Here is a 124,821-nt window from a genome sequence, read left to right as displayed (position 1 = left end):
CATATCAGGAATGACCACGGACACCATCTGGTGGGCAGCAGGCCCCCCAAGTCATGCTGGGTGCTATTTGTATATCGCCTCCCATCCTTACACAGTCCCACTGATGGTTGTTATTAATATTATTGAACCTGGGTTATAGGCTGGTACATAGCAGGTGCTCCATTAATGTTTGTTAAATAAGTGAATAAACAAGGAGAAACAGGCTCAGAGACAGGACATGATTTGTGTTCTCTCTGCCAGAGATTTTGCCCAAGCCCCTAACCATGTCCCCAACCAGAGAGAAGCATTGTTAGCAAGGTGACTTCATGCCCACCCTCAGGTCCACTGAGGAGTCCCTGGCAGAGGCTAGAAAACAGCTGCTAATATAGGCCATCACATGGGCAGACCATGCAGGGCAAGCATGGAGGCCAGTGAAGAAGAGGCAGAAGCCTTGGTCCAGATATGAGGGGTGAGGTCTGAGCTGGAGAGGGACCTCTGGTGACAGAGGAGAGGAAAACATTGGTCATTCATTCATTCATCAAACCCTCTCTGAGGGCCTTCTCTATACCAGGCCCAGTTCTTGTGGAGGCAGAGAAGACCAGGTTCATAAGAGTGTCAAGGAAGGTGGAGGCCAGGCTTGCCAGACAGGATGGATCCATGAGATGAATGCTGAGAAGCTCCAATTCCAGTTCTAGGAATATGTCCCCACCACACACGCTCTGCTGCAGGTGTACCAAGATCTGAAGACAAGCCCGTTTATCATGATGCTGTTTACGATAAAATGGAAATAACCCTGTTGGACTTTGATAGGATGCAGGCAAATCAACCATCACCATCTGAATAAGTCATGGGGCAAATCTGATCTCTAACGAAAGGGGCAAAGTTGCAGAACAAAATGTAAAGTATGCTCCCACTTCGTATTTTTTTTTTTTGTAATGAAAAACTTTAAAAAATAATTTTATTTTTGGCTACACTGGGTCTTCGTTGCTTTGTGCAGTCTTTACTTGCAGCGAGCATGGGCTACTCTTCATTGCCGTGCATGGGTCTCCCATTGCAGTGGCTTCTCTTATTGCGGAGCACAGCCCTTAGGCATGTGGGTTTCAGTAGTTGTGGCACACGGGCTTAGTTGCTGGTAGAATCTTCATGGACCAGGGATCGAACCCACATGCCCTGCACTGGCAGATGGATTCTTAACCCCTGCGCCACCAGAGAAGTCCCTCATTTTGTATTTAAAAAAAAACTAAGGGTGTGTAAAAGGTCAGTTTTCATTCCAATCCCAAAGAAAGGCAATGCCAAAGAATGCTCAAACTACTGCACAATTGCACTCATCTCACACGCTAGTAAAGTAATGCTCAAAATTCTCCAAGCCAGGCTTCAGCAATATGTGAACCGTGAACTTCCTGATGTTCAAGCTGGTGTTAGAAAAGGCAGAGGAACCAGAGATCAAATTGCCAACATCCGCTGGATCATTGAAAAAGCAAGAGAGTTCCAGAAAAGCATCTATTTCTGCTTTATTGGCTATGCTAAAGCCTTTGACTGTGTGGATCACAATAAACTGTGGAAAATTCTGAAAGAGATGGGAATACCAGACCACCTGATCTACCTCTTGAGAAATTTGTATGCAGGTCAGGAAGCAACAGTTAGAACTGGACATGGAACAACAGACTGGTTCCAAATAGGAAAAGGAGTACGTCAAGGCTGTATATTGTCACCCTGCTTATTTAACTTATATGCAGAGTACATCATGAGAAACGCTGGGCTGGAAGAAACACAAACTGGAATCAAGATTGCCGGGAGAAATATCAATAACCTCAGATATGCAGATGACACCACCCTTATGGCAGAAAGTGAAGAGGAACTCAAAAGCCTCTTGATGAAAGTGAAAGTGGAGAGTGAAAAAGTTGGCTTAAAGCTCAACATTCAGAAAACGAAGATCATGGCATCCGGTCCCACCAGTTCATGGGAAATAGATGGGGAAACAGTGGAAACAGTGTCAGACTTTATTTTTGGGGGGCTCCAAAGTCACTGCAGATGGTGACTGCAGCCATGAAATTAAAAGACGCTTACTCCTTGGAAGGAAAGTTATGACCAACCTAGATAGCATATTCAAAAGCAGAGACATTACTTTGCCAACAAAGGTTCATCTAGTCAAGGCTATGGTTTTTCCTGTGGTCATGTATGGATGTGAGAGTTGGACTGTGAAGAAGGCTGAGCGCCGAAGAATTGATGCTTTTGAACTGTGGTGTTGGAGAAGACTCTTGAGAATCCCTTGGACTGCAAGGAGATCCAACCAGTCCATTCTGAAGGAGATCAGCCCTGGGATTTCTTTGGAGGGAATGATGCTGAAGCTGAAACTCCAGTACTTTGGCCACCTCATGCAAAGAGTTGACTCATTGGAAAAGACTCTGATGCTGGGAGGGATTGGGGGCAGGAGGAAAAGGGGATGACAGAGGATGAGATGGCTGGATGGCATCACTGACTCGATGGACGTGTCTCAGTGAACTCCGGGAGTTGGTGATGGACAGGGAGGCCTGGCGTGCTGCGATTCACGGGGTCGCAGAGTCGGACACGACTGAGTGACTGATCTGATCTGATCTGATCTGAAGGGTGTGTAGGTATGTATTTTGTAAATTCATAGAAAAAGGTCTGACCCATCCTGTTAAACATAGTTATTTCTGGGGAGCGAGACGCTGGGGAGAGTGATTCTCGTTCTTTACATACATAAATGTCCGTGTGGTCCTTTTGTTCCTTGCAGGCATTTACTACATTTGAAAAAGAAAACATCCACTAGAGAAATGTCCTTAACTGGGCGAAAAGCCAGGAAGGGGGGGTGGCTTTCTTTCCTTGGCCTGGGAGAGAACGGGCATCGTCCCAGCCAGGGGAGGGCGACCCAGGCAGGAGAAACCGCGTGTGCAGAGGCTTGGAGAAGAGAGAGCAAGGCAGGCTGGGTCACATGACCCAGATGCAGGGACCTGGAGGGGAGGCTGATGTCTGAGAGGAGGGTGGGTGTTGATAGAAGTGAGTCTGTGTCGGGGGGAGGAGGGGGTGGACTATGTTTGGCATTGATGGGTAGGCAGGTGAGCCCTCTGTGAGGCCAAGGAGTAGCTGAAACTCCCTGTGCAGCCCAGGGGCCCTAAAGCCTTTCCAGCTGCAGCCAGAGATCCTGCAAGGAGAGGAGGCCTTGAGGGGAGGAAGAGATGCAGCATTTGGGCAGCTGGAAGGGTGAATGGGTGCCCTGGAGTGAAGCAGACGGGGCACATGCCCCTGCTCTGAACCTGTCCTACATCCCACTGAGATGCAACAGCTGTTACTGGACTTTACAGACCAGGAAATTGAGGCCCAGAGCTGCTCCATTAACTTCCAGTCGCACAAAGCAGTCGGGTTCCACAGGCTAAACTCTTGCCCGTGACTCTCTACTGCCTCTCAGCTTTCTAGGACAATTATGAGACCAAATCAGACACTGATGCCAGACTCTCAGCCACATGCCTGGTTTCCAGCAAGTGCCCCATGGGTGGGAGATGTTATTAGAGAAGACTTCTGGGCCCAGGGTTGAGGGGGTGAAGAGAGGGAGGTGGACATGGGTGGTGCTTTCTAGGAGGGCCCATTCAAGGAAGGCCAGAAGTACCCTGGGGAGGGTCCCGGGGGTACCTCCACCTTGGAACAAGGGCAGAGATCCAATTTAGGAGCAAAAAAAAAAAAAAAAAAAACTGGAGATGCCTCTGCAGAGGAGTTCTGAAGTTCTGCTCATTCTGGAGTCAGAAAAACCTGGATTAAATTCCCAGCCCTGCCCCATTCCACTCTGTGTGATCTTAAGCAGGCGTGTTTCCCTTTCTGAGTCTCTGCACCCTTCTCTATAATGCAGTGGAGGAGGGGGTTAAACACATAACAACAAAAACTATTTTTTTGGCCAGGCCGTGAGGCTAGTGGGATCTTAAATTTCCCGGCCTGGGATTGAACCCAGGCTCCGGCAGTGAAAGCACCAAGTCTTAACCACTGGACTTCCAGGGAATTTCTGCAAATAAAAATACTTTAAAAGGTGACAGTGTCAATTTAAGGCTGAATTTCCATGAAAGAGAGGGCAGTGGACCATACCTCCCACCCCATCCAATCCACACACAGCCCAAGACATGGGACATAAAGCACAGTGCTGGAAAGAGCTCCTTTATTGGGGGCAGTGTCCAAGCCGGGTCCATGGGAAGAGGCCAGGCCCAGACCGAGTACCAGGCGGGGGGCCACAGGGATGACGATGAGGCAGAAGGTGGTTGAAGGATGCTCTCATCTGCCCGAACCAGGCCCAGGACAGGAAGGGATGTCAGCTATGGGGCTCTGAGTCTGCTCAGTGTCCACAGGGGCCACAATTTGGTGACCAAAGTTTTTCCCACCCTGAGTGCCCTTAAGGAAGCCAAGAGCGGGCAGCCTCTTCATCCTCTTTCCCCTGATTGTGGAATCCGGGCCTGAAGGGGGTCAGATTCTGCAGAGGCCAGACAGAGAAGGCACTCAGGGTGGTGGCCCCACCTCAACTGGGCTAAGGACCCCCCCCTGCACCCCGCAGAGAGCAGGCAGCGGGCAGAAGAGCAAACACTTTAATGGAGGTTGCAGCGATCCACCCCACAGCACACTTGGGGGCCAGAGCACATGGGAGCCTCAGAGCAGCTCCCCTTCTCAGAGGAAAACCAAACCGCACACGTGGCCCGGGCTCCTGCCTGCAGCCACAGAGCTGCAGGTGGAAGGCGGCCTGGGCTGTCACCTACTGGTTCTCCTCCCTGCTGGCAGCATGAGGGGACAAAGACAGAGGGGCTCAGCTGGGCTCTCAGACGCCGGGCCCGGGCCGAGTCCCACATGGGCCAACACCCAGCCGAGAGAACCCCACAACTGGAGCAGGGAGACGCGGTGCGACCTACATGGAGGAGGCCGAGAGGGCCTCAGGGCCCCTGAGGCTGCCCCATGCAGGAGATGGCACACGGGCATTGAGGGCCACCTGAGGGGCCACGGGGAAGCGGGTGCAGGGGGCTCGGTGGGCCAGGTACTCACAGCGTCTGGTAGGTGCTGTCCTTGGCCTTGAGGAAGCGCAAGACGAAGAAGGCCACCGCCTGAAGACTCAGCACCATCACCACGCCTCCGATGAAGCTGGCCCCATCAAAGCCAGGGCTGTGGGCCTCAGGGACCGAGGGGCTCTCTGCAGGGTGGAGGCCACATCAGGCCACTGTAGGCCAGGGGCCAAGCCCCACCCCAAAACCTGGCACAGGTCATCTGGGAGGCCCCCCAGTACTCATTAGGGGAGCCTTGGACAGAGGGCTCAGAAGTTCCACCCAGATTCTACGGGTGGCTGCAAAGTGCCTGGAAGGACGGATAGCATCCGGCCCTGGCTCTGCTCCTGAGTTGCTCTGTGGCTTGATGCCTCTCACACCCTTTCTGGGCTTCCTGACTGCAGGTCCCAGATGGTGAGTGAGCTCCCTGCCTGCCTCCCTCTTCCACCGGGACCCCACAGGGTGACGATGGACCCAGAACTTGGGCGTCCACACCGCTTTCAGCTCACAGTCCCTCTCCGCCTTGGGTCTTGAGCTTCGAAGCCCAGGTGCAGATGCTGTGGTCTCCTTTCAGGACTCCCAAGTCCCGAGACCCTGGAGTCACCCAGGGTCCAGAGAGAGGGAAGGAGGAGAGGAAGACGTGGCGGCCCACACTCGACCAAGGGGATAAATGAAGACTCGATGACATGTGTCGGAGGGACTAACCAGGCTCTGAGTGCCAGGACTGACAGTCACCTCTCCGTTAGGGCAGAGCCAGACTTACATGGCATCCCCGACCCTTTCCCCCACCCCCGCCTCAGGGCCCACAGTTGCCAGGACGTCTAGGTGACTCCCAGCTGTGCCACGTTAGCCATCCACTCCCACCAGGGATTTGATTTCAGGCCCTGGGCCAGGTGCCCAGAGCAGGGCAGGACTGGTGGTAGAAGAGCATTCTAGGGCAGTGAGAGGGGCCCAGTTGGGTGCTGGATCCACTTCCCAGAGGGTGTAGCTTGCAGAAGGGGAATCTGAGAATGTGAAGGGTGGTCCCAGCAGCAGCTCAGGAAGCCCCAGAGAAGGGGACTAGGGAAAGAGGAGCAGAAGAAGGAAGAAATAAGCTGCACAAGACCCAGCTGGGGCTCAAGCTGGAGGAGGAGCCATCAATAATTCAGCCCCTGAGATCATGTTTCTGGCTTTAATTAACCAAGAGCCTCTTCAGCCATCCTTGCCAAGCCTGCTGACCTCCAGACCCTGAGGGGCAGTGGGAACCAAAGGGTGGGGTTCTTGCCTCTGTTCGGCTGGGACCCTGCTTTGTGACCCTCTCTGGGCCTGGAGGTTGCAGTAGGTAGTCACTGAGGACATCTCCTTGGCAACCTGACATACACCCTCAGCACCAAGCAGGTCCTGAGGGGGGCCATCCTGAGTTCTCAGAACCGGGGTCAGGGAGAAGAGATGGGAACCATCATTTCTTGATCACCTTCTATACATTGGAAACTGAACGAGGTGCTATACACCCTCTCATAAAATCCTCACTTTGTGAGATATTCTTCAACCCATTTTACAGATGTTGGAAACAGGCTCAGGGGGAGAAATCACAGGGTTGAGGTCACAGAGCACGTCATTGCCTGAGCCCAGCTGTTTTTCCCTGCACCTCTTGTCCTTCCATTGCCCCAGATAGTACCTACCTGTTGTGACTGTCTTCGGTTCATGAGTTGGGTGGTGGTGCACAGCTGAAGAGACAGGGAATCCATAATTAAACCAGACCCTGCCGCTTCCCATCAAGACCCTATCTCAGGCCCACCTGGCACACTCTTAAGCCTTAGTTTATACAGTTCCTTCCACCAGTGGAGCCCTCTCTCTTCATCTCTACGTTAATCATCATCTGTGACGCTGCCTCCTTCAGGAAGCCCTCCCCCCATTCCCTTCTGAGCTTCCAAAGTCCTCACTGTGGTTTAAAATAGAAGAGCTAGTTCCTCCATTTCCTCTGCAGGCTTGTCCTAGATCCTCTAGCTGCACCAATTTTCAGAGGAGGAAACGGGCCAGAGAGGGGAAGCGACATCTCAGTGAGCTAAAGGCAGAACTGACGCTGGACCCAGTGCTCGTGGGCACAGTCTTCTCTCTGGGAGAGGCCGATTCCCTACTGGAGGCAGGCTCTGGCTGAGGACACCTCGGCCCCCTCCCTGCAGCTTGACTTAGGCCAGAGGGAGCCCCCTTACCTGGACATGACTCTGAGCGGTTGTAGATGGAGCAACCTTCCTTGACCACCTCCGCTTGGGCCACGCAGTGTCCTGATGGGAGAAGGAGCAGGGAAGCGTTTTAGGGAGTGGGGCCAAGGCTCTGATGTTCAGAACTGGGGGCACTAACCTTGGGGAGGGCCTAACTCCATACCTTGCTCCTCCGGCCGACACTGCTCCCACACACAGCCGGAGAGGTTGTGTGATCGGTTCCCCTCCACACAATGTTCACAGGGCTTCAGCTGTTTGCAGGCGACTCGGACAGCTGGCCAGATGTTCACGCGGAGCAGGGCTCCCCGCCCAAAGCCTCGAGCACCTTTACCTGGGCGTGAGGTGGGTGCAACACTTGGAACCCAAGCTACCATTCCCCTTCCCCACTACTACAGATCTCACCCCCCTGCACACATACACTCACCTGGATCCCCTAAGCCCCACCGCACGCCTGGAGTTTCCACAAACACATGGGCACACATGCCTAGAAGCTCCCTGACATTCATCAGAGCACCCTCCTTTGCATATATCAGGAGCCACCCCCATCCCATTCACCTGGGGCCTCTTCACTTCTCTACACCTGAAGTTGCCTCACACCCGGAGCCTTATATACGGCTCCACAGACAGTCGGAGCCTCCTTCTACCCACCCCAGGAGCCCCGCACACAAGTGAGAAGTCCCTTCCCGCGCCCCCTCCCCAAGCCCAGACTGCTCCTGGCAAGCAGTTGGGTGAAGGGCACGCGTTACCAGCCACAGCAAGCTGGGCACACAGGAGGAGGCAGCAGCAGCCGCCACAGAGCGCAGCCCGTAAGGCGCGGGGTCCCGGCGCGGCCATGGGCTCGGAGGCGGAGCCTGGGAGGGGGATCGGGGTCGGCGGAGAGCGGGTGTGGCGTGGCCCCTCTGGACTCGGCTCCGCCGAGGTTTAGTAACGAGACCAGGGCAACCTGCGCTAGGGCAGGTGGGCGTGGCCCCGACAGGGCGGGGCTAGTGACGCGAGTGAGAGGGCGTGGCTTTGTGTCTGGGGCGGGGCCCGATGGGGCGAGGTTTGTGGGCGCGGTCTGCTGGGGCGGTATTTGGGGGTCTGGGGCGGGGCTCTGGCAAAAAAGACCGAGTCCAGAACTATTCCGAGTACCGGGCCAGGTCCCTGGATGTCCCCTTCCCTCGCTGGATCATGAACACTCTGCTGCGTTATTATCCCTACTTCACAGGTGAGGAAACTGAGGCTCAGAAAAGGTGTGTGACTAGTCGGAGGTCAAAATTCTCCAAGCCAGGCTTGAACAGTACGTGAACTGTGAACTTCCAGATGTTCAAGCTGGATTTAGAAAAGGCAGAGGAACCAGAGATCAAATTGCCAGCATCAGTTGGATCATCGAAAAAGCAAGAGAGTTCCAGAAAGGCATCTACTTCTGCTTTATTGACTATGCCAAAGCCTTTGTGTGGATCACAACAAACTGTGGAAAATTTTTCAAGAGATGGGGATACCAGACCACCTGACCTGTCTCCCGAGAAATCTGTATGCAGATCAAGAAGCAACAGTTAGAAATGGACATGGAACAATAGACTGGTTCCAAATTGGGAAGGAGTATGTCAAGGCTGTATATTGTCACCATGCTTATTTAACTTATATGCAGAGCACATCATGAGAAATGCTGGGCTGGATGAAGCACAAGCTGGAATCAATATTGATGGGAGAAATATCAATAACCTCAGATACGCAGATGACACCACCCTTATAGCAGAAAGTGAAGAACTAAAAAGGTCTTGATGAAAGTGAAAGAGGAGAGTGAAAAAGTTGGCTTAAAGCTCAACACTCAGAAAACTAAGATCATGGCATCCAGTCCCATCACTTCATGGCAAATAGATGGAGAAACAGTGGAAACAGTGGCAAACTATTTTTCTGGGCTCCAAAATCACTGCAGATGGTGACTGCAGCCATGAAATTAAAAGACACTTGCTCCTTGGAAGAAAAGTTATGACCAACCTAGACAGCATATTAAAAAGCAGAGACATTACTTTACCGACAAAGGTCCGTCTAGTCAAAGCTATGGTTTTCCCAGTAGTCATGAGAGTTGGACTATAAAGAAAGCTGAGCACTGAAGAATTGATGCTTTTGAACTGTGGTGTTGGAGAGGACTCTTGAGAGTCCCTTGGACTGCAAGGAGATCCAACCAGTCCATCCTAAAGGAAATCAATCCTAAATAGTCATTGGAAGGACTGTTGCTGAAGCTCAAACTCCAACACTTTGGCCACCTGATGGGAAGAACTGACTCCTTGGAAAAGACCTTGATGCTGGGAAAGATTGAAGGCGGGAGGAGAAGGGGCTGACAGAGCATTGGATGGTTGGATGGCATCTCCGACTCTATGGACATGAGTTTGAGTAAGCTCCAGGGGTTGGTGATGGACAGGAAGCCTGGTGTGCTGCAGTCCATGGGGTCACAAAGAGTCAGACACAACTGAGCAACTGAACTGAACTGAGTCAGAGGTCACAGAGTTAGTGGCAAAATCTAGATTTGAAGAGAGGTAAATTTCCTGATTTCTGAGGTTCTGTAGAGTTCATCCTTCAACCAGGAGGGAAGAACAGGCCCCCAGACTCTGGCAGCCTGTATTGCTTCACCTGTTGCATCCTCTTCTCTTCTGTCCGTCAATACACTGCATCTATCTCTGACCCACCACACACTTTGGCCAAGCCAGCCATCTCACTGGTACTGGGATAAGTGGTCTTTCTGCAACCTTCCCCTCTGCCTCTTCTGGCTTTTCTCCATCTGCAGCCACTTCTCAGGTCCCTTAGAAGACAGCTCCTCTTCCACTCTGCCCCATCCTCCATTCTTCCCTTTCCCCTCCCCACCTCTCCCCACTCCTCCCCTCTCCCTCCCTCTCCCTTCTCTACTTCTCCTTTTCTTCTTTCTCCCTCTTCATCACTGCTGGCCCAGTTCAGTCCTGAGCCCTATTCCTCTCCTCTTCTGGGTCATCTCAGTCAACAAGTACCATATCTCTATCTGCAGCCCAATGCTCGCTCCCCAGCTGCCACACCTGTAATAATATATCGTTAGGTGGTTCAGTGGTAAAGAATCTGCCTGCAATGCAGGAGATCCAGGTTCGATCCCTGGGTCAGAAAGATCCCCTGGAGAATGAAATGGCAACCCACTCCAGTATTCCTGCCAGGATAAATCCCATGGACAGAGGAGCCTGGCAGGCTACAGTCTGGGGGGTCGCAAAGAGTCAGACATGACTTAGGGACTGAACAGCAACAAAGCAACTATTAACGACTTACTACTAGCAGAATTTACATTCTACTAAGCGGAAAAGACTCTGATGCTGGGAGGGATTGGGGGCAGGAGGAGAAGGGGACGACAGAGGATGAGATGGCTGGATGGCATCACTGACTCGATGGACGTGAGTCTGAGTGAACTCTGCGAGTTGGTGATGGACAGGAAGGCCTGGCGTGCTGCGATTCATGGGGTAGCAAAGAGTCGGACACGACTGAGCGACTGAACTGAACTGAACTGAACTGAAGCGGCTTAACTTATCAGGTCTTTTCTGATGTCCACAACTACCCTCTAAACATGGGTTTTGTAATCTCCCATTTGCAGGCCTCTGGTAAAATCACTTTCCCAGGGGCACACAGTTATAATGGAGGGGGTCAGGATGTGGACCAGGGTCTAGTGAGGCCAGAGGCTACTCTGCCCTCCACTGTGCCTCCTGAGGGTTCATCTGCTTCTAGGGCATCTCCACTTGAATTTGTGCCTCAGGCCCTGGAAATTGCCCAGTCCCTCTTTTCCCCTCAGGGAGGCTCCTTCCATCTTACCAGGCAGCTGATCGGAAACCCTGGTCTCATCCTCACCCTCTCCCTCTGTCTTGCCCCCAGACTAAAGTCCTGCAAATCCTGCTCCTGGATCCTGCTCCCTCAGCTTTCCTTTGCTGATCTCACACTTTCTCAGTCTCCAGGCCTCTCCCCAGCTCACCCCTCACAGTGCAGAGCTGTCCTGAAAACATGGATTTGACCATGAAACAAATTTCAACTCAACTTGGCTTTCACAGCCCTTTGACTCCTAGCTCTAGAAGCCTCAGAAGTCTTGTGCTCACCCCAACATCTTACCCTCTGAGAAAATAGAATAGCCTTCCCCCTAGCATGCATCGTTTGTACCTCCTTGCCTTCATCTGGTAGTGGTTCTCTCTCTTGGAGGGTCCTCCTCCTCTCCTGATTACATGTGTCTGGCAAAACTAATCCTTCATGACAACACTAAATGGCCACCACCGGCAGGAAGCCCTCGGTGACTGTCACGGAGCAAGGCTGAACTGCCGTGGCACTAGTCCCAGCTGGAAGATCAGAACCCATCTGCCCTCCTGCACCCAAGGCCTCACCATCTCTTGCCTTGGTGACTGCAGTGGCCTCCTGGTAGGGCTTCTGCTTCTGTCATAGTCTGTTCTCCACTCAGCAGCCAGAGCAATCCTTTGAAAATGTGAATCAAATCATATTCCATGTTTAAGCTCACCGATGGCTTCCATCTAACCACTTTTCAAGACTTACATGATCTTTCCCCGGTATGCCTCTCTGAGCTCAACTCCTACCTCTCCCCTTGGCTCCTTTGGTCCAGACACACTAGCTTCTTCTCTGTCCCTCAAACAATCAACTCTTTCCTCATAAGACTTTCAGTTCAGTTCAGTCACTCAGTCATGTCTGATGCTTTGTGACCCAATGGACTGAAGCAAGCCAGGCTTCCCTGTCCATCACCAACTCCAGAGCTTGCTCAAACTCATGTCCATCAAGTCAGTGATGCCATCCAACCATCTCATCCTCTGTCGTCCCCTTTTCCTCCCACCTTCAATCTTTCCCAGCATCAAGGTCTTTTCTAAGGTGTCAGTTCTTTGCATCAGGTGGCCAAAGTATTGGAGTTTCAGCTTCAGCATCAGTCCTTCCAATGAACATCTAGGACTGATCTCCTTTAGGATGGACTGGTTGGATCTCCTTGCAGTCCAAGGACTCTCACGCATCTTCTCCAACACCACAGTTCAAAAGCATCAATTCTTCTCCGCTCATCTTTCTTTATAGTCCAACTCTCACATCCATACACGACTACTGGAAAAACCATAGACTTGACTAGATGAACCTTTGTTTACCAAGTAATGTCTCTGCTTTTTAATATGATGTCTAGGTTGGTCATAACTTTTCTTCCAAGGAGCAAGTGTCTTCTAATTTCATGGCTGCAGTCACCATCTGCAGTGATTTTGGAGTCCAGGAAAATAAAGTCTGTTTCTATTTCCATTGTTTCCCCATCTATTTGCCATGAGTGATGGGATTGGATGCCATGATTTTAGTTTTTTGAATGTTGAGTTTCAAGCCAAGTTTTTCACTCTCTTTCACTTTCATCAAGAGGCCCTTTAGTTCTTCTTGACTTTCTGCCATAAGGGTGGTATCATCTGCGTATCTGAGGTTATTGATATTTCTCCCAGCAATGTTGATTCCAGCTTGTGCTTCATCCAACCTGGTATTTCGCATGATGTACTCTGTATATAAGTTAAATGAGCAGGGTGATAATATACAGCCTTGACGTACTTCTTTCCCAATTTGGAACCAATCTGTTGTTCCATGTCCAGTTCTAACGATTGCTTCTTGATCTGCATACAGATTTCTCAGGAGGCAGGTAAGGTGGTCTGGTATCCTCATCTCTTGAAGAATTTTCCACAGTTTGTTGTGATCTACACAGTCAAAGGCTTTGGCGTAATCAATAAAGCAGAAGTAGATGTGTTTCTGGAATTCTCTTGCTTTTTTTGATGATCCAACAGATGGCAATTTGATCTCTGGTTCATCTGCCTTTTCTAAATCCAGCTTGAACATCTGGAAGTTCACGGTTCATGTACTGTTGAAGCCTGGCTTGGAGAACTTTGAGCATTACTTTGTTAGCGTGTGAGATGAGTGCAATTGTCCAGTAGTTTGAACATTCTTTGGCATTGCTCTTCTTTGGGATTGGAATGAAAATTGACCTTCTCCAGTCCTGTGGCCACTGCTGAGTTTTCCAAATTTGCTGGCACATTAAGGGCAGCACTTTCACAGCAGCATCTCTTAAGATTTGAAAGACTTTGCACCTGCTCTACTCTCTTTGGAACTCTTCTATTCTCTTTTCAACTGACTTGCCCCTGATCTCCCTACTAGAAACAGGTCTCCTGGTTATTCTACATCACGATGTCTCCTTTTCCCTTCAGAACATGTATCAGCTATGTACTTAATTACTCAGTTGTTTCCTAGTCTATAAATAAGTTCCAGGAAGGCAGAAACCATGTTTGCCTTCATCTACAGTTAACTCCCTGCACCCATAAAAGCTAAGCAGGTGCTTATTAAATGACCACACTGTACCGTGTTGTGACTGTGCACATGTTTGCCTGTCTCACTGGTCTGTGAGACCCTCAAGGGTTCCCTACTTAATATCATATTAAGTGTTTATTTGTAGATTGTCCATTTCCCCATCAGAATGGAAACACCATGAAGAGGAGATATCTGTTCATTGCTATATTCTCGATGCCTAGAACTATGCCTGGCAAATAGTAAATAAACTCGATAAATATTTACTGAATGTTGAAAATGCAGGGATATGGCCACATCGTCTCTGTCTGTAGCACCCTCTCAAACCCAAGCCCAGGGGAACTGTCAGGGAACTGTCAGTGAATATTGGCTGAATGAATGGGTCTGTGCTAAGAATGTGTACACTGATGATGGCCAGATTCTTGGAGCTTGGACAGGGGGCTTCTGTCTGTGTCTCTCTCACACACTTCCCTCCAGAGTCTAGGCCCACAGGGTTGGTGGAGGGAAAGAAAGAAAGAAGTGTAACGTGGAGGTGAGTGCTCACAGCCATCTGGTGGTCACCTGGGGAACTACAAGTATTGTCCACCTTAGTCAAACTTCACCCCCAGCCCCTTCTGGGGAGAGAGCTAGGCTAGAATGAAGGCACACTGGATTTGGTTCCAAATAGAATGGCTTCAGATCCCAGCTCTGCCATTGACAGTGTGATTTGGGCAAGTCGTCTGGCTTCTCTGGGCTTCACCTATGAGATAGGGGTGTAGGATTATTGTACGTACTGGGCTCTGGTCTGGCACTTGGTAGGTGGGAAGGGCTGGAGGGGGAAGTCAGTGACGAGCAGAATCAAGGAGACAGGGAAGTGGGCCTGAGGATGAGAGAAGAGAAAGGGTTGCCTTTTCCTCTAGATAGCAGATCTTTGGGGAACAGACCTGGTTGGCAGTGATGCCCTCAATTGTCCTGTTGACATGGGGCAGTTTTGGAGCACGAGAGAGTGTACTCACATGAAAATCCATAGCCTCAGACTTCCCTGGCAGCCCAGTGGTTAAGACTCTGTGTTTCCACTACAGGGGACGCAGGTTCAGTCCCTGGTCGGGGAACTGAGATCCTATGTGCTGCATGGCACAGCCAAAAAAACCCCAAAACAAGCAAAAAAGAAACTCCGCAGCCTCACTTGAGTCTCTTAGGTCTCCAGGGTTCCTCATGGTTAGAAATATCACTCCACTCTTTTTCTCTTTGGCTCGCTGAGGATCACCTCCATCATGAACCAACACCATGATTCTCTGGATCAGGAAATTCTAATCAACCAGCTACTTCAGGGGAAAGGTGGTCATTGATGTTCTTCACCCTGGAAGGGCAACCGTATCCAAGACAGAAATTTGGGGAAAACTAGCCAAAGTATGGAGAAGGCAATGGCACCCCACTCCAGTACTCTTGCCTGGAAAATCCCATGGACGGAGGAGCCTGGTGGGCTGCAGTCCATGGGGTCGATAAGAGTCAGACACGACTGAGCGACTTCACTTTCACTTTTCACTTTCATGCATTGGAGAAGGAAATGGCAACCCACTCCAGTGTTCTTGCCTGGAGAATCCCAGGGACGGCAGAGCCTGGTGGGCTGCCGTCTATGGGGTCGCACAGAGTCGGACACGACTGAAGAGACTTAGCAGCAGCAGCAGCAGCAGCCAAAGTATACAAGACCACACCAGATGTCATCTTTATATTTGGAGTCAGAACCCATTTTGGTGGTAACAATTGGCTTGGATGTGATTTATGATTCCTTGGGTTATGCAAAGAAAAATAAACCAACACCACCTTGCAAGACATGGGCTGCCCGAGAAGAAAAAGAACTGAAGGACAGAATGAAGGAGCTTGGGGGATCACAAAGACCAATGTAGGTTCTGGCAGGAGGAAGGATTAAAGATCCTGCAGTGACTTTATTTGTGGTGATTGTACAGATGTTTCATGAGAGGATTAATAAACTATGCAAAATAAAAAAAGATCAATGCCACTCAGAAGAGAAGATGGTCTCTCATACATCTCCCCTCTCTATTTGTGTGTGTGTGTGTGTGTGTGTGTGTGTGAGCCACATGGCTTGCAGGATCTTAGTTCCCTGACCAGGAATCGAACTTATGCCCCCTGCAGTGGAAATGTGGAGTCCTAACCACTGGACCACAAAGGGATTCCCTCTCATACACCCTCTCATGCCAACCTCCCAGCAGCCTCTCTGAGACCAACTGGACAGTTGTTGGGACCTGGCTCTGACAGGGGAGAAAGTGAACATCTGGGTTCCTGGGGCCAGATGTCCTTATATTCTCTTTGATGCCCCGCTTTCCTCAATACTGTGCATATTACTACTCCCTCCATGTTTTCCTTCCCTTTCTTGGATGTTGCTTTTTGTCCAGTCATCCAGTCAGCAAGTATTTATTGAACACTTCCTGCATGCCAGGCTTTGTTCTCCAGCACAGACCAGAACAAAGTCTGTACCCTTGTGGAGCTTATATCCTGGTGGGGCTGACATGTCTTTTCTCTTAAAACAATAAATTTATAATTTCAGGAGTGCTAAGTGCTCTAAAAAATGATAAATCAAGGAAAGCACAGAGAGAGTGATGGGAGCGGGAGTGGTCGTCTAGGGTAGAGGTTGGGAAAGCCTGCTCTGGAAGATACTAACTTGGTCACAGAGGCTCTCGAATGGAGTAAAGGGGTTCTGGGCAGAGGGAAGAGCCAGGCAAAGCCCAGGAGCAGGAAGCTTCTTACCCACAGTCTGTACTCTCACTGGTGGGTTTCCCTGAAGCTCCTCCTCTCTGCTCCCTCGCCACACACCCAAGCCTCCCGGGTGTCCTCCTCCTGCAGCCAGCACAGCCAGTGCTGACAATGTGCCAGGCCCCTCCCAACAATCCCATGCAGAAGATACTAACATGGTCTTTTTCTTAACTTTTATTTATTTGGCTGTGCTGGGTCTTGTTAGTTGCGGCATGCAAACTCTTTAGTTGCAGCACGTGGGATCTAGTTCACCTGACCAGGGATCAAACCCCAACCCTCTGCATTGGCTATGCAGCATCTTAGCCACTGGACCGATTGGGAAGTCCCTGTCTCTACAGAAAACAGGCCCAAAGAGCCTAAGATATTCACCCAATCTAACTGCTGACCACACCACCTGCTAACCACCCCAAACTCACCATGTCCAACCTGAAGTACAGTATCTTCCCCAGCCCTGACCTCCCCATGTACCCTGCCACTGGCCTGCCCCCTCCTTCTTCCTGTGACACTTCAGTGGTTCTGTGCTGGGAGGATAAGTGGTGGGGCCTGGGATCTGGGCCCTCACCTAGTCCCTGCCCCCAAGCTCCATCCCACAGGCCTGGTTGATTCCAATGAGGATCAGAGCTGAAGTTGGAGGGTGGAGGAGGCAGCTATTTTCCCTTCCCCAGAACTGGCCATATCTGTGGCATCTGGAGAAGTCAGCTGGGAGAGGTTCCCTGGGAACAGGAAGAGGTGGGGAAGGGGGAGTTCCTTCTCTGTGCCCTGCCCTGCCAGGGTGCCTAAGATGGGAGGCCGAGAGGGGCCCGCCCTGGGGACTGAGCTGATGGCTTTCTGCTTCCAAGTTCTTCCCGGCTCCCCGACTCCTGCTGCTTCGGGGAAGTGACCCCCACCCCCACCACCACCCCGCTGGCTTTCCAGATCCTTGAATAAATAATTCAAGTTTTGAAATCTTGCCAGGCCCACCCCTCCCTGTGCGGTGAGGGCGCTATTGGGCTGACATGATTGACGTCGCCCGGTTCCTTCTGCCAGCCCCAGCATCACGAGGGCTGGCCCGGTCACTGTCAGTCCAGACCCTTGACCCTGTCCCACTCACCTGGGGGCCCACAGTCACCTGGTATCTTCATTCCAGGACTCTATGACCCTCATCACAGCCTGGTCACTTCAGCACTTGTGACAGGGTCACGGTGACCTGAAGAACTATCACCCAGCCCCTCCACGTTCCCTTTCCTTCGCCACCACCTCATCCCTGAACCCCATCATGGCCCAGTCACCCTGACACTGCTATGGTTGCCCTAGGGGCTTCCTTCTCTACCTCAGCGTCGTACTGCCACCATGCCCCCAAGATCCTGTCACCACGCTCATACCGTCACTTCCACCCACCTCCCTGCTCCCTCGTGCTCCTGTCACCATCACCTCAGGGCCCCATCGTCTTGGCAACCCCTGTCATCCTCACCGGGGACTGGGACGCTCATTCAGCCCCCATCACTCGGTCTCCGTCACCTGAATTCCGTCAGCCTGTCTCTGCCACCGGAGGGTCCCATCACCTCCATAAACTCTCCGGGGCCCCTTTCCTCCTCTCCCTCTAACACATGCCCCCCCGCCACCTCCCTGAGACTTCAAGGGCTCTCGCACCAGCGACCCCGAAACCCCCGGCCCGTAGAGGGCGCAGCTTCAAGGACAGCGCGGGCCGACTCAGAAGGGGGCGGAGCCGCAGCCACGGTCGCTTTTTATGAATGGGGGAGCGGGCGGCACGAGGCCTCATTACTATGCCGAGCGGCGCGCGCTGCGCCCCAGCGCGGCGCACCCATTGGCCAGCCGGGCCACTGACGTCACCAAAGCGGTGGTCGGGGGCGGGGCGGGGCGGGGTGACTCACGCCGCTTCTCCCGCGGCCGCGGGGGCTTCTCGGGGTCCTCACACACCCTGCGCAGCCCGGACCCGAGCTCAGCCTCCCCGCGGCCCGGCCGCGCCCGGTCCCGAGAGGTGAGTAGCGGGCCCCGCCCTGGGTACCAGGCATCCGAGAGGGCACGCAGGATGCTGGGGCGCTGGGCAAGCGGTCAAGCTCCCAGCGGTTGATTGGGGTAGGAGGTTGAGACCAGGAACCCTGAGTCTGGGCTCACAGGAGGGGACCCAGGGTCTGGGTGATAAGAGCTGTCAACTGGGTAGCCCGGCGTGGGGTGAGCACTCCTGCAAGGACCCGAGGCCCTGAAGGGACTGATGGTCATCTGAGTTTGGGCCGGCAGGAGGCGTCTGGGCCAGGACCCAGGCGTCCGAGCAGGAGGAGGTGTCCGACTTAGAAATCCAGACGTCCGGACAGGAGGCGGAGTCAGGCCCAAGATCCAGGTGTCCAAGCAGAGGGAGGGATCTGACTACGGGATCCTGGCTTCCAGCAGGGGGTGTCTGTCCCAAAGACCCAGAGGTTCAGGCAGAAAGAGGGGTCCAGCTGGGGGGCAGAAGTCTGGCCGACTGTGTGTTGGGGGGCTGAGGTCCCAGATGTTGTTACCCCAGGAGTGCAGGGTGGGGGCTGGCGGGAGCTTCACGAGCATTCTCTGGGGGCGGAGTCTGGGGCTGGCCATACTGAGAATCGTGAGGGGTCTGGTGAGCCTCAGAAACTGAGCGTCATCCTCCCCGGTGGGGAGGGAGCAGAGCTGCTGTCAGTCTTGAGATGTCCCCTCCCCCGGTCCTGGGCCTTTCCCAGCTTCTCCGGGATCCTATGGGCCTCCATCCACTTATGGTAGTCCTTGATCTTGTCCTCCTCAGTCACACAAGTGGGAGAAAGAGACCTGCAGGACTCAGTGAGTTAGAAGGGAGAGGGAAGCAACCCACCACAGGGATCACCAGACCCCTGCTGGCCTAGGGGCATAGGCGAAGACAAGGGTATCCTGGAAGGAGCTTCAGGGCATGGGAGGGGGTGGGCAACCTGGGACCCAGCCAGGTATCCTGAGGAGAGACCTCCACTGCTTCCAGACCCCTCCACCCAGCACCCAGCCCTGCCAGCTTCTCACAGGGCCTTTCTCCTACAGGTATCATGATGTGGGGTGCAGGCAGCCCCCTGGCCTGGCTCTCTGCTGGCCCCGGAAACGTGAACATGAGCAGCATGGGGTCCACAGAGGGGCCCACAGGCCCTGCCACACCGCTGCCCTCCCCCACGGCCTGGGACGTAGTACTGTGCATCTCGGGCACACTGGTGTCCTGTGAGAACGCTCTGGTGGTGGCCATCATCGTGGGCACTCCCGCCTTCCGTGCCCCCATGTTCCTGCTAGTGGGCAGCCTGGCTGTGGCAGACCTGCTGGCAGGCCTGGGCCTGGTCATGCACTTTGCTGCTGTCTTCTGCATTGGCTCAGCAGTGATGAGCCTGGTGCTGGTTGGCGTGCTGGCCATGGCCTTTACTGCCAGCATCGGCAGCCTACTGGCCATCACCGTTGATCGCTACCTTTCTCTGTACAATGCGCTCACCTACTACTCAGAGACAACAGTGACGCGGACCTATGTGATGCTGGCCCTAGTGTGGGGGGGCGCGCTGGGCCTGGGGCTGCTGCCTGTGCTGGCCTGGAACTGCCTGGATGCCCAGGCCACATGCGGCGTGGTCTATCCGCTCTCCAAGAACCATCTGGTGGTCCTGGCCGTTGCCTTCTTCATGGTGTTTGGCATCATGCTGCAGCTGTATGCCCAGATCTGTCGCATCGTCTGCCGCCATGCCCAGCAGATTGCCCTCCAGCGGCACCTGCTGCCTGCCTCCCACTACGTGGCCACCCGAAAGGGCATAGCCACCCTGGCCGTGGTGCTTGGCGCCTTTGCCGCCTGCTGGCTGCCCTTCACCGTCTACTGCCTGTTGGGCGATGCCCACTCCCCACCCCTCTACACCTATCTCACCCTGCTCCCTGCCACCTACAACTCCATGATCAACCCCATCATCTACGCCTTCCGCAACCAGGATGTGCAGAAAGTGCTGTGGGCTGTCTGCTGCTGCTGTTCCTCTTCCAAGACGCTGTTCCGATCCCGCTCCCCCAGTGATGTCTAGTCTCATCCTGGTGACCCTCCAGCCCTGATCACTACAGAATTCCAGAATGTTAGGTCCTCCAGGGCTTTGTTCCAACCCCCAGCTCCACACCCCAAGACCCAGCTGGTTCTGGAGTTCTAGGACTTTGGGTGTTTCACAGGATTCTGTTCAGATCCCTGCAGGGCCCAGCTGGCTCCATGGTTCTAGAATGTTCCTGTGGTCAGGGTTCCAACTCAGAAATGTCCCACAGCCCAGATGGGCTTGGAGTTCCAGTAGGCTGCTGGGTGTTTCACAGTGCCATTCCAAGTCCCTGACCTTCCCCCTCCCTTGACCTTGACCATGTCACTTTACTTTTGGGTTTCTGAGCTAAAGAGTCAGAGAGGTTAGTTACTCTGTTGCCTAGATAAGAGAAAGATTTATCTGTATATATGTGCACATACAAAGAGAATATCTATTTATTATTTATTTATTAATTTATTTATGGGTGTTAAGGGGAAAAAAAGAGACCCACACCTTGAAATCCAGGCCATACCAGGGTACTCCCAGTCCCCAACACCCTCATTTCTGACCTCAGTTCCTAGAGGGGGAAAAGGGAGAGAGAGAAACCACGTATTTTGTTATTATTTTTGCTTACTTTTTATCGAAGAGATCATAGAAACCAGAGCCTTCTCCCCAGGCCCGCCCCCGTCGGGTTTGCAGGGGGAACACACCAGCCTCTGGTTTTTTATTTTTTTAAGAAGCCATCACCTGAGAAACCGAGAATTCCTCTGCTCTGGGGGCCGACTGCCCTCTGGTGGCCGTTTTTGGGGAACTGCAGCCGGGTCGGCCGTCGGAACCAGGCCAAGCAACCCCAGCTCCACTCCAGCCTGGTGTCCAGCACCGTAGCCAGAGCCTGGGGTCAGGTCTCACCCTGCAGTGCCCTACAGGAGGCAGGGTGCGAGCCAACACCTGAGCCCTCTGCCATCTGGGGTAGGGTCCCCAGTCCCCTATTCCTGTTCCTAACCCAACCCTCAATAAAAAAATGATTTTGTGATAAATAAGATTTGTCTGTGCGTGGAAGGAGTGGTGTGGGGTGTGATGGGTGACAGCCTGGAATGGGAGGATTAGGCCAGGCCTGGGGACCTATGGGAGGATCCAAGAAACTGGAGACCCAGGTGGAGCATGGCTGGCAGGTGACACCTCCCACCCCAGGATGCCAATCTGATGGGTTCCTCTGTTCAGACTCAGGCATCCCCAAACAAGAACCCCACCTCCACCAAGACTAGAACTCCTGGTGCTAGAGCTCCTTGGGTTTCAGTTGCTCACATCTTGCCTACATTAGCTTTAGTTTGGGGTTTGGGCATGAAGAATGTGCTCAAGGCATGTAGGTGTTCCGAAAAACAGCAGCCTCTTCCACTCACAGGTGTCTTCTGTGTGCTGGGCACTGCACTAAGCGTTCTGCACCCGTCAGCTCACGTATGCCTAACAAGCACCCCCTGGCACGGGTAAGAACTTCTCATGTTACAGACCAGGAAGCAGGCCAAGGGAGAGTCAGTGGTCAGCTCAAGGTCATACAGCTAGGAAACGGCAGAGCCAGGATTCCAAAGAGGCACATTTGTTTCCAGGCCCTGTGCACTGTCCCCTGGCCGATGCCCCCTCATCTCCTGCCTTCCCAAGCCAAAGGCTTAGGATATTCTGGACCCTGCCTTGTGTCGGGGTTAATTTTCAGAGCCAGTGGCCCCATTTTGGGAGGTGGTTGGATGGGGTCTGTTCACTCAGGAGCTGGAAGGGCTTTTTTTCTATGCAAAGGTGAGTGATGGTAAGGGTGTGTTGTGTACCCTTGAGTGCATTTGAGGACAAAATTGGGCAGGACTCTGAATTTCACTGTTTTGGAACCAAAAAGAACTTGTTCACCAGGCACAGGCAGCAGTAGGTTTGGGGTGTGGCTGAAGAGGAAGCTCTGACTACCCCAAACCCACATATACCCAGATGGGCAAAGCCTGGAGGTGGGGCCCTCAGAGCACCCCTATTGCACAGATGGGGAGACTGTTTCCCTGGCCAGAGAGCTTTTGCCTGATGTTCAAGACTCCTCCCCAATAGTAGCCACAGGAATCCAAGGGGAGTGGGCATACCAACACGGCTGGGTCACAGCTGGCGGAGGGCGGGCCTGGGCTGAGCTACACACAGTGCCAATCCAGGCCCAAAGTGGGGAGGCTCCACCAGGTCAGGTTGAGGCTTACCTCCTCTCCCCACCTTCCTGGAAGGTCCCTGGGGAAAAGGTCCTCAGTCAGGAAGCACCTGTCCCATGCCAAGCATCTCACACAACATCACCATGGCCCCTTTGGGGGAGGGGGGTATTATTGCTTTCCCCATTTTACAGAAGAGAAAGTTGAGGCTCTGAGAGTAATGAATTTTCGTTTATTCATTGCTGTCCTTGAGGGCAGCGTAAATTCTAGCTGGAGGACACAGTAATAAAGAGAGGAACTAAAATATGATAATGTCAGAGTGATATATCCTCAGAATCGAGGCACAGGGAGCGCATGTAATCTTTAAACGAGAGTGCCCCTTGGGACTTCCCTGGCAGTCCAGTGGTTAGGGTTCAGCTTATCCACTGCTTCTGGGGACCCGTGTTGGATCCCTGGTCGGAGAACTAAGATACTGCAAGTGATATGGAGTGGCCCAAAAGTAAAAAAAAAAGATACGGATGCCCTCAAAATCCTCACTGAAGGTGACATTTGATTTGCCTAAAGTCACACAGTTAAGAGCTGAGCTGACCTGAGGGTTGAACCAGGTCCTTGTGACTCCCAATCTGTTTCTTTTCTGCCTGAGGGAATTGGTTTCAGGAGCAGCTCAGAAATAGCAAGCAAGGAAACCAGGGCAGGGAGCCCTGTCCTGGGCTACGGGAAGTTTTGGGGGTCTCCAGGGTACCCCTAGGTCTTTGGGAGGGGCAGTGTAGGAAAAGGCCTCCTGTTTGCCTCCACCACACTCCCAAGGAGCACCCATCAAGGTTCCGAAAGAGCAGGGCCAGGGCCCATCCCATCCTTGGCGGGCTTGGCTCTTGGCCCCCTCCCCGCTTCCGGCTCCAGGGCCCAGCAGGGCCAGCCTCACTTGTGGTGGACCCTCACGCTATGAGTCCTCTTCTGTCTCCGTGTAGCTGTGAGGTGGCGCTCAGGCATTTCTGGAAGCCTGCATCTTCAGTCTCGGCCTTGAGTCCTGGGCCCACGAGGGTGTCTGAGCCTGTCCCCGGGTTGGGGTCTGTGTGCAAGGTGGGGCCCGCTGGCTTCTCCTTCCCCTGGGATTCTGCAGCTACATCTCAGGTCCTCCCTGTACCCTAAGTCTGTGTTCCCTCCAGGAAGCCTCCCTGGCTCAGCCCTCCTGTGGCTGTGAAGATGAAGTTTATACACCTCGCTACACTTCTCCTTAGTAAATATTTACAGAGAAGTTTTACCTTCCTCATCAGAGTAGGGGCCTCTGAAGGCTGTGTCCCAGCTCCAACCGAAGGCCCCTGAGAGAAGGGACATGTCTGGCCCTCAGACTGAAGCCGTCTGTGTCTCTTTCAGGCTCAGACTTCTCAGCCTGGGGCTGCTCATCACGTGTGCATGCATGTGTGCGTGTATGCCTGTGTGTCTGTGTTTTTCGGGGTGGGGTGTAGCCAAGCCTTCCAGCCTCTCTGCCTTAGCCAGTTATCCAACTCCATACCTGATACCCCCAGTGACTGAGGCCCAGGAGGGTGAGCTGGGCAGTGGGGGGGGGGGTGGTCCCTGGCTTGGAGGAGGCAAAGGCTGGGGCCCAGAACCCTGCCTTCCTGCGGGGGTAGGCCTTAGGGTGGGGCTGGGGCCCTTCTCTCCTCCCCTTCTTCCCAGGTCCTGTGGAGGGGGCAGCCCCTACCAGGGCCATGACCGCTTCTCCCTGCAATAAGTGAGGAGACAGCAGCTATTAATATAAGATGAGTTCACGGGCTCACAGCTTCTGCAGGCTGGAAAACAGGCTCCTGCGGCCGGGGGCTGCGGCAAGTCTCGTATGTCCGACTTTCTCCTGGAGCCTGAAACCTGCCAACCCTGCACCCGGAAACTCCCTACATGCGGAGACATGTGTGCACACAGGCACACATATGGGGGTCCAGGTTCCTGGCTGTTGAGAGAAGACCCACACATGCACACACATCCAGACACGCACGTATGATCAGTGTGCCTGCACACTGGTATGCGCACCTGTGCACACAGATATATCACATGTACACAGACCATGTCAACCTCAGGTACACGTTCTCATGCAGAAGCACAAACCTAAATGTATGCACATGCCCCTGCACAAATACGTATGCACACAGACACAGAGCCTTGTATATACATGTGTGCACACAGGTCCAGGCATGCTTGCATACCCAGACCCATCTGCACACCATGGCACACCCACATATATACAGACACAAAACTGCCCGTGTGCATACAGATGGCATCAGTCATGTACACACATGTGCATACAGGATTACAGTCAAGGACTTGTACATGTGCACATATATGTACATGCATGTCTTTTGCACACAGTGTACACAGTCACACAGGTTCCTCACTGTCAGTGTTCAGCAATCATGAACTCACAGGCAGACCCTTGGTTTCCAGCACCATCCGGCTGGCTCAGCCTCCCCTCCCCCCAGCCTCATGACAGGCAGATCAGGCTCCTGCCAACCCCAATGTCTGCCCTTGGCTTCCCACCCCCCGGGGGTCCCCAGATCCCTGATTAACCCCCTCACTAATTGGCCACCAGCCCCTTGACTTTGCTGCAGGCCTTCTCAGGAGCTGGGAGCGAGAGGCTGCAAATTGGCCAAGCAGGTTGGGTCTGGGGAATAGAATGCGAGGCAGGGCGGGGGTGCTATGAGCTCAGTGCTGAGCTGGAGCCAGGCAGGGTGCCCCTATACCAGGACTGGGGGGGGGGGGGCACTGGCTTCGTACCCTCGTGGGAGGGCACTTAGGATTCACATGCACCCAGTCACCTGAGCCTTGGTTGCACGCACTTTCACACACACTAGTCATGTGGGTGGACATGCTCCAGCCCACTTCACACAAATGCATGTGAACATTTCCACACACCCACACTCAGGAAAAACCCCATTAATCAAAATCTTACATGTTGATAAATTCACCTGTCAGATACACAGAGACCACTGATATATGTACATCCAAACACACTTCACCTAAATGCCCAAATGTGTCACATGTATACAGGCTTGCAAACACGAGTTTACATGCTATACATGCCTATGAATGTACACCTAGGTATACCTGTAGGCATGTAAGAACGTCTATCCACACCTGTACATGCACACCCAGAGTCCAGGCATGTGTGTGCACCCCATTCATGTGTGTGCCTACCATGATGGACTCCCAAATAGCCACAGAATAAGAACTCCCACAGCCAGCCACCGGCTTTGTGGAGGAACAGGGAGTTTGAAGTTTCTGCAGTCTAGGGAGAGGGGTGTGTGTTTGGGGTGGGGAGTGGTGGAACTCGCCTAATACCTAAGCCCACTACTCCCTCTGGGTTCTCCTCAGCCTTGGGGCTCCCAGACAGGACGGAGGTTCTGGCTTTGCTTCTCTAGTTCCTGTCTCCTTGGCTCTGGGCCTGAGCCCACAGCGAGTTCTGCTTTCTTGCAGACAGCCAGGGGCATTGGAAAGCAGAGGGTTTCTACTTTCATGCCTGCTGCCAACTTGTTGTGTGACTTTGGGCAAATTGCTGTACCTCTCTGTGTCTGCCTTTCCAACTGTAAACTAGGAATAAAAAGCTTGGTATTGGCCATCCTTCCAGGATTGCCTGAGGAGTCCCTGGGTTCATCTTTATGGATGTGCTTTACCCAGGCACACGTCTGGGAGAGGTTAGTTCCCAAGACAGCAAGACACTGGAGTTGTGGTGGGGGGTTGGTGTTGGGCAGAATACATAATCCTGTTCAACTCCTCACTGAACAGGAGGGAGCTGAGGCCCAGAGGGAGCCGCAAGGTGAGAGCTAGAAAACCTGGCCTCTGACTTCTCAGCCAGGAAATCTTCTCCTCTTTAAATACGTATGCAGGGCATGAGCAGGTGTGTGCACAATCCCCCAGGTAAGGGCGGGGATGCCTGCCTGCTGCAGTGGGAGGGTGTCTCTGCAGAATGCCTGCCACCATGGTACCGAGCATTCTACCAGGGAGAGATTCTTTTGGGTGTGAAGGGCTTATATTTTTGTCCTCTAGCTTCAGACCCCTCACAAGACACTCTCCCGGGGCTAAGGCTGGCTTTGGGGAGCACCTGAGACAGCTCCTAGCTTCCTGATCTAGGAGGGAACTAGCTGACAACCACCCCAGAGCAGCGCTTACAGAAGTGGTGCCAGGTTGCCCTGGCCACCAGGCGGCCAGGAGGGGGCAGTGAGGAGCTAGCCGAGGCAGCACAGGAGGGGTGGCTCCTGAGGACTTTGTGTGGTTTGCTTGTGCTTGTGCTCCTGTAACTGTGTGCTGCTCTGTGCTCTTGTTTGCACAAAGACAGGATTCTGTGTGCACGTGTCTCCATGTCTGAGTGTGCACAAATGTCCACATCTGAACAGGTGTGCATATACTGAAGCTGTGTCTGTTGGAAGCCCCCGCCCATACACAGGGAGACCACTTTGTTCCAGGCAGTTGAGGGCACAGGGTACTTCTAACTCTAAAGGTCTAGGATAGCAGGGCCCCCAGTCCAGCTCACTTATTTCAAAGCAAGAGCAAAATTAACCATCATTTATAAAACTAGGCACCAGCGGGTAGGTAGGGCAGTCTGTAACAGAAAACCTTTAACACACCCGCCTCTGACACCAAAGACCATGATCCTCGATGGAGAGATTCTGAAAATGGTTTACGTTGTGTGGTGGGCAGAACAGGAGAGACCCACGTGCGAACTGTGGCTCTGCTCTTGGTCGGCTATGCGGTCTTAGGCAACTCAACCTCTCTGAATCTTTTTCTCAAGTGTCAAGTGGGAGACCCTTGGTTGGTGAAATAAAGCATAGGCAGTCTCGGGCAGGTAGTAGTTGAATGCTCATTCTTCTCACAACTAGCCCGAAGAGCTGAAGCTCCCAAGCGGAGGAGCTGGAATTTAAGTCAGACTCCCAGCTGCCCAGAACCACATTCCTTCCCTCCAATTCTCCAGCAAGGGCGGCTCCCGACACCACCATTTTGTCTTCTCCCAGGGCGGGCGTCTGGCTGCCTGTCAGTCACCGACCTCGGGAAGCCAAGTGCTGACTAAACACAGGCCTGAGCACGAGGGTGGGGCGAGGGGCTCCGCCAGGGCCAGCCAGCTCCCGCGCCCCCTCCCCTGCACCCCCACCCCCAGCGATGAGCTCAGAGTGGCTGGCGCAGCACTTGCTGACGATTCAAAACTTCTGCCCCCTCTCCTGGGATGCCAGTGGGTGACTCTCTCACAACAGCAGGCGTGACCAGCCGAGTCACCAACCCGGCTCCCACCTCTCTCCCGGGGCCGCCCCAAACCGTCTGCTGGGCTTGGAACAGGGAGTCCGCTCATCAATTACCCCCGGGGACAGCTACTCACAGCAGCTGTGCTCGGTACAACCGTTGCTTCCTGGGTAGGTCATTTTTTTAGGGTCAGAAGAGAAACCCAGACCTGTCGCCTTCCCAGGCAGGAGAGAGAGGGGGCCTGCGGCAGCCTAACCCTTTTATCGGATTCCATTGTAAGTCGTTCTATTTAAGGTAAGTTGCTGGGTCTGAGAGGCAGACAAGATGCCGGCCAGATGCTGGCAGGCAGCATCAGCATTCTCCTGCCTGATGTGAGGCGCCCCCGCTCCTCCCCGCCCTCCCTGGCCCCAGCACACCCCTCTCAGCCAGCTGAGGCGGCCTCCACATCCCCCGACAGGTCTCCTCCTAAATCAACACCCCCACCTCCCGCACAGGGCACACCAGCCAGAGGCAGAGGCCCCCGCCCTCTGAGCCCACCCACACCGACCTCCCTGTGGAGCTCTGGCCACCACCTGTGGCTATCAATGTCGCCCCCTTGGAAGTGCTTCTCCCATTACACAGATACAAGTGTGCACACACACACACACACACACACACACATACACACACACCCCAGAGGTGGCTGCATGGTTACAAAGACTTTCATCAAATTATTTAAAATGTTGGCATTTATGTATTCGGAAGTATACATTAAACAGTTACATAGAATCTTCAGGTCACTTGGGGTGCTAACCTACTACACACATGAAACCTGGCAGGGACTCAAGTGAGACCAGGCCTGGAGGCACAGGGCTTTGAAAAACTGGATGTCCTTTTCTAAGGACCTGAGAGGAGCAGGGGAAAGAGGAAAGGGTCACTTCAGGGGTCTGGCTCAGCCCCACTGCTCAGATCTCAGTTGCAGCTCCTGTCCCATCTTCAGGGGAAGGGGCCCCATCTTCAGACTGTACCCCACGACATACAAGCCCAGTCCCTAACATCTTCATGTGGCAAACACACCCAAGAATAATCCACCGGACCAGGTCCTTATAAATATATTTATATCAGAGAAAACAAGGCACTTTGGGAGCATTACAGCTCACTCTCCTACACATACATCATTCTAGACAGAAAGTAAAAATTGGTTAGTTTCTCAAGTGAGTTAACTGAGTAAAGTTAATACAATAACAAAATTGTTCCCTAGCCCTTCCTGAGGCACGGGATGAGGTGCATCTCTGGGCACACCTGGTATCCCAGGTCAGCTGGACCCCAGTAGAGCTCAAAGCCTGACGACCCCAGGAAGCCTGACATCTCTCCTGAGCAAAAGCCCCTAGCCTTGGGGCACTGCCCCCCTCCCCAAGCCAGGTGAGGGGGGACTGCAGTGGGAGGCAGGCAGAGAGCAGAGCTGGGACACGGTGGGAATGCTTAAGCAGGGTCACCAAAGCCACAGAGACCTCAATCTGTCCGAGCTGGCGCTGCAGAGCCGGAGGATCGGCGCCACGGGAAGAGATTTCACATTAGCCCTGACAACACCGCCTCGGCTCTGCGGTGACATTGGCCAGGGTCGTTTCTGAGGGGCGCGAGCTTCCGTTGGAGGCGAGCTGGAGCTCAGGCCAGCTGCTCTGAGCCTCCAAGGGATCGCTGAGCCTGCCCCCTGCCCCCTCCCCGTGGCTGCTCCTTTGGAATGTACTCATCTCACAACCAAGGCAGAGCCACAAGTCACTTCTGACACTGCCGACTGGAAGCTGGGCCCCTGGGCCACAGGAATGGGGGCAGGTCCCCTGGGCTGGGCAGAACAAGGAAGGGAGGCAGCTCGTTGCCTTCAGCCCTCAGAGTCCTTAGGGGCCATTGCTCCACACCCTCACCAGCCTCAGCCCAGTTTAAATAATCACTAAACTTGGCTTTCTACAATTACAGGATTCCAAAGACACACAATTACCTGCACAAGGTCCTTTATCATCTTAAAGGGCTCTGGGTTTAAAGAAGCTTTTTTTTTTTGGTGCACATATGCATAAGTAGAGCCCAGAGGGCCTCTCGGCTGACTGGGTCCCCAGCCCCCCGAGCTGAGGAAGCTTCGCAAGGCCGGCTGCTACAAAGCGCCGAGCTTGGCTGCATAGATTTTAATGAGAGCGTCAGGCAGAGCTGTGCTGTTGCTCTCCGGGACTTGCAGATCATTACCAAACCAGCTGTAGGATGAGAACACAGCACATCGAAACCCTAGGAGGTCACTGAGCTAATGATCTAATCCTACCTTCCGCAGGCAGTGCCCCTCCCCACCTCCTCCTGCCCCCAGCCCTCTTCCACGGCAGGCTCTGTCCATTCCAGAAGCCAGGCCAACACCGCCCCCTTCAAGGTCAGAGCAGGATGATAGGAGCACAGTGCTGGCTCCCCCTTTTCCGGAAAGGAGGGGGATGGGGTGATTCAGTCAAAGCCATTAGGCCCAAACCCTGGCCTGGCCTGGCCAGGCCCCAGGACTCCTATTTGGGAGAACCGCTGCCCTCTGCCTGCTGCCCTGGTCACTGCTGGGCGACAGCTGGGGGCACCTTCAACAGCCATTTTAGAGTTCTGAAGAAAGCACCTTCAGCTTCTGGAGCGCACTGTGGGAGGCACGGCAGGGGTGCACACGGTCTGGCTCTCAGCGCCGGAGCCCGGTGCCCGCCCTGCGCCCAAGACGCCCTATCTGGGGAGACAGGTGGGCACACTGGACTCTTAACAGCTCCGTCCTCATGACTGCACACTCTCCTCGAGCTGGAGGGGCTGATGAGGGCTTTGGCAATTACTAGAACCATGTGCTGTGCTGGGGGGAGACAGATCCTGTTTGTCTTTGTTTCAGGGCTCGGAGAGCTGGAGAAGCCAGGAAAAGCCGGTTTCAGCCTAAGAGGCTACACAACAGAAGAGAAGAAACCTCACTGCTGGCCAAAGCTGACCAGCTTTTTTTCCTCAAGAATAGCACCTGTGTATCAGCTTGGGGAAAAAGGGAGGAGGGAGGGAGGGAAATCATGGTACAGTGAGGAGGGGAGCTGGAAACAGGACCCAGAGACGTCCTGCGTCTCAGCCCTCCTCACAGCTGCCAGGCCTCCCCACACCACCTCTCCAGGCAGCTACCTGCGGCCGCTGCCAGCCTGAGGGACTGAAGTTTCTACAGTTGGCAGGACCTATGCTTAAACTGGGGAAACAAATGGGGGAGGAGATGCAGAGGAATTGAAAGCAGCACCTGTCACACTGCCTACCCTCTTCCTCCTCTCACTACTCTGGTCCCCCAAAAGGGCAGCTCTGAAGGCCAGGTGCCGGGCTGGTGACAGGAAAGCGGGGGCAAACGACAAGAGCAGCCACGAGGGTCTGAGCAGCACGGACAGGCCTGGAGCAGGCCCTGCGCCCTTTTGCTGGGACTCCCCTCTGCGGGGAGGTCTGGAGCAGCGCAGAGCCCAGAATCTACAGGTGCCCACAATTTGGTCCCATAAAGCACAGGGGACTCGGAATCAGGAACTCTGGGCTCGAGCTCTGTCCCCATCCAATGGTGTGACCGTGAGCAAGTCACTTCCCATCTCCAAGCTTCAGCGTCATTCAACCCAAAGACTTCCGTCTTCTTCCAGTCCTGCAACTCCAAGTCTCTGCTCGGCTCCTAAGCGCGGCAGAGGCTCAGATCCCAAGGTGTCAGGGCTAGTTTGGTCATGGGGTCTAGAGGTTAGAACCGGGCCGTGGTGCTTGGAGGCACCTGGTGGCAAGGGAGGGGTATTTGAGGGACACAGGAACAGCACATTCAGGGAAGGAAGCCTGGGAGGGAGGCAACCACCCCTGCCTTCAGAAAGGCACTGTTTCTGAGCAGAGAGGGGTAAGACATTTCTTTAGGGGCCTGATGGCTCCTGGAATAAAGGGCATCTAGACACAGAGATGGCTTAGAAAAAGGCAGCCTCACCCTATGGATGAGGACAGAGGGGTGAGGCACCGGGCCTGCGGCTGCTCCGCCCTCTCGATGCACGGGAAAAGGGCCAGCAGGCTTCAGGACCAGAAGATGGCTGGCACTATGCAAAGCAGCTGAGGGCAAGGATTCTGGAAGACTACAGAAAATGGCTCCTGGGGGAAGGCACCATTCCAATTTAAACCCAATCAAAGGAGTGTGCTTTGGGGTCTTCCGTTCTCTTCAGTCAGTAACAGTCACTTGAAGGGAACAGGGAATATCCCAGGTACTGAACCTCAGCAGCCCCATGGGGCCTGACCTCAGGAAGACGGGAAATACATGGTGATTTGGAGGAAGGACTTGGGATATATCTTTGGTTGCTTCAGGGAAGGCCCTGGCCCCTTGAAATTCTTTTTTCCCTCCCTTTTCTTCCCCTTGGGACTGTTGGGGTGGGCATCAAAGAAGGCAGGTAGGAAAGAAAGAAAAAGGAAGTAGGCGGCAGGCAGAAGAGTTAATCCGACCATTCGTCTTCATCAAACTCAGAGGAGTCGTCTTCCGAATCGCTGTACTCCACAGCAATGCGACGCGACAGGATGGTGGCCACGTCGTTGCCCACAACATCCCGCTTCTCTTGTTCCCGCTGCTCCTCAACCCTGCGCAGCTGAAAGCCTGGTGTGGGAGACAGAGAAGGGTTAAGAAGGCGCATCAGTCTCTGAATCCATCCAGGACTGAGGAAGAGGGAGTGGCCCCTGGTGGAGGTGGGTACTGCAAAGGACAGCTAAATAGAAGGACGCTGGAGGAGAGCAAAGAGGGAAAGGGGAAAGCCAATGAGAAGTCAGACAGGCTTTATGAAACTGTGGTCCCAGTGCAACAAGAGCGTCTAAAGGGAGCCTGCTATTCTTCCGGGCTCCCATGCTCTCAGGCTGGTGAGGATGGTACTTCTCACAAGGCTTTGAGTGAGGAGTGGCTGCCATACCCCATCTAGCAGGCACTCAGTCTGCCAAAGTCATCGATTTTCATGGAGTTGAGCTGCCTGAGGTTGTCTCCTCTAGACAACCCTTCAATTCACTGAGGATCAAACAGAAACCACTCTAGCCTCCTGGGAGCAGAACCAGCCTCTGATAGAGAATAAATGCTCCACAATGGGAAGACGATGAAGAGGGAGGGGAGGAAGGCAGGGTGAGAGGAAGGAGACATGGAGACAGGAGGGGAAAGGGAGGAAGGAAGGAGGTGGGAAGGTGGGGGAGAGGAGCGGAGAAGAATAGGAAAGGTAAAAAAGTGAAGGACAGGGAGTGTCTGAGTCCAGATGAGGAAGTACCTTCCAAGACAGTGATTCTTGGTTTTCTCTGGGGCACAGAATGAACGCAAGGACACACAAAGCATAAATTTCCAAGCAGTTTGAACATCCTAGGTTAAGAAGCCTTTACTTTAAACCAAGGTGGAAAGAAATACAAACCTCTGCATTTTTGGGTGAAGCCTTTCTTCAGACTGATGTGAGGTCTGAAGTCCTACTCTCTCTCCACCCAGCGAAAGCCATTCCCCTGGGAGGGCACAGGGCCCCCCATCCACCCTCCAGTCAGTCAACCCAGCTGCCCAGACAAGGCGCCATGATCCTGGACCCACCACTGGGGGTTTACCTTGACGGATGGCTGAAAGCAAGTCACTGCGGGCATCGCTCACAGGAGGCAAGGAGGACTTGGGCTTGGTGGTGTCAGAAAGTGGCGGAGGAGGTGCAGCCAGCTGGCCATCTGCACCACTGAAAGGGGGCGGAGGGGGCCCTGGAGGAGGGGGCGGGGGCGGAGGCGGAGGTGCGCCTCCTGCTGACTGGGACAAGGGAGGTGGTGGCAGAGTCGAGTAGTCAACTGCCGGCGGTGGGGGAGGAGGTGGAGGGGCAGCAAAATCGGGGTGAGGCGGGAAAGATGGGGGTGAAGGTGGTGGCGGGGTCGCTGGAGACCCAAATCCTCCAGGTGGTGGTGGGGGTGGAGTGTTTATCATCGGAGGTGGAGGCGGAGGGGCAGGTGGTGGAGCAAACCCAGGTTTGGGGCCTGGCGCAGAGCCCAGAGGAGGAGCTGGCGGTGGGTGGCTTGGGCTGACCACACTGGACCTTTTGAGTCCAGCTCTTTGGTTATTGTCTGCCGGGTAGCTGAAAGGACAAAGAAAAAAGACCCACTATCACTCTCAGGATGCAAACACCCACCCTTATGTTAAGCTTATCGATTACCCTAGGTTCATTCTGGTTGACGGTATAATTTCATTTTAGCTCAAACAGAAAGAACAACCTGGGGATGGTCAGAAATCCCCAGCCTTGAAATGGGCAGCTTTGTAAGATAATGAGCTTCCCGTCAGCAGGAGTAGAAGCAGAAATTGAGAAATACCGCCTGAAAAAAAGTGGACTTAGGAGTTCTCTAACAGGTAAGGCTGGCCAAGACCATCTCTTAGGTCCCCCTCAAACCTTTCAGCTCTGCAAGGGAAGGCGCCCTCCTGAGTCCTCCTCTAAGAGGAAGGGTCAGCTCAATCCTGGAGCCAGGACTAATAAGCCACGCAAGAACGAACCGAAATAAAAATTCAAACACCACCACCCACCAGGCTCCATTCCATAGGCTATTAACATGCACCGGATCTTGTGAGGGCAGGGAACCCAAGCCAAGCTAGGCAAACCTGACCGGGTGCAGGTTCAGGTGAGTACACCCTCAGTGCTCCTGTGGAAGAGCCTGAGCGCGGATGAGGGCCTGAGGGCAGCAGAGACGGGAAATGAATGTGCCACCAGACTTGACCCAAGTTGTGGGAGCATTAAGGCTCACCTCTCCTGGGTCAGGCCTGCTTGCCTGCGGCGGCGAGGTCTCAGGCCATGTGTGAAGCTGAAGGGCCCTTTTTCCACCTTTGTGTCTGTCCTACACTAATAGCTACTCCTTAGGAAAGCATCCATCTTGGAATTTTCCACAGACCTTGGAGCCTCACTGTATCTGACGCGGCAACCAGCAGGAAGTGATTTGGGAGGCAGAAGGAGGTTTGGGATTAATGGTTTCAGACGCCAGGAACAGGGCAGGGGGTGGGGTGACAGCGCGGCTATAGGTCTCCATCGGGAGGGTCCTCAACATCCAGTCTCCGATTAAACAGTGTCCAAGGAGACAAATGTACCTTTCAAAGCTCTCACTTGTTAGGCATCAGAAAGAAAAGTAACTATTTTTCCTCAGGAAACACTGAAATCTAACACTCCTCAGATCCCTCCCCTTTCCAGCCATGACATGCTAACTCTTCCTGTATACACCTCTGCCAGGGACACTGACAAATATCAAAACGGTCAGATCCTAAGTCTCATCTCCTTCTCCTTTGTTTCATTCTTTCTGGAGATTCTGGCCACAGTGAAATGGAGCAGAGGCAACAGGAGAAAAAGGCAACTACTTACTAGGTTCCTAGACAACTAGGGAGAAAGGCTATTCAGTATTTTATGGACAGCAGCAGATTACACCACTTTATTTCATGCTGAGTCAGACAGAGCTAAGCAAAAAAACAAAGAGAGAAGCTGGTGACTTCTCTGTTCAGGTGTAGCCAGTAGTTAAGAATACAGGCTCTGGAGTCAAAGTGGCCTGCTTTCCAATCGTGAGTCTGCTTCCTATGGACAGTGTGATCCCAGCTGAGTTCACGGGCCTCTGTGCGTCACTGTCTACTCTTCTGTAAGATGGGCACCTATCTCAAGAGGACTCTTGTGGAGGTTAAGTAACATGTATAAAGTTTGCTATAACGCCTGGTACCTTACAGACAATAAATATCAATTATTTATATTATCCTGACTCGTCTGGAGTTACTTTAGTGGTCCTGGCCTGGATTTGGAACTTTTACTTTGTTCTTGAGTGTTTAACCACCCAGAGTAAATAGAAGAGATGCCACTGTTTACCTGAATTCTGCTGGTGGGGGAGGCAAGTTGTCCTCAGAGAAGGAAGGAGAAGGTGGAGAAATGGAGTCTGACTGTGGTGGTGGTGGGTAGTTGCCTGCATCCACATTCTCAACACAGCCAATGCTGCCATTCTGGTACACCAAGGTGGGTGGATACCTGATAATGAACCCAATGCCAAAATTGTTATTTAAAGCCTGAGTGATACTCTCTTGCTTTCCTAAAAAAGCCCACAAAAAATGCATTTGATTGCTAAATATCTCCCAGATATTTCTACTCCCCCAAGTTGCTGTAGTTGTAATTTTTTTTTTTTTTAATTCAATGGAGTATAGTTGATTTACAATGTTGTGTTAGTTTCAGGTGTACAGTAAAGTGAATCAGGTACACACACACACACACACACACATCGACTCTTTTTTAGATTCTTTTCCCATATAGGTCATTATGGAGTACTGAGTAGGGTTCCCCCTGTTATACAGTAGGTCCTTACCGGTTATCTATTTTATACATAGTAGTATGTATATGTCAATCTCCCAATCACCCCCTCCCCTCTTCCAGATATTTCTCTTGGATTGTCTGTAAAAATGGGACTCAACCCAGCTTATCAAAATCATGCTGCTCCTTTCCTAGTGCTGGCCTTGTCACACCTAGCAGTTCTTTGAAATTCTCTCCCAAATGTTAGGAGCAGCCCAGACCCAAATCCCAAAGTCTGTCTTGCGGCAAAGGGCAAAGCCAGGCCCCAAGGCTAGTGAGCTGCAAACACGTGACTGGCACACAGCCTGATTTTGAGGTCGGCAAGCCTCTGGAGCACTCAAAGGCCAAACAGGCATCTGACTGTAAAACCAAACTGAGGATAAAACCAAGCTGAGGATAAATGCAAGTTGCTATGTGGTAGTTGGATATGGTCTCTTATCTCACAAACCAAGCTGCTGATTCAAGTGGGGTCCTAGGGCTGGCCTCATGAACACCTGTCCCTCTTAGCACTGGGCCGCAGGCGAATTCACTCTGGGTGAACAGCAACAAACTTCCACACAAACAGGAACACACCAGGCAGCAGCTAACAAAGTGCGGCCTGTCCCGCTCCACCTCGCCCTTCTTTCCACCACTGCTGGGTTATAAGGAACCCATCTAAAGTAGACCCCATGGAGAACAGGGTTGGAGGAAACTAACTAAATCAAATGATGCTCTGACGTAAAAAATCCCCAAGGCCTTCAGCCCTGTAGACCTGGCATATCTCTTTACAGGTTCACCACGCAGAACAGCCTTGCAGCCTGATCCCAAACCTCTCGGACAACAGAATCACCATACACACACACACACACGTAATGGTTGCATTCTGAACACACAAGCTGCTGGTCTTAAGAGTCACTGAGCCTTCCTATGACAAGGGCCTGTCTGAACAGGATGAGATCATGGAACAAAATGGCCCCTTTTTATTGGGAGGTGAAGGTACTGGAGGCCCTCAGGGCTGATCCCCTGTAGAAAGGTTCGTTTTTTTCCTCTCACCATCTTCATCACTCTTTAAAACAAATCTCTTAATCTAGGAAGAACAAGTGTCAGAAGTGTCAAGATTTTTAAAAGTCAAGAATTTCATGGTAGAATTATTCCTAAAAGCAAGAACAACTCAACTCTTTCCTTTCATCATTCCTAGACACCCGGTATGGGCTGGCATGGTTCTCCGACAGCCAGGATGCAAGGTATTTAGGGGAAAAACCAGGGCGACATTTATGCCAGGCAATCTCAACGACTTGGCTTTGAATGTCACACAGGTCGGATAACCAGGATAAGCATCAAACCAAGCTTTAAAACCATTTTCCCCCCTTTTAAACCTCTAGTGTGATTTGGTATTGGGAAATGGGGTCAGACTGACATCTACTATTTCTCCACAGAGATATATAGCCTCAGTACTGGCTGCACGGCCTTTCCCACACTGTCTCTGAGGTCCGCTTTCAGTCCCTTGGCCAGCCTCTCTCCTGAGACTGACAAAGGCTGACTGAAAAGTTGCTTTGGTGATGTGCACAAATTCTCTGCCTGGCCTTCCCTACTCCCATGAAATGTCCAGTTCTTAGTCACGACCTTCGAATCAATGCTCTGAGGGCAAAGGACTCCTAAGACCACTTTTCTTCCCTTTCTAGTCTTTCCTTTGAGGCCCTCAGACATCGTAAGGGCCCTATAAGCCATGCGCTTTATTTTCCAGACCACTCTGGTCATCTTATTTAAACTGCTGAGCCTCTAGATTTTTTTTCTGTTTTTTAGCAAATTTTAATCACCAGATGGAGGTACTTTAAAGTAGCTGATTAGCAGTGGTATTGATTTAAGCCACACAGCCAGACTTCAGGGGTATGAAAGGTGTCACACCAGAGCTGTCAGACTGCTGCCCCCAGTTGCCCAGACCCTTCAAAGAATGCTACCAAGAGGACAAAAGCAGCACCTACCGAGAAGGCTTTTCTTTGGATTCCACAAATTCTTGACCCATCTTCATTTTCTCCCACTCTTCCTTACGTGTCTTGATTTTACGTGGGTTTACATTTCCTCGATTTGGATTATCTTTCTTTTCTTTCTATAATGAAAAGAAACAGAAAAGCTTAATAAACATTTCCCAAAGTTCTTCATTAAAATTCCACCCACCTTCATGGATATACACCCTAGAGATAATCTGCCTAGACAACATACAGTAACCACAGAACTTACAAAATTACTGGGTTTAGAGTGACCTACAGGTCATTTAATCCAAACCACCTCCTGGGCTCAAACACATTTCTTCAATACCATACTCAAATACCTGTAGCAATGGAAATCTACCATCTTTCTGGGTAATTAATTCATGTTTTTGAGCAACTCTAACTGTTATGAAGTTAATAAATAGCTATTTATTATTCGTTATGCCACAAAGGTCAGTCAAGAGAGAAGAGAAATAATGACAGCCATAGATATCTGGGACAGATATAAGGAAATAGTTAAAAAACAAACCCAAACAACTGACGGATTCTTCAGCTTGTGCAGCTGCACTAGCCCCTGGTGCTCTCTTAGGCCTCCCAGCAGCCATGCTAATGGGATTGTGAGGTTGCAACTGCTAGGTCATATGCTTACACACATCACTGGGAGTCTAAGGGGAGGGGAGCACCTCTACCAAAACTAGGCCTATGCCCCCACCCCTGCCCCGCCCAACCAGTAGTCAAGGTGTTAAACCGCTCCCGTTGCAAATCAAACACTGTAGAGCCTTGTGCTGATCTCTGAGAAATGAGCTGCAAAGCTGGCGCGCAAGGGACTAGCCTAGCTCGAGTGTCCAGCAGAGTCAGGTGCAAATTGCAAGAGAAATAAATGGTGAATAGAAAAGTCAATTTCTAAAACTCAGCCTGAATATACTCAATTGTTAATAGCACTGGGGGGAACAAACACATTTTTGGTGTGATTTATACTTTCATCTTGGTTGTGCTTGGAGTGGACACATTTTTTTAAGAGTCTCACCTGGCATCCAAGCAAGCAGCCACTCAGAATGATTACTTCACATAAGACTGGCTTCCTTTTTATCCCCCCCTCCACAATCGTGCCTACTGATGTGTAGAACAGAAGCCCCTTTCCCCTCACCCTATGCTTCCTCTTCTCTTTCATGATATCCTTGGTGTCCTGCAGCATCTTCTCCTTCCAAAGATCAAAGAAGTACGAAGGGTCTGTGTAGAATTTGAGTGCCTCTTTCCCATCGTCCCTGGGATAGAAATGAAGACAAGTAGCTGTCAGTAGACAAATGAGCTCCCAACCAAATCCAATATTCCAAACACCTACCAGTTAGCAGTTTTTACACTGAGGAATCAAGAAGTCATTCAAATTGACTGTGTATTTTCCTCCTCTATACCAGAGTTCCAAAGCCCCTGAATGGCATGGCACCTCTTTACTTATCTAGCTTTTTAAGAACCTTAGTCTTACTTTCAATTCCTGGTGGAGGAATATGCATGGTTAGGGCAAGAATGGTTTATAGCAGCAGGGATCCTGCTTATGTCTAATGATCTCCAGGGCTGCAGACATCTCCCCGAGGACATTCTGATATCCTGGCACATCAGGCGGGATTTCTGCCACTGGCTCCCCTACCACCATCAATTGCCCAGGACTCTCCAGCAAGCATTAATGGCCTTCCACCCACCCAAAACCTGTGTACACATGCGCAGCTTCACATGTGTACAGACGTATGCATATACACACATGAATGTGTATTATGTGTGTAGCTGTCATTCCTCTGTAAATATAGGCAACACAGCACTTCACCTATGAGAAGAGCTCAGCATCCGCCCCCATCCCCCAACCACAAGGGGGCCCCAGTGAGAAAAGACAGCCAGCTGTTCTCTGACCACAAGATTTAATTCCCATCTCTTCGTGGCTGTGACAGAAGAACAGGGTGAGCTGATGAGTGTCAGTGTAAGGGTCATCCACCAGATTCAATGACCCTGGCTGGAAACCTGAACTTGGGCATGGCTAAGTCTCTCCCCTTTTTCAGAAAGCATGCATTACACTATTCTGAACTAAAACAAATTGGAAAGGTAATTCTTTGCTGACCTCCAATCCTATCACAATACACAGAAACCAGTTCCAATCAAGCACTAATGATTTTTATATTAAATCTTATTCTGAGTTAGCCACATCATTTGTTTCTGTTAGGCTAAATCCAGAAAACTGAGAAAAGAATGTTAAAAAGGAAAATACCCTACATTAGCTGAAAAATATACTCGTCTTACCATACTCCATTCGATATTATTAAGTGTGTAATCCCTTCCTCTCCTACAAACCCTCTGCCCAGATCCAACCAGACTCAATGATGGAGGCTGCAGAGTCAGATCTCTGCCCTGCTATGTTAGCTGGCCCCTTTGAGAGCCAAGGGGCAGACGTAATTTCACATGGTAATAACAAAGGATAGGTACCACGCACTGTCTCTGCATCTGTGTGAGAAGTGGCCATGTTCCTATTCTGGCTCTCTGGATCAGGTGGGTGTCCTTGAATTTCACACACACACACATTCTACTTTGCAGTACACCCATGTCTCACAGAAGACATCTGCCTCCAGCTATCTGTAATTACTTTTACCTGTTCCAAAGATATTTATGGATGCGAGCAAGATAAATATTCGCTTTCTGTCCCTGCTTGGAAGTTTTTTACACGGTAACACTACCAGACCAGACCACTAGAGGGGAGGGGCTTTAAGCTGTCTATAAGGCTACCTTTTTCAAGTCTAGCCATAGCACCGTAGGTCCTTTCACAGGGGAATGTTGAAAGGATGTTCAAAACAAAGTGAACGACACTCATTTGGAAGAATGCCAATTACTCCTTAGGCTCTGGAAGGACCCTCAGGGCCCAGAGAAGCCAGTCCAAAAGGCTGGCCCCACTAACACGCCCAAACATCTGGTAATCTAGCGGTTTCAGAGTAAGTGGGAGCCTTGCTAAAATGTTGCCCCTGGGATGCAAGCTATAGGACTGCCTTGTAACAAAGTCCTTTAGGTTCTATAATAACTAAATTCCTTGGATGGAGTCCAAGATGGACCTGGCTTATACCAAATTAAACTCTGCAGCATAAATGCTGTAACAAACTTTCAATATTATATATTATATTCACTCATATTATATATGAGTTTCAGAAACCAAACAATAATAAGTGACACCTGTTTATATGGTAAATGTTAGCTTCTTCCACCACAAGCAACTCTGGGGTAGGTAGTACGCTTTTCGATACAATCCTCTGATGTACACAACATCTTTAAAAAGACAATCTAGTGTTGTTAGCCACAGGCTGAAGAGGGGAGAAGCTAGCTAGGTTACCTGTAAGGGGTAAGATTGTTGAGAGGTGGAGGAGTATCACAGGTGTTGTATGTTTCCAAAACAGGTATGGGGAGAGAGTTTCTGTCAAAGAGCTTCTGGTCTTGAACAGTAGAGCTTCTGAAGGCCTTTCGGGTGTTGATTCCTTGTAGTGATACTGAAAGAAGATGGAAGGCATTAGAAAATGGACGACAGGCTATCTGAGCAAACACTGAGTCACACCAGCCAGAGAGGCCTCAGCTGCTGCATTTCTTGGCTGCGGCTGTCCGCAGCCAGGTTTTTTTTTTTTTTTTTCTTCTCCCCCTCTGGGGAAGCCCCACAAGGCTGTCAGCAGCCCAGCCATTTCATGACTGAACAAAATGAGGCAACACAAAGGTTTACTATGTGGCCAGATCTAGCAGGCCCCTCCTTAGGAGGATTGAATCTTCCAAGTACATTTATGGTAGCAAAACACGACTGGGGGGAAGGGGAATTTGAGAAAGAGGGAATTGGGGAAATGGGAGAAAGGGAGTATGTGGAGGTGTGGTAGAGATGAAAAGGTTTCTTCATATCACCCAGGTTTGTGTCATTTCAAAGAAGAACTCCATAGGTCTCTCTGATTTCCCCCCTCACTTTTTTATAAATCAGGGGAAAAAATTCTAAGCAACTGCTCAGCAGAGCCTGCAAATGCTGAGCTCAGCTTCCTTACCTTCTTCTTCCTTGGGATCCAGCTGAGTGACTTTAACTTGTAGGCGGTCGACCCTCTCAGCAAGGGAGCTTACCCGAGAGGCAAAAGTATTTGCTTGAGTAAAGAGCTCTCCAAAAATGTCCTCAGCATATTTACCTGAGAGAGCAAAGAACCAAGTCACTAGTGCATAAAAGTGACAAAAATGGTCAGAAAAACTGGCTACTAAAGACTGTACTCCCCACCTCCCAAACACACACGGACCCCGCCTCTCTAAGATGGTTCAGGCTACAAGAAGAGCTTGTTCTTGGAGACAGAGCCTGGGCAGCCTGCAATGTGCTCTGTAACTAAGAGTCTTCTTGGCAAACTGAGCTGTCATGAAACTCAAAGCAAGCTGAATAAAATCAAAAGATGTAATACAAAGAAACATCCTAGAAGAGTGGATAGTATGTCTACACATTTGCCTATAGCCCTTAGCTGTTTGCTGTTCTGTAAAAGTACCCTCTGAAAGTAGTTCTGGAAAACAAATTGTGAGTTAGTTAAGCGTTTACAATTAACACAAAAAATAAGAAGTTACAACCTCAATGGAGCCCCCAAAATACACTGAACCACCATGATGAGATGTGGTATCTGTAAAAGGCCTTGAACTGTCACTAACAACTCCTGCTGCTGCTGCTGCTAAGTCGCTTCAGTCGTGCCCGACTCTGTGCGACCCCATAGATGGCAGCCCACCAGGCTCCCCCATCCCTGGGATCCTCCAGGCAAGAACACTGGAGTGGGTTGCCATTTCCTTCTTCAATGCATGAAAGTGAAAAGTGAAAGGGAAGTTGCTCAGTCATGTCTGACTCCCAGCGACCCCGTGGACTGCAGCCCACCAGGCTCCTCCGTCCATGGGATTTTCCAGGCAAGAGCACTGGAGTGGGGTGCCATTGCCTTCTAGTAGAGACTAACAGCTTCTTCTAAAGGGTGAAAAGGTGATTTTATGATTCATAAGCTACAATTTTGAAAGTCTTTGCTTTAGGTTATAATCCTTCAAATCTACATCTCAGGGAACAAGTGGAAAGCTGAAACATTCAAGCTCTCCCTGAAAAACAACATACCAGTGGTCTCATTCCACAATGTCTTGTTTTTTAGAAAAAGAGTTCTGTACTTTCAACCCTGGAATGCAAGGAGAATCTGCAGCCAAAGAAACATAACAGCAATCTGACACTACCTCCATACTGTCATTCCAAGCCACAAAGCACATTCTTGCTAGGAATGAAAAGTGGTGCATACGAATAAATATACCATCTGAGTGTGTTACTTGCAAGGTGAAGGCAGGCATAAGTGACTGCGCCCAACCGACAGATCATTTCTTTGAGAATTATTTAAAGTAGATCTAATTTTTAGCTTCTAAACTACATTTATGCTTAGTCCACACCTGAGGGGGGAAAAATTAGTTCACAAGGCCAAAACTTCACCTTGAGGGTGAACTGCAGCTCACTTACCTTCCCAGTGCAACCTGAAGAGTAAGCATAAGACCAATCAACAGCATATTCTGGATTGCTAGTAGATTTAGTCAATAAGGAGTTTCTAATCAAGGAAGAAGCAAGTCTTTGCATACTGAATGGTTCTGTGATCTAAACAACCATGGGAAGCTCCTGAGCTCAAAGGACTCAAACTGGCTAACAAACTGCATTTCCACTGTGCAGGTTGAGGATTCCTATCTGATCTCTGTCCATAAAATGGCTAAGTTCCTGTAAGAACCATACTGTATTGACTCACAGATACAGAGAACAAACTAAGAGGGAGAGGGAAGAGGAAAGGGACAAGATGGGCTAGGGGATTAAGAGATACAAACTACTAGGTATAAAATAAGCTATAAGGATACATTGTAGAGCACAGGGAATATAGCCAATATTTTATAATAACTCTAAGTGGAATATAACCTTTGAGAATCGTGAACTACTATGCTGCACACCTGACACATATAATATTGTAAATCAACTACATTCAAAAAAACAAAAAACAAAAACCACACTGTATCATGCTTGCCTAGGTAATGAAAGACCGACTGAGAAACACACAACATTAGTATGGAAAAGAACAAAGGCTCAAAGATATCTGGTAACCAACCAACTGTTCTGGAGGAAAAGAAAACCCCAAATCAACTCACCCTTAGATCACCGAAAGAGAGCACTCAGGACTTTGCGTGCTCCTCAGTGAAAGGAGCAGTGACAGCAGGAGCAGAGCTCAGTGCGGCACAGTGACTTAGGATAAAAGTCATACAAAAAGCTCCAACACACAGAAATGGTGACGCTGAGAATGCTACCTGAAGGGGCAGTGAGGCGGCGTAGAGGCTTCCCCACTGTCAGGTTACATCAGGACTTAAGCATACTTAGAACTCAAGATAATGCATGGAAGAAGCAGTAGTCTTCAAACCAGAAAGTCTGAATTTAAGTCTCAGTTCTTTCTCTCTATCCTTGTCTTACTGACTCTTCACCAAGTCAAACTCTCAGCCTCAGTTTCATCATCTGTGAAATGGGGACAACTGTATCTATCTCACCAAGTTGTCATAGGACTAAATAAGCTCAAAACGTAAACAGTTATATAATGAGATTCTTCCTTATACTGATGACTTTTAAGAGTATCGATATCTCAGTATCTTAAGACTTATGCTTGAAAATCAAAGTGAAATTCGCTCAGTTGTGTCCAACTCTTTGCAACCCCATGGACTACACAGTCCATGGAATTCTCCAGGCCAGAATACTGGAGCAGGTAGCCATTCCCTTCTCCAGTGCATCTTCCAATTTAAAATATAATTCCAGTTGGTAATGTGATCAGATCAAATCAGATCAGTCGCTCAGTCATGTCCGACGCCCTGCTCTGTAAATACTAAAAAGTACTACAACCTCTGAAAACAGGAGTGTGATACTTACATATCTTGTTCAGAGTTAAATTTCACTCATTCAGATTACCAAGACAGATCCACTATCAAATCAGGGCATTCATAATAGACATCTACCTCATTCTGCAAAAGATACCTTAGCAGTAGAATTTTTCAAATGAAAACAAATCTTCTTAATGACCCAAGAGGAGGTTCCATTCTCCTAGGTGGTCAGAATACCAATTCAGAAGTGCTGGTTGGCTGCACATTTTCTAAGACATGGCAACCTAATACGTGAAACGCCAATCTCACTGCCCTGAGGGAAAATAAGAACTCTGGATATGCTATCAGGGAGCAATCCATGGCTGTGAAATTTTTAGTTTTGTGCTTCATGCATTCCATAATCAGACTTTCCCTACTAGACCAAGCACTTCCGGCTAGAATATATAATACATGAGGTCAAGGTCATAAGCCTGAAGTACACAGGAGCCCATTCCTGCACCCCTCTCTGCTGGACGTAATCCTAGTCATCTTTCAAGGTTCGGTTCATATGTAACCTCTTTTATGAAGCTTTTCTTGACTCTCCGTATTCCTGCTATGTTCCCACTCCCCATAGGAAATATTCCTTGTTTCCCTGTATTCTCTGTGCACCAACAGCATGGAAGGACAGAAAGAATAGAAGCACGAATCACTTAACAAATATTTACTGAGCTCCTATTGGGTGCCGGGTACTACACAAGATAGACACTGGGGTTCAAGGAAACAACACATGATTTCTGCCTTCAAAAACCTTTTAGTTTAGTATAGGAGATCCAGATAATTTTTAATATAATGTGGCAGGTAATAATACAGCAAGTAATAGGATCTCAGAGGAGTACTCAGTCCAACCTGGAGGAGGAGATCCCTGAGCCAGGTCTTAAAGATCCACTACAAAGATGGCAAGGGCTCTCTAGCAGTGGGAACAACAAAGGCACGGTGCGAAAGTATGAAGAGTACACGGCCTGTCTCAGAAGCTATGGGTAGTTGGCAATTCATCTTTTCTTCCTTCTTCCTCCCCCACTTCTTTTTTTCCCTTTTTAATTTTAAAAGAATCTCTTTAAAAGATTGTTAAAATGGGAGAAGATGGATTGCAGAAAATGAGGCTGAAAAGAAAGGTATGTCTTAAAGTCTTGAATGCCATGTGAAGGAATTTAAAATTAAATAACTCCATAATGAGGAAGACAGGAGATAAAATACATAGCTAACATTTATGCTCTTATTTTAAAAACATTTTTTAAATTGCAAAAGTTAACACAGACTTAACTTTTTAAAATTCAAACAATTCAGAATTATGAAAGTAAAAAGTCAGATTTAGTTTGCGCAGACCACTCTGGCAAGATAAGTTTAAGATTTAAAAGATTTTACACAATTTTTAGGTTTATAGATTTAACGAGGTTGATCAGAGAAAGGGAGGCCAGAGGTGGGCTAAGAATCGTTTGGTGGGTGTTCAGTTGGGCTGCCCTGGTGGCTCAGCGGTAAAGAATCCGCCTACAATGCAGGAACTGCAGGAGACGTGGTTTCGATCCCTGGGTCGGCAAGATCCCTTGGAGGGCACAGCAGCCCACTCCAGTATTCCTGCCTGGAGAATCCTTGGGACAGAGGAGCCTGGCAGGCTACAGTCCACAGGGTCGCAAAGAGTCAGACATGACTGAAGAGACTTAGTACGGCACAGCAAAGGTCTAATGCAGGGCAGTCGTGGGAGAGACAGGGAGCCAGGGGACAAGCTTAGAAATTCTTAGGAAGTCTGACTTTGCCTCTCAGTGGCTACTGTGTCTGCATGCAAGTTACCTTACTTTTCTAAGCCTTCATTTCTTCACCTGAAAAACAGGAATGCCAACATCTAACCTCAAAGGATTATTAAGAAGATTAAATGAGATAGTCTATATGTCAAGATCCTATTAAAATCTGGCATAAAGTAGGCAATCAACAAATATGAGATCTCTTCTCACCCTCTCTCATTCTCCCCTTATTTCTTTCTTTCTCCTCTGGTAGATTATGGGCTCCCAGAAGGCAGAGACCACTTCTTATTATTGCTGTATCCTCTCAGCACCTGGCACATAAAATATGTCCAATACATGTTTACTGGATGAATAAAGGGCCAGCCAGCTCTACAACGTGAGAAAATCTTGTTTCCATAAGCACAGGCCAACCCTGGCCCTCAGATGAACTTCCTCAAGATAGGAGTGGCCTGATCACAAGTGGGAGAGTGAGCAATGGCATCCAGCAACACTACCCTGGAAAAACACCTGAGAGAGACCATAACTCCTGCTGAGAGAGAAGACGACGCATCATTAGCTAGATGTCCTCTGTCCTACAGAGAAGGAGCCCGCGTGTGACTGACTGCCACCCATTTGGCCTTCTCAGGGCGACAGAAGCAGCAATGGTGCTTTTAAGGCGAGTGAGGCTCTCGGCAGTCTTCGCGGGCCTCCCCGTCAGCCGCACTGCTGTGGCACTGCTGTCCACACTGCTTTGTGTAAGACAGACACGGGCAGGGTTTCATTTCTTTCCTGACGCCCCATCCAGGTTTCCCTAAGCCCTGGATCAACTGAGACGGCCTCTGAGCTGGGTGATGGCTTAGGAATCTCAGACCCCATACATCATCTGGTCACAGGCCTCTATCTCCTCAGGCCCCTGTTTCCAAGGCAGGGGCTATTACTATCTGGGGTGGCAGGGGAGGAGGGGAATGTAGACTTTCTTGATATTCCACTGCTTTCACGAAAGGCAGTGATGCGACTGGAGGGTTAAATGTCTGAAATAATTCACACTAAGATGCTTCTGCTAAGGAAGATCACTAAAATGGCATTTTGACAGAGGTTCTTATGGGAGCTAGAATGGCACTAGACAAATGCAGAACCTATCCAAGCATCTGCCTTTCCCATATCTCGGCTCCAAGCAAACAAAATCCGCTCAATTCAGAATGAAATCCAAACCCAAGCATGTACCCCACTCAAGGCGGTCTCATTCATTCTTAGCAATTAAAAAAAAAAAAAGAAATTACAGTTGAGCTGGCTTTCCCTCAGCTTCAAAATAGACTAGGTTAACCCCCATCTTCCTCCTAGAGAGGAATGGCTCCAGCTACAATCTGTGTCACTGTGTTCACACAGCTTGCAAAACTCCCAATACCCCAGAGACTACAGAAGTAATTTGTACCCTGAACTTGGACCTGGGGGCTTGCAGCACAATTAAATGTGTACCAGGGTAGACAAGTCAGCCAGAATCTCTCTGAATGTGTGTTTGCTTTACTCCTCTTTGTGAAGAAAGGTGGTGGGGGTGGGGGTGGGCGGTTGGGTAGATAAAGACTATTGGTACATTTGAGGCTTCAACAAAGTCAGGCTGCATGGAATAGCTTGTGCAATTACAGGCACATTCCCCAACCCAAGACACTGCTCTGTGAACCTCCCACTTTACACAGAGAATTCTGCTCTGTCATTCCATCTGCAGTTTCTGCTGCAGCCCTTCCTGCCACCCTTCCCACAGATTTCTTTTGAAGCAGGTGGAGGGGGAGGTGGAGGGAACCTAGAGGGTGGTGGTAGAAGAAAGGGTTGAGGGGAAGAATCTGTATAAAAAGAAGCCTCTCTTTGGGGAGGGGTGAGGGTGGGATAAATTTTCGCACTACCTAGGGAAGGCAGATGGGGGAGAAATAGGAACACGGAGGAGAAGGGGAGGAAATAAAGAGCACCAACGACCCCTGAGGGCAAAGCACAGGCTCTCTGCGGCACTCACTCAGGCTGCCCAGCTGTCGGATGACATTTGCCAGGGTGATGTTGGTCATGCATTCCAGCTCGCTTCTAACGCTAGGCAACGTCTGACGGCACAGGTGCCTTGGCTCGATGTTCCTCGTTACTAACGGCATGGTGGACCTGCTTCAGGCAATATTCTGAATGATGAAAAACAACCTAAAAAAGAAATAACAGGAAAGTATTACTCAACCACAAATTCCAGGCACACCAAGGCTGTGTGAGTCGTTTTTCCTTTTGTCTTGCTCTGATCTAAACAGCTTTAAAAAATCTTTCCCTCTATCTCTCTTTTTTTTTTCCTGCTTAAGCCCTCCCCATCACACCCCTCTTTCACAGGTTTGCTATTAGAGCCCTGCTGGATGAGTTTAGAAATTCTGAACTGGTGACTGCTGGCTGAGAGTACACAGGCAGCATAAAAACCTAAAAACCCTGAAATAACAAGTATGCTCCAGCTAACAGAAGTCTCTGGAGGCGGGGACACACAGTCAGAAAGCAGCCCGTTCAGCAGGTCCTGGATGGTGCAGATCCTAACCTAGGGGTGTCCACAATCAGAACAGATCAGATTCCAAATGATCAATTATGAGAATCAAAAAAGAGCTTCTGTCATCTGACAGTCTCCACAATGAAATTATGTTGCTAAGTGATTCCACTGATCTACATCAAAACATAACTTCTCCAGTTCTTCCCTGATGGAGGACTCTTAATGTACAACTAAATACTGTATCTATTAAGACTACTAAAGTTCAGTCTGTAAATGGACAGAATGAAAGAATACCAAGGAAAATTTTACATGTTCAATATATCAAACATGATGCCAAGCACACTGTGCTGTATGATTCCCCAGTCCTTTCTCTTCTACTCACAGCTCCCTTTCTCTCTCCCATCCGGTTCAACACACCTGGGCCAAAAGGCTCTTGAGACAGCAGGAAGTGTCTGGAGCAGATCCGGAAACCTTCCAGTTACTGTTTCTTATCCTGTCGGCTAAGCCCCTTTCCCTAGGAAATCCCCCAGCACTTTAGGTTCACGCTGAGCTATTGTTTCAGAGTTAGATTACCAAATTCCTAACTTTACAAGGACAGGAGGAGGTTTTTTTATCCAACAAAATGACTATATGACTATAGCCAAGGTACACGGGGCTGGAACTGTTCACCTAACTTGTGAAACTAAAGAAATCTGAAGCAGCCTAAAGGTTTTTGTGCTAGGGAAAATGGCAAGTTAAATGGTAAAGCATAAAGGTAATATACTCAAGTCCCCAAGACTGCAAACACCTCTTAAAACACACACACACACACACACACACACACACACACACACACACAAATCCACAGAGGTTTACTTACATTGAATCTTAAAACACCAGCTCATCACCAAAAAAGTTGACTGTGAACACGAAATGCTTAAACCAAGCTATACATCATAGAACTTAAAAGTGAACCAACATATTGTCTGACCAAAAGAAAAAAAAGCCCTTCAGCTCAAAGAGGGAGTAGAACCCTTTGGAACAGACTGCTCCTTGTTATGGACATTCTGATCTGCTAAGAGTAAAAATAAAACAGGAAGCCAGCAGCTTGGGGAACAAGATTTCCTGTCACCAACAGCAACAGCCCAAGAACCAAGAGAATCAGCTGTTTGCTCATAACTTTGAACCTCCCTTTAATAGTCACTGTGTGGCAGCTGTGCCTATCTTTGGGGTGCAGAGGTGTTTCCTGAATATTTGTCTACTGTCTAAGGAAATAATTTTCATTCTGTTCCTCAGCTAAGTTCCCCTTTGATTCAACAGATTTTCTAATCCAAACTCTGGACTTTCCCTTCCAGTCTAACGATTCTCCTCTTTTACATAATGTAAAGGGTACTGGGTACTAACATGCAAGCTTCAGTAACTAACTCAAACTGAAAAAGAGTTTAGAACAGAAAAGGAGACAAGGGGTTACAAATAAAAGAAGCTCACAGGGCTCTGCATCCTCTGGATGCCCTCAGATTCCCAAAATTTCAAGCTTGCCAGAAGAACCAGAAATTCAGGGTACAGCCAAAGATGACTGAAAATAGCCACTATGGCTCCCTCCCTTAGCAATCATTTCAGAACTTGCTCCAGCATCTTAGAGGAGCTACAGGAGCCAGATCCCCTTGAAATCCTGTGTCGAATGGCTACTGACAGGGCATTCCAGACATTCTCTTTGGACATCTAATGGAAACTGGATTCCAAATAGCTAGGTAAATGTCAGACGGGGATGAAGCTGGGGAAGCCACTCTTAACACCTTGGTGCTTTAGCATTTATGTTTTCCCAAGTTCCTTGGGTAAGAAAACACAAATGGAGTCAACCCTGTGTCATCTGGAGGTGGGGGGGTGGGGGGGGGGGCAAGTTTTCAATACCAAGATAGCTAGCTGCGTCTTGCCAAAAAAACCCAGCTCCCACATCAAGCTAGAGTAATCAAAAAATTACAGTATTCAATATCCATCAAGACAAAAGAATTAAAAAAGTGAATCTGCTACTAAAAAAAGTCGTTTTACATGTTTCAGAGTCACCAAAGAAAGACAAGAGTCCTTATTAAATGGAATTACCCACATCACTGCTCACTTTTCTTCAAAAGAAGTATGGAATTATGCACAATCTGAACCAAAATACTAACTTGACTAAGAAAGAAATCCTACATTCCAGTGAAGATAAACTTGGAAATGAGGCAAAGACTTCCAAGGCTCTTGACTCAACTCAGCTTTAAGTTGTGGAGTTGAGACATACTTGGGTTAGTGCCCTGAGTCTTGACACCTTACTAGCTGTGTGATCTTGGGCAATTTTCCTAGAGACATTAAATAATGTAACATACATAAAATGTCCACTACAGGGCTAAGAAAAAAAGGTAGCTATTTTTAGTTCAATAGACCCGAGGCAAATCCTCCTGTAAAGTCAATTTTATTCATTGACAAATATTTTGAAACACTTTTAACAATGGACATATTATGTAGTAGAACGCAGTGTTCACATAAATTTAAAGATGAAATCCTAGACGTGAATGAAATTTGTGAGTTCTTTTTTCTGGGGACTGCTCCCAGCCATGCTGCTGGACCTCTTGAAGAACATAAATTCTCTCTCCTCTACTCTTTTACAATGGGTTCCTCATGTGAACCACAGAACAGAGAAAAGGATTAGAGTGACTGTTTTCTCCATTCTCATCAAGAGTGTAAACAACTAGCACCATTCCAGATGCACTAGAGAGAAGCTAAGGCATTATATACAACGGATGCCTAATGGCATTAGGGCTTAATGTTCTCATGGGAATCCAGTTGAGAAAAAATCCTCGATCATCAGTCGTCATTTAGTGCAAAATTAGTGGAGCACTGGGTGTTGAGAAACCACTAAATTAAGGAAGTGACATGGTCAAATCTGCATTTTTAGACAAATCATTCTAACAGAAGTAGGAAGCTGTATTGGGACAGAAAACTGAAGGTAAGAAGACCAGTTGGGAAACTCTTCCCAGGATGAGAAGGAGACAATAGAATGGAGAGGCCCACCACAGCCAGCAAATAAGAACTGAGAAACCACAGACAGGTTGTGAGGGTGAGTCCAATCCTTTAGCTATCCTATCTGTAGCTTTCCCCTGATTGTTCTGTACAGAGTGATAAAATGTACGCTTCTTTATTAAACATATCATGAGAGCTCCCTGGTTGCCTAGTGGTTAGGATTTGGTGCTGTCACTGCTGTGGCCTGGTTGCAATCCCTGATCAGGAAACTGAGATCTTGCCATTTATAAAAAATTTTTAAAAATAAAAGTACTATGAAAAGAACTAAATGCTAGTGCCAGTAATGAAGGGACAGTGAAGAAAACCAAGAAAGTAGTCATTCTTAGCTAGAAAAAGAAGTTTTGGACACATGAAAAGTGGAATGTCCTGTCTTTATAGAATCAGTAAAAGTTCTTTTTCAGTTATACTTTACTTTGATTAGAAAAATTATACACTATAGTGATATTTGCTAATTTGGGGGTTTGAGAAGGTCTTACCTTCAGGGATGTTACATAGGAGAGGAATTAAATTAGAACCACTGAGAAGATAAAAGTTATAGGAATGTAGATTTCAATTAAGTTAGTTCCTTTTAATTAGAGCTGTCCTGTATTAGAATGGGTTCTCTTCAGAGGTGATAAGTTCCCCAGTATCATCCCCTGGATATCAGCTATTAGGCATGCTGGGGGAGAGATTCCTAGACTGTAAGAAAATGATATGGAGAGGTCAGACTGGATGATTTATACAATGCCCTCTAAATCAAAGCTGACATATTCTCACTCTGGGCTTCAGTTTCTTCATTTGCAAAATAAAAGGACTAAGCCAAGATCTTTAAGAATTTCTAAAATTCTTGGATTTGCTGGACTTTGGCCACCTGATGTGAAGAACTGACTCATTTGAAAAGATCTGACACTGGGAAAGATTGAGGCTGGAGGAGAAGGGGACAACAGAGGATGAGATGGTTGGATGGCATCACTGACTCAATAGACATGAGTTTGAGTAAACTTCGGGAGTTGGTGATGGACAGGGAGGCCTGGCGTGCTGCAGGCCATGGGGTCACAAAGAGTCGGACACAACTGACTGACTGAACTGCCATAACCTCTGCTTGGCCAACAGTCACTTGCATTTTGAACATAAGGCCAGGAGAGGTCTAGGTACTGTAAAGATAGATGGATCATGTCCATGAATCAAACTCTTCTATAGATCTAGAATGGTAAAAAGGACATTCCAGACAGTGCCCTGGGGTAAAGTTTATTACACTCTGGGAGCCTCCCAAGCCAATCTGGGGGTTGGCTACCCAAAAATGTAAAAATGTCTGGACCAGTGACAAACATCAGTCAGACTCAGCAGCAACCCCCATCTTCACCCCCAGCTATTTTCAGCTTAAGGGACTTGAGAATGAGTCAGAATAAATCAAAACCATCCCCTCCGAGCCATGGCTTGGAGTACACTGACCAGTTTGGACTGCCAGTACCATGATGGGATTCATGCTTTGAATTGGAAACTGGATGTGTTCTCTGAGGTCTCTTCACAACAGTAAGATTCGACAAGTTTGTGTATTTGAAGTTATCATGGGATATTTATATATCACATTTGGCCAGTCTTAAGGCAAAAGGAGACTCTGACATGTACCCTACACTCTGAACTCTCAACTCTGCTCCCGACAGCCTGCAGCAGGAGTGGGGTGAAGTAGGTGAGAGGGATGGATTTGGAAGTTGGAAGAAGGTAATAAAGGAAGACTGCATGTGAGGGGGAAGATGCACTCATCTGTACCCTACACTTTGAATTCCTATTAACAGCAGGACAAAAAACAGATGACTGCTCATTCTGGCAATGACATGTATTACTAGCTGTTTATTATAAATAAATAAGCAATGTTTCATTTAGAGCCATGGTCACTGATAACACCTGCAGATTTCTATGGTCACATCCCAAAGCAAGTATATCTGAGCTACAGCAATAACTATAACAACAGAAATGCTTCTCAAGGCAGTTCCTCTTTGAAACATACCCTCAAAATGCTGATCAGCAGTAGCATGGGATGAGAACATGTGGGGATATTGTATGTGTGGCAATTAGTACTTCTGCTTTTCACTTCAGCATTTCCCACTGTTCTATAGTTAACAGCACTTTGGATAGGGGCATATGAGAAGCGCCCTGCTTTGTACTAGTTTCCTCTTTCAGGAGATAAATTTCTTTATGATAAAGAATATGCATTCCACAGTGGTTCAAGAATCTCAACAGAAAAGTCAAACAATCACTTAATTTCAAAATAAAACACAACACTCAGGTTTACTGTAATCTAAGTTGGTCCATCAAAATATTTAAAGAAGTACAAATTTACTGTTGCATATAGCAGTTCCTCACTATCATGCAACAATTACAAGGAGAATTGTCTCTTTACAGACTTAGGCACCTACCCACTTCCTGTTGAAATACAGGGTGGGGCTGAAGCTACACATATAACCAGACTCTCTCCAAACACAAGAAATTACTGACAAACCAGTTTAGGTCACTAATGTTCAAAAAAGCTAGCAAGATAAATGGAACTCCACGAGTGGACAAAGAAAGTATCTGACTGGGAGAACCAAGAATAAAAGCTTACTTGTGATCTAAAACCAGGAGAAATTACCAATTTCATAAATGAATGACACCAGCTATGGACCTACCTTCAATAAATGTAAAGTTCCTTCTTGTCCTAATTTGGTTTTGGGAAAGGAGTCCAGGGGAACAGAACTTCTAAACTACAGTATCTTACTCCTTGAACATACTGCACATCTATCAAGGACCACTCACATCTGGCAATTTCATAACTTTCTATTATCTTTTAGGGGCAATACCACCTTTTTTCTTCTATTACTCTTCAGGCTCTATTCATAGCTTTGTTCTTAAAGCTAAAATCGGGGGCTAACTTCGACCTGCAAAACTGGTTTTTTCTAGTATCAACTATTCCATAGAAAACTGCCTTTTTTTGTTGGTTTTTGTTTTGGGGTTTGTTTGTTTTGTTTTGATTATTGCTGTATAGCTTTACAATGTTGTGTTAGCTTCTGCTGTACCGCAAAGTAAATCAGTTACACATATACATATATCCCCTCTTCCCTGGATTTCCTTAGGTCACCACAGAGCACTGAGTAGAATTCCCTGTGCTAACAGTTGGTTCTCATTAGTTTATCTATTTTATACATAGTAGTGTATATATGCCTATCCCAATCCATCCCCAATCCCACTTCCCCTTTGGTAGCCATATGTTTGTTCTCTGCATCTGTGCAATACCTGGAGAAAACCATAATTCAAGAAGACACAAGCACCCCCAATGTCCACTGCAGCACTATTTACAATAGCTAGCACATGGAAGCCACCTAAATGTCCATCAACAGAGGAATAGGGAAAGAAGATGCTGTAAATATATACAATGGACTATTATTACTCAGCCATAAAAAGGAATGAAATTGTGCCATTGGCAGAGATGTGGATGGACCTAGAGACCGACATACAGAGTGAAGTCAGAAAGAGAAAATCAAATATCATATATTAACACATACATGCAGAATCTAGAAAAATGGCAAATATGAACTTATTTGCAAAGGAGAAATAAAAAACTACTTTTCAAATGGCCAGAATTAAGCTCTTTTTTTAAGTAAGATCCATCTGGTTGTCCAAAAGAAAATACACTTAAAATTGTGCATTGGAAACCACTTAAAACTGTGAGTCGGGTTCTAGTTCTTAGTCTAACGATGACTAGCAATTGGAGAAAAACTTTCAATTCATCTTTCCAGTTCAGCTGTGAGCTGCACTAAAAAAAATGCTTGAGAGGTGCTATATGAAACTGAGATTTTGTTTACAAAATATTCCCAGCTCCAAAGAGATTTATTCACATAAAATATTTCCTGTATCTGCATCTTTGCCTAAGTTCCTAGTTATGAATCCATTTAAATTACACAGGGTCTGCATGGTTATCACTGATAACTCTAAAACAGACACAAAGTTCATTTTACTCTCCCAGTCTTAATTCCAATTTCTAGCAAAACTTAATTCATCAAAATGGAATGGTCTGAAATACTCCAAACTATCCATCTAAAAGGTCTTACTTTCGATCCAGCAATTACACTCCTGGATATTTACCCAAAGAAAACAAAAACACTAACTTGAAAAGATACCTGCACCTCTATGTTCACTGCAGCATTATTTACAATAGCCAAGACATGGAAGCAACCCAAGTGCCAATCAATAGATGACTAGATAAAGAAGACACGGTATATACACATACACATATACACACTGGAATATTACTCATCCATAAAAAAGGAATGAAAACCTTTGGGACTGATATATACACACTACTATATATCACATAGGAAACTAATAAGAACCTACTGTATAGCACAGGGAACTCTACTCAATACTTTGTAATAGTCTATACGGGAACAGAAATTAAAAAAGAGTAGATAAGGACCTCCCTGGTAGTCCAGTGGCTAAGACTCAGGCTCCCAATGCAGTAGGCACCCGATCAATCCCTGGTCAGGGACCTAGATCCCACGTGGTGCAACTAAGGGTTCGCATATCGCAACCACAAGATCTCGCATGTCGCAACTACAGATCAAACACACCATGTACCTCAACTAAGACCCAATGCAGCCAAATAAACAAACATTTTTAAAAATTAAAATAAAAAAATAGAGTGGATATATATATGTGTAACTGATTCACTGTGCTGTATAGCAGAAACTAAAACAACACTGTAAATCAACTACAATAAAATTACTCCCCCCCACCAAAAAGAATGAAATCTTGCCATCTGCAACAACATGGATGGACCTAGAGGGTATTATGCTAAGTGCAATGTCAGACAGAGAAAGACAAATACTGTATGATTTCACTTATATATGGAATCTAAAAAAGAAATGAACAAACATAACAGAAATGGGTTCCCTGGTGGCCTAGCGGTTAGGATCTGGTGCTTCCAGAGCTGCCGTGCATGTGTGTGCGTGTGTGCTCACTCAGTCACGTCTGTTTGCAATCCCACTGACTGGAGTCCGCCAGACTCCTCTGTCCATGGAATTTTCCAGGCAAGAACGCTGGAGGGGGTTGCCATTTCCTACTCCAGGGGATCTTCCCAACCCAGCAATAGAACTCAAGTCTTTAGAGTCTTCTGCACTGGCAGGTGGATTCTTCACCACTGGGCCACCTGGGAAAACTGGGATTCAACTGCTAGTTGAGGAACTGAGATCCCTTAAGCTGCAAACTGTATGGCAGCGCCATAAAAAAAAAAAAAAAAAAAACAAAACAGAAACAGAATTATGATACAGAGAACAAAACAGGTGGTTGCCAGAGGACAGGGGGAAAGAAAGAAACAGGTGAAGGAGATTAAGATGTATAAACTTCCAGTTTCAAAATAAACAAGTCAGGGATATGAAATGTACAGTATGGGAAATACAGTCAGTAACTATGATATGTATTTGTATTGTAACATATCTTAACCAGACTTATCCTGGTCATCAGTTTGAAATGTTTCAAAACACCAAATCATATACTGTATAATAGGAACTAACACAGAGTTGCAGGTCAATTATACTTCAAAAATAAACTCATAGAAGAAGAGATCAATTTTATAGCTATCAGAGGCAGAGGGAGGGGAATTGGATGAAGGCAGTCAAAAGGTATAACCTTCATTATAAGATAGATAAGTGATAGGGATATAATGTACAACATGATAAATATAATTAACACTGATGTATGTTATATACAAAAATTGTTAAGTGTAAATCCTAAGAGTTTTTAACAAACACACAAATTTTTTTTCTATTTCTTTAGTTCTGTTATCTATATGAAATGATGGATGTAAGTAAAATCATTACACTGCATACCTTAAACATATACAGTGCTGTATGTCAATTATATCTCAATAAAACTGGAAAAAATAAATGGGGGCTTACTTTTACTCTGACTGCATGCATGCTAAGTTGCTTCAGTCATGTTTGACTCTGTGACCCCATGGACTGTAGCCCACTAGGCTCCTCTGTCCACGGAATTCTCCAGGCAAGAACAATGGAGTGGGTTGCCATGCCCTTCTCCAGGGGATCTTTCCGACCCAGGGATTGAACCCACATCTCTCTGTATCCTGCATTGGCAGGCGGGTTCTTTACCACTGACACCACTATGAATAAGTGAGGAAACCTTATTCCTATCATTCGTGGGTACTCAAGTACCAGATTTCTTTCAGCTATCGTCATCAAATGAGCATTAAATTCACACAGGAGTTTAACATGAGAAACAACTCAACTGCTCTGGGACAAAAAAACCTCACAAAACAAAACCTCATGCTCGCTCCAGCAGCACATATACTAAAATTGGAATGATACAGAGAAGATTAGCATGGCCCCTGTGCAAGGATGACATGCAAATTCATGACGCGCTCCATATTTTTTAGGAATAAAACTACCATATGACCCAGCAACCCGACTCCTAAGCATATACCCTGAGGAAACCAAAAATGAAAGAGACACATGCATCCCATTGTTCACTGCAGCACTATTTACAATAGTTAGAACATAGAAGCAACCTGGATGCCCATCTACAGATGAACGGATAAAGAAGTTGTGGCACATATACACAATGGAATGTTACTCAGCCATAAAAAGGAATGTATCTGAGTCAGTTCTGACGAGGTGGATGAACCTAGAACCTATTATACAAAGTGAAGTCAGTCAGAAAGAGTCAGGAAGAGAAAGATAAATGTCATATTCTAACACATATATACGGAATCTAGAAGAATGGTACTGAAGAACTTATTTACATGGCAGCAATGAAGAAACAGATAATAGACTTATGGACATGGGGAGAGGGGAGGAGAGGGTGAGGTGTATGAAAAGAGTAACATGGAAACTTACATTGCCATATGTAAAATAGATAGCCAGTGGGAATTTGCTGTATGGCTCAGGGATCTCAAACAGGGACTCTGTATCAACCTAGAGGGGTGGAATGGGGAGGGAGATGGGGGGAGGTTCAAAAGGGAGGGGATATATGTATACCTATGGCTGATATGGACTTCCTTGGTGGCTCAGATGGTAACGCGTCTACCTACAATGCAGGAGATCCGGGTTCGACCCCTGGGCTGGGAAGATCCCCTGGAGATCCAGTATTCTTGCATGGAAAATCCCATGGATGGAGGGGCCTGGTAGACTACAATCCATGGGGTCACAAAGACTCGGACATGACTGAGCAACTTCACTTTCACTTTCTTTCATGGCTGACTCATGTTGAGGTTTGACAGAAAACAACAAAATTCTGTAAAGCAATTATCCTTCAACAAAAAAATAGATTAAAAAAACCCAAAACCTCAACAAATCACTGCACAAGATTATTAGAAATGTGTCAATAACTCACACAAGCCCTAATAAAAGTATTCTTTTTTTTTAAAAGTTTTCTTTATTTACAGACAATGACAGAAATGAGTGAGCTCCGGTTGGTGGTGGCCAAAAAACTGAGATGAGGATAGATACAAAAGGCATTCCTCTCCAAGTACCTGGGCTTGAAAACCTGGGAGGAAGCCTAACCTGGACATGTGCTACATATGGGAACACAAAGTTGTTTTTTATCGGAGAATGTCTAGTTCCCAGTTTACTATCTCACCCAGGGATAGAGAAAATGGAGCTAGGCTGTAACCCTTCTTTCCTGGTTCTCTACTGCACTTCGTTAAGCTCCCTACAGATGAGACATTGGAGCACCCACTGGTGGATGAGATACTGAAGCAAGTTTGAAAATGAGGAAGGAGATAATCAGGATGGAACCATACATTAGGCACTGAGTAGGTCTCATTTCATCCTACTGGCTCTCTAGCCATGCATTTAATCTCTATGATGCTTCTCTTCATATTTCAAGCATCCCTCTGTAGTAACTACTCCCTCTCTGGGATGAAAAGGCCAAAAAAGAAGCCAGTTCTATACAAATGAGAAAGGCCAGGGGGAAAAAAGGTTACATAGTAACAACAAAAAAGGAAATGCAGCAAAATGTTTTGCTGACAGCTCAAGGTGATACACACACACACTGTGGTCACCGAGTAGCCAGAGCAGTAGTCCTGGATGTGACTGCTAATACACCAACTTAAGCGAGGAGAGAGACCTAGCAATCTCAACTGCATCTGTACACCGGGGAGTGGAATTATGAAGCAAACTGCCATGAAATTTCATATCAACTATTCTGTTCTGCCAGCTGTAACAAGAATTCATTGCTGAAAAAGTGTCACACACTCATCTGTCACTAATGGCCAAGCTGCCAGCAACTAAGAGCAGCAAAGGGCAGCTGTACATCTTCCTCTCACAAGGTCTATCCACCACTCAAAACATGGGATTTATAAGGAAAAGTCCCTGAACAGCAGGAAAAGTAAGTGTCCATTTCTTTTCTTTCTATCCTCAGTTTACAAGGTTACCAAAGCCCTCAAAAGACCTAATAAGCAGTGATGTAGAGCAGCACGAGTATGGACATTAGAGAAGGAGGTATGGATTTCACCCCACTACTGACAAACTTCAGTTCTGGGACCTTGGCAAGCAGTACTCGCCCTGTCTGTTTCCTAACCTGTTAAAATCAGTAAAATGATCCTTAGTTTAAGGTTGTTGTGCAGAAAAATGAAATAGTGCACGTATCAAATATTTAACATAGTACCTGGCACAGAATAATTACAATAATAGTAGCAATGACTGTAGTATTAATAGTAGTCCCTGCAGCAGCAGTAGTAACAGAAATTCTAATTCTACATCTATCTAGCGCTTAGTTCTGGCATACAGTTAAATATGTGGTTCTCTTAACCAGTAAACAACTCTTTAAGTTTTGGGTTGCATTAATTGCTAACTAATTATAGCACCCTTATCAATCAATGAATATTTATCAAGTAGACACTGCTGCTGCTGCTACTAAGTCGCTTCAGTCGTGTCCGACTCTGTGCGACCCCAGAGACGGCAGCCCTCCAGGCTCCCCCGTCCCTGGGATTCTCCAGGCAAGAACACTGGAGTGGGTTGCCATTTCCTTCTCCAATGCATGAAAGTGAAAAGTGAAAGTGAAGTCGCTCAGTCGTGTCCGACTCTTAGCGACCCCATGGACTGCAGCCTACCAGGCTCCTCCGTCCATGGGATTTTCCAGGCAAGAGTACTGGAGTGGGGTGCCATAGACACTAGATGATACAAATATAAAATTCTTCCCATGACCAAGAGCTTATAATTTGAGGAGACAGATAAAACACAGGTAAGTAACAACATAGTAAACAGAAGTTATCAAATGAATGATGTAGTCAATTATGACAAAAGAAAGGATGAAAAGATCACTTTCAACTGAGCAGAATTCCTGGAATAAAGACTGGAACTGGGCAGGATTTGGATTTAAAGAATAAAGAAGGGAAGTTTTCTAGGTCAGGGTAATATAAGTAGCAGACTTGAATTCTACTGTAAGTATTTATGGAAAAGTCACAACTCTAATGGGTTTTTACGGTATTTCATGAAATTTAAGATGCATGATTATTCCAGAGATGTTAAATATGGGGAAAATATACATCTCAGAATTAATGAAACATAATACTTCTTTTTCTATAATATGAGAGGGTGAACAAGATGATCTTTAAAAGTTCTTTCCAATTCTAAAATGATATGAAAAAAAAAGAAAAAAGAAAATGATATGATTTGGTAACTTAGACTTACAAGATAATATTCAAATTTTACCAAATCATCAACAGCATGAGAAGAAAGATAATAAAAAATGAGAGACTGAAACCAAATTCCACTATTTATTTGCAAGGCTAAAATGTTTACCTCCTAATTAATATGTTCATATCTTCTTTTATATGTGCTAAGTCGCTTCAGTCGTGTCCAACTCTTCGCAACCCAATGGACTGTAGCCTGCCAGGCTCCTCTGTCCATGGAATTCTCCAGGCAAGAATACTAGAGTGGGGTGCCATTTCCTTCTCCAGGGGATCGTCCCCACCTATGTATCAAACCGGCGTCTCAAGTCTCCTGCACGGGCAGGGCGGGTTTACCACAAGTGCTACCTGGGAAGCCCTTTCCTCTGTATATTTGAACATAATTATAACAGCTGTTTTAATATCTTTGGTAATTCTATCACCTCTATCATTTTTGAGTGTTTCTACGAACTGATTTTTCCCCTAATTATAGGCCACATTTTCCTGGTAACTTTTGACCAGACGTTGGACGTTGTGATTTTATGATGTTGAGTACCTAACATTGTTGTCTTGGTTTCAAAAGTGTGAGGCTTTGTTCTGGTTGGCAGTTAAGTGACTTCTGGTTCAATTTGGTACACCTGAGGTTTCTTTTTAAGCTTTGTTAGGGTGGATCTTGAGCAGCTTTTACTCTCTTGGCTCTTTAGCCCCCATACAGACGTGGCCCTTCAGTGATCTCTACTGTATACTCTCTACTGGATCTCTGCTGGAGAGTGAGCAACATGGGCTCTCTACTCAGGCTGATAGGAGTTAGTAAACCTCCCTGCACTGGGAATCAGTTAGCTCATAAGTTCCTGGTCACTCTTTTCCAACCTCCTGTAATCTGACCCCAGGCAAAGAAGATTTCTAGAACAGTATTCTTCCTTTTTTCCAGAACTGCACCCCACAGCTTCCAGTTGCCTGACTCCCTTGAACTATTAACGCAATTTGTCTCAGTTCAGTAAGACGAATCTGCTCTGCTTGGGATTCCCCACCGCCCTGCCCCGCCTTGCTCCATGATTAGAATCTAGACAGAAAATCGGGGTAATCACGGGGCTCACGTCCTTATTTCCCTTCTCCCAGCGATGAAAGCCACAAGCTTCCTATGTAAGTCAGGATTGATTTCCCCTCTGGTTTTGTAAGGTCCCCAATCATAAAGAGGTATTAACTTCAATTTATCTTCAATAAGTATATGCCATAGAAAACTTTTAAAAGGAAGAACAGGTATCCCAAAATCAAATAAGAAAACACTGCAAAAAGGTAGGATATCACCACTATACGCCTATAACATATTTGAATAACATTTTTCTGAATAATCATAATTAATAATGGCAGGAAATTTTCCCTTTTTCTTTTTTTAAAGTTGGTACTCATATAGGTATTTATCACATTAAAAAAAAAAAAAATCAATACAGCTTGATGAATCCAGAGGCAAGTTCAGTCAAGAGACAAGGATTCCCTGAGCCACTAGTTATATATGACTTTGGGCTGGTTAATCTCTCCAAGCCTCATCTGTAAAATAGGGAAAATAAAACCTATCTCATAGGATGGTTTTCAGGATAAAAGGAGGTAACATACGTAAGCCTTCTAGAGGGGTATCTAGCACCTAGTAGGTACTCAACAACTGATAGCTCTCATTATTGCTAATTCAAAGGAGCACTGAGTTTGTTGGACTTACCTCCTAGTGGTAATACAATAATTTAAAGAGCGCAGGTCAAATTAAACAGCACTGGGCATTACACACCGAGTTCTCCTAATTGGTTCTCTTTTCTTTGGTCTCAGAAGAAACCAAGCAGTAGGTAGGCCTCTTAACTTCTGCCAACGGGTTCTCTGGGAGTCTGAAGACAGGAGCTGAGAACGAAATGGATGGCCTCAAAATTCCACCAAATGCAAAACTTATTTTTGAAGTGGAATTAGTGGATACTGACTAAAATAATAAAGACATCAACAATAAAACATGGCCGTGAAGAAACTTACGTATCTAATTAGAGCTGGTTACTATTGTTAAGTGAAGAGTCAGCTGGAAAATTCAAGTTAGAACTTGTTTACTTGATCCCTCAACTTTTAAGAAATGCAATCCATTATAAATCTTTGAATTTTAAAATATTTTACTACAGCTGTGTAAAATATCACTTGAAGAGAACTGATTTGCCTTTTACCTCTTGTAGTAAACTAAAAGGTTCAATAAAAATGTATCCAATGTCAGAAAAAGAAAGAAATGGATGGCCTCTGCTTACGTTATACCAATTTTAAGGATTAAACAAAGGGTATCAGTCTATCAGTCTTTCAAATCATAGTCAAGAGTCAATTCAATATTTTCACTTTATGTATTTTGAAAGCAGTCTCAAAGGTACTACTATCTGGATTGTGCCATTTCTTAAAAAAAAAAAAAAAAATTCCTTCATCGTAAAGGCCCAAGGCAGACATCACCATTTCTAAGAAGCCCTCCTCAACTCTTCTGGTCTGAAGCCATTTCTCCCTCTCCAAAGGTGCCAAAAAAGTATGCTGAACCTTTTACGGCAGTCACTACATTCTATATTGTAGCACAGCTTTTTGGAGTGTACAATTCTTTGAATACAGGAACTGAAAAACAAAAGATCTTTAAACTTAACAGAAACAGTAGTAACAGCAGCAGCTATTGGAATCTGCTGTAGTAAAGGTGGGATTTTTAAAAACTTCTTTGCATCCTATAGTGTCTGCCCAAAATGTGTCAAGTATTTATTCACATTTTCTTTAACAAATCTAATCTTCAAAACACTACTAAAAGGTAACTGGGAGCATTCTGATTTTACAGCTAAGAGAACTAAAACACCAAGAGCAGTTCTGTAACTTTCTCACAGTCACAGCTTTTAAACCCAGGTCCACCTGCATCCATGACACTATGCTGACTTCACAAAACACCCTAGCCAAGACTGTGCCCATATTTCTCATTTTCATACACAAGTGCCATCAAACCCCAGACTAGTTTCTTCCCCCTCAAAAAAAAAAAAAAAAAAAAAAAGGATAATATGCTAACATAAGAAAGCCTTCCTGACATATTTACCCTGGAACTGCAATGGTGTTAATGAGAATAACACACTGCTTTCTCCCTCTCTACACCCAGTTTTAGCCAGCTGCTCAGGGGCTTCACATCTTTCACTTTAAATAACAGAAACACTGGCTCATTTAAAGCGCCAGCCTCAGATACCATGTTCAGATGCTACTGCTTTTCAAACAAACGCCTGTTTTCAAAGAGCTAGGCATTTGGGGTTCTGTCACTTCTGATGGGTTACTTTTATTTATAGGGTCTCTGAAAATCACTTTAAGTTTCATTCTCTGGGCACTGTTGAAATCATCAAATCTTGTCATTAAGGACTTTTTAAAAGTGCCTAATCTGTCATCTTCTTTTACAATGAACCAAAACACATTCCCACGGGTAATTCCTAAAGTGTATACAGTAGTCCCCTTTCTCCAAGAGTCATACATTCCAAGCCCCCCAAGGATGCCTGAAAGTACCAAACCCTATATATAAACAAAATACTTTTTTCTTTCCTTGTTAAGTCAAGAACTTTCACCTTTTCACTTAAAGGAAGTACTTTTTGGCCTCTCTTTGCCTACTCTTGCACTTGAGGGTCATTAATAGGTAAAATAAGGATTATGTGAACACAAGCACTGCAACACCTGACAAGTGATCTAATAACCGAGATGGTGGCTAAGTGACCAACAGGCAGGTAACACACACAGTGTGGCTACGCTGGACAGAGACGATTCACGTTCAGGGCAAGACAGCGTAGGACGGCGTGAGACTTTGTTATGCTACTCAGAAAGGTGAGCAATTTAAAATTTATGAATTGCTTATTTCTGGAATTTTTCATTTAATAATTTTGGACTACTGAAATTAGTTATTATTTAATAATTTTGGTAACTGAAACCGAGGAAACTGAAACTTCAGATAATGGGTGATGACTGTATGTATGTTTTAAAATAATACTCTTCTGAGCCTTTTTCTAAAAAGCACAATTGTTCTTCCTTTTTAGCCCAAGTAAAGATAATTATATATCAGAAGTGAGTCCCCCCCCAATCTCTTTCTGCATATGGGGAATGCTGAAAAGATAAGTCTTTTTTAATTATTAAATGTAAATAGCTCATTAAATATAACCCAATCACTTTAATTGTAAAAAGGAAGTAATTACAATATGTACATGTATTCTTGCCTAGTAGATTTAATATCTTAAATTAATCTTTTCAGCATTAATATTTTAAATTAACCTTTGATATCACAAAAATTCAAGAGACTGATGTCTACTTTAAATATATACATATAAAGCTGTACCTTATGGATCTTTGTTGTGCTTTCACCCACAAACAATTTTTGTGGGAACAGCCCTATCCCCATAAAGAAGGGTAATTAAATAACACCTGCCCTAACTGAACTGGTATTTCTTGTCTGCTGTAATTCATGTTAAAGGGTCTGTTTTAAATTCTAATGCTTTTGTGGGACAAAAAGCCAAGAGATGAATTCTGTGGCATTCCAATAATCACAACAGCTTTACTTAGCAAGACAATTTCAAGCCAAAATTAGGAGCATGTCTCTGGTATAGTAGCCTAAATTTTCCACTACCTCATTTCTATTCTGTTACTATCAATTACAGTTCCCTGAGACTACCCTCGAGCATTCTTCTCTTGCTAGCCCCTTCTGGTCTAGCCCCTCAAGTTTGCTGTTACAACATTTTCCCTTAGCAGCCATTTGGCTCTTTGATTTTTACTCTTTCTTGGTGACCAAGAGTAAGTAAATTGCATAGCTAAATCTATGAACTGCTTTGAAAATGGGCTCTGCCACGGTCTGTGCACAGAAGAACTTCTATTAAAACGGAGAGTAAAGGCCTATACAGATAAGAAATTACGAAGACTGAGTTTTGTTTTTCTACCCCCCACCAAAATCTATCAATGAGTGTTGTTTTAAAATATGAGCATGTGTTTAGAAAAATTAAAACTGTGTTTACATTAACATGGAACTTTTCCAAACTTTAGAAATATCAAGAACTGAATGAATATATATGTTGTAGCAGTAACAACTGCAGCCATGTTTGTACAGCACTTCCCCTCCAAAGGAGAAAAGTTCTATTTAAAGTACAAAGAGGAACTTCTCTGGCAGTCCACTGGTTAAGAATTTGTGCTTGCACTGCAGGGGGCACAGGTTCAATCCCTGGTCAAGGAACTAAGATCCTACGAGTCACTCAGTGTGGCCACACACACAAAAGAAACTGCAAAGAAGCATCATGAGTTTTCAGCAACTCTCCAGGATTTCACTGAAATAAATTTCACGGCTCAGACTCCAGTATTAATGAGCCAAAGGTGCATCTGTGTCTCACTGTTATGACTTCTCAAAACAAATAATGAAATAGATAAGCCTGCTGCTGCTGCTGCTGCTGCTGCTAAGTCGCCTCAGTCGTGTCCAACTCTGTGCGACCCCAGAGACGGCAGCCCACCCGTCCCTGTGATTCTCCAGGCAAGAACATTGGAGTGGGTTGCCATTTCCTTCTCCAATGCATTAAAGTGAAGTCGCGCAGTCATGTCCGACTCTTAGCGACCCCATGGACTGCAGCCTACCAGGCTCCTCCGTCCATGGGATTTTCCAGGCAGGAGTACTGGAGTGGGGTGCCATTGCCTTCTCCAATAGATAAGCCTAACTATGACTAACTCCTTTCGCCATTCAGACTGTAGCCATACTGGAGCGGTTCCTGACCACATAATACATAAGGCTGGCTTCTGCTGTCATCCTGGCTAACCTGGAAGGCTATTTTATGGTCCAAAAGGATAGTGACAAGGGAGTCACTGTGAGTTCCTCATTTCAAACACTGTAATGAATTCTGAACAGTTACCAAAGGTTAGCAGAAGGAATGGAGTCTGATATCTGATGATGATCACAGGACTCCAGAAGGACAGTGCCATTAAAAGACAACAAGAAGTAATTTCACAAGTAAAAGGTGTACTGGCAGCTAAAACTGAGCCCCTTTCAAGATTTAAATGATTCAAGTCTCATCTTAGTAACACTGGTATTTTTGTACAAAATATATCTTATTAGGCCAGCCCTTGAAAGTTAAAAGGTGTCTTTAAATGCCTGCTGACCTAAAATTGCCATGTTCCATGTTTAAAGGGATTGATTTTCTGGAAAAGGACAATAAGATGCCAAATTCTGTTCAATGGAGATCAGAATACTATTTGGTGAACCTATTCTGCACCTGTGGAAGCAAAAGAATAAGACTGGCTCACACACCCCAGAGGGAAGGTAGTATTTATGTGGGCTCTCCCTATGACCTCTTTGGCAGCAATGTAAGAAAGCCCTTTTTTGAGGCTAAGGGGCGGGTCCAGGACTTTGAACTACCCATTCAAGCAGGGTTACCATTCCCCTCCTCCGTAATTAAGTTCCCTTTCCCACTCTCCATGCATGCATGAATTGTAGTGACATTGACACGGGGGTCTGACATTAGTCTTTGAAGGTCATTTAAATCCTCCTCCTTCCAAGCTGCCTTAAAAGCAATGCATCATCCTCTCCACAATGCCTGAGTATGGGGTTTGACTAGATGGTTCTCAATGTGGAGTGAACCTAAAGCATAAAAGGAAAGGGGGCTCCAAATTCATATGATACCTCCAAGGGGTATCATAAAAAGAACAAACCAAAGAAATAAAACATTAGCTGCTCAAGAGACAACACCAAGAGAAACACTAAATATCTAACACTACATGAATGAAAACATGTCTACTGATTAATTTAGGAAGGTAGAAAAGGTCATTCACAATATGGCCCCTTTCTTTGGCTCCAGTCTCATCTTCTGTCATATCTTCATATTTACATACCCTTCCCTGAAGTCCCACAGACCTTCTCATGGTTTCCCATCTCATCACGTTCTCTCTTGCCTCCATACTTTTGTTCAAGTCTAACCACCTACCACAACCCCCAACTTCTTGGTTCAGTTCAGTCGCTCAGTTGTGTCCGACTCTGCGACCCAGTGGACTGCAGCAAGCACGCCAGGCCTCCCTGTCCATCGCCAACTCCTGGAGTTCACCCAAACCCATGTCCATTGAGCCGGTGATGCCATCCAACCATCTCACCCTCTGTCGGCCCCTTCTCCTCCTGCTTCTAGGGTCTTCTCCCCAACATCTAGGGTTTTCCAAAACTGAGCTCAGGTATTTCGCTGGTGGTCCAGTGGCTAAGACCCTGCAATCCCTGCAGGGGACCAGGGTTCAATCCCTGATCAGAGAACTAGACCCTGCGTATCACAACTAAGACCCAGGGTAGCCAAATAAATTAATTAAATTAAAAAAACAAACAAACAAAAAAACCACACCCACTGAGCTAAAGTGAAACATTTTTTGACATGCCTTGACCCCAAAGGAGCTTGATGCCCCTCCCTCACACCCTCTTCAAAATTCCATAATACTCTGTGCATGCCCATCCTATCCCACTGCTTAAAAATGACTGATTTTCTTACCTGCTCTCCCACTAGACTAAATTGAGGTTAGTGATCAGTCATCTCTAATTCTAATGCCTACCACCATGCGAGACACAGAATGTTCAATAAAAATTTATCAAATGAATAAAGCTACAGTAAGTGGCTACTATGCTTTAGCCCTCAAAAAGGTGAGGTGGGGAGAGTGTCTCTGGACCTCCAGTCTTACAGCACTGCTTCCTGAGGGAAGAGAACCCAATCTGAACGGTCCAAGTTTAACCTCTATTTTAGATTAAGAGTCCTGGTAGCACACCAGATCACAAGACAGAATCTCCATACACTTTCCAAGCCCTAGAAAATATCAATGGTCTAATCTGGTACAGAGTGAGACATTAAAAATTAAAACCCAGGGCAAAAATTAACTAAAAAACAAAAGGCTACCCTGACCAATATGATCAATCTGCCACCTCCTTTTTATTCACTCACCTCAAAGTTCTTACTTCTTAAAGTAGAGAGAGATGAATGATAAGAGTCATCAGCCAAAGAAGATAAATTTCCAAAAAGGCTAGGGAAGGTCAGAATAGGGTAAGTCATGAAAATCAGCACATGTCCACAGCTTGAAAGAAATCCAGGCTGTTATTAAAATCCCCGGGCACTTAGCCTAAAACGTTAATAAGCCTCTGAAACTTTCCTTTCCCTCCCAATCAGCTTCTGGCTCCCCTTCCCTCGATATTTCTTCCCCATCATCTACTCACCCAGCAGCCTGCCCCTTGTCTTTCTTTTCCTTCCTACCTTCACAAACACTGATAGAGATGAGCAGAATGTGGCAAACAAATGACAACTAACTACATGTGGGGCATCAGTATAAAGGACATCCAATTACTCATTTGTTTGTTCTTCCTTCACTCATTCAACGGACCTTACATACCAGACAGTGTGCACACAGTGGGGAAATAATTCAACACTGCCCTGTCCTCATGAAGCTTGACCGCTCCTGAAGGAGACAAATTAAAAAGGGGGACAATAATATAAAGTGATGAATGTGACCACAAATGTTAAAATTCAAGGGTTATGGAGGCATCCAGCTCACACTGGGGGTGAAGGGGTCATAAGAAAGAGTGTCTTAAAAGATGAAAAGGGTTAGTTAAGAGAAGTTTCAGGGGAAGGAAGCAATGTGTGCAGAGGCAAACAGTGTTCCAGGAACAGCAAACAGCTTAGTGTGGCTGAAGTGCAGGAGGTCACGAGTGATGAGGCTAATCAGACAGACAGAGGCCCAGGTACAGAGAGCCTTGTGTGCATACTATAGCACTTGGGAGTGTGTTGATGGCTACTTCGAACTACTTAAGATTGAGGCCAGGGAGTGACATGATCGGATTTGCATTTAGAAAGCTCTCTCTGGCAGCAGAGAGAATGTATTACATGAAGGGGAGAAAGACTGAGGCAGTAATCCAAGTGGAAGCACTTCTAATTGATCGATAGAATCTACATAATGGGAAAGTTGCAACGTAAGATGACAGAAATTGCTCTATATTGAGTTTGAGACCAAGTTGTCACTGATAAGCTTTCTCTTTTGAACAATTAAATTACCTAATCTCTCTCAGTTTTTACATTCTGAAAAATGCATTTGTGTGTTCTAGGGGGAACACTAGACTATCACCTATCATCAACCTTTTCTTAATGCTTTAAAATTTATAGTATAAAATTTTTAATATATGTATAGTGAGATAGCAAGTATCAGTGTAAAGTGTACCTACCACCTAGTTTAAGAAGAATATTACCATTAGTTTTAAAGTCCCCTGCATGTCTCTCCCCAAACCCACCTTCTTCTCTTTTCACCATGAGATAACACTATCCCAAATAGTGATAACTTTATCACATCTGTATCTCTAAACATTTTTAGTTTCACATGTTTCTTCACATGAATCTTATCATAATATATATTCGTCTGCAACTTTTCACTCTACAATTTGTTGAGATTCATTTATGTTGCTACAGTTGCAATTTAATCATTTCCATGGTTACACGGTGCTCTACTGTATGGCCACACTGAGATTTATTTATACAATCTGGAGTTGATGGATACTGGGATTTTTTCCCAGTTTGGATTTTTTGTTTATTTTGCTAATGCCAATAGTGTTGCTACGGACATTTTTGTACACATCTCCCACTGCACACGTGCAAGAGGTCTTCAGGGTAGATACCCAGGAGAAAAACTGCTGCGTACAGGTATGCACATCTTCAATCATGAGATAATGCCAAATTGTTTTGCAAAATAGTTGTACCCATTTACACCACTATTTGCTGGGTTCTGGTTGCTTCATACCTTTGCTGACATTTTTTGCCAAACTTTAATTTTTGCCAATCTGATAGACACAAAACAGTACATCACTGTAGTTCTAACATGCATTTTCCTGATTGCTCATAAGGCTGAGCATCCTCAATGCTTTTTGTAGAAAGGAGCTACTTTTTATTTTCAGAAACCTTCTCTGAAAGCCTTGAATGGCTGGAAGTCCTTCAGAAAGCTGCCTCCCAATAACTAACAAGATGAAAACTGGTCTTTCTTAGCGCTAAGCTAAAACTGTATGACCAAATCTCAGCCATACTGACATCTGACACACAGGCAAATTTAAGATTTTTCATCTGACAACTGATGGTACGTTAGAGGATTTAGAAGGACTATGCTGCTGCTGCTGCTGCTAAGTCGCTTCAGTCGTATCCGACTTTGTGCAACCCCATAGACGGCAGCCCACCAGCTCCCCCATCCCTGGGATTCTCCAGGGAAGAACACTGGAGTGGGTTGCCATTTCCTTCTCCAATGCATGAAAGTGAAAGTGAAGTCGCTGAGTCTTGTCCGACTCTTAGCAACCCCACGGACTGCGGCCCACCAGGCTCCTCAGTCCATGGGATTTTCCAGGCAAGAGTGCTGGAGTGGGGTGCCATTGCCTTCTCTGAGAAGGACTATACTGAGACAGAAAAATCAGAGGGGCAAATATTGCAATATTTAAGGCCTCTGACTATCTGATATCAACATACTTCTTCAGCTTCCTTTCTGGTCACACCTTTACAATGCTCTACACTTCTCCTGCCTGTGATTTCATAAAAGACATTTCCTGCTTCCTGGAATACCTACCTTTTTTAAGTTTGTTTTTTTTTTTCCCTCCCCCTACTTGTTGAAATTTTATTAATCCTTCCCTGCCCAGTTCAAATGCAATTGCTTCCGTGAAGCCATCCTCACCCTGTTCCCCAGAAATAATTAATCAAGCTCTCCACTGCTTCAATAGCACTCTATAATTCTTCTGTTAGAGTACCCACCCCATATTACAGTTGCAACAGGGATCAACTAGGAGCTTTCTAAGGGAAAGTACTATCTCTTAAATCCTCAGGGGCTGAGTAGCACTCTGTCAACCATCAATTCTTCATAAAACACTGGGTAAGCAGACAGAAAGATAAACAGAATCTGCTAAGAAAAATTCTCTAAGGAATTTCCTGGTGGTCCAGTGGTTAGGACTGTGCGCTTTCACTGTCTGGAGCCCAGATTCAATCTCCCTGGTCAGGGAACTAAAATTCTGAAAGCTGCACAGTGCGGCCAAAAAGAATATAGTTCTTGAAAAGAAAAAATCTCTCAACAATGAAAAGGTTCTTTCTTATTCTTGCTGATTATGGAGGAAAAAAAAAAATCAGAAAAAAGGCAAGGTAGGACAAAAGCACTGGGAACTAGTAAGAATTAACTGTGACAATTCAGACTCCTTAATGGAGCGCCGTGTCAGGTAGGCCAGGCAGTGAACATGTAAACTGTACAGTCACCTTTTTAATGGGGGACAAAAGCAGCGAAAAGTGAGATTTATAACTCAATCTAAAACCTCAGGTTGTATCTTTAAATTCATCTGGAAATTATTTGGGCCTGGTATTTTCTGCAGGAGAAGTTGTTTTCATTATAAATTCAATTCATTAAATAGTTAAAGGTTTTCAATTTTTTCTTAAGTCATCTTGATAAGCTTTCTTTTGGTCTATTTTATCTAAATTTTAAAATAAAATGACATAGTACTCTTTTTAACTTGATTAGCAAAAATGATTACTATAAAGAAAAAATATCTAGAAGACTGGACAGAATAAGGGCAGAGATAAGGATCCGAAACAAAGATTTGAGATTTCACAATACTGCAACGTGTTCATGTGTCTCTGCATTCCTAGAACACAGACTTCTTTTGGACAGGGATCATGTCTACCAGTCTTTTGTACATAATGTGTTCTAAAAAGTATTTCCTGATTTCCTACATCAAATAAAAAATACAAAATTGATAGTTCAAGTCAACAGGTATTTTCTTATTTTAAGAGTTGATTTTGATTAATATATGGTTGACCTGAGTAATATTTGTAGTTGTCTTTAAAATAAAAACCTTTTTTTCAATCAAGTAAAAACTGGTTTCAAAGGTTACTCTCACTCATTAACTTAGATCTTAAAAAAAAAAAAATCCATTTAAATACGGGAATTCATTGAATTTAAAGGGGGAAAAACCCAGCAGGAACTGATTTGAGCTATAAAATACAGCTTTGAATGAAAAAATACACATTACTTTAAAAAAATAAAAATGCAGTTATTATTAAGACTATTGTTACTATAAAATCACACTTCATGACTTAAGAAAAGTCAGTTTACTGGTTTAAAAAAAAGCATGGTAGTCATTCGTTTTATTCACTTCTTCCTCAAACCTTAGAACACAGTAACTAACTGGAAGGAAAACTATCTGATTTAAATTTCAGGGTCCCTACCCTGTCCCACCCTCTCCTGCTCCAGCAGATGTGTACTTGGTTAAATGCATTTTGTATGAGAAAGGAGAAGCAAAGAGATGGTTTGAACTTTAAAAATCCAGAGCAGATTATATTAGAATAATTTTGAAAGCTTGTTTAGAGACTCATGAAATAATACTAGTCTTCTATTAGTGAAGGTCAACCTTTTTAATTGGACATAGTCCAGGACACTACCTGGGCAACAAATCAGTGAGACAGTACAGACACCTCTGATTCTAAACTGGTATAATCCTTTTTTAACAAGCATTATCACAGCCTCCAGTATTATACAATAAGATTTCCCAAATATCTATGAGAAGTTGACAGTGGTAATACTTCTCTACCTATCTCATAATACCAATGTATTTTACCAGCTCTTCTCCTTATAGAAATCACATTAACAGAGATGTTTAGAGAAATTCCCTGGCTGTCCAGTGGTTAGCACTCCACGCTCTCTGCCCAAGGCCCAGGTTCCAACCCTGGTTGAGGAACAAAGGTCTCACAAGCTGCTCAGCACAAGGCCAAAAAAAAAAAGAGATGTTTGAGGATTTATGGTTTTAAATGTCAGTAGTTTTAAAAACTAGACAAGTGTTAAACAAAAATTTTTGTTGATATTTTTCAGGCTTGGTGAAAATGGAATTTGACAAAGATTATTTTCCAAGTGGTGTGGAAGGAAGCAGAGAATTAGCAAAATCGAGAAGAGAAAAAATGAGAACACATCAGGTGAAAGCCTGAGGTTTGTTGGCAGGAGAAAAAAGTATGGTATTCTGTAAACAAGAATCCATGGTAAACAAAATTTAATTAAAGTGAAGCAATTATCATGTCTTGTCACATTTGTTAAAACTAAACTCTGCCAACAGGTATCCTGTTTTAGGGTGTCCATCAACTTGATTTCCATCAGTTGTCCCAGAGAAATTATTAATAGTGTTCCCTCTTACTCTTAAAAGTGAACTGGTTTAAAAAATACCAAATCACCATGTTGTACACCTGAAACTAACATAATATTGTAAATCAACTATCAGTCAGTTCAGTTCAGTCGCTAAGTCGTGTCCGACTCTTTGCGACCCCATGAATCGCAGCACACCAGGCCTCCCTGTCCATCACCAACTCCCAGGGTTCACTCAAACTCACATCCATCGAGTTGGTGATGCCATCCAGCCATCTCATCCTCTGTCGTCCCCTTCTCCTCCTGCCCCCAATCCCTCCCAGCATCAGAGTCTTTTCCAATGAGTCAACTCTTCGCATGAAGTGGCCAAAGTACTGGAGTTTCAGCTTCAGCATCATTCCCTCCAAAGAAATCCCAGGGCTGATCTCCTTCAGAATGGACTGGTTGGATCTCCTTGCAGTCCAAGGGACTCTCAAGCGTCCTCTCCAACACCACAGTTCAAAAGCATCAATTCTTTGGCATTCAGCCTTCTTCACAGTCCAACTCTCACATCCATACATGACCACTGGAAAAACCATAGCCTTGACTAGACGGACCTTTGTTGGCAAAGTAATGTCTCTGCTTTTGAATATGCTATCTAGGTTGGTCATAACTTTCCTTCCAAGGAGTAAGCGTCTTTGAATTTCATGGCTGCAGTCACCATCTGTAGTGATTTTGGAGCCCAGAAAAATAAAGTCTGACACTGTTTCCACTGTTTCCTCATCTATTTCCCATGAAGGGATGGGACCAGATGCCATGATCTTAGTTTTCTGAATGTTGAGCTTTAAGCCAACTTTTGCACTCTCCTCTTTCACTTTCATCAAGAGGCTTAAAGGGTGGTGTCATCCGCATATCTGAGGTTATTGATATTTCTCCCGGCAATCTTGATTCCAGCTTGTGCTTCTTCCATCCCAGCGTTTCTCATGATGTACTCTGCATAGAAGTTAAATTAGCAGGGTGACAACATACAGCCTTGACGTACTCCTTTTCCTATTTGGAACCAGGCTGTTCTTCCATGTCCAGTTCTAACTGTTGCTTCCTGACCTGCATACAGGTTTCTCAAGAGGCAGGTCAGGTGGTCTGGTATTCCCATCTCTTTCAGAATTTTCCACAGTCTATTGTGATCCACACAGTCAAAGGCTTTGGAATAGTCAATAAAGCAGAAATAGATGTTTTTCTGGAACTCTCTTGCTTTTTCGGTGATCCAGAGGATGTTGGCAATTTGATCTCTGGTTCCTCTGCCTTTTCTAAAACCAGCTTGAACATCTGGAAGTTCACGGTTCACGTATTGCTGAAGCCTGGCTTGGAGAATTTTGAGCATTACTTTACTAGCGTGTGAGACATAACGTGTAAATCAACTATACTTCACATAAAAAAGTTTTAAGCGAATCGGTTTACACAATCAATTATATGATCACCCTGCCCTTTAAGAACCAGGAGGTAGAGCTGCCTCAATGTTCAGGATCAAATCATAGTCCCAACTATTTAAAATCCAGTACGTATTTCCCTCATTTATCTCGCACCATGACCACAACAGCAACAGCAGAGGAACTAAGAACATGGACTCTAGAAGCAAATGGCCCGAGTTCAAATCTTAACCCTGCTACATAAACTCTAGCTATGTGACCTCAAGAAATTTTGCTGTTTTTTTATTTTGAAATAATTTCAAACTTGGAGAAAAATTGCAAGAATAGTACAAAGGACTCCTTTATGCCCGTCACCAAGGTTCACCAATTATGAACATTTTGCCATATTTACTTTTTTTATCTTCACCACACACACAATTTCATTACTAATTTTTAAACTATGTTGATAACAGGTTGTAGATAGACATGGTGCCTCTACGTCTAAATACTTCAGAAAGTCAACTCCTAAGAACATACTACAGTCCAATTATCACATTAGAAAATTTAACAATAACAATACAGTATTATTATGCAACATAAAGTCCATATCTAAATTTTACCAATTGTCCCAATAATGCTCTTTATGGAATTTTTTTCCTCAATCCAGGATTCTAATCCAGAATTGTGGCCAGGTTTCTTAATTTTTCCCTCATGGGATTACTGGGAGAAATAAAGGAGTAAACATACAGAATTTAGAACAGTTTTTGGCATTTAATACAGGTATTAGCTGCTTTTAGGGAGAGACAGACTCCATATAGGGCTTCCATGGTGGCTCAGATGGTAAAGAATCTGCCTGCAGTGCAGTGCAAGAGACCGGAGTTCGATCCCTGGGTGGGGAAGATCCCCTGCAAGAGGGCATGGCAACCCACTCCAGTATTCTTGCCTGGAGAATCCTATGGACAGAGGGGCAGGGCAGTGGGCCACAGTCCATGAGGTAACACACAGACTCCATACAAAGCACAATAATTGTTGGATAATGAAAATAACTCTTTAGACACTCTAGTTCTATTGTGGTGTTTTGGTTTTTTTTTTTGGCAGGGGGAGGCATGCTGTTCAGCATGTGTGATCTTAGTTCCCCAACCAGGGAACGAATTCCTACTCTCTTCATTGGGAGCAGGGAATCTTAACCACTGGACCACCAAGGAAGTCCCTAGACACTATACTTCTTAAAGTCATTTTAATGAAAACCCTCTGTAAAATATGTTGTGCATATCCATTATTTCTTAAACAGAATACACAAAATATAATTCAACCTTTTCCTTAGTAACTCAGGGTCTTCACATAAGCAGGAGTACTGTGCTATAAAACCATGATGCTGTCAAAGGTTCTTGAGGTGTGAAGTGCTATATGCCTCTGTAGTGAAATGGCAATAAAGTTCTGGACAGACATCTTGAATCTCCTCCCTCTGCTGTCATGCTTTTGATCATTTGTATGTATCAGCGCATTCACTCTATATTATTCTAATAATGCTTATAGTCAAACAAGGCTTTTAGTTTAAAAGGCACTTTCATGTCATCTCTCATTAATTCAATATCTACTATGTCATTTGATTAATTAGCTGATTTGAATTTCACAAGAAGTCTGTGAGGTAAAAAGAACATGTATTACTACTTCCAATTTTAATTACCTCATTATAGATGAATAAATTAAGGCTCAGAGAGGTCAACACACTTACTCTGGGCCACAGAGCCAACAGGCAACACTGACAGCCTTCGCACACCTAGATCCTCTGCCCCTCAATACAAACACAGCTACCTCAGAGTGAGGCCCTAGGATGATAGACTTTTTAGGTAGGTGAACAAGCTTTTGGAAAGCTCTTTGACTTTCAAAAGTACTTTCAGCTTCCTTTCAAATGCAAGGAGTTGCATTCTGCTCTGCTGAAAATGCCAGATGTCTGACTTTCAGGTGCTCTTCCTCTGTATTTTCTCAAATATTTTTTCTAAAATTCTCTGAACTTGATGGCAACACTTTATTAACATAGACTCCATACCCATTTGAAACTTGAGATAAACTCAGATCTAAGCTAAAGTTAACCTCTGCACTCTAATAAAGAAAAGCCTGGCTAAGAAAATGGTGTAAATAAGATCGCAGGGAGAAATGTTTAACGAGCTGTTTTTAAGCATTTCAGGAGTCTAATTTACATACAATTAAAGCTAAATTGCATATCATTCTCAGCTATTCATTAAACCAGGTACAGGGACCTCTACCTAACAAAATAACCTGGTAACACTATTAGCCTAGTTTCAGTTATGGCTCAAAGTAACAGCTGCACCTAAAGAAAAACAAAACACAACACTCTCACTAGGATTTACCCCAATTAGCCCAAATTAATGAGGTTTGATTGTACCTCCAACAATGACCCACAAAACCTATCTTCCCCTGATGGCCTAGAGTAGAAGCTCAAATGCAGTTAAAACACCTGCCACAGAAGCTAAGTAGAGAAAGAAGACAAAATGGCAATGGCAGAGTTAAGAGCCAGAAGCCTCAGGTTCCAGGTCAGCTTACGCTGCTAAATCTGTGTGACCTTGGTTAAATCACTCTACTTCTAGAGCTTTCAGTTTCCTAAGCAATAAATGTGGTCTTTAAATACCATATCTCACTGAAAGCATCCAGAGCTCTTTGACTAAAGGGCAGGAATTGTTCAAGACGAGTCTGGAACATCTTATAACTAGAAAGCAAGGAACAGTATCAAAGACTACTTCAGTTATGTCAAAAGGAATCAGGAGCCAACCTGAGGAGGCTCCCACTAGTTCAAGATGGAACAAACTGAACATCAGTAAAAATAACTACAATAGACTAAAACATATCAAATATGTTAAAACTCATGATGATACTTTTTTTTAAAAACCCAAACAACTCATTCATTCCCTTTGGAGTGTATCAGGGAACCAACTTATTTTCAAACTTGCAAATAAGGGAATAAAGGTAAAGAATCGAGTATTTATCCTGCCTTTCCTGTACAAATCAAAAACTTCAGAGAAACCAAAGAGTTCATTAGGGAAGTTTTTCTTTTTTGAAGTATTCCAGCTCATAAATGAAGAAAGAATAATAGGGAAAAAAAAAAAAAGAATGAAAGAACAGGAATGAATATCACCATTTTTCAAACATCTAGGTAATCATCATCCATGACCACTTACAACACAAAAAGAGACATCTGGACATTACAGGCCTTCTGACAGAAGAACACAACCACACTTAGGAAGCATTATATCGTCAAAGCAGGGAGCTGATTTAGTTCAGGCCATCAGAGTTGTGCTGACCAGTAAACAGCCACTACACACATGAAGCTACTGAGCACTTGAAATGTGGCTGGCTCACATGAACTGCTACGTGCTGTGAGTGTAAAATACACTCCAACCACAAAGGTTTAGTATGTAAAATATCTCAATAATTTTTATATTTATTACATGGTGAAACCATAGTAACTTACAATAAAACGAATTTCACCTGTTTCTTCTTACCTCTTAAATGCACCTACTAGAAAATTTAAATTTCACTTCAGACTTGAATATTTCTCTTAGATAATGCTGCTCTAGATCTAACAACCAGTTTACAAGGAATACAAGGGGTAGAGGAACAAATAAATCACAGAAATTCAATTAGAAAATCTAGAATAAGAAAACTTGGTTTCATCAACAACAACAAAAATATAAGGGAAAAAAGAGGCAAGAGAACCCAAAGATTAAAAGAGACTTAAGAGCCATATAAACCAAATCAATGTATGGATATTTTTTTGGAACCTGATTTGAATAAACCAACTGTTTAGAGAGAAGGGAGGAACACTGGTGAAGGGAGAGAGGGAAAAGAGAAAGCAACTGTGGAAATATGAACATTAACTGGATATCCAATGATGTTACTGTGTACTGTGATTATTTTTTTTTTCAAGAGTAATTACCTTTTAAAGCCACATAATGAAATTATTTACAATTTAAATGATATGGTGCATGGAATTTCTTTCAAAAAAATCTTGTGAGGATGAGACAGTAGTAGTACAGATGAAACAAGACTGACCATGAGACTGATGATTGTTGAAGTCCAGTGATGGACATGTAGAGGTTTATTACATCATCTTCTCTACATCTGTAATGTTTGAAATTTTCTAAACATACTTTTTTTATGAGAAAAAATTTTACTATAAGGACACTTCCAGCTTGTGAATCTACAAATATCTATGAAAATAAAAGATGGGGTTGGCAGGTACCTCAAGAAGTCATTCAATCTAGTTTTTTGCTTCTAGGAATGTTACTTGCAATATTACTTCACTCAACAAATACTTATTAAGTAATTACTAAATGCAAAGGCCATAGCACTGTAGAAGATGTATGCAGATATAAGAGTTTCTGTTTAAAGAGTTTCATAATACAGGAGAGACAAGAAAAGAACATAAATATAAAATAAAGTAAAAGTGATGAAGTTATGGTTTACCTGGTTAAGTAAATCACAAAAAGGCATGATAGAAGAGTGTCATATAACTAGGTGTTAAAATAGGCAGGATTTGGACATGTAAAGACAAGGAGTATTATGTCTAAGGTGGACAGTGTGAGCAGAGGTACATAAGCAGAAAATAATGAGACATTTCCAAGGAATGAAGATGAGTACATTATTGCAAAAGCAGTAGGGAACACGGCTGGAAAGACAAGTATGGCCAGATGATAGAATCTTAAATATCAGGTTGAGTTTGTACTTTAGTCGCTAAGAGATAGGAGTCACACAAGAAGAGTTACAGATTAAAGAATATTTAGGAAGATGCTATGTATCTCACTTGGTATTATTGCCTAGAAAATTCTATGGACAGAGAAGCCTGGCAGGCTACAGTCCATGAGGTCACAAAGAGTGGGACAAGAATGATTGACTGAGCACACACACATACATTTCACTTGAGCAGAGAAGAACAGAATGGACCTGGGGGGCGGTGGGAGTGGGGACAGGCGCAATACAGAAAGTAGAAGCAACAGTCAAGGCAAAGCTAACAAGGAACCTGAACTGGTATAGTAGGGAAAAGAGGGAGGGACCTGAGAGTATCTTGGCATGAAAAGAGGAAGGTCAGGAAAGTCAACCAGCAACTAAGGCCTTACACCTCACTGAACTGGGGAAACAGTAGAGCCAATGTTTGATATGTTGGCAGACCTATACTAGCTCTGAAATGTACTGAATAAACGACTGACTGAGTGAATAAGTAAATAAGGGGGTTTGGGGGGTGGGATGGGCAGAAGAACAGCTCAGCCTTCCTGTTTTAACTTATAAGAAGTCAAGGTGCTGAAGGAAAATGCTGCCCAGGTGTGCTAAGCAACATTGTCAAAAAAGCAAAGGTTCCATCATTAAAACCTGTATAAAAAGTATAAAATCCATCCTTAAAAACTCTTACCATGTCTCCCTAGCAAGAAGGAAACAAGTTGTACCAATATGACCACTGGTTCCCAAAAGCAAACAATCCATGAAAAGCTGAAGGTGCAGAAGAGATGACCAAGTGGAAGAATTCAATAGGAATTCTGGGACTGGGGTTCAAAGGTGGAAATACAGATTTGGAAGTTTCCAAACAGAGGAGGTGATAGTCAAAGACGAGAGAAGAGATGACCTCCTAACACAAAAGCATAAAGAGAAAGGTAAGGACACAGGACAACCTGGAGACAGACAAAGAAGAAAGATCAAGGAAAGCAAGAGAATCAGAACAATGCCCTGTTAAAAAGTTTAGAGAAGAGTTTCTAGAAGGAAGGCATGCTCAATCCTTGTTTTCTTCCTTGACCCACATATCTAATTCATCATCAAGCCTATCGGCTCTACCTCCAAAATACTTACTAAATACATCTACTTCTCTCATTTCTTCTTCCACCAACCTAGCTGATGTCTCTACCACACCTGGACTTCTGCTATGCTCTGCTATGCTATGCTAAGTCACCTCAGTTGTGTCCGACTCTGTGTGACCCCATAGACAGCAGCCCACCAGGCGACCCCGTCCCTGGGATTCTCCAGGCAAGAACACTGGAGTGGGTTGCCATTTCCTTCTCCAATGCATGAAAGTGAAAAGTGAAAGTGAAGTCACTCAGTCGTGTCCGACTCTTCTCGACCCCATGGACTGCAGCCTACCAGGCTCCTCTGTCCATGGGATTTTCCAGGCAAGAGTACTGGAGTGGGGTGCCATTGCCTTCTCCAGACTTCTGCTATTCACCTTAAATCAATCCCTGCCCCCCAAATAATTCTTTTTTTTTTTTTTGCAGCAATTTGATTAATCTTTTCTTTAAAAAAAAATTATTTATTTAGTTGGCTGCGTTGGGTCTTCATTGTGGCATGCAGGATCTTCAGTCTTCATTGTGGCACACGGAATCTTTAGTCACTGCATGCAAACTCTCAGGAGCAGCAAGTGGGATCTAGTTCCCTGGTCAGGGACTGAACCTGGCCCCCTGCATTGGGAGCTGGGGTGGTCTAGCCACTGGACCACCAGGGAAGTCCCTGGATTAATCTATAAAAAATGGAAATCATATCACATACCCACTCCCTCTTTAAAACACTAACTAAATGGATATTTAAAGACACTGGGGTGTGACAATGCTAATATAATCATGTTCCTGTGGGGGAAATACTTGCATTATATATATATATAATATATATATATATTTTTTTTTATATATGCCGAAATATTTACAAATGAAGTCTGCTTCAAAAATAATAAGGGCAAACAAGTCTGAACTTATTCTATGAGGCCAGTACTACTGTGCTATCAAAACCAGACAAAGGGACTTCCCTGGTGGTCCAGTGGCTAAGACTCCATGCTCCCAATGCAGGGGACCTGAGTTCAATCCCTGGTCAGGGAACTAAATCCCATATGCTGCAACTAAGGCCCAGTGCAGCCAAATAAATAAATTAATAAAAAAAAAAAAAAAAAAAAAAACCCAAAGACTTCCCCCTAAAGTTAGGAACAAGGCTGCAATATCCATTCTTATCACTTCTGTTCAATACTGTGCTGGAGGTTCCAGCCAGGGCAATCAGGTAAGAAAAAGAAATAAAAGGCATGAGACTGGAAAGGAAGAAGTAAATTCTATTTGCAGATAACATGATCGTGTAATATAGAAAATGCTAAGAAATCCATCAAAACACTGTTAGAACCAAGGCAGCAGGATACAAGATCAATATACAAAAATCAATTTTAGGGACTCCCCTAGTGGTCCAGTGGTTAAAAGAATCCACGCTGCAATGCAAGGGACAAGGATTCAATCCCTGTCAGGGAACTAAGATCCCCCATGCCTCAGAGCAACTAAGCCCGTGAGCCAAAATTAGAGTCCATGAACTGCAACAAAAGATTCCCCATGACTCAATGAAGAAATGATGTGCTGCAAGTAAGACCCACAATGCAGCAAAATAAATTTCTTTATAAAAAATCAATTTTATTTCTATACACTAGCAATAAACAATCCAAAAATTAAACTAAGAAAATAATTTCATTTACAAATGCATCAAAATAAATTTAGGAATACTTAGGAATAAATTTAATAAAAGAAGTGTAAAACTTGTAAAGACTTCAAAATATAGAGAAAAATTTTAAAGGCCTAAATAAATGAAAAAACACCCTATATTAACAGAGTGAAAGATTTAATATTGTTCCGACAGCAATACATCCTAAATTAATCTACAGATTCAATGAAATTCCTATCAAAATCCCAGCTGAATTTTTTTTTTTTTTTGCAGCAACTGACAAGCTGAGCCCAAATTCATATGTAAGTGCAAGGGACTCAGAATGTCAAAACAATATTGAAAAACAGAACAAAGCTGAAGGACTCACACTTTTATATTTCAAAATTTATAATAAAAGAGCTTCAGTAATCAAGACTGTGACATTGGTATAAGAACAGACATTCAGGTCAGTGGATAAAACTGAGAACTCCCAAAAACCTCTATGGCCAATTTATTTTTAGCAAGGATGCAAAAAAATTCAATGGGGAACAAATTATCTTTTCAATATATGGTGCTGGGACAATTGGATACTCAACTGAAAAGAATAAAGTTGAACCTCTACCTAACACCATAACAAAAAATTAACTCAAAATGGATCAAAGGCTTAACTATAAGATCTAAAAGTATAAAACTCTAAGGAGAAAATATAGGTGTAAATCTTCACAATCCTGGACTAGGCAATGGTTTCTTAGATAGGACACCCAGAAAAACAACCAACCAAAGGAAAAGTAGATAAACCATACTTCATCAAAATTAAGAAACTTTTGTGCTTCAAGGGTCACAGCAAGAAAGTGAAAAGAAATGAAAAGAAAATATTTACATATCATATCTGGTAAGGGGCTTGTATCCAGAACATATAAAAAACTATTCAATACGATAATAAAAAGGATGAACGACCCAACTTAAGAATGGGTAAAACATTTAAACAGACATTCTCCAAAGGAGATACAGAAACAGCCAACAAATACATGAAGGCTGCTCAACATCACACTAGTTAGTAGGGAAATGGAAATCAAAACATTAGCTATGTGGGAGGTGGGTAAACTAGGCATTTGGGATTAGCTGATACAAACTACTACATAAAAAGCAGATAAACAAGAGGTCCTACTGTATAGCACAGGGAACTACACTCAGGATCTTGTAACAAACTACAGTGGAAAAGAATTAGAAAAAGAACATATACATGTATAACTGAACCACTGTGCTGTACACCAAACACTGATACCACACTGTAAATCAACTGTACTTCAAAAACAAAACGAAAGCTATGAGGTATCATTTCACACTCACTAGGATGGCTATAAAAAAAAGATGAGAAATATTGGTGAGGGTGTGGAAAAACTGCAATCAGACAGTGCTGGTGGAAAGCAGACTGGCAGTTTCTGTGTTACCATATGACCCGGCAAATCCATTCATAGGTATGTACTCAAGAGAAATGAAAACATACATCCACTCCAAAAAATCTCTGTATGTTATAGCACCGTTATTCACGATAGCAAAGAAGTGGTAACAAACCAAATGTCCACCAACTGATGAATAAATAAAAGTGTTACATCCATACAATGGAGTAGTGATACAAGCCTACCACATGATGGACACTTGAAAGCATTATGCTAGGTGAGAGAAGCCAACCACAAAACACCATGTATTGTATGACTGAATTTATATGAAAGGTCCAGAAAGGGCAAATCCACAGACACAAGCAGCAGATTAATGGTTGTCTAGGGCTGTGGAGAGGGGAAAATGCGGAGTGACTTCTTTTTATTTTTTTTACTTTACAATATTGTATTGGTTTTGCCATAGGGGAGTGACTTCTAATAGGTATGGGGTTTCTTTCTGGTGTGATAAAAACACTCTGTATTTTGGAATTAAACAGTGGTGATGACTGTATAACCTTGTGAATAGACTAAAAAACACTGAATTGCCTATTTTATTTTTGTTTTTAATATATATTTATTTTTGGCTGGGTCGGGGTCTTAGTTGCAGCACACAGTTTCCTTGCAACATGCAGACATCTCTACAGTTGAGTCACCGGCTACAGGTAACGCGGGCTTAGTTGTCCAGTGGCATGTGGGATCTTAGTTCCCCGACTGGGGATTGAACCTTGGTCCCCTGCATCCCAAGGCAGATTCTCAATCACCAGACCACTGGGGTCCCTGAACTGCATATTTTAAATGGGTAAACTGTTTGGTATGTGAATTGTATCTCACTTTATATATATATATGTATGTATGTATGTATTTATGGCTGTGCTGGGTCTTCATTACTGCTCGGGCTTTTCTCCGGTTTCGGCGAGTGGGGGCTACTCTCTACTGGCGGTGCACAGGCTTCACATTGAGGTGGCCTCTCCTGTTGCAGACCATCACTCTCTACTGGCGGTGCTCAGGCTTCACATTGAGGTGGCCTCTCCTGTTGCAGACCATCACTCTCTACTGGCGGTGCTCAGGCTTCACATTGAGGTGGCCTCTCCTGTTGCAGACCACCGGCTCTAGAGCACAGGTTCAGCACTTGCGGTGCACAGGCTAAGCTGCTCCGAGGCATGTGGAATCTTCCCGGATCAGGGATCGAACCCGTGACTCCTGTATTCACAGGCGATTCTTTATCACTTAGCCACCAGGGAAGCCCTGCATCTCACTTTTAAAAATCAAAAAGAAATGTCCACATAAAGACTTGCACACAAATGTTCATAGCAGCTTAATTTGTAATAGCCCCAAACTAGAAACATCCAAATATCCATCAACAGGTGAATGGATAAACAAACTACTATATTCATGTAATGGATTATTACTTGACAACCAATGAAACTTGCAACAACATGGATGAATCTCAAAATAATCATCCCAAATGAAAGACACCAGACCTCTGTCAATCAGCATGTACTATATGATTCCATTTATATAAAATTTTAGATTTCCTGATGGCTCAGCAGGTAAAGAATCTGCCTGCAACTCAGGAGACAAGGAGACAAGAGTTAGATCCCTGGGTTGAGAAAATTCCCTGGAGGAGGAAATGGCAAACCTCTCCAGTTATTCTTGCCTGAAAAATCCCATGGACAGAGGAGCCTGGCAGACTATAGTCCAAAGGAATACAAAGAGCCGGACACAACTGAGCATGCACGCTGGCTAGAAGATTCAAAATAATTTATAGTGATAGTGTATCAGTTGTTGCCTGTGGCTGGGAGTGTGAAGGTGAGCAACAGAGCAGAAGGGAGTGATTACAAAGAGGCAGGAGGAAAGATTTATGGGTGATGAAGATGTTCATTATCTTAATTATGGTAGTGTCTTTAATGGTATATACATATGTCAAAAATTACCAAATTTTACATTTCAATATGTGGTTTATGCCAATAACATCTCAAAAAAGCTGTTATAAAAATGAAAAAAAAAAAAAAAGGTCTCTGTTAATTCAAGTATTTAAACTGCTGCTGTCTATATAGGCTAGATAGTAATTTAAAACAAAAGTTACATGATTAATAGTTACTATGTGAGGTGATGTATGTGTTAATTGGCTTGATTATGGTTAATCATTTCACAATGTATATACATACACCAAATTTTCATGTTGTATACCTTAATGTAAGATTTTTGTTTGTCAATATATCTTGATAAAGCTTAAAAAATAAAAATAAATAAAAGTTACATTAACTGTTGAAAAAAATAACATTAGGGGAGGAGACAGAGTATTAGAGGAAAAAATTAGCCATGAATTAGTAACTCTAGTCAGGAAATAGATACACAGGGGTTCATTATACCATTTTTTACTTTTATATATGCTTGAAATTTTGCATTAACAACTTTTTAAAGGGAATACCCTGGCAATCCAGTGGTTTCACTGGACTTTCACTGCCAGGCACAGGTTCAATCCCTAGCTGGGGAACTAAGATCTAGCAAGCCACACAGTGGGGCCAAAAAGAAAGAAAAAAAAAAAGTTTTTAAAAAAACTGTTCAAGCATCTGAATTAAATAAAATCTCATCAAGACTTTCCATTTTACTTAAAAATAAAACTTAGCAAGCCTACAAAGCTTTGAAATACCTTTGCCCTTCATTCCTTCTCCTTCTACCTCGGAACTGTCTTTTCCTCACCTCTTCATTTGGTTCATTCATTTTCACTCTTCAGTTTTGGTTTGTCACCGTCTCACAGAAGCCTTTTCTGACCATCTCTGTGCTATGCTTAGACACTCAGTCATGTCTGACTCTTTGTGACCCCAGGGACCATAGATTACCGGGCTCCTCTGTCCATGGGGATTCTCCACACAAGAATACTGGAGTGGGTTGCCATGCTTTCCTCCAGGGATTCTTTACAACCCAGGGATCGAACCCAGGTCTCCCACATTGCAGGCAGATTCTTTACCGACTAAGCCACCAGGGAAGCCCAACCATCTCTAAGTTCCTCCATTATTTCTGTTATAACACCTTATTTTATTCTCTAACATATCACAATCTTTCAATATTTTATGAGTTTGTTTTTGTTGTTCAGTCACTGAGTTGTGTCCAATTCTTTGCGACCCCATGGACTGTAGCACACCAGGCTTCCCTGTCCTTCACTATCTCCCAGAGTTTGCTCCTGTCCATTGAGTCCATGGTATCATCCAACCATCTCATCCTCTGTCACTCACTTCTCCTGCCTTCAATCTTTCCCAGCATCAGGGTCTTTTCCAGTAAGTCAGTTCTTCGCACCAGGTGGCCACAGTACTGGAGTTTCAGCTTCAGCATCAGTCCTTCCAGTGAATGTTCAGGGCTGATCTCCTTTAGGGTTGCCTGGTTGGATCTCCCTGCCATCCGAGGGACTCTCAAGTCTCCTCCACACCACAGTTCAAAGCACTGATTCTTCCTCACTCGGTCTCCTTTACGGTCCACCTCTGACATCTGTACACGACCACTGGGAAAACCAGAGCTTTGACTAGACAACCTTTGTTGGCAAAGTGATGTCTCTGCTTTTTAATATGCTGTCTATGTTTGTCATAACTTTTCTTCTAAGGAGTAAGCGTCTTTTAATTCATGGCTTCAGTCACTGTCCTCAGTGATTTTGGAACCCAAGAAAATAAAATCTGTCACTATTTCCACTTTTTCCCCATCTATTTGCCATGAAGTGATGGGACCCGAGCCATCATCTACTTTTTTGAATGGTGAGTTTCAAATCAGCTTTTTCACTCTCCTCTTTCACCCTCAACAAGACACTCTTTAGTTCCTCTTCACTCTCTGCCATTAGAGTGATACCATCTGCCTATCTGAAGTTGCTGATATTTCTCCAGGCTATCTTGATTTATTTGTCTATGTGATTAATTTAATCTTGATTTATGTGTTTACTTATTGCCTACCCAAGCCTCCTTAAACTGCATGAGAGCAGCGACCTTGCCTCTTATAATCACAGAGCTGTGTTCTTCATGCCTGGCACATAACAGATATTCAATAATTTTTTGTTGAATGTTAAACTAGTAACCCAATACTGGGTATTATTGTCGAACATTTAATACATTAAGGTCCTACAGAGAACCTACTGTTTGCAAAGCTTCAGGTAACACATATGCATGTCTGAAGTGAGAGGATTCGTGATATAACGTGAACAGAATGAAAATTTTTTTAAATTCCTCCAAAGGCTAGTGAAAACAGTAAATAAATACTATTTAAGACTTTTTTTTTTCCTCTGGAGAATTCATTTAGAAACAGAAATAAAGAGTGTTCTGATATAGTATTTACCTTCTCAAGGCAGACCTATAAACAAGGGGATCCCCCAGTGATTAATGCTGAAACGTATCAGAAATAACATTTTTAGAAATTATCTAGAAAAAAAAACTGTCTAGTGAATCTTCTCAGCTTGCATACGACTCTAAAGTAGTAGCTAGAAGTACAATGATACAAAGTCGTGTGTTAAGAAAGGTGGAAAATAGCATCCATGTAGACAAAAGTAAGGTCATGCAGTAATGGAAAAGCAGTCCAAACTTTAATTATCAAATGATGAGCTCTAAAGCTACCTGTTTCAATACAGGAAAAGGATTTCAGAGTCCCTGGATTTATGCTGAATACATCTACAAAAAGGCAACAAAATGCTGGTCATTATTAAGAAAGCTTTGGAAACAGGGAACACATTATCCTGCCCTTGTACCAAGCAAAGTGTATTTGTATTAGAATAGAATGTGCAGTTGTGGTCACCATAACACAAAAAGGTAAAATAGAGAAGGCCTAAAAAGATATCCAAAAAGGCCAAAGGACAGAGGAGCTTATGTAAGTATATATATATTTTTAATATAGATATATAAAGGACACATTAGTATGAAACAAAGAGGGTGTGAAAAGGTAGACTACATCAAATCTTAAAAGTTACAATCCAGTTAGAGTGTAAATAAACAAACAAAAATAAATATATTTTTTTTAAATTTTAAGCCCAGGTTTTAGAATAAGACAGACAGAAGTTTTATGTCAAAAAAGGGAAGGGAAGGGGGAAAGGGAAGAAGGGGAAAAAAATGAAGGCAGGAAGGAATTGAGCTTTAATCCCAGTAGGCTTAGCTGTGTGACAATGGGCATGATACTTAACTTTGAGCCTCGATTTTCTCATCTTTAAATATCTAATTTGAAGGGCTGCCATGAGGATGGAGATATGCACACTACCTAGTATATAGTCTACATTTACTACTTTTATTAGGACTAATAAAAAGTAATAGTTTACTACCCAATCCAATATATAAAGTAATAAAACTCATTACTCAGATGACGAGTACAGAATGTAAGGGAAAAAAAAAATCATTCAAAGATAGTCTAGAAAAATTCATAGGCAGCTTTTCCATAAGAACCTTCTTCCTAAGAAAAATTACAAATTTTGGAACAGAGTCCTAAACTTTGAGGCTGACACTTTCACCCCTTTACCATCAGCAGCAGAATTCTGGATGAGATGATATATCCAACCAAATACGCCATTCATTGTCTTAATTTAACTAGACAGGTCCCTCTCTTACAGATGAGAAAACTGAACCTAAGCAAGTCAATGCCCAAGGCTACACACAAAGCTAATACATGGAGGAGCCTACATTTCAAACCAGATGGGCTGACTCCGGAATCTCTACTCATAACCACAACTAACTGCCTCCTACTCTGCAAGAAATGTTGGATGCTGGGTATGCAAGAATGAGATGAGTGATTTAAGGAGTATACAGTTAAGTATTCAAAAAGGCTGCTTGATGAGTCCAGCCCAGCCAAGGTCACCACCAGTTAGATACTCAGATTTAGGGTGACCATAAGCACAAACACTGAAATAATAACTGATTAATGAGGATGTAACAAACCTAATATAAGGAGGGAAGCCTAAAAATCCCTCAACAGTGGTCTCAGATATGGTAAACAAACTGCAGAAAAAGAGGACAATATATCAAAATACTAACTAGTGGGATTATGTGAAAGTGAAAGTCGCTCAGTCGTGTTCAACTCCTGCTGACCCTGTGGACTATACAGTCCATGAGCGGGTAGCCTTTCCCTTCTCCATGGGATCTTCCCAACCCAGGGATGGAACCAAGGTCTCCCACATTGCACGCAGATTCTTTATCATATGAGCCACAGGGAAGCCCAAGAATATTGGAGTGGGTAGCCTATCCCTTCTCCAGCAGGTCTTCCCAACCCAGGAATCAAACTGGGATCTCCTGCACTGCAGGAGGATTCTTTACCAACTGAGCTATCAGGGAAGCCCAATGGGATTACGGGTGACTCATTCTCTGTTTCATATTTTTTTAATTTGGCTTTAAAAACAAAAAAGAGCTCATATTATTTTCATAGCTGGAAAAATGAAGAAATAAAAATAAATCTGAGGAAACTTTCACTTTACTCACTTCTAATTCTATAATTTGTTGCAATGAGCATGTATTACTTTTGTAATTCCAAAGACATTTTAAAAACAAATAAATCTAATATATTAGAAAAATGAAGTAAATTACATGCAAATACCAAAGCCCCAAAAATGGATACAAGAATTAGCAAATAAGGAGTTACGGTTTGTCAGAAAGAACTCTATACATACACCGCAAGACTTAGATTCACACTGATATACACACTAACACGGACGTCAAAAACTATTTTGAACAGTAGAATTCAGACACAAGAGTACATACTGCATGAGCCAAGAACAGGAAAAATTAATATGTAAGGATAGAAATCACAACAGTGGTTGCCTATAAGACAGCAGGGAACTAAGGAGGGTTATGGAGACTTTCTATCTCTTGACTGGGTGTTAGCCATCCACGTATTTACATGTGTCAAAACTCATCTATCAATAATTACATACTTGTATTTCTATGTATTCCACTATATGTAAATTTTACCTTTAAAGAAATCTCATTTTTAAAAAAAAGACAGGGTTCAATCTCAAAAGACAGGGTTCAATCTCAAATCTTTTATTTATTAGTTGAATGACTTTAAGGAAGTTACTTAACCTCTCTGAGGCTGCTTATCTGTATGTATGCTCAGTCACATCTGACTCTTTGCTACCCCAGGGGCTGTAGCCCACCAGGCTCATTTGTCCATGGGATTTTCCTGTCAAGAATACTGGAACGGATTGCCATTTCCTCCTCCAGGGGATCTTTCTGACCCAGGGATCGAACCCACGTCTCCTGTGTCTCCTGAATTGGCAGGCGGATTCTTTACCACTGAGCCATGGGGAAGCCCATTTATGGGTATAAAATGTAGCTAACATAATTTATCTCAATGCTGGGAACTGATTGTAACATGTATCAAAGTCAGAGACTGTGCTTTGCAAACTATCACCCTATGAATGTTCAAAGAACTTTAAAGGTAAAATGGGGGCAAAGTGGATCTTATATTTCTCATAATACCACAAATGGCTTTGTTATCAGGAACACTATTCTTTAAAGACTATCAGTATTCTACAAAGGGAAATTTACTTATAGTTCTCCATTGTGAAGGGAAAGGAACATCATGGACATGATCTAACACCTCCTTCTACACAGTTAAAAACAATTACTCAAGATATGACTTGAGAGAAAGCTTGCTAGACTGAGTACTTGCCAGAACAATGGCATAATCACAGGAGGAAAAGGTCTCAATTCCAAATATGTGACAGTAAAAGAGTTGCTCAGTACTTTACTATGTCAATTACAAAGTTTAAATGTCTCCGTAAGTCATATCATAAATGTGTGTAAATGTGTATCTGTGCACATACATACACATATTTACTCAAACTGGAACAGAGTTAAACCACTGCTTCTTCCCAAAAGGGCTTCTACATTCTAAAAATAAGAAACTTAATTCTGTTCAACTAGAATTCAGAATTCATCTTATAACTGAGAGTATGTCTCAAGCTTTCCCATATTTACCCAAAAAGAAAAGCAGCTTGAAAAATAATATCATAGGCAAAGTCTAATAGCCTCTCCCATCAATCTCAAACTGTTTGTCTTTATTAGTGTATAGAAATCATGAAGACGACCAAATTTTTCTGCGGTACTTCTATATCTGAATGTTATTTCTTCTGTAAGCATTCAACAATTCTTGTTTCTATTCTTCTCTTTTCTAATTCAATTCTGTTTGGTTTCTAAGTTAAGAAGTGTGCTTCATTTGCATAAATGGTAACTATTCTGAGATACCATTCATAACTATACATTTGAATTCTCTAGAGTACTATTCATAACTTTAAATGGAACAGGGGAAAAAAAACACTCATTCAACTTCACTTTAATGGTGACTAAGACATGAATGATTATGTTATCCTGTAGAGGGCTGGCCAAAGGACTGAAGTCCTCCAGTGCTACTACTAACTTGTCATCATTTTATGAACGTCCAAAGGAACCAAGAGGATCACTGCCTTGACCAATCTACCTATCACAAAAAAATACTGAGCTCAGAAAAACATGCTCATTAGCTAAACATGTTTTTTAGAGTTATGAAGTATCTATGTAGAAACATTAAAAGATGTATCTTAGCCAAGAAGCTCAAAAATTAGCTGAGAAGAATCCTGACAAGTCCTGGCAAGTTCTCTATAAAACCAATGCTGGTTATTCTCTAAGTGTTAAAACAGCTTTTCTGAGAAAAGCTGAGTCTTTTATTCAAGGTAGTAATATTCTAGTAGTTCTTTACCTAATCAGTGGCAGAAACTGAATTCACAAAATCTGCATAAATAATTCAACTGTCTGTACTGCTCTAATAAATTTAAACCAAATAAAATAAAATTTGAGCAGAATAAAAATGATGGTGCTATTTTAAGTTTGTCACCTCCTGATTTCCCTCATTTTTCTTTCTTATCCAAAAGTCAGAGACAAGAGACTATATAACCAGAAAAGAGGAATGGAAGGACAGTGCATATGTGAGGACACCTACATTCATTTCCGCTCTATGACCCTACCCTTGACAGAGTTTTCAACAGAGGGCAATTTTCTCCCCAAAGGACATTTGACAATATCTGGAGACATTTCTGGTTGGCACAGCTGAGAAGGGGCAAAGATGTAGTTACCATTAATAGGTAGTGGGTAAAGACCAGAGATACTGCTAAAGATACTACAATTCCCACGACAGTGTACCACTATACAGCATATTATTCAACTCAAAATGTCAACAGCACTAAGGATGAGAAACCTGAACCCAAGGCTCGGTAAAGACCTACCTCTCAATAAATGTTTGTTGTAATGAACTGAAAAGGAAAGACCATAAATTGGAAAAAGAGAAGCCTACAAGAATGAAACAGAAGACAGAGGCCTAAATTAAACATTACTAGCATCTATCACGGAGAAGGCAATGGCACCCCACTCCAGTACTCTTGCCTGGAAAATCCCATGGATGGGGTCGCTGAGGGTCGGACGCAACTGAGCGACTTCACTTTCACTTTTCACTTTCACGCGTTGGAGAAGGAAATGGTAACCCACTCCAGTATTCTTGCCTGGAGAATCCCAGGGACAGGGGAGCCTTGTGGGCTGCCGTCTATGGGGTCGCATAGAGTCGGACACGACTGAAGCGACTTAGCAGCAGCAGCATCTATCAAGCCTTTATTGAGACTTCCTGGAGGTCCAGCGGTTAAGACGCTGCACTTCCACCACAGGTGATGTGGATTAGATCCCTGGCGGGGGAACCAAGATCCGACATTACACGTCGCACGGCAAAAAAAAAAGGCTTTATTGTGTGTTTCACAATCGGTCATACAGAAATGCACAACAGAGCCCAGCCCATAAGAAGCTCATCGCCAGGTAAAGGAAAGAGTTTTATAATTTGTCTGTTATCTGATTTGACAATATCCAATAAATGCTTTAATGAAGGAGAAGACAAAAAAGGGAGTCACTCAACTTTTCCTAGGAATGATTCACATCTTAGAAGACATCTTAGCTCAGTTCTGAAGGATGAGTAGGAAGCATCTTACTTCACAGCTTACAATGCCTCTTTCCAGACAAAAAGCCATTCAACAAAAACTGTGGAATACCAATTATGTTCCACACATTCTGTTATGTTCTGGAGACACAAATTACAACTTTCCACTTTTTCCCTTGGCATTGCGGGTACCCAGCAGCCCACCTCCACAACTCAAATCCCAACAATTCTTTCATTTAGCAATTGTCATCAACCTATCACAGTAGTCAGTAAGGCCACTATCTACAGATTTAGTAGAACTTCCAGTTGCCTGTCGACAAGACTGTATCTAATCTTGCCTAGATCACAAAATCAGGATGACGATGCTGGCAGAGTAACTAGCAATGAACTGACTATGCGTCCAGATCTGCCAACTGTTGGATGTGTGCTGGTATCTTGGAAAGCTATTTAACTTTATGAAAAAATCCTCTTCCACCCTACCCAATTCATGCCAGAACCAACATGGAGTCGCTCAGTCGTGTCCGACTCTTTGTGACTCCATGGACTGTAGCCTACCAGGCTCCTCCGTCCATGGGATTTTCCAGGCAATAGCACTGGAGTGGGCTGCCATTTCCTTCTCCAGAGGATCTTCCCGACTCAGGTATCAAACCCAGGTCTCCCACATTGTAGACAGACACTTTACTGTCTGAGCCACCAGGGAAGTCCAATTGCAAATTAATCAACATATATTTACTGAACACCTTCCATGTGCTTACCTCAATGGTTGTCAACCCTGGTTGTTTACTGACATCAGAATTCTTAGATATAATTTCCTTTTTGATGGTAAATTCTGATGCAACAAAAGTGTGATGCCTTGGCCTTTAGGCTTTACAGAATATACAAGAAGTGTAATACACAGTGCTTGTCTTGAAGAGCTTAACCAGTCATAACAGAGTAAATTGTAATAGTATGTTTGTTCACTAATTTGTAACCCTTTTGCAATATTATCAATCCTTACCAAACAGAAGAAACTGAGGTAGTCTGGATAAGAACTATTTCTATTCCCTAATCCAATCAAACACCAACTACACCTAATACACAGTTACACTGATACACTGTTCCACACCCTTTCTATCTCCCAGACAGTGAAAGTGCCACTCTCAGAAACTATGAAGACACTCCAATTAGGAGAATGAATTGAGGCCCTCAAATCAGGTGGCAGTTTGTCCTGAAGCCCAGAATCTCTCAAATTCATGCTGTCGAAGGCCTTCTTTTAAATAGGAAAAATAATTCTTTAACCTCTAACAATACCAGTCTACCTCACTCCTAGTTGAATTGTTCAAGAATAGTAAAGAGCAGACTGAATTTTTGTAAATGTGCTCCTAGAGGTCCTTGGCCATTTAAAGAAATCACCCAAATTCATAAGGCTGGTAAACTTCAGTTTTTCACATGGTAAATAATTGAAATTTTTAAAAAAGTAAAAATATAAATCAAAACTATCTAAATCCAATATATTTTAGTAAACTCCTTGATGTACAAATTGAAGAAGCTTGAAAAGTTAAAAACGTAAAAATTTTGATCTAAATCTCATCCAGCAGCAATAACCTCATACTAAAGACCACCTTGAAACTTTAAATTCTGCAAACATGATTCTACAGATCCTCACCTGATTAGTCTTTCTCTCAATTATATGGGAAAAGATACAATTCTCTTAATTGCTATATAAAAATTGATGAGCACAAGACCTATAAATTACTTTTTAAAAAAAGAGGGCAGGAAAAAAAAAAAAAGAGGGCAGGGATGTCATTCAAACATCTAAGATAGAGACCAATAATGGTATTAAAAGGTAAAATTTTGTACTTGAGTAAAAATGCATATTGATGTATATTAAAATAAGAATATCATATGAAAGAAAAAAGTGTCTTCTATGTAATACTGTTTTTAGGACCTATGACTTTAAAATTTGCTTGGTTGACAATATTTGTCCTTGTAATTGTTCATCATATAAATTATATCCATAAAATTCCACAATTCCTTATTTCCAAAATCCAAAAGGCTATAAAAAACAAGTTTTCATTATTCATTTGGTGCAAATCCTGACATGAAATGACTATAAATGAAATGACATGCGGCTATTCATGACATTTATTTATCCCAGTTGGTATGAACATTCTGACATTTTACTGCAGAAATAGAATTGTGTTCGATTACAAGGTGCTGCCCCACACCTCTCAGGGATGTTACATAACTTACAATATATGTACATTTCTTTTCCAAAATTCTAAATTCAGAAGCACAACTAGTCCCAAGAACCTCCCCCCGCCCACGGTACTGCAGACTGATAAACTATATATAATTAAGACTAAATCTTTTACAGAAAATATAACTGATATTGAGTAAATGCAAATCTTTACATGCAATAGATAATAAATTTAATGTCTTAACTATTCACACCTATACAATCCTGTAAAATAAAGCATTACAAAGACTTAACAAATGTCAAAAAACACACCATTTTTTGTTTTTCAATTGATGGGGACATTTGCATCATCCAATATCTAGATCAAGTCCTCTCAGGCTGAAATCCACTAATTTAAATCACAGTTTTTAAAAAAAAATCCCAAAGACGACAATTGGTAATTATGTTGAGAAAAACAATCATTCACTGACAAATAACATATTCAGTTCTGACTTTTTAAAAATTATCTCTGAAGGTTTAAGATTTAAAATTCTTTCATTCTAGAACATAATCTCTGAACGCAGAACATATTACAAGTGACTTTTTCTGTGAAAGCAGAGCCTTGGACGAGGGACAACAACAGGAACAGTCCTTAAAAACATTTCAATGGGAAGAAGAGTTGCACAGTTCTTTCCTTGCTTCCTCCTTCAGTTGCTGCTTTTCTGGTTTTAGAATTTCAAACAAAGAAATACATATTGGCTCCAATGCTAAGAAACGCCCTCCTTCTCAGCAACTTCCTCTTCCAATTTTCTTCCCTACGGTTGACATATGAGAACAATGCACACTGCCGACCTACCATTTTGATTAACCAAAAGCTCTGAGACTTGGAAAAATTAAGGGTTGCAATTTATTTGTAGTACCCACTCTAGGTCCACAATCTTCACTAATCTAGAAGTCAAATAACAGGAAGCAAAAAGAAAGGAGTATTTCACTTAATCAAGAGGCGGGCTATTGAAACTTTCACCCCAAGAATCCAAAGAAATTTGCACTAACAAATGGGAAATTTCTTCCATCCCAAGAAAGCTTGGCCTTCTTAGGGAAGAGAAAAAGTTACTAGGCTGGCACCATTCCAAACCAAGAGTCAAGTCTATGCACCAATAGTTAGTGAACTTCTACTGGCCATGCAATCAGGATTCAAACAGAGTTCTCTGAGATCCTGACATACTTCCGAGTGACTTTTACAATTCGGTAACGGTCCTTTCCAACTCACAAATTGAACAAAGGGGATGCACTTATGATTAACCATCCAGAGATTAAGACCCAGCCTGTCTCCTTCTCAGAAGTCAATTCAAGTGTCTGGGACCCAACCCCTCCCCCATCCATGACAAAGCAAACTTCCTTTAAGTAGACAGTCAATTGCCCCTAGACCAGTGATTCTCAAAGGAAACACCCTAATGTTGGTAAGCTCTGAACCTTACTGTGTGACCTTGGGCAAGTTACTCAAGTCCTCTGAAACTTAGTTTACCTATAAATTCTCAAGGGTGGCTGTAAAAATTAAACAAGAACCTGTTTGACACACAGTAGGAGCACCATAAATGTTCCTTCTAACCCACCCAAAAGAAAAGCGAGTTCTTTGGGGCCTAAATTTCAATCACAGCCCCAAGAGGCTCCAAGGATCCCTTCCTCTTCTCCGATTCTATGAAGAACTGTACAAAACTTCCCCATCTCAGAGACTCTAGGGTCCTGGAAGACCAAGACAACCAGACCCCACCCCATTATAGTCTGGGGTCCATCCAGAGTCTTCCTCGATGGGCCCCTTTAGCCAACTTTCCTTATTACTTTGCAGACCATCCTGGACACACACCTACACTCACGTACACACACATTCCTCTCCGCCACTCTGCAACTTAGGCCAGAAGTCTCAAAGAGCGCTTTAATGCCTTCATGGCCCAGAAATGGAAACTGAGACTCCGCCGAGAGAAGAACTTGCCCAAGATCTCTGACAACGTCTGCCCGCAAAGCCTTCGTTTTACAACTGGGTAAAACGAGGCCCAGAAAGGGAAGTGACTTGCCCAAGGTCACACAGCGAGTTGAAAGCACAGATAAATCAGGTTGGGGTACTTTCGCAGCCTCGCGGGCCCTTCCGAGCCTCCGAGGGGATCTCCGGGATACCTCCTCTCTGGGGAGGGGAGTGTACTGTGAGACATCACCCCGCGCTGACCGCTCACCGGCTCTCAGTCGGTCTGCGGCTGGAGGCGCGGCACCCACTCCTCCGGAACCCTGAGCGGCTCGGGAGAGGCGACCCGACCGGGCCCAGCGCCTCACGGCTGGGCCCGCCCGCGGGGACTTGTTGCTCACCTGGTCTCGCGCGGTCTCCCTTAGCGTCAGAAGGGCTGGCCAGCCGCCCTTCTCCGCACAGGGTCTGTTCTCTCCGGCCACCTCTCGGGTTGCCACACAGCCGGACCCCCCCCCCACCCCCCCTCCTCTCAGCGCGATACGCCCCCAGCCGCGCTCGCCCGGCCCGCGTCCGCCATTACGCGATTCCCCGCCCTGGGACGCAGCCACACCCCGCCAACAGCCCTGATTGGCTCTCTGCCCCACCCGCCTGGGACTTCCGGGCTTTCCATTGGCCTGAGTGCAATGTCAGTTAAAAGCTACGCAAACGACGTACTCAAGGGTACTGTCCCGGGAGCTCCACCCGAGCTACTTCCGCAATCGGAGTAAACAGCAAGGGGCAAACCAAGTCAAGTGGGGGTGGCTTTGAAACTAAACCAACTCTTATATTCAAAGTAGGAAAATCCCACCTAAAAACTCGTACAAAGTGTATCGAGAGGTGAATTCTTCTTGTTAGAGTTCAAATAACCAGGATCTTTGGTAGAATGAATGGGCCAAACCTATAAAGTTTCTGTAGACACCCCTAAAGTTACTGATAGTTTTGTTCCTTCCCGGCCGGTCTTAGGCCGGCCGAAAGTAGGGTGGGGAGAGTGAGTCACAGGCTCCCGCCTGCCGCTAAGGGTCCCTCTGGGCTGAGGCCCGGGGTCCTGGGATTGGGTGCTGGGTGTGAAAGGTCAGGGTCAGGTGAGTTGGACCCTGGTTCAGCCGCCACCGCACTCTGCGACCTCAGGCAACTCTCTCAACTTATCTGGGTCTCAGTCTGTCCTGCAAAGTAGGAGCAGTCACGTCTGCCTCTTGTCCTGTAGTGTTTGTTAAGGATTCATGCTTGAGTGGGTATATGCGCGTCTTGCCGATCATAAAAGTTTGCGGGCCCGATTCACATTGTACCTCAGTTAGTTCTCTAGAGCAACTCTTAAAGGCAGATACTGTCCTTATTTTGCAAAAGAGAAAACTAAAAACGCCATGACTTAACCCTGAGTCGCCCAGGGAATTTGAAATGACCCTGGGACTCAAACCTGTATATTTTGGCTTCCATTTCTGTATTTCTCCCTTCCAGGTCTGGTGTCCCCTGAGAAAGACCTCTCCCTCAACTTGTTAGCATTCCAGGGAGATTCGTGAGGGTGCCCTCAGGCCAATCCCCCATGTCTCTGGTCACCATAGACTTAGGTGACCACTCCCCAGCTCCGAGGTTCCTGGGAAAAATAAGCCACTCCCAAGCTCCGAGGTTCCTGGGAAAAAGAAGCCAAGGGATGTACCCGAACTGTTTCTGGGGGCCTAGGAATCAGGAGGTGGGTAAGGGATGACAGGTGGGTCAAAAACCCAGGTAGAATCCTGAGTAAGGACACATAAGCTCCAAGAGGGGCAGTCTCCATTCCAGGACTTAGGTCCAGGTCTCTCTGCTCTCCGAACAGGGCTCTTTTCACCGCAGGATTGTTTTTCTCGGAACGACTGCCTTGGCTATAATTCCTAGTCCTTTTCCCTCTCTGGAAAGGAAGGAAGCCAAAAAGGGAGTGTGAGGGGGGAGCAGCCTAAGACATTAGAAGGACAGAAACCACCAAGTGGGTGGTGCCCATAAGGCCCCAGTGCCCGCTGAGTCAGTGACCTCCAGGCTCAAATTGGGCCATGTGGTCTGACGACCGATGACTATTTAAATCCTGACTGTGGCCACTGGGTGCTGGGAGACAGCAGGTGCTATGCAGAGGCCAATGACTTTAGGGCAGACTAACCTAAGATTCGGAGAGGGCAATGGCACCCCACTCCAGTACTCTTGCCTGGAAAATCCCAAGGATGGAGGAGCCTGGTAGGCTGCAGGCCATGGTGTCGCTAAGAGTTGGACAGGACTGAGCGACTTCACTTTCACTTTTCACTTTCATGCATTGGAGTAGGAAATGGCAACCCACTCCAGTGTTCTTGCCTGGAGAATCCCAGGGACGGCAGAGCCTGGTGGGCTGCCGTCTATGGGGTCGCACAGAGTCGAACACGACTGAAGCAACTTAGCAGCAGGAGCAACCTAAGATTGAATCCAAGCTCCACTACTTTGTAACTAACTCTCAGCCTCACCCAGGTCTTCTCTAAAATGGGAACAACATGGCAGTTGTGAGGATTCAATAAGTTAATTGTGGAATTAATGAGTCATGTGGGTAAAGTGCCTGATAGCTATTTATTCATTCATGGATTCATCCATTCAGTAAAAAAATTATTACACATCAACCATGTGTAGGGCAGCCTGCCAGCGGTGTAGCTACAGTGGTAAGCAAACCAGACTCATACCTTCATGGGGCTTACAGTTTGATGAGGAAGCAAGTTGTTAAATGATCAGACAAATCAAAACCTATGATAAGGAATAAGGAGGCAAAGTACAATGTGTTTATGAGAGTGAATGTCAGGAATTGAGATGGGGTCTCAGGAAGCTTCCTGAAGAGGTGAGTCGATGAATGGAGATTAACTAAGCCGCAGATGGTTGGAAGAAGTGTTGGAGGCCAAGAGAAAGCGTGCTGAAAGCATCTAGGCCCAGGCCCATGCGTGCGAATTGCAGCATTGGGGACAGAACTCTTTCTGTGGGCCTAAACAAATAAGGTGTTACAGGGTAAGGCAACTGGCTTTGAAAGTGAGGCCATTCTCCAAGGGTCTCTGTTCTTTTCTGGTAGTGCCTGAGTGTTGACATCAACCTCCCGGGCTTGAATCTTGGCTCTGCCATCTCACCTTGAACCGTGTGACCTTAAGCAGTCACCACACCTCTCTGTACCTCAGCTCCTCTTCCAGTCAGTGGGGATAGTGGTAGAAGGGCTTAAGGTGAGGGAGTGAGGATTCAGTGTAGAAATGTGTATAAAACACTCTGGCAATAGAAGGCACTTCACAAATGATGTTTAGCCTTCACAGCGTGGAGGGAGGTGAGCCTAAGGCAGCATATCCAGTAGATAAATCATGCTAATACTAATTAGCAATTAGTATTAACTGACTAATACTGATATTGGGAGAGAGCTGATGCAAGCACCTAGGCACCAGGCAAGTTGTCATCTGACCTTAATTGTCATAAAAGACTTTGGAGCCAGGCAAGCCTGTGTTCAAATCACATCTGTACCATTTCCTGGCAGTGTGACCTTGGGCGGGTGATTCCACCTCTCTGAACCTCGGTTTCCTTGTCTGTAAAATGGGGATGATAATTGCTCCTGATTCTCAGAGATGTGAAGATTATCACAGCTTTATTTATCTCAAATGCGGGGACTTCCCTGGTGGTCCAGTGGTTAAGAATTCACCTGCCATTTCAGAGGACATGGGTTCAATCCCTGGTCAGGGAACCAAGATGCCACATGCTATGGGGCAACTGGGGCACAACTACAGAGCCCACATGCTCTGGCACCTTCACATCACAACAATAGATCCTGCATGCTGCAACTAAGACCTGATGCAGCCATAAATAAATAAGTATTTAAAATGTGTAGTAATTAGCATAGTGATTGGCACATAGCTGCAGTTGTTGAATGTTCACCTTAATAATAATTATTATTATTGATGTCAGGAGTTACTGTCTGTACTAGGTAAGATTCTGGTGCTTTGCTTGAAGGTTGTCTGGCAACAGGAGACTTTGTTTCTCCTTTCAGGCAATGGAGATAGGTTACTTTCAGAAGGGGAGGTGCTGTGCATCTTAATACTAATCTTGGGACTTACCTGACAGTCAAGGTACTGCCAAGGGCATGGGTTCGATCCCTGGTTGGGGACCTAAGATCCACAAGCCACATGGTGCTGCCAAAAAAAAAAACCATTACTGTTACTAATAATAAGCACTAACATTGAGCATTTGCTATGTGCCAACCATGGGGTAAGTGCTTTACTCATACATTCTTACAGCAGGCCTATAATTTAGGTCCTGTTGTTATCATTTTCCAAATAAGATAAAGGAAGCACAGAGAGGTCAAGTGACTTACCCAAGGCCAAACAGTCAAGAAACAATATGACTGTATTGGTGTTTTCGGGGAGGGAGGTGGGAGGGGGGTTCAGGATAGGGGACACAGGTACACCCACGGCTGATTCATGTCAATGTATGGCAAAAACCACTACAATATTGTAAAGTAATTAGCCTCCAATTAAATAAATTAATTTTAAAAAATAAACAATATGACTGCAATTTAAACCCAACCTTGGAATTTGAGAGGGCTTGGTGCTTTTGAGAGGCAAGCCCTCTCTCTAGTACCCAAGGAGTTCTCACCTGGAACGATGAAACAATCAGTCCCAGGTTCTGAAGACCAAACCCTGTTCCTTTCCCACCAGTTCTAAAAAATAACCCCTGCCTGTTCCCTGTCCTCGGAGGCTGATAAGATCAGGGAACCTAACTTCTCCCTCTGCAAGGGGAAGCAGGAAGACACATCGAGTCACCAGAACTGGATTTGAGTCCCAACTGTGCCACTTAATGGTTCTGTCCTAGCCAAGTCACACCCCGTCTTTGAGCCTCAGTTTCCTTGTCTATGAAATAGGGATGATAATAGCTCCGCCTCCAGGGCTGTTGTGAGGAGCAGAAAAAACAAGTCCTGTATGAACTATAAAGTACTCTTCAGCACAAGGCTTCCTCTCCTTGTTGCTATGGGGATGGCGAGCACTCCAGAAAAGCAGTCACAGCCAGTATAGTGCATAGCAGGCAGATTGCCATCTCTGGAAACAGTCCTGGATTCGAGTCCCAGATCTGCCTCTTACGCCTGTGTGACCTTGGGGCAGTCTTAACCTCAGTTTTCTCATCTATAAAATGGAGTGAATCGTACTGATCTTGTAGGGCTGGAGGGAGGGCAAGCACAGTGAAAGAAGGCACCAAACACCATGAACCCGTGCCTGGTACAGAACTGCCAGAGCACAGGGATTCAGGGCAGAGGGACCACGGAGAATCACCCTGACCCCTCCACACAACCCCTGCCTGAGGGCAAGAGGGTGGAGAGGACTGTGCTCAGAGGCCGAATGGTCTCCAAGCCACTGCCCTGCCTGTGGCATCCTTAGCTCAGGCTGGGTCCACTGCATCTCTCTCTGTCTCCCGCCCTCCCTCCCTCTCGTCAAACAAGTTCTTCTCCACTGAGCAATCCCAGGGGGCCCCCGAACCTCGGTTCCAGCCAAGCTTGCAGGCTTTCCCCGCCTCCACATCCTGAATCCACAGCCTTTGCATTTGCCATTCCTTCCACCTGGAATGCTCTCTCCTCCCTGGAGCGACTTTGATGGGGGAAGGTGGGGGGAGGGGGAGGGGGGCGGTGCTGGAGGGGAAGGATCTGGAATGATGCTCCCCCACCACCTCACTCCCCTTGCCTGCAACCCCCACACGGCAAGCCTGACCTCCCCACCTCCCAGCATGGGGGATGAGACAGCGCTGGGAGGGGGAGGAGGAGGGGGAGGACTCAAGTGAAGGGCCCTCTGTGGGGTTTTTCACCTGCTCAGAAGAGGCAGACGGAAATGAAAGCTCTAGAAAAATGCCTGCCGCTCTGCTCCCGAGGCCCCAGCTCGGCGAAGCCTCCCTGCCTTCCCACTGTGCCATCTTCTCTCCCTCCCCCCTCCTCCTGCAGGCAGGTGCCACACAGTCAAGGAACACGGGTGGGCGGGCAGGCCAGAAAGCCTTGAGTTCAAGTCCCATTCCTGCCGCTTACCCAGGGAGTGGCCTCCGCAAGCTGTTTGGCCTGCTTACACCTCATTTCTTGGTAAAAGGAGACAACAATCCCTTCTCAGGCCGCTGTGAGGACTAAACAGGGAAGCCAGATGAAAGTGCCCAGCACAACCAAAGCGCTCAGCAATGGAGTTGGTAACAGTGATGGCAACACACCCAGTGCCCACGTGTGCCTGGCACAGCTCTCAGCACCTGGCAAATATCAGTCTATTTGATTCCTGGTGAGGTGGATCCCATTACTGTTAGGGGAAGCACACTGACTGAAACATCCACCCTGACCAGGCACCATAGCAACCATTTGCATGAGCTGTTTTATGACAGGAGGTCCTGGTAAGGAACACAGACCTAATAAGCCACCACCAACCGGAAGAGTTCCGGAAAGGTCAAAAGGAGACACCACATGTCTGACCACCTCCCAGAATCCTTCTCTCTGGCATCCATTTGGCTGAACAAGGCGTGCACCACCAGGAAGGACTCTGACTCAGAATGATTGCCTAAAGACAACCCGGAAACTAACCCCATCGCCATAAAAACCCGAGACTGAGAGCCACATGGCAGAGCAGTTGTCCTGGCTTCCCTTACCTTACTGCTCTCCACCCGGATGCCCTTTTCCAATAAAATCTCTCGCTTTGTCAGCATATGTGTCTCCTTGGACAAGTCATTTCTGAGAGTTAGACGAGAGCCCAGTTTTGGGCCCTGGAAGGAGTCCCTCTTCTTGCAACATTACTATCCCTCATTTTACAGATGAGGACACTGAGGCACAGAGAGGTTCTATAATCGGTGCAAGGCCACACAGCCCACGAGAGGCAGAGCTTAGCTCTGTTGCACTCCGGTACTCTCAGTGGTGGTTGTTTTATTTGCTGTTATCTGTACTGACTCTATGCCCTCGGTAAGTACATGTTATTCTTTTTTTTCCCTCCCACCTTCAAAATCCTGCCTGAAGTTTCTCTCCTTTGTAACGACTTCTAGTCTGTTCATTTAATGAGCCTCTACTGCTGACGGCTCTTGCCAGACAGACCTGTGCAGGGCACTGGCAATCCAGGGATCCATCCACCCAGTCTCTGCCCTCGAGTGACTCTCAATCTAGTGAGGGAGAAAAACACATACATAAAAGCGACACATACATAGGACTTCCCTGGTAGTCCAGTGGCTAAGACTCTGAGCTCCCAACACAGGGCCTGGGTTCTATCCCTGGTCAGGGAACTGGATCCCACAGACCACAACTAAAGATCTGAAAGAGGCCAAGTGCCACAACTAAGACCTGGTGAAGCCGAATAAATATGTAAATAAATATTTTTTAAAAATATAAATAAAACTCTCTAACAGCAAAAAGAAAAGTATTAAAAAAAAAATACATACATTATTTGAAAAAAAGAGAGGAACACCAATTGCAGCAGGAGCTGGGAGCCCACAGAAGCATAGAACTTAACTGGAGGATTGGGGCAGGCTTACCAGAAGAGGGATCATTTGAGTGGGGTCTTGAAGGGCGGATAGGAGTTCCTCAAACAAAGTTATAATATAGAGACATAGAATATGATGTATAGTGCAAACCCTGCAAAGGAGACTGAATCTATAAAGACTAGATACTAACATGCTGGGGTAAGTTCTATGCTAGGTCTTCTGGGCACCGCAGATACAGAGGTGGAAAGAAATGCCCCCAGGGAGTTTACAGACTTGGAATCAGGGAATAGAAAGCAATAAATAAAGCAAAAACAGCAGTATTAAAGAAGAATCCAGAGAGGCTTTGGGACTACCAAAAAAGAGACCTAAACCTGTCAAGGGGTCAGTGAAGGCTTCCTGGAGGAGTAGTTGATGCCTGTGCTAAGTCACGCCAATGGTGTCCAACTCTTTGTGACCCTGTGGACTGTAGCCCATCAGGCTCATCTGTCCATGGGATTTTCCAAGCAGTACTGGAGTGGGTTGCCATGCCCTCCTCCAGGGGATCTTCCCAACCCAGGGATCAAACCTGTGTCTCTTATGTCTCCTGCAATGGCACGTGGGCTTTTTGTCACTAGCACTACCTGGGAAGCCAGTTGATATCTAGACTGAGATTTAAAGATCAGGGCCAAGGACTTCCCTGGTGGTCCAGTGGCTGAGACTTGGCACTCCCAATGCAGGGAGCTCGGGTTTGATCCCTGGTCAGGGAATTTAATCCCAGAAGCCACAGCTAAGAATTCACATGCCACAACTAAAATTCCGCATGCCACAAAGAAGATAGAAGATCCTATGTGCCACAACTAAGACCCAACACAACCAAATAAATAACTTTTTAAATTTATTTTTTTTTTGAAGGATAATTGCTTTACAGAATTTTGTTGTTTTCTGTCAAAGTCCAACCTGAATCAGCCATAGGTATACATATATCCCCTCCCTTTTGAACTTCCCTCCCATCTCCCTCCCCATCCCCCCGCTAGGTTGATACAGAGCCCCTGTTTGAGTTTCTTAGCCATACAGCAAATTCCCCCTTGGCTATCTATTTTACATATGGTAATGTAAGTTTCCAATAAATATTTTTAAAAATAAAAACAGGAAAGATCAGAGCCAGATTATGTCAACCTACCACCACCCAGCCCATATGTAAATTCAACATAAAAAACGAAGGTAACTATAAGAGTAAGGAACTCCAATAAACTTCAGATGTTTGCCATGAATACTATTTAAATGTTTTTTAAATTATCAAACATCAAATCATTTTTTTTAAATGTTTTTAGTGTCCCTGCTTTGCTGGTGTCCTGAATACACGTTCCTCTGCTAGCTGGGTAATCTGACAAGGTAATTGGCCAGAGGGAGTCAGCCAGGTGAAGAGCTGGGGAAGGGTGTGGCAGGCAGGGGGGAATTTCTTGTAAGTACAAAGGCCCAGAGGCAAGAGAAAGATGGCATGTTGGGGGAAAAAGGAAATCCTTTGATGCGATCCGGCAAATGGAAAGAGGTGGGGGATGGAGAATTGGACTGGATTCTAAGGGTGCTGGGGAGGCACGGAAGGGTTTTACTGGGATGTGACGTGATCAAATGTTCCTTTTGCAGGATCACCCTGAATATTGCTAGAAACCTTTTGATGGTTTGAAATCATTCATGCAAGAGACACCAAGTACCCAGGATGTTTCAAGCACTGACCCAGGTCCTGGGGCTGCAACAGATAATTAATTAAGGGTTCCGCAGACAGAGCAAGACCTGGTGGGGACATTGAGTGCCCCGCTATGGAGGAGTCTGAGTGGATAGAGGCTTGGAGTGTGGAAGTGTATGGCTTTCACAAAAAGAAAGCCAAGCCCTGGTGCTCAATGACGAAGCAGTGAGATGGGAGATGGCGCTCAGGGAACTTGCGGGGGACTTGTAGTGGAGAGACTACAATGTCTAGGAGAGGAGAATAAAGGAATGAAAGCGGGAGTAGAGGCAGTGGGTTAGGGGTGAAAACTCCTGCTCCATGTAACCTCCCTAGAAAGTGGCCAAGTGGGCAGAGGGCAGAGGCCCTGGCCAACCCCATCAGCCCCCCATGCTTCCTGAGCTCTGCTGAGCCCTGCAGCTCGTCTCCTCCTGGCTCCAGAAGTCAGACGATACCCTGAAGGAGAGCAGAGGCGGGTGAGGAGGGGGTGGGCGGGAAACAAGCCCAGGCCTCTCACCCCAGCAGGGCCTTCCTTCCCAGCGGCTGGAGCCAACCCTGCTGAGGAGCCAGAGGTTACAGGGAAGGATTAAGGAGTTGGTTGCTTTTTTACCCAAATTGTGGCTGCATTTCTCTCTCTTTTTTTTTTTTTTAAAGAAAAATGTTCCTGTACACGCACCCGGAGGCTTTTGCAGGAGGCGGCTGTTGGAGAACTGGGAAAACAAGCCAAGAAACAAGAGAGAGGAAAAAGACCACGCCTCGCTTGGCAGATTCCTAATGGCCCAGGAGACCTGAGGCTTTACAGTGGGAGGCCGGTGGGGGCTGGCTCGGGTGGGAGAGAAGGGCAGGCCGAAGGACAGCCACTTGCTGGCCAGTGACCTTGGGCGGGATGCTGCCTGCTTCCCTCTGGTGAGAATGGGGAGGAGGGGGCAGGGGCCAGGCTGGCCAGCTGAGGTCACAGGAAGGCCCCTTCCAGCCTGAAACGCGATCTCGGGATGTGGGGCCTGCCAACCTGCAGCGACCCTGGGCCAGCAGAGATGAAAGGCTGCCTGTCCCCGGCTTCCGGACCCCCGAGGCCACAGTGCCTCCAGCTTGAAGGGCAGCAAAGCGGCTGCAGCTGGCTGAACCTGGTTACTGGGCTCCCCCCACCACCACTACCACCACCACCACCCTCCCCCACCACCTGATGTCTTTCAACCCTCCGTTCCCTGTTTTGCAGAGGACACTCGGAGCCCAGAGAGGGCTGGTGACCTGCCCGAGGTCACACAGCAAGTTGGAGGCTGAGCCAGGACTCACCACAAAGTCTTTAGATTCCAAGGCCAGACCTCATTCCCTTTCCTGGAAACTTGGCTGCCTGGGGGGGCTTACCCTGGGGAGTTGGAGAGACCCAGGGTTAGGGAGGACAGTTGGGAGCTGTGTCTGTTTGAAGTCACAGCTTAATGTTGATTAAAGTGCCTTAAAAAAAAAGAAAAAAGAAAGGAACGTTCCCAGCCCCTGCCATGAGCCTGGACTTGCTCTGCTGGCAGGGGAAGGAATGGTGGCCAGCTGCGGCCTCAGTTCCTGCTGCTCCCGCCCCAGCAGACAGAGGGACAAAGGCCTCTTCTCAGCCTGTCCCCTCCAGCCCCCTGGATCAGAGCAACAACCAGGAAGCTCTGTCACTGACCAGCTAAGTCCCTGTTTCTCTCTAGGTCTTAGTGCCCTTTCCGGAAAATGGGGGCAGAGTATCTGCCTGACCTACTTCTCAGCACCATTTTGAGGTTTCAAAGAGGGAAAGTTAACAGAAATACAAACCTCTCAGCACCTCCTTCTGCCTAAGGGTCGGCCACACCTCTGAGACCCCTCTCCCTTACCCTTAAACTGGCCAGCCCCAGTGCTCAGCGGGGACCATCCCTCACTTTGGGGAGCCCTCTCTCACCTCCAGACTGTGCTGCTCCTTCAAGGTATTTATCCCTGTTGTAATTAAATAATTAATTGTGTAATTGGATCTGTCTCCCCATTAAAAGGTGAACTCTGTAATAATAATAGCTGACACAAAATGCTTACCCAGTGCCAGCGACTTTCCATGTATTAACCCATTTAATCCCCATGCTGGGTACGGTTAGTTTTCCCATTTTACAGATGAGGAGACTGAGAAAAGGAAAGATAGAGTAATGTACCTGAAGTCACAAACTGGAAGCTGAGCCAGGACTCGGTCCAAGAAGTAGCAGAACCAGGATTCAGATGCAGACCCCAGGTTGGAATCATTAAGCCACTAATGAGGCTAGTTCAGTTTGTTCCTTGTCCATCCTAGCTCCAGAATACCTGGCATACAGTAAGTGCTCCATATGTATTGGGTGAACAAGGACAAAAGTAAGTGATGAATGCATTCAGGTATTTGGAGAAGACTAAGTGGTATTGGAGAAGACTCTTGAGAATCCCTTGGACTCCAAGAAGATCAAACAAGTTGATCCTAAAGGAAAATCAGTCCTGAATATTCATTGGAAGGACTGATGCTGAAGCTGAAGCTCCAATACATTGGCCACCTGATGTGAAGAGCTGACTCGTTAGAAAAGACCCTGATGCTGGGAAAGATTGAAGGCGGGAGGAAAAGGGGACGACAGAGAATGAGATGGTTGGTTGGTATCACTGACTCAATGGTCGAGTTTGAGCAAGCTCCGGGAGATGGTTAAGGACAGGGGAGCCTGGCGTGCTGCAGTCCATGGGGTCGCAAAGAGTCAGACAAGACTGAGCGACTGAACACCAACAAGAGCACCATCCAGGGGTGAGTTTTGCAGGTGCCATGTGTGGAGCAAAGCCCTGATTAAGGGAGGCGGTACCCAATATATTGTTAAAGACCTGTTATTAAGCTTCTTTCTGGAACATAACAGGCCCCAAACCTGGGACATCATCTGTGATTCCTCCTTCCACTTCATCTGCCGGAGCCATTTAGCCCCCAGGTTCTGCTTGCCATCTCCCAGTGCACCCCGTCTTCTCCATCCTTCAACCCCCATCTTTTCCTTGGATTTTTGTAGCAACTCTTACACAGGGTTCTCTAATTTCTCCTCCTTTGAGCTGGGGACTTCCCTAGTGGTCCAGTGGTTAGGAATCTACCTGCCAATACAGGGGATACAGGTTCCATCCTTGGTCCAGGAAGATCTCACATGCCATGCGGTAACCAAGCCCATGCGCCACAGCTACTGAAGCCCTCACACTCTGGAGCATGTGCTTTGTGACAAGAGATGGCACCTCAGTGAGAAGCCCGTGAACCGCAGTGAAGACCCAGTGTAGCCAAAAATAAATAAATGAAGTTTAAAAGTGGTGAAAATGAACTCACTCAGTCATTTAGGACTCTTTGTGACCCCATGGACTGTAGCCTACCACACTCCTCCATCCACGGGATTTTCCAGGCGAGAGAGAGTACTGGAATGAATTGCCATTTCCTTCTCCAGAGGATCTTCCCAACCCAGGAATTGAACCTGGGTCTCTGGCATTGTAGGCAGACGCTTTACCATCTGAGCCACCAGGGAAGTCACTAAAAAGTGGTAGTAAAAACAGAAAGCTAATTGTGTGTCCCATCCCTCTTTACTCCCTCCCTCACTAATGAACCTTGCATGGCTCCCCACTGCTCTCTGGATAAAGGCTGCACTTCTCACCAAGGCTTCTACCACCCAAACCTCTGCCTCCCCCCAGCAGTCTCCCCACCCCCCAGTCTCACCGGCTACCCTTCTCCACATGTCCTTTGCCCAAACCACTCAACGTAGAAGTTAAGAGCATGGAAGACCTAGGTTCAAGTCTGAATTTTGCCATTTACCAGATGTGGAAGTTTGTAAACAAATCAATTCCCTTCTCTAAGCCTCAGTTACCACATCTGGGAAAATGGGCATAATTATAATACTTCTTCATAGATTCATCATAAGGATTAAATGAATACATAGGGTGCTGAGCACAGCACCCAACACTCCCAGTAGTTCCCTTAATTCTTACCCTTTCCTCTGCTACAAAGAGCATTTCCTACAGTCAGTCTTACTATTCTTTATGACCCAGCTCAAATGTCACCTCTTGGAGGAGATCTTGCTTGATATTCACACTCTGTTCCCCAAGTGAAATCAGCCTGACTTTCCAGGCTCACTTGCACTTTGCACCTCTGTAAATCACTTGTAATATTGTTGCACCCTTTCCCCCATTACCCCAAGAGTTCCGGGACAGCAGGAACAACACCTTCTTAACTCTAGCCCCTGCCGGGAGTGCAGCTCAGAAAGTGTAGGTAATATTGAATGGAGGCACCACTTTCAGCGCCTTTCTCTCTTTTTTTTTTTGGTTGCACTGGGTCTTCGTTGCTTTTGTGTGGGCTTTCTCTATTTGCAGAGAGTGGGTGCTACTCTTCTTTGGGGTATGCAGGCTTCTCCTCACACCCACTACTCTCTTGTTGCAGAGCACAGGCTCTAGGCACACGGGGGTCTCAGTAGTTGCGCCTCTAGGACCATAGAGCGTGTGTTTAGTTGCTCTGCAGCGCATGGAATCTGCCCAGACCAGGATTTGAACCTGCGTCCCCTGCACTGGCAGGTGGATTCTTACACACTGCGCCACCAGGGAAGTCCCTCGGTGCCTTTCTTGAGCACCTTGCAGGCAGGAGGCCTGAGTGATGCTGGGACCTGGCTGCCTGAGTCCCACTCCAGCTCTGGTGCAGGTATGTTGGTATGTGGGTGGGAGTGGAAGTGGGCAGAAGAAACCCCTGACCTCTGCGCTCTTTCCTCCTGCCGGGCCTCTGCAGTCCTCTGAGGGAGGACGAGATGGGAGGAGGGGGGGAGGAGGCACAGGTGCTGAGCAGGGGTGAGGTGGGGCTATAGCCAGAGCTGGGGCGTGAGTGGGAGCTGGCAGACTCCAGCTGCTCCAAGACCAGGGCTGGACCCGGCAGGACAGAGCCTCGCAGCCCAAGTCCCCACCTGCCATGCCCCGCCTCATCCTGGCACCTGCATGAAGTGACTTTTCAGGTTGTAAAACTACATCTTGATCTGCAAGGAAGCAGAATCCAAGCCTGGCCTTGTCTAGTTGCTGAGCAGGGAAGAAGGCGAGTGTTCCCTTTTATTCTCTTTTTGTGTAGGCAACCCCTTGCAATCCCGGACACATCAAAAGAGGTAGCACTCTGCAAACCCAGGTTAAGGTCAAGTTATCCCCCAACTGTTGCTTCAATTGCTTCTCCTGCCACTCCCCCTATTCAGAACCTTCCTTTCAGGGCCTAGCACCCTCAGGATAAAGTCCCAACTCCAAACCCAACCCACAAAGTCCTGGGTAGTCTGGCTTCTGCCTCCTCTTGCACTTTTTCTGCCTCCATGTCTTCTGGCCTTTTCTCAGTTTTTTCCAACACACCTTGCCCCTTCCTTCCTCTGGGCCTTCACACATACTGTTTCTCTGTCTTGAATGCTTTTCCCCATGCCCTGATAATTCTGTTTTATGTTGAGTACTTTTGATGCCTAAGAAATCTTTGCCTATCCCAAGATCCTGAAGGTACGCCCATTTATTTTCTTCTAGGAGTTTATAGTGTTAGCTTTCTCATTTAGGTCCCTGATTCATCGCGGTGTGTTGTCAGGTAGGGGCTGAGACTCATTCCTGCTCTAATTCCTACTCATTTTTTCATTTTTTTTTTATTTTTTAATTTTTTGGCTGCCCTGGGTCTTTATTGTGCTATGCGGGGTCTTTCGTTGTGGCATGCAGGCTTTCTCTAGTTGTGCTACAAGGGCTTCTCACTGCAGTGCCTGGGCTTTTCTTGTTGTGGGGTGTGGGCTTAATTTGGAGAAGGCACTGGCACCCCACTCCAGTACTCTTGCCTGGAAAATCCCATGGATGGAGGAGCCTGGTGGGCTGCAGTCCATGGGGTGGCTAAGAGTCGGACACGACTGAGCGACTTCACTTTCACTTTTCACTTTCATGCATTGGAGAAGGAAATGGCAACCCACTCCAGTGTTCTTGCCTGGAGAATTCCAGGGACAGGGGAGCCTGGTGGGCTGCCGTCTATGGGGTCACACAGAGTCGGATACGACTGAAGCGACTTAGCAGTAGCAGCAGTGGGCTTAATTACCTCATGGCATGCGGGATTTTAGTTCCCTGACCAGAGATTGAACCCATATACCCTGCATTGGAAGGCAAATTCTTAACTTCTGGAACACCAGGGAAGTTTCTTCTGCTTATTCCTGACAGTTGAGCTTATCCCTCACCTCCTCGGAGAAGACTCCCTTGACTGCTCCAAGACTAGATGAGTTCCTCCCACTCCCTAGCCCAAAGCAGGCTCTATTTTATTGTACCACTTGTCACAATTGTAATTAAACAATTATTTGTGTAATTAGTTGTTTAACATCTCATCTCCTCTTGCATGCTGTAGCTCTCTGAACTCAGTGCCTGTGAAGGTCTTCTTTAAAAACTTTGTATTGAAATAGACATTCCGAAAACCGCGCATATAGAAATATGCAGCTTGATAAATTTTCACAAATGGAACACACCATGTAACCGGTACCCAGACCATCATGACGCTAAACATTTTCTGTACCCAGGAGTCCCTGCATGTCTCATCCAGCTATGGCTGTCTTTTTTCACCCTTATATTCTTAGTACTCAGCACAGAGCTTGGCATCATTAAGCTCTCAACATTTTTGAATGAATTAGTTGGTGATGCTTAATTCTCCTGCGAAGAATTAGACATGGAACCTGATCTCAGCTCTAGCTCCAGTTCATTGTGACCTTGAGGAGGCCCTTCTGCTTTCTGGGTCTCAGTTTGCTTGCTTATAAAATGGGTGGGTTGGGGGGATGGAAGGAGGTTGGATAATAATCCCTTTGGGACTTTTCCAGATATGGCATTTGAGGCAGAATTAACCCCTCAGTTTCTGACAATACATTGTCAGGGATGATTTTGGTTTCATGCTTGAAAATGAGGGCCTGGAAGGATTAGAAACTTGATCCAGATGGAGCATCAGGAGCCTGGGCCTAAGAGTCAGAAGAGCTAGGTCTGAATCCCAGCCTGGCCTCTGGGTGACCCTTGGCAATTCCTTCCCGTCCCTGGGTCTCCTTGGTTTCTTCACTTAAAATGAAGAGTCGGTTGGCCTCCAAAGCTTGACAAATGGTGATGCTGGCCCCAGGCCTCTGAGCACCAAGTTTCAGTTCCAGGAGCACAGGAAACTGGCTCCGGGCTCCTCCCTTGCCAGGCACCATGGGGGGAGAGGAAAGCACACAATGTGATAACCACCCTAGCGAAGGGAACGCGCAATCTGGCCGGGGGACCCAGTGTTCAGCCAGGAACCAAATGGAAAATGGGCTGATGGTCCAAGTGATTCTCTCTATGTGTGGGGCTGGAGGGGAGGAGTTGGAGTGTTCCCAGTAGGGGTAGGAGACCTGGGAGTGGCGGTAAGGGAAGACAGAGATGGCTTCTTGGGGGAGAAGCCTTTGGAAATTGGCAGGGCAGCCCAGGGTGCTTCCCAGAGATGGGAGGAGGCAGGAAGGAGGAAATTGGGTCCAGGTGACCACAGAGCAGCAACTTGGCCAGGGAGTGGGAGAGGCGGGAGCTTGGGCAGCCACCCCACAGCTGAGTCTCGAAGGGGAAGGCGGGGGCGGGGGCGGGGGGCTGTTGCCTCTGCCTCGGCCCTGGGAACGCGCCATCTTCTCAGGCCGCAGGCTGCAAAGGACAGCATGGCTGTGAGCTCAGGCTAGAGGGGTGTCTTTTGGAGCTATCCCCCAGGGCCCTGCCCAGCTATCCTAGAGCTGCATAAAAAGCAGAGTCCAGCTCCTTCCACAGGGCCCTCCCTTCAGCTTGGATCTCATTTCTGCCTCTTCCTGGCTTTACAACCAGGGGGCACTCAGAGCATCTTCCCTGAAGCCCGTTTCTCAGATAGATGACTGAGGCAGAGTGATTGGGAGCCAAGTTAAGGCACTGAGTTCTGCCTCTGTAAATGGTAATAGGCAGCAGAGCCTAGAGTTAAGAGCTTGATTGCCAGGGTTCAGCTCCCAGCTCTGCCGCTTGTGGGCTGTGTGACCTGAGGCAAATCCCTTAACCCTTCCGTGCCTCTGATTCCTCATCTGTAAAGTGGAATGATCATATTACTTAAAGCATAGGGTTGTTGTGAGGATTAAATGAGGCAGTGGGTATAAAGCATTTAGATATAAATCACTGCCACCTCCGAGGCAGCAAAACAAACAGACTTTGGAGTCGCTCCTCTGGTCCAAGCCTCAGTTTTTTCATCTCTAAAATGGTGTTAATAATGCCTGCCTTTCAGGTCATATGTGAATATTAGTCAGGATGAGCCGACCCCTAAGAAGAGTACCCTGGAAGCCTCTCTCTCACATCCCCTCCCTGCCTCACCATCAGCCTGTTCAAACTCTGTTCATCGGTCCCCAGCAAACAGCTGCTCCGTGGCCAGCTCAAAGGCCTAGGAATCTACCCTGGCAGTGGGGTTTGGTCTAGGCTAGGGCCATTCAGGCTCTGGGACCTAGTTCAAGGGCTTCGGGGATCTGGGTACCCAGAGGTGGTCTTGAGGGGGTGGAGGTGGGCTTCAGGTGGGCATGGCCTCTTGACCTCTCTCTGACTCCTCATTCGGTGAGGGAAGGAGCCAGTAGAGGAGGCTGAAAGTAGACCCTCTGAAATGTGGGGGTTCCTACTTCCCTGGTTGCCTGGGCCTGAAGATCAAACTAATTAAGAAGAAATGACAAAGCCTGTAGTGGTCCCTTGGGAAATAGTAAGACTCGCTGCTATCCGTTATCTTCACAACAGCCCTGCAAAGCAGGCACTATTGAGCCCATTTTGAAGATGAAGAAACTGAGGCTCAGAGAGGTAAAGTCACCTGGGGGTCACAGAACTATATCTAGGGGCACAGCTGAGATTCAAAGCTGGATCCATCTGATCCCAAAGGGGCTGCCAGCCAAAGGATAGGAATCCCAAGGTCACCAGCACCTTGGTGACCAGCTGGGGCTGGACCAGGGGCCAGATTTAGAATGGGCATGGTGTGGCCCCAGGATGATGACCAGATCCACTTAGGATAAAACTGTTTGATTTACCCTCAGAAACCTGTCTGTGAGCCCATTCACCACCCTCTAGTAGCATTCTTTTTTTCTTGGCCATGTTGGGTCTTAGTTGCAGCACGTGGGATCTTTTGTTGCCACACGGGGTACTCTTTAGTTGTGGCCAATCTCTAGATGTGGCACATCCCGCAGCATGTGGTATCTCAGTTCCCCGACTAGGGATCAAACCCAGGTCCACTGCATTGCAAGGTGGTTCTTAACCACTGGACCACCAGGAAAGAGCCAGTAGTAGCTGTCTTACTAAAGTTATTTATTCTGTCTACAGACATTTGCACACCTCTTCCATACATAGAGCCATATGCTCGGCCCTGGGGACCCTGGATGAATCAGACTTGGAGATTGCCGTCTAAGTCCTGCTGGTCTGCAAGGAAAGACAGAGGCATGGCTAGAAACCTTACTAGGGCAAGGTGGACTAAGGAGTAAGCACTGAACTGTGGCCCCCAGCTTCCTGGGTTTGAGCCTCAGCTCTCTCTCTTATTACCTTTAGAAATGGGGCAAGTCACCTAACTTTTCCAAGCCTCAGTTTCTTGTGTGTAAAATGGAGATGATGATAAGATATTTTCTTTTAAGATATCCATGAGGATGAAATAATATCATGAACATGAAATGCTTACATATATAAAGTCTAGCATATAGAAGGACTTCCCTGATGGCTCAGCTGGTAAAGAATCTGCCTGCGTGTGGGAGACCTGGGTTCGATCCCTAGGTTGGGAAGATCCCCTGGAGAAGGGAATGGCTCCCCACTCTAGTATTCTGACCTGGAGAATTTCATGGACTGTATAGTCCCTGGGGTCATAAAGAGTCGGACACCAGTGAGTGACTTTCACTTTAGCATATAGAAAAAAGCATCTGATGACTATTAGCTGTCTGTAATTAAGTGGAATGGGGGTGGAGAGGAGAAATCTGTTTTTGTTGGGCAACAGGAATCAGGAGAGGCTTCTTGGAGGTGGGGACATCTGAGTTGGGCTCTGAAGGATGACTTCACCTGGAGAAGTGGGGGAAGGCAAGCCAGGGATAAGGCCCCAGAGACCAGGAGGATATGACCTGTTTGGGTGTGGCTGGGCAGAGTCAGCTGGGAGGAGTGATTGGAAATGAGGCTGGAAAGGCGGTTTCAAGGGCCTCCAGTGCCTTGCTGCCCGAGTTTGGACTTTAAAGGGCCGGGGACAGAGCAGGCCTTTAAGAGCTGGGAAGGGACATGATTGTGCCTATTTTAGGAAGATGATTCTAACTGTAGTGTGGATGGAGCATGAACCGGAAGGGGAGAGACTGGATGTCGGGGAGCGAATCTGAGCGTGTGCCCCGGGGGTTAAAGTCCCCCAGGGGCTCCCCCAGCAGCCTGCAGATCAGGCCCTGACCTCTTCCTTCCTGACTGCCCCCAGGCCCCCTCCTCTGCGTGGAATGTCTTCCCCCCTCCCTTCGTGGGCTAATTCCTTGTCCTCCCTCTGGTCTCCGTCTAGCCATGCTTCCTCCTGGAAGCCCTCCTGGGCACACCCCAGCCAGGCCTAGATTAGGTCTTCCTCCTCCTCTTGGGGACTCGTGACTAAACTCTGGCTGAGCGACCACCTGCTCAGGGACCACCAGGCCCAGCACATAGGGGGCGCTCAACCTTGAGCAGAGGAAAGACGAAACCTGTGAGTGAAGGGACAAGCCCGTTAGGGGGCAGGTGTGAGAGTCAAGTGAAAATGATGGGACCTGCGGTGCAGTGAGGAGCGAGAGGCATTGACAAGACGCACGATTGATGAGAAGTGAGCACAGGGTGAAAAAGAAACGGTTGGCGATAACTCAGAGGTTTCTCCCTCTGATAGCCTGCTGCCTTTCACCAAGAGAGGAAACATGGGTGGGGTTAGAAGTAGGGGAGGAGGGGCGGGCCAGGGCGGAAGATGGGCCCCCAGTGCTGGCTGCTCCCCGGAATGCCCTCCCCACTGCTGGGTCCCCATTAATGTCTGTGACTTGGGCGAAATGTTGCCTCCTCAGAGAGGCCACTGTGAGCCCCTCTAGGGAGGGTGGCCCCCCTGTAGATTACTCTCTACCAGCATACCCGCTCCATGCCCTTCCAGCCCTCCACACAGCTGTCATCGGGTATCTACTGATTTGTATTTTGTTTGTAGTGCGTTTTTCTCAATAGATGGGAAGTTCCTCTGTCACCTTGTTGCATGGACCACGTTGTACCTGGCAGGCTTCCTGAAACACAGTAGGTGCTCAAAACAAGATGTTTTTTTTTGGTACGAACAAGTGAAGGAAAGAAGGAAGGCAGGCCTTGAATGCCATAATAAGGAATTTGACTCTTGGCCTCCAAGAAATGGGGAGCCGTGGAAAGTTCTTAAGGGAGGCAATGTCAGGATTGTGTTTTAGGAAGCTTGCCCTGGGGGCAGTGTGGAAGATGGACTGGGGAGGGAGGGGGGAGGAACTGAGACAAAGACAGTACCCAGGCCCAGGCTTGGAAGCCCCCATGCCTGTGGGGGCCCTGGAGACCCTCCCCGTCCTTCCCCACCCCCGGCCAGGCCTGTTGTCTCTGAGCCCAGCGGCAGGCGGGTGGTGGGAAGAGCAGGGCTGGCAAAGCTGACACTCACTAATCACGGCCCTCACCCCAGAGCCGCACTGACTGTCTGGTCTCCATGGAGACAAGGCAACCTCCGGCCACTTGTTAATGGCAGCTCAACAAGGCTGCAGCAACGGGGACGGGCCTGACCAGTGTGCCCCAGCCCGGCACCACCTGTCCCAGACTGGTCTGCCGCAGCACACCCCAGGGACGCCCGAGCTGGGGGACAAGACTGGAGGTCTGGTGGCTGGGAGGCCCCCCCCCACCCTCCACGGCCCCACCTCCCTTGGCACTGCCAAGCAGGGAGAGGGCAGAGGCAGCCTTCTGCCCTGGCTGCCTCCTCCGCCAAGCTGCTGGGAAGCTGAGCTCATGCAGGTCACCCAGGCAGGGCCAAAGGGCTGCAGGGGGATGGTGAAGGGAGTATGTGGGGGGAACTGGCCTACATCCCACACAGGAGAGGAACGGACAGGGCGCTTCGCCTGCCCTGACAAACCTCTGCTCTGCTAGCCCGAGGCAGGGACCCGATCGGGAGCCATCTGTCCAGAACCTCTTCTCTACTTTGCTGTCACTACATCTGAAATCTGAAATGCCACCATTAGCAATTCACTCCTTCGGGAGGCTATGTGGCATAGCGCGCGCACACACACACACACACACACACAAACAAAAACAACTCTGGCTTTGCAGTCAGGCAGGCCAGGATGTAAGGCCTGGCTCCATCTTGCCACCTCTGAGCACTGACCTCCCCATCTGTAAAATGGGATAGTAATTGCACCCCACACAGACTCACAATGAAAGGCGCACACGTCTCCGGGCTTTCTCTGATGTAACCTGGAAGGCTGAGCACAATACCTGTGAACCCTCCAACTCCTAGAGGCCTTTCTTCACTCCCACAGCTGAGCTGGGTGTCTCCTCCCTGGCCCCCAGGACTAATACCACAGCATTCACCCCACTCAGGTAACCATGTGTCCCACCTTTGTCCTCCCCACAGATTGCCCTGTTGAGCAGAGTAAGCAGCAGGAGTTTGTCCAGTAAACAAAGGAGGCCAGGGGGGTTGGTGGGGGGGCTCCCTCCACCTTTTGTCCTCCTCCCTCCACAGGCGGTGCTCAGCCCCTGGAGCACTGCTTGAGGGTCTCCTTCCCCCTTCCTCCCCCGCCACTCTCCTTCATACCTTTGTTTGTCCATCTGTCTGTCCACCCAGCCATCCTGCAAAGATGTGGGAGGGGGCCCAGCTGTGACCCCAGCAAGCAGGTGAGGCAGAGGCCAGATTCCTCGGGCCAGATACCTGAGGCCCCCCCACAGCTGCTGGACCTTGCCACAGCTGCCGCCCCCAGCCACTTTTCTCCTCCGTCACTCCCCAGGCAACATTCCAGGCTGAGAGGGCCCTTGGAAATCATCTAGTCCAATGCACTGCAGCCAGATGAAGAAACCAAGGCCCAGAGAGGACCGGGGCTTGCCCAAGAGCCCAGAGAAGCTCTGTTTCTGAGCTGACAATGTACCAATTATGTGGGCCTGTTTGGGAGGTGACTTTTGGCTCTCTTGGCCCTGCTGACAGCTGTGTTCCCAGTGGCAGCTGGAATGCTGGTGGGAGGCCTGTCTGGCCTTTGCACCCTGACTCCCCAGGGCAGAACCAGGTGGCTTTGGGAGGTGGGGGTGGGGAGTGCTCAGGGCTCCGTTGGGAGGGTAAGACGATGGGTGGGAGGGTAAGACGATGGGTGGGAGGGCCTCAGAGGCGCAGCCAGGATACCAGGGAGGGTGTGGGATGTCTGGAAGATAAAGGAGGCAACATCGATTTTAGAGACTAAATCAGAAGTCTTGAGCTGCTGTCCCGGCCCTGCCATATTCAGGGTGCATCATTTGACCTCTCTGAACCTTAGTTTTCTTATCTGGAAAATGCTGCTACCTTTGTAGAATGAAAACGTACTGTCAACGGTGACAGCAGTACAGAGGGGAGGGATTTTTAACTGCTGGACTGAAAAGCTAAGTGTCTGAAAGGGGAGGGACTAGCCCGAGGCCACGGAGTGAAGCCACCTCTCCCTCCCCTGAGTTCTCTGCCCTGCATTGGATACAAGGTTTGGGAGCTGGAAGAAGCATCCAGAGCAGACTGTTCACTCACTGAAGGAGGAGGAAACGGGATCAGAGAGGGGGAGCAAGTTCTCCAAGGTCACCCAGTGAGTCTGGGGCCAATGTAGGCCCAGAGCCCAGGCTGGGCACAAAGTCCCCCTGCCCAGCTGCCTTGCCTACTCATCCAGCCCCCTTGGCTTTTGTCTCCCCCAGTGAGTGGGCGCAGAACGGGCCCAGCTTCCTTCCTGCCGCCCTGCCCGCCGTCTGCCACGTTGGCAGCCGCCCGCAGCCTTCTCGCCCCTGCTGCTGTTGCTGCTGCTACGGCATCAGCCGAGACCAGCCCGCCGAGAGAGTTTGCCCAGAACAGCCAGGGCTGCCGGAGCTGGGGCTCGGCTGGCTGACTCTGCCAGACAGGAAGGAGCGAGCCAGCCGGCAGAGGGAGGGAACAAGGGCTGAGCCAGCCCCCAACCTTCCCAGTCCTTCCCCACCCTCACCAGCCAAGAAAGGGAGGCCAGGCGACTGGGGCTGCGGGCCTGGGGCTGGTGTGTCTGTGTGTGAGCTTTTAGCTGGGTCTCTCCGTGGCTGCGAGCATGCTTGTGTGTGCAAGCAGTGGGGGGCATGTTGAGGGTGATTGGTGTGAGTCTGTGTTTGCCTCAGTGTGTACAGGTGATGCTGTGTGTGGTGAGTTTGTGCTGGTTTGTGAGACACGGGGTGGGGGGTACCACTGCGTTGTTTGTGTAAGCACCAGGGAAGACAACAAGACGACAACTGTCAGTGACAAGGAATTGGTGTGTGCATAAAAGGCTCAGCATGCGTGTCTGAGTCTGTGTACTCACCTCGTGTCTGGGTGTGTTGGCCCCCTGTGAATTTGTTATTGTGTCCAAGAGGATAACGATGATACTGAGTCTGAGCTCCTCTGTGTTTGCCCAGGGGACAGTGACTGTGTGTGCACACTGGAGGGATGCTTGCAGCTGGGATTTGAGGCAGGTCCCAGGAAGACACTGTGGAACAGAGAAGGCTGGCCCAAATGTCCAGGGCGTGGGCACGGAGTGTCTCTCTGTGCCCGGCAGGCTTTGTAAGCGTGGTTATCTCTGGTCACGCAGAGGATGACCGTGTGTGACTGTTGATTGCTGGGCTGTGTGTGCAGAGAAGAGGCGGCCCGGGTGTTGTGTTCCTGGGGTTGCATCTGCAGGGGCCGCAGCAGCCGTGGTGGTGTGGCGGCTGTGCGGTGCAGGGAGACAATACGCTACGGGTTTGCACTTGTTTCTGTGCTCGGCAAGGCCCTGTGTGTGACTGTGTTTATGCGTGTTTGTGAGCACCGCGTGCTGGAAACGGCGTGCTTCGGGGTCTGTGGTAAGCTGAGTGTAGGAAGGGGGGAGCACATGGCTGTGTTTGTACTTGTCTGTGAGCCCGGGGTCAGATGCGCTCCATGTGCTACCTCCTGTGTGCACAGGTGGCCGCTGTGTCCAACCGTGTCTTTGTGTGTTTCGGGTCGTCTGAATGTGCACAGGAGGAGGACATGGGGGGGATGGTTTGAGTGCGTGCCTGTGCAGGCCCCTTTAACGTGGCAAGTCGAAGAAATGTCGGCCTTCTTGGCAGCAAATCTGGGCTTGGTTCCACTGGGGGTGTCTGCAGAGAGGGGCTCTTAGAAGGGACGTGCTTGAGCGAGAGAGACAGGAAGGGAAAGGGGGGCCAGCCCCAGCTCGGGGTTTCCAGGAGGGAAAGCCAGACATTGGAACTTGTCAACGCTACCTCCCTCCCCGCCCCCAGCTCTCCTCCTGGCGCCTGAAGGCTGCTGGCAGCTGGACAGACAGACAGACAGTGCACACATAGACTGGCTCACCGGCACAGAGCCCGAATGTGAGCCCCTAAATACACAAACCTGGAAAGCCTAAGGTCCAGAGAGGGCGAAACACATGGCTCAGGCTTAGAGGAGCACATGTGTTTATAGGTACTAGGGGGCAGGGGGTGCTGTTGGCTTCAGGTGCTTCAACCCAGGGGAGAGCCCAGCCTAGAAGGGGGAGGAGGCTGCAGGGGTGGGGCAGCCCCTGAGGAGGGGCCTCTTATTACTCTAATCGGACTCCCAAGGCTCCCGGGCCCCCTCCCTGTTATGTTATACAACTGCCGCAGAGTCTTTGAGAATTTTGGTTGCCTCAGAAATCACCAACTGCAGCTCTCTCTTTGTTAGAAGCAGAAGAGTGACCCAGGGAGGGGCAGCAACTGCTCCAGGGTAACACAGCAGAGTCAGAACTGAAACCCAGGGCTGCCGCTCTGCCTAGTATGTCTGCTGTGCGCAGGGGCGCACAGGGGCCAGTCCATCCTATCCTAGCCTTCCCGTGACCCACTGAGCTGTTTCTCCCTCCTAGTTCTTCAGGATACGATAATGACCTCTGGCTTTTGCTTTGGTTTTTTTGTCCCAAGTGATGTGTCTGTCTGCTTGTTAGTCCGTCTGTTTATCACAAGGGCGCCAATACCCTCTGGGGCAGCAGAACCTGGAAGAGAAAAGGAGAGTTTGGTTCTGGGCCAAGGGCTACTGGGATGGGGAGATGGAGAAAGAGAAAGAAAGGAACTCAAGAAGAGATGGAAGGGACTTCCCTAGTGGTCCACTGGCTAAGACTCTGTGCTTTCAATGCAGGGGTCCTGGGTTCGATCCCTGGTTAGGGAACTAGATCCCACATGCCCTAAGAGCTGGTGCAACCAAATAAATATCTTTTTGAAAAAAAGGAGGAAGAGAGGGAGGTGGGGAGGAGAGCAAAGTGGGGAGGGGCCTGGTGGCAGATCTGAGAAGCTTTAACTCTCCTGGCTCCACCTCCAGCCTGGGCACTAAGGGCAGACTCTGAGCTCCAAGGGAGTCTTG

The 124,821-nt window shown here is 46.4% G+C and overlaps 3 protein-coding genes, 1 long non-coding RNA gene and 1 other non-coding gene across 12 annotated transcripts; 3 read left to right on the top strand and 2 right to left on the bottom strand.

The window, feature by feature from the left end:
* Positions 1–4,125: 4,125 nt before the first annotated feature.
* CD164L2 (CD164 molecule like 2) lies at positions 4,126–16,427 on the bottom strand. Of its 5 annotated transcripts, none has more exons than XM_055574839.1 (6): positions 16,250–16,427; positions 7,371–7,538; positions 7,199–7,270; positions 6,668–6,712; positions 5,011–5,155; positions 4,126–4,450 (listed from the first exon to the last, which is right to left on the bottom strand). In XM_055574839.1, exons 1-6 carry the CDS (start codon positions 16,410–16,412, stop codon positions 4,444–4,446), a joined length of 600 nt encoding a protein of 199 aa, XP_055430814.1. In that variant the 5' UTR covers positions 16,413–16,427; the 3' UTR covers positions 4,126–4,443. The 5 variants fall into 5 exon arrangements, with proteins under 5 accessions (XP_055430814.1, XP_055430813.1, XP_055430817.1 ...); XM_055574838.1 differs by lacking the exon at positions 4,126–4,450 and adding an exon at positions 4,575–4,742; XM_055574842.1 differs by lacking the exons at positions 4,126–4,450; positions 16,250–16,427 and adding exons at positions 4,584–4,742; positions 7,954–8,159.
* A 1,604-nt stretch (positions 16,428–18,031) lies between these two features.
* Positions 18,032–21,288, top strand: GPR3 (G protein-coupled receptor 3). The gene is made up of 2 exons (XM_055574837.1): positions 18,032–18,233; positions 19,274–21,288. Exon 2 carries the CDS (start codon positions 19,279–19,281, stop codon positions 20,269–20,271), a length of 993 nt encoding a protein of 330 aa, XP_055430812.1. The 5' UTR covers positions 18,032–18,233; positions 19,274–19,278; the 3' UTR covers positions 20,272–21,288.
* A 7,057-nt stretch (positions 21,289–28,345) lies between these two features.
* WASF2 (WASP family member 2) lies at positions 28,346–103,335 on the bottom strand. 4 transcript variants are annotated; one of them, XM_055573997.1, is made up of 10 exons: positions 99,556–99,719; positions 63,435–63,607; positions 48,553–48,725; positions 41,949–42,083; positions 41,264–41,417; positions 39,050–39,167; positions 37,897–38,021; positions 35,465–35,620; positions 33,207–33,712; positions 28,346–32,238 (listed from the first exon to the last, which is right to left on the bottom strand). In XM_055573997.1, the coding sequence occupies exons 3-10, from the start codon at positions 48,680–48,682 to the stop codon at positions 32,081–32,083; spliced, it is 1,482 nt and encodes a 493-aa protein (XP_055429972.1). In that variant the 5' UTR covers positions 48,683–48,725; positions 63,435–63,607; positions 99,556–99,719; the 3' UTR covers positions 28,346–32,080. The 4 variants fall into 4 exon arrangements, with proteins under 4 accessions (XP_055429972.1, XP_055429975.1, XP_055429971.1 ...); XM_055574000.1 differs by lacking the exons at positions 63,435–63,607; positions 99,556–99,719 and adding an exon at positions 103,261–103,335; XM_055573996.1 differs by lacking the exon at positions 63,435–63,607 and having other exon boundaries at positions 99,556–99,718.
* LOC129648172 (U6 spliceosomal RNA) lies at positions 58,377–58,483 on the top strand. The gene has a single exon (XR_008712753.1). It is a non-coding gene; the product is annotated as a U6 spliceosomal RNA (small nuclear RNA).
* A 15,647-nt stretch (positions 103,336–118,982) lies between the features above and the next one.
* On the top strand, positions 118,983–121,418 carry LOC129647916 (uncharacterized). Its single transcript, XR_008712571.1, has 3 exons — positions 118,983–119,106; positions 119,470–119,552; positions 121,262–121,418. It is a non-coding gene; the product is annotated as an uncharacterized LOC129647916 (long non-coding RNA).
* Positions 121,419–124,821: the final 3,403 nt, after the last annotated feature.

The sequence above is a fragment of the Bubalus kerabau genome, chromosome 3, assembly GCF_029407905.1.
Source record: "Bubalus kerabau isolate K-KA32 ecotype Philippines breed swamp buffalo chromosome 3, PCC_UOA_SB_1v2, whole genome shotgun sequence".
Lineage (NCBI taxonomy): Eukaryota > Metazoa > Chordata > Mammalia > Artiodactyla > Bovidae > Bubalus > Bubalus kerabau.
This window is presented reverse-complemented; position numbering and strand designations above follow the sequence as displayed.

What these genes read in the sequence shown, in the direction of transcription:
- CD164L2 (XM_055574838.1), bottom strand. Translation starts at nt 16,412, where the DNA reads ATGTTAGTATCTTCTGCATGGGATTGTTGGGAGGGGCCTGGCACATTG. An exon ending in CCGCTCAGAGTCATGTCCAG is followed by an intron (nt 6,713 to 7,198) that starts GTAAGGGGGCTC and finishes CTGTCTCTTCAG; the next exon opens with CTGTGCACCACCACCCAACT. An exon ending in ACCGAAGACAGTCACAACAG is followed by an intron (nt 5,156 to 6,667) that starts GTAGGTACTATC and finishes TCCACCCTGCAG; the next exon opens with AGAGCCCCTCGGTCCCTGAG.
- GPR3 (XM_055574837.1), top strand. Translation starts at nt 19,279, where the DNA reads ATGATGTGGGGTGCAGGCAGCCCCCTGGCCTGGCTCTCTGCTGGCCCC.
- WASF2 (XM_055574000.1), bottom strand. Translation starts at nt 48,682, where the DNA reads ATGCCGTTAGTAACGAGGAACATCGAGCCAAGGCACCTGTGCCGTCAG. An exon ending in CCGACAGCTGGGCAGCCTGA is followed by an intron (nt 42,084 to 48,552) that starts GTGAGTGCCGCA and finishes TTGCTCTCTCAG; the next exon opens with GTAAATATGCTGAGGACATT. An exon ending in AAGAGAAGAGGAAGCATAGG is followed by an intron (nt 38,022 to 39,049) that starts GTGAGGGGAAAG and finishes TTTTCATTATAG; the next exon opens with AAAGAAAAGAAAGATAATCC.